The 144,179-nt window shown below is 40.5% G+C and overlaps 2 protein-coding genes across 2 annotated transcripts; one reads left to right on the forward strand and one right to left on the reverse strand.

Annotated features, from left to right (window-relative positions):
* The first annotated feature begins 15,858 nt into the window (after positions 1–15,858).
* Positions 15,859–95,054, forward strand: FBXL4 (F-box and leucine rich repeat protein 4). The gene is made up of 9 exons (XM_044245251.1): positions 15,859–15,970; positions 32,703–32,820; positions 33,466–34,049; positions 42,483–42,828; positions 50,974–51,218; positions 61,281–61,494; positions 80,353–80,424; positions 84,405–84,717; positions 94,503–95,054. Exons 3-9 carry the CDS (start codon positions 33,538–33,540, stop codon positions 94,664–94,666), a joined length of 1,866 nt encoding a protein of 621 aa, XP_044101186.1. The 5' UTR covers positions 15,859–15,970; positions 32,703–32,820; positions 33,466–33,537; the 3' UTR covers positions 94,667–95,054.
* Positions 95,055–122,099: 27,045 nt separating this feature from the next.
* POU3F2 (POU class 3 homeobox 2) lies at positions 122,100–129,116 on the reverse strand. The gene has a single exon (XM_044245265.1). It carries the CDS (start codon positions 128,897–128,899, stop codon positions 127,568–127,570), a length of 1,332 nt encoding a protein of 443 aa, XP_044101200.1. The 5' UTR covers positions 128,900–129,116; the 3' UTR covers positions 122,100–127,567.
* Between the last annotated feature and the right edge of the window lie 15,063 nt (positions 129,117–144,179).

A 144,179-nucleotide genomic window follows, 5' to 3' on the forward strand; every position in this document is an offset into this window, starting at 1 on the left:
CAAACCTTGGGATCAGAGTCCTTGCTCTCTTTTTGTGTACAAGCAATTTTCGGGTACTATAGAGTTTCTTTCTACCAAGTCTCCTATCTCTGCCCCTTCCTCTCCATTCTCCCTGTTCCTGCTATAGACTCCTAGCATCACCTACCTGGCAAGGGTCCTACAGACAGAGAAGCATCTTTTTTTTTTTTTTTTTTTTAGAGAAGCATCTCTTATCTCAGATAATTGAAACCAATAGCTTATCAGGTCTGTTTCAGCAGGGAATTATAAAAATAATGATACACATACACCTTGTGAACTTATGGTATATTCATGCATTCATTTTTTAATGTAGCCAGAGCATTTTCCTAAATTGATCCACTTTTTGGTGTTCTGCATTCTTCTTCCTTTTTTAAAAAAAATTTAAAATAGATTTTATTTATTTATGAGAGAGAGAGAGAGAGAAAGAAAGAGAGAAAGAGCAGAAGTAGGGAGACAGACAGAGGGAGAAGAAGACTCTCCACTGAGCCGGGAACCAGACACAAGGCTTGATCCAGGATCCCGGGACTATGACCTGAGCTGAAGGCAGACACTTAAATGACTGAGTTCCCCAGGAGCCCCTACATATTGTCCTTCTTCTAAAAACTATATCCACAGTGGGGCACCTGGGTGGCTCAGTGGGTTAAAGCCTCTGCCTTCGACTCGGGCCATGATTCCAGAGTTCTGGGATCAAGCCCCACATCAGGCTCTCTTCTCAGCAGGGAGCCTGCTTCCTCCTCTCTCTCTCTCTCTCTCTCTCTCTCTGCTTGCCTTTCTGCCTACTTGTGTTCTGTATCTGTCAAATAAATAAATAAAATCTTAAAAAAAACTATAATAATAATGAATAATTAATAATAGTCTTCTTAAATACTTTCTATGTAGCAGGTACTCTTTTATGCGCTTTATTAATTTTAACTCTATTAATCCTCATACAAACTATGAGGTAGGTACGATGACTAACTCTATTTTTATAGATAAGGAAATGGAGGCATGCAAAGGTTAATTAAATTACCCAAAGTCACATAGATAGCAATGGTAGAATTGGAAGTGGTTTCATTAAATTTTGCTCTATGGGTTCTTAACCACTGTGCTACACTGTGTTGTCTCCTCTGAAAGTACAAGACTCACTATAGAATCTTTCCAGATTTTCATTTTCCCCCCAGTCTTTTACCTTTGCTTTACACACCCTTAATTCTACAACAATTATTATACCTTTTTTTAGTCTTTCCCAAGGCAGGTAGTTCAGTTTTCACAGAAACATCAACTCTCTTTCATTTTCCACTTATCATTACTTTTGTCTTAAAATATTCCTTAAATTATGCAATTGCAACTAAAGCTCATAAACACATTTGGAAACAAACATTCTGACTATTGGTAAGCAAACAACTCATCTGGAAGGAGCAGGAATACAAGAGAGGGTTGGGATGTGTCTTACTGGCTCAACATCCAGGATGTCCCGCAAATCAGTCCATGGATTTTGGAGACAACATTAGAGCTGGGATGAATGCGGCATTTCTGTTAAGAAGAGGTCAGTTAAGAGAATTTCTCTTTTATTTTGGTGTGGTCCTGATGGTTTAATTTTGCTTTTGTTTGCCTTGCCAGAGGACACATATCTAGAAAAATGTTTCTATGGCTTATGTCAAATAAATTATTGCTTAAGTTTTCTTCTAGGAATTTTATGGTTTCAGGTCTCACATTTAGGTCTTTATCCATTTTGAGGTATTTTTTGCATATGGTATAAAAGAGTGGTCCAGTTTGTATATGGTGTAAGAGAGGGGTCATTCTTTCGCATGTAGCTGTCCAGTTTTTCCAAAAAAGACATATAGATGGCAGACAGACACATGACAAGTTGTTCAATATCACTCATCACCAGGAAAGTGCAAATCAAAACCACAATGAGGTATCACTTCACACCTTTCAGAATGGCTAAAATCAAAAACACAAGAAACAACATGTGTTGGTAAGGATGGGGAGAAAAAAGAACCTTTATGAACTGGTGGTGGGAAGACAAGCCCATGCAGCCTTCAGAAAATCAAAAATAGAATTACCATATGTTCCCATAATTCCATTACTGGGTATTTACTCAAAGGAAACAAAAACACAAATTTGAAAAGATATATGTACCCCTATGTTTATTGCAGCATTATTTAGCCAAGGTATGGAAGCAAACCAAGTGTCCGTCCACAGATAACTGGATAAAGAAGCTCTAGTATGTATACAAAATGGAATATTACTCAGCTACAAAAAGAATGAAATCTTCCACTTGCAACAATATGGATGGCTCTGGAGAGTATAATAAGTGAAATAAGACAGAGGAAGAAAAATACCATATGATTTCATATGTGGAATTTAAGAAATGAAACAAACGGGTAAAGAATAAAGAGATCTAAAAACAGACTCTTAAATATAGAGAACAAGCTGGTGGTTGTCAGAAGGGAGGTGGGTGGGGGGATGGGTGAAACAGATGCAGAGGGTTAAGAGTACACTTACCAGGGTGAGCACTGAGTAATGTATAGAGTTCTTGAATCACTGTATCATACACCAGAAACTATTATAACACTGTAAGTTAATTATACTTGAATTTAAAAAAAGAGAGAGAGAGAGAACTTCTGTTTTCTCTCAGTTTCTAATGTCTTGCCATCCTGCCCAGGGCTTTAAGAATGTGTCATTTTCCTAAATGATTATGTCACTCATGACGCAGCCAAAGAAACCATTTCTGTGCAGCCATTTCTCCGTGGCCACAAAACAAAGTCCCAAGTCCGGCATAAAACCTAAATTCTCAGAGTAGCATTTAAAGTTCTCAATGATTTATCCCAAGCCACCTCTTCAAATACATTTATCTTTCCCATGCTCTGAAATTATTAATCTATGTTGAGTTCGAATTGTGAAAACCCATAATAAACTTTATTAATAATTCTCCTAAGCCGAATCCAGACTTCTTGTTAATCCTCTGCCTCTCCCTTCATTTAAGAAACCACAATAGTTACAGAAGATATAGGAGAGGGCAAGAGGGGGCAACAGTATTTGTCCTATGAGCTCTCTAGGGCCCTGTGACAGGTTGTATTTTCCAAATATGGCTATGGTGGTATTTCTGGTTTGACACACTCTTCAGAACTTTGCTTTTCCTCCTCCCAAGAGGCAATGTCTCTGTTTTCTCACCTTGAATTTGGGCAGGAGCTTGACAACCCTTCCACAGGTAAAAGAGGACAGAAGTGATGCTATATGACTTGCAAAGCAAGGGCACAGAAGGGACATGTGGCCACATGTGGCTCTGTCTCTTAGGATGCTTGTCATTGAACTCTGCCACCATATTGTGATGAAGTCAAACAAGGTTTTTTTGTCGGGAGATCAGAATCAGAAGCACAATTGAAGAGGAACTCTCCAGCCAACAGCCGGTGTTAACTGCATAGTATGCAAGAGAATGAGCCCTCTGATGATCCAGGCCTCCGTCTTCAAGCCTTCCAGCTGAGGCCTGACAGTATACAGCAGAGGCAAGGCGACGTCACTATGTTGTCAAAAACCTGACCCACAGAATCTGTGAACATAATAGCTATTTTTCTTCTTGAGGTTTTAGAATAATTTGTTCTATGTCATAGTAAGTGGAATAGGCCCTTTGGGTAAATATGTAAATAAGTAGTATGTTTAGGGGTTCTTTCCCAGAATTCTGAGTTAGAAATGGTTGAAGAAACCAACCATCCATTTCAGGATTATTTGCTTGATGTCTTCCCAGACTCCCAGTCCCCTTTACCATGGGACCTCACCTGGACTATGAAGTGATTCTTGGTGCCCAGACCTGTGTCTCAGCTGACAGACTCTCAGCCAGTGGACTCTTGGGCTTTGCCGTCCATCTTGTCTGTGCACCGGGCCTGTCACATGGTTGCCAACATTGTATTATCAGATGGTTCTTTTTTCCTTTTGGGTACTCCCTAGACCCCCATAAATGTTTACAATGTTAGTTTACGCCATCCTCAGTTGTCTTTGGCAATTCAAAGCAGTGAAATTCTTGTGTATGTTTCCCTGGGAAATCACTTTCTGCTTTAGAATTTCTTCACATATCAATCTGTATTCAAAACCAATTTTTTTGGTTGAAAAAGAGGTAAGATTATCACAAAGTACTCTGGGTAGAAAAGAAGTAGGAGATACTTCGATACTCTTTGCCACTCTCTCTCATCACCAATCCCAAAACACTTCCTGCCTCCTCCCTCCACCCCCCACAAGCTTTTTTTCATGTTGTGCCTTTGCCTGGAAATCCCTCGAATTGTTATCTTTTTAGCTCAGTTAAACATGCCAACTCCTTCATGCAGCCATGCATAGTGACAATTTTGTCCAACTTTATGTTCACACAGAATTTTGTTTAAAATGCTTTTGAGCTGTCCTCTTCTGATTAAAATATTTGTATACAGGGGTTTGTACACCTACATCATGAGGTTCTTGTTAGTTTTTATTTCCTCCACACATTTAGCAAAGTGCCTTTCACCTAACAGATTCTCAATATGAAATTATTGAGTTAATTTCTACATGAAAAGGAATGGCAAAATATTAGAATAAAGCATATTATAATAGTGAAAAGCTTCAGAAACTTAAAACTGATTAGAGCCTCAACTTGAGTCTAGGGTGTGTGCATGTGTGTACATTTAGACATTATACATTATATATATAATGTAAATATATGTTATAGATATGTGCATGTGATGTACATTGGTATTTCATTTCCTTTAGCATTTCCATAAATTATTGTTGTCACAATTTGGGTTTACTTTTTTTTTTTTAAGATTTTATTTATTTATTTGACAGAGAGACAGAGAGAGAGGGGACACAAGCAGGGGGAGTGGGATAGGGAGAAGCCATCTTCCCGCTGAGCAGGGAGCCTGATGCGGCCTTGATCCCAGGAACCTGGGATCATGACCCAAGCCGAAGGTAGCCACTTAAAGACTGAGCAACCCAGGCATCCTTGGGTTTATTTATTTATTTATTTTTAAAGATTTTATTATTTGAGAGAGAGAGAGAATGAGAGAGAGAGAGAGCATGAGAAGGGGAAGGGTCAGAGGGAGAAGCAGACTCCCTGCCTAGCAGGCAGACCCATGCGGGACTCGAACCTGGGATTTCAGGATCGTGACCTGAGCCAAAGGCAGTCGCTTAACCAACTGAGCCACCCAGGCGCCCCGCCCTTGGGTTTATTTTTGTACATAAACTCAGATAAGACTCTGAGAGACTTACCTGAAAGAACTATGAGATTTTAGTGATGGCAAACTATCATATATACCTAGTATTTTATCTGTATAGTTAGTGGAAGTGTACCCTAATTATCCAGTTCTGATTAAGAATTAAACCCTACAGTGACTGATGTGAAAATCTGAACATGAGAAGTGATAGAAAATATGAGGAGAAGAAACAAGGAAGAAATTTCAGTGTTTAACATAGCTTTTACTTTAAGTTAAAAATGTGCTTGCATATTTCCATTTTAAAATATTTCCTCGATGGATTGAATAGCTTGAACTTTGGAAGTGAGATAAACTACATAAAATAATTGTTTAGATGACAAGTACCTGAATGAATTATTTCTTACTAATAATGTGATATACTTCTTCCATTCAAAGATATTAATATTAATCCTTTCATTATGCAAGACTTTTTCCAGCTACAGCATTCCATTTAACATACCCATCTATTTCCATATGAACAGGGATCTGTGCTAATTTTACACTAATTCTTAAGATGAATAATTGAGATATTGGATGCAATGCCTCAAAACTCTGAATCTTGTTTGGTGTTTGAAGTAACAAGTCCTGAGCCATGAGTTAATCAAGAAAACTATACATAGGTCTTCATTAACATACTAAGAATCAGCCTACCAATAAAGAAATCACTGAACATGCACATTTAATGGTGTAAAATTCAATCACACTTAACTTAGCCTGAAAATATCAGTATCTTAATAATTCCTTGTATTTATATAGACTAGAACCTTTCCTGTGGAGAAAGCAAAGTTCTTTTGCATATCTTCTTTGATTAACCACATTTAAGAGAAGATGCCATTATCCATACTTGACAAAATATCAAAAAGGTGAAGTAACTCAGCCAAGGTCACACTACCAGAGAGAAATCTAAATGAGCTCTAGACATCTTGGCTGCAATTAGCGCTCTCCTGAAGCTAGAAATAAACAGGGCAAAATATATTTCTATACTTGGACACCTCCAAGATATGATAAGGTCTCGGTTGGTCTCACCAACATCTGCCTCCCTCCCAGTGCTGTATGTGATGAATAAGGAAGTGGAAAAAGCACTGAAGGAGGCAACTGATAGGAGTTTTTGATTCTAGAAAAGGAATTAACTGGAAGCCAGAGATTTTTCTATGTGTGCAACTATTGTGAGCTGTGGCTTAGTCATAAACATTTCATAGCATGGTTCCAAGTTTGCTGTAACATGATCCTTCAGGCACAAAGCACCCATAGCGACACGGACTCCTTTGGAAATGGTAAAGGAAACAGCCTGCCGTGGAGATGGTTCTGGGGAGCCCCAGGTGCTGGTTAATAATGGAATGGGTAGGAGAAGAAGTCTGAAAGGGAGGCAACATTGACAGAGTTGTTTTAGGCTCTTGACATGACCCTAATTCTTCGTTGGCTCTAATTTTGAGGTTTGGTTGGTACTTGTATCTAGGTAGAGAGTGCCAGATAACAAAGAAAGAAAGATAGAAAAAGAAAAAAAAAATAGGGAAGGGAAGCATGGACTAGAAGTTAGGGTTGATACTAATTCTGGATTAGACGATAAAAGCGCATCTGCCCTCATTCCTGTGCCATGTCCTATGACACTGGAAGTGAAACCCATTTGCTATCTGGGACTAGGTTCAGATAAGGATTTTCTTTAGAAATCCTTGTAGTTATATCATTGTCTTCTCCTGCTTAAGTAAAGAGCTTTAAAAATGTATAGAACAATAAAGTTTATTTCCCACATGCTGTACTCTGTTAATTGCCTTCCCTGATGCATAGAAGTGTGGATTTTTTTCTTAAGAAATAATGGACTCTGAAAAACAATCTGAGGGGTTTGAAGTGGCGGGGGGGTGGGAGGTTGGGGTACCAGGTGGTGGGTATTATAGAGGGCACAGCTTGCATGGAGCACTGGGTGTGGTGAAAAAATAATGAATACTGTTTTTCTGAAAATAAATAAATAATAATTAAAAAAAAAAGAGATAAGGGAAGTTAAGTCCTACAAAGTCATCTCAACAGCAATAGGTAAAAGGGCAAGATGTCCTCTATTTAGATATGTCAACAACAAAGCTCACAGAGAACGTGAACTGACTGATTCAACATGTTTCCAGAAGAGGAAGGTATATTAGAGTCCTGAAGAAAACAAGGCTGAGAAAACTTTGCCCATAAATCAGCAATTACTGGTAGTTAGTCAATATCACAGGTTTGATAAAGTGCCAGAGCCCACTAATGGTATGAGAACATTAAGTCTTTGGTCACAAAGTCACAGCAAGACCTTGCTCAGATTTACTTTGGAGCTGTCTGGGCTTGGAGCTGTTGCTGTGAATAACAAATCTGATGTTTTTCTTATGCCCTCATTTCCCTGCTGCACTTGAACTGGGTGAAAACAAAGCCAGAATGGAGCGGAACACCAGCTGGAGACGTGACACCACTGGTGGAGAACTTTGACGTACAGAAAGTGAAACTGGCCAAGCTCATGCAGCGTTGGTATATGCCAGAATTTTATCCCCCAAACTATTCTAATATTGGCTGCTGGCTTTCTCAATTACCTTGCAAGATGGGTTTGCTACAGTCTCCTGAGACTTAAGAGATACCCATTTAGGCCAACACGTTGTAGATTTTTCTCTTATATCTGCCCTATCAGTAAAACAGAAAGGGAATATACATTATTTTTCCTTATTCTGAAGGAAATCTAAAGCCATCAAAAGTAGTCAACACGAATGTTCAACAAGATTCTATCCATTTACTTTATTCAAGTCACCATTGACATTGAGGTATTGCTTTGTAACATGAGTACCTGCTCACGGTAAGCCCTCACGTTGAGATACAGTACTCCGCAGGGAAATGGCCTAGAGCTTTCTACCGGAAGTGGATTGCAGGGTTCAGCAGCATCTGGATCATCTCGGAGCTTGTGATTCGTTCAGAACTCGGGCTTCACCTATAATGAGAATTACATTTTAACATGATTCCCAGAAGATTCATAGGCACATTAAAGGTTTTTTTTTATTGGATAAATTGGACATGTAACATTGTGTGAGTTTAAGGTGTTCAATGTGTTGCTTTGGCTCATTTATATATTGTAATATGATGGTCAATGTAGCAAAATTTATCCCATTATATAGTTATGGTATAACATTACTATCTATATTCATGATACTGTGCATTAGATCTCTATGGTTTCTTTACTACCTGTTACAAGTTTGTATCCTTGAACACCAGCATTTGAAACCTCCCCACTCCATTCCCTGGTAACAATATTTGATATTTTTATCCCCTACAGGTTTAACTTTTTAAGAATTCCATATATAAGTGAGATTATACAGTACTTGTCTTTCTCTGTTTGACTCATCTCACTAAGCATAATGTGCTCGAAGCCCTTTCATGTTGTCACAAATGAAAAAATATCTTCCTTTCTCATGGCTGAGAAATAGTCCATTGCACATTAAAGTTTTAGAAGTATTGGCCTATAGAACTTCTACCATTTTTACCTAAATTGTATTTGTCAGGTATTCCATATAAAAGAATGCCTGCTTGGATTCTGTCTGTAGTTGGAGGCACAGACAAAACTGGAATAGAAAAAAACACCAAGCACAATTTGTATGTGAACTCCAACTCTCAGTCTAAATGAACATCAGTTATTAGTGGAAGAATAAAATACTAATATTGCCCATAGAAATATTAAGGTGGCTCCTTCCAATTTCAACATATGACCTTCAAAGAAAGTAGATTACATAGACTCATCTGAATCTCAAACACTTGTGTTTGTTCTCTAAAGAGGTACTTCTGAGTGATTGCATTAAACTTGTTTTCCAGCTGCACTAAAGGCTATGGAAAAATATTCACTATTAGGGAAATAGGACATACAAATATGAAATTAGCTCAAGACATCTCATCCCATAAGCTAGTCCAACAATATATGAATAGCAATCTACTTAGTAAATAGTAAATAAAGTGCCCAGTTCCATAAAAGATCGATCCCAACTGACCATCGTTAAATCTTGTCTGGCCCATCTCCAAGTTGTTTGTGCTGTCTTGGCAGCCAGAGGCGTTCCCAGGGGGCAGGAGGCCAGGAGGCGGGCGGAAGGAGGAACACTGCCAGCAGGCCATCCTGGCTGCTCACCCTCCTCTCTTAGTGACTTGCTCTATGAGTCATTTGATTTGGAAGAAAAGACCCCTACTCGAAAGCAATCAAATCTCTTGCCATTAAAGGCTGAAATGATAAGCAAGGAAAAAAGTAGCTAGAGGAGAGTATATAATAGAGAGCTTTATCTTCAGTAACATTCTGAGAACGTATTGAAGAAAAGTCAATTTCTTCTCAAAATTTTGGGAACTTTCTACCAATTTATAATGTGGGGGCTGGGAGAGGCAAGTCATTAGTAAATTTATTTTCTGTTTCTTTTTTAAATGACTTTGAAATAGAGGAATTTTTCCCAGTAAGGGACTGAGGAATAGAACCAAGAAACCCCAAACAGTTGGAGTATCTCAAAAATTATATATATATATATATATATATATATATATATATTTAAGATTTATTTATTTGAGAGAGAGAGAGAGAGAGCATGAGCAGGAGTGGGGGACTGGCAGAGGGAAAGTAGACTCCCCACTGAGAAGGGAGCCCATTTAACCAACTGAGCCTCAGGTGCTCTTTAAAGAATGATATTTAAAGCTGTACTTTTTGAGAACTTTCTGCCAGATTACCTTTGCTCTTTCACATAACACCCATGGGAGATGCAGAAATGCTGGATGAAAGAAGCGCATCAGCAAAGGGTACTGGTTTGGGGATGCTTTACAATAAAGTTTCAGCAATTGTAAAGATTTCATTTTAAATTATACTTAATATATAATTCTTGAGTCATTTGTATTTTCTATATACACTTGATTACTCATATTAACTAGATGGGGAACATATTTATGGCTCAATAACAAAAATAGGATGCACTTGTTTGCATTCCAAAGGATTTGGGCTACCTGGAAAATGGTATTTTCATTCTTTGTTTTAAATACACAGACTATATTACAGTGGGGAAGGGACGTTCACTGTTGTTAAGGGCACAAATAAATGGGTGAATGATGAGTGTTTATCTGGATGACCCTGTCCCCTCAAATCTTCACAAAGGACTGAATTATATGGAACATTAATGTGGAAACTCTCAAGTATTTGTTTTACCTGTATTGACAGAAAACCTTTGCTTTTTTCCTATTGACTGCCATGTCACTCTGTGAATAGACCACAGGGTTCTATCTTACACACATACAGAAGAACTCTTTCAAAAACATCTTCACTTAAAAAAAGAAAAAGTAAGAAGAAAAGAGATTGTAGCCTCAATTGGCTTTACTTGAGGCCCTGCCCATGAGCGTCATTTTTGTGGCTGTGTTTTCCATCCTCCTAGGAGCATGGGCAGGGAGTTACTTCAGGAAGAGGTCTGTTTTGTCCTTTGTATCTAGGTGGTCTTTCTCCTACATTATTTTCAACTACCGACAATGTGTGTGTATATGTGTTTTTTTTTTTTTTTAAGATTTATCTATTTATTTATTTGAGAGAAAAAGAAAGAGGGAGAGAGAGAGAGTGAGGATAGCAAGCAGGGGGAGGGCCAGAGAGAGAGAGAGAGAGAGAGAAGCAGACTCCCCGCCAAGCAGGGCGTCCAACTCAGATCTGGATCCCAGAAGCCTTGGTTAATGACCTGAGTCAAAGATGCTTAACTGTCTGACCCACCAGGCCCCAACCACAGGCGATGTTTTATTTATTTTATTTATTTATTTTTAAAGATTTTATTTACTTATTTGACAGAGATCACAAGTAGGCAGAGAGGTAGGCAGAGAGAGAGGAGGAAGCAGGCTCCCTGATGAGCAGAGAGCCCAATGTGGGGCTCAATGTGGGGCTCAATCCCAGGACCTCAGGGTCCTGAGTGGAAAGCAGAGGCTTAACCGACTGAGCCACCCAGGTGCCCCCACAGGCAATGTTTTATTAAAGCTTAGTTATGATCCAAGCTATAAGAAAAGGAATAAGTAAATGATCCAAGCTACAGGAAGAGGAATAATACAAGACAAAACAGCACAGACATTGTGAGTTTGAAAAGTTTTTATTTTTAAATATATCTTAAAAATACTTTTAAAAGTATTTCAAGATATCCTTTCTAAGCCTGTGTACAGTCTAAAATTTTATCAGATTATTTTAAACCAAGTTGCTGATTTGTAGTTAGTATTCACTTATCAAACATAATAGAAGTTCATTGAAACTGCAAATTGGGAGACCTAATTCAAGTCCTGGTTTGCCAGCAACTTGCCCTAAGTCTTTGGAAAAATTACCCAGTCTTTCCAGGCTTTTCTCTCCTCTGGTGACAATTGAAAGGAATAGACTAGAATGAATGTGAAAGTTCTATTCTGAAATTTTGTGCTGGAAAGATTCAATTTCTTATCTTTCACATGTTTTAATAAATATTAATAATATTCATTCATTTGCATACTACTTTATAGCTCACAAAGTGCTTTCACATATATGCTCTCTTTTAAATCCCTCCAGTGCCTATGAGTTAGGCACATTTCACGGAAGGGAGAACAAGCTCAGAGAAGTTGTAACTTATCCAAGATCACAGAGTTACTTACATAGCAGAGCTGGATAGACAGGTCTTCCTACTCCCAAGTTCGATTTTTTTCTACTGTATTCAGGGTACTTCAAGGTTATGGTAATAGGACTAGCTAAGTTTCTGTTAAATCAGAAAGTAATGTGATATTTTTTTAAAAAAAGAACCCTCTGGATGTAAAGCCAGAGAACCAGGTGTCATTGAGAGTCTGACAGTATGATTTGGAGAAGTCAATCTCTCCGAGCCTTAGTTTCTCCATCAGTAATACAGGCGTTGGGATTACATGAATTTGGGGTGGACTTTTGGCTTAGAAATGTTATTTTTGTTTCATAGGGCTGTGACTGTTTCTAGGTGAATATCGTGGTAGATTAATATTAAAATAAAACGTGTTATAGACCCTAAGAGGTTCAAAAAAGTGTACCAAGAGATCACTCCTATTGGCTCTTATTCATGCTCCTCGGCCACTGGGATATTAAAAACCTTGGACTAAAATTATTTTTTAAAAAATATTTTATTTATTTATTTCACAGAGAGAGATCACAAGTAGGCAGAGAGACAGGCAGAGAGAGAGAGAGAGAAGCAGGCTCCCCGCTGATCAAAGAGCCCGATGTGGGGCTCAATCCCAGGACCCTGAGATCATGACCTGAGCCGAAGGCAGTGGCTTAATCTACTGAGCCACCCAGGCGCCCCCTTGGACTAAAATTGTTGATGGTAAGCCACTTTTCAACAAACTAGTTAACTTAAGATCTCACAATGAGGTAAATTATTTTGGCTGAGTTGTGCAGAAAAGGTACAGAGTTGCATTTTCTGAGAGATCTTGACTTGACAGAAGACTTTACTTGGGAGCCAATGATAGGAAACCTATCATGGTGAAAACATTTTTGGTCCTCTCTGCCGTGTAAAGAGCATACACTAGCTTCGCCTCCAATATAGTGTCTTATTGTCATGCATATGACTGAAAGTTTATAATTGGTACACATTTCATTTTAAGATAAAGACAAATCACTTGAAAACAGTGGAGGGTATAATGGTGAGTGTTTTAAGAGTTAGAGACAAAGAAGAGTTTTGAACCTGGTCCTTCTTTGTCCGCCTCCCCATCTGAGTAGAACATTGTAACTTTTGAAGCGAACATAGAATGGATCATAACCAGCTTGCTGAGCTGGTTCTTTATGCACAATTAAGCTTTGTTGGGACTTTCTTTATTTGTAATAGCGCTGTTACAGCGTGGGATGCTATTCAGCTCCAAACAACATTCCATTTAATAACTAGGCATTAGTTCACCCATTAAATCAGCACCATCACTAACTGATAAGTATCGCTCTTTTTCCTTGGCCCCACTTGGCTCTTCTGCTCAGTAAATGAAGCATGGCAATGCTATGACACTTGAGATGAGAAGGTTGGAGGGAGGGTAGATTGAGGAATGATGACCAAAATTCAGTCTAGTCACAGAAATGGAACTTTGCCCTAGTCTTTCCCTTTCCTTAAATATAAACTTACACACTTTCTGTGTGAACCTGGTGATTCACAGACCTGTACCCTTGGGGATAAAAATATATTATATGTTTATAAAAAATTAAAAATTAAAAAAAAACCTTACACACTTTCCAAGAAGCACTTTTAAGTATCTTTAAAAAAAAACTAAACCAAAACACTAAACAAAATAAATAATAGCACCAACTGCTATATCTCAACTATTTTATCTATTCACCAAGGAGATGAAAAGGTATGGAGGGAGGCATTCAAAAGATATACAACAAAACATATGAACAAGAATGTTCTTAACAGCATTGTCTATAATAATCAAAACAAAAAACAGCTTAGTTAGTGTCCATCAGGAGTAGAATAAATAAGTTACAGTGTATTTATACATTAGAAACTCTGGAAACTACCACTACACTCAACAGCATGAACAGCTCTCACAGACCTAATGTTGAGAGAAAGAAGCCAGACTGTAATGTATGAATCCAACTATGTAAAAGCAAGAACCACTCTGGTATTAGAAGTCAGGAAATGGTTACCTTTGGTGGGGAGTGAAAGATAGAGTTTTAAGAAAGTAAGTGTGGGGCTTCTGAGTGCTAGTAATTATCTATGTTTTGATCTAAGTGGTAAATACATGGGTGTGTTTACTTTTCATCAAACTCTACATTCATATTTTGTGTTCTTTTCTGACTATATTTATACCTTAAGAAAAAAATTATTTCAAAATTATTTATTTCAAAAATTAGAAATGAGAAAAATTTTTTTTAGTTAGCCTGGGTCTCAGTGCCCTAAAGGCATCAACTCATAAAAGCAGGCCATCATAACAGCAGGTTTTATTTACGCATTAATAAATTAATTTAGTTGTAATTCACTTTTGATTTTAGAATAGACTTGGGATTTGCAGAAAAGTCACAGTGGTGGTACAGAAGGTTCTATATACCACTCATCCATTTGCCCCTTATTTGTTAACATCATATATTGTAATAGACACCAACATTAGTATATCACTGCTAACTAAAATCCATTCCTATGTCACTAGTTTTCCCACTAACATCCACTTCACATTTGAGGATCCCATTCAAAATACCATGTTACATTTAGTGGTCCTAATACCCAAGTTCACATCAGGTCTGTGACAATTTCTCAGTTTTTCTTTATTTGTTTTGTTATATTTTTTCCATTAGCTAGACAGTTTGTTCAGGTATTTTGTAGGTTTTTCCGGGTTTTCTAATGTTGTCTCAAGGTCAGTCTGGGTTTATGGGTTTTGAGAAAGAAAATTATGAAGTGTCTTTCTCATCACACCATTATCAGGACGCATGCTACCAACTTGGTTTGTCACTGATGGTGTTAACTTTTATCTGGCCAATGTAGTGTTTACCAGGTTTCTCCACAATAAAGCTACTTTTTCCTCCCTTCCACGTTCTCTGGAAGCAACTCACTAAGGTGCCCACTCTCAAGGGAAATTGAGGATTAAGCTTCAAGTCCTTTTTAAAATGTCCAGTTTTGGAGATGCCTGGGTGGCTCAGTGGGTCAAACATCTGTCTTCCATTCGGGTCATGATCCCAGAATCCTGCGATCCAGCCCCGGATCAGGCTCCCTGCTCAGTGGAGAGCCTGCTTCTCCCTTTCCCTCTGACCCTTACCCCTCCACTTGTGCTCTCTTTCTCTCTCTCTCTCTCTCTCGGTCTCTCAAATTATTAATCTTAAAAAGAATCTTGAAAGAAAAAAAAAAAACCAACAACCAAACTGCTTTAAAATGTCCAGTTTTGCATGCAATTTATGCTGCACATTACATTCTTTTTTATAAGTATCTAGTTTTGCATACCATTTTTATTGCACATCATGTATCAGTTCAGTTCATATATATAATTTATAAATATTTTTTATTATTTTCCTCTTTAGGGGCAACTAAATAACAAGTAGTGTGTTAACGTCTCTTCATTATTCAATGTTTTTTCCATTTCATTAGCAATCTTGTAATGAGATCAGTATAATGCAAACTTTAAAAAGTTGATATTGTATCTACTGAAAATAAATAAAAGTAACTGAGTAAGGGAGACGTAAGAGCATCTGTTTCATGAGGGATCATGGTCACGGTTTCCATACGTGAGGGACATGAGTTTGCAGGACGGCTTTGTATCTGGGGCAGAAGACGTTTGCAAACTCCGTGAATTACGCCTCTAGAGCACCTAGAATTTATTTTCCACTTTTGCTCTGAGGACCTTATCACCCATAATCCCTATACATTACCTGACCCACCAACTCTGGACAGCAAAAGCCCTAGCAGGACTACGCTACAGATGGCAGGCTGGTGCGAGGAACGGATTACTCCCGCAGTGGATTTCAACCACTGCCCGCTGGGCAGTAACTGGGCAATTTGTAGGGCACGACTGGGGCTGGGAAGTCAGCAGGAAGCTCCTCCCCTTCGCCTAGGAGAGGGCGGCCCAGACGCCGCGCCAGACTCCGGCGGGAGCGGCGCTCCGCCTCCCCTCTGGCCCCGCCTCTCCTCTGGCTCGGCCCCGCCCCTCCTCGCGGTCTTTGCGTGTTCCTTCCGGGTCGCGCTGGGCCGGCCTCGCCGCAGGCGCGCCGCAGCGCGGGACTCTGGGAGCCGCCCCCGCGCTGGCGTCTCCCGGTGCCGCCTGGGTCGGTGGTGAACCCCACGGCGTGCACCTCTCCCGGACCCTGCAGGGTACGGCCCTTCCTTTACTTTTTCCTCCTGCGGGTCTCCGTCTTCCTCCTTCGGCGCTGGGGCGGGGCCGGGTCGGGGCGGAGCGCCGTGCTTGGGGGAGCCTGGGCGCGGGGCGGAGGTTCCCCACCGGTCGCCCCTCCCCCCGAAGCCCGCGCCGCGCTTTCGGAGCTTGCTGGGCACCTGCGAGCGGCTTACGTGGCTTGGGTGCTGCTTCTCTGCCCCACTCTGCACGGCGTGAAGCGTTGTCCCGGCGTCCACCCTGCCCGGCGTTGTTTACATCGCGCTGTCAGCCGGCCGTGCTGACCCCGCAGTCCCGCGTCGGCCACCTGCCCGCCTGTGTACTTGTTGCTCCTGTGCGTGTCGCCTTGGTTTCCCCTGGCATCGTTGGTGTTTAACTGACCAGGCCCATGTCTTCAGTACTGCAACAGGATACCGGCAGCAACCTTAGCCTCTGTGTTTAAGGGTGCCCTTAGAGTGTAGTGTCGATGGTGACCATCCCCTTGGCCTCCTTGTCAACATGCTTACAGTGGGAGTGGTTTTGGATTGTCTAGATGGTTCCCAAAGGTTTATTGCCACATAGCCTCGGGATGCAGTCACTCATCGAAAGATACGAATAAATAGAAAGTCAAGGTGATATAAACCCGTAGTCAGGTAGAGGCGTTGGCCTTTTGCCCTGGAGGGTTCAACACCATGTGTGGTGATCTTGTTTGTTCCAATTCGTTTGAGGACACAAGCTGCCTTTACTGCTTCCTGGTGTGCAGTCCTTGGTTTCAGGCACATTTTATCCTTAAAAAGCTCTCTTGATGCCTCTGTAGTTCTGTACTATATATTATACCTGTTGGTTAAGTAAAGGGAGGTTTTCTTAATACATCAACTATCCAACAGTTCTTTATTCGATACTCAGTTACTGGGGAAAGAGCACACTTGTCTTCCTCGCAGCAACGTGCATCACTCTGTGGTAGGCACTCTCTAACTGCTCATTGAATTGGACCCTTCTTTTCATATCTCTTTTGAGTATCAGCTTTTTAGACTGTCTCAAATTTTGGCTTTTCTGACTCCTGCAATATCCTGCACTTCTCTTCTGTTACTGACTTGAAAATCGGAGAGGTCATCTCTATGGAAAATGGTTAATTTCTTCTTTATAATGCTGTGATCGAGTAAATGCACTTGCAGAACTGTGTACATGGCATTTTAAAATATTGTTAACTACTGCCTCATCATCGTGGTTTTCCTGTGATCAACATTCTGTCTTAACTTTGTGCAGCTAACTTTGATGTCCTCTCAGACTTTTTGCCACATGAACTGTAATATATATCCACCTGTTTTCTTTTGGTGCTTTTAATGATCTTAGTCTTCATCCAAAAGTCTTTAACCTACCTCAAGTATATTTTAGTGTGAGAAATGAAGTTAGGTGCTTCCCCCCACCCCAAATTATTAGCCACTGATCCCATCATCATTTGTTGGATTCTGTTTTTCCCTACCGATAGCAATACTCTTTATCCAAGGTCCTGATTCTTGTGTATGGTAAGGACGTTTTCTGAACTGCTCGTCAGTGATCTCTGGCTTCTTGTGCTGATACCATGCTGCTTTTCTTACTCGAGCTTTATAATGTGTTGAATGTCTGTTGATTCAAACAGTGTCTGGTATGTCATAGACCACTAAACCCCACTTACTGGGGGTAAATTGATTTCCTTACCCCCTTCTATCTTTCTATTTATCTTAAAAGATTTCATTTATTTATTTATTTATTTAGAGAGAATTTGAGCAGTGGGGAGGGGCGGAGGGAGGAGGAGAGAGAAGGTTTAAGCAGACTCTGCAGTGAGCACAGAGCCGAACCTGCAGAGCAGGGCTTCTGTCCCCAAACCCTGAGATCATGACCTGCGCCAAAATCAAGAGTAGAATGCTCAACCGACTAAGCCACCCAGGTGTCCTTACCACTCGCCTCCTCCTACCCCTTTGAAGTTTCTTGTCTATTCTTGAAATTATTATTTTTTCTAGCTAACCTATTTCATGGTGCATTGATTCATTAACCATTGCTAAATAAATCCCTTCTCTTGGTACCTCAGAACCTGCCATGTAGAGTTGCTCCTCAGAGTTGTACATAGAAAAGCAGCTGTTCAAAATCTGCACACCCTTTAACTTTGGATTGTGTTATTAGTAAGTGTAGTGTGTTTTTCCTCAACTATGACTCAGGACTTTCTGTACCTTGTTTCTAAGTGCCCATAGAAGTGAAACCCAGGACAGCCCCTTGTCCATTTCTACTTTACCATTGCAACTGGATGTCTTAAATGTAATGAATTTTCAAGTGCTGCCATTATAGATGCTTAGAAACTTTATTAGATTATAAAAAAGATATGTACATTCTTCAAAAAAATTTTCAAGTAATACAGAAGTAGCTAAAGGAGAAAATGAAAGTGTTATATGCCCACCTGGTCTATAACACCATTTCCCAGGGATCATCATTAATCATTTGTTCTTCCAGACACTAAAAATACATGTGTATCAGTGTATATCAGTGTATATTTGCTTCATAAATGGCAGTGTACTATATAGAATTTTCTGTAACTTCCAGTTAGTAATAATTGATGAACATCTTTCTGTGACAGCACATGTAATATTATCTTTTGAAAGTCTTTCTGGTATTTCAGTGAGAAATAACCTAAAATTTATTTAACTGATTCCCTGTTGATATTTAAGCGGTTTCAGATTTATTTCTATTGCAGAATAGAAATTTAAGCTATTTCAAATTTATTTCTGTTACAGAATAGAAATTTATTTCTGTTATTCATTTTGTACGTGTATTTTAGCACATTTGTTTATTTCCTCGGTGTAAATGCTTAGACAAGCAATTGCTAGGTCAAAGGCTACCTACATTTTAAATTATGATAGGTTGTGCCATCTTGCTCTTGAAAAGGTATTGGAAGAGTCAATTTATACACTGTAAGAATGCTGCTGCTGCCGTATCATTGCCATGGATTGTCAAAGATCTTGAGATTTTACCCTACTAGCAAGGCAACAGTTTCATGTATACTGGCAAAAGACATGAGACTCCAGGGCCAGAGGCAAGGCACAGCAACGACAGTAGCCAGAGTATCCTCATTTTCTTGTGCTGCTTCCTTGAACCCCACTTTCTGCTGGGTGATGCGGTAAGGATGGGATGACTCAAGCACACAGTAGATTCATTACAGGACAGGAACCCTGAGTTTAGGGAACCCAAATCTTCCATAATGGGCTGCAAATATACTCACCTAAACTTTGTCCTAGGGAGAGGCATTATATTTATTATGCTGGATAATAAACAAACCTGCCCTCCCCTCCAAAGGGAAACCTCACTTTATCTACCATTGATGTTTGCTAAATATAGACCTCCTTGAAAAGATAGTCTGGAACAAAGGCTATCAGTGCCCCACTTACAAGACATGCAGAAACATGAGAGACCTGTGAAGAATTATATCGAGGTGATACAGTCATTTTTTACATTTTAGTAATTTTAAGGATGAAAAATGCTGGTTTTTTTTTTTTTTTTTACTGTTTTAGTTTTGCATCTTCTTTGTTTATTGATGGAGTTAAATATCTGTAAATTAAGGTCATTTGCATCTTTTGTAACTTCCATGTTCATCATCTACTTAGTTTTCTGCTGAAGTGTTTCTCTTTGTCTTACTGGTTTGTAATAGCTCTTTACATGTAGTGGCTACTAGTGACTTGGTACACCATTTGATAGTATATTTTTTTCTTAGTGCATTCCTTTAATGCTTTTTCTGGGAACTTTTGCTTTACAGAAATTTTTATAACACTTATGTTGTCAGTTCTATTATTCTCTGACGTTATGAATGCTAAGTTTCTACCCCAAGATTATTAAAATACTTTGTACAAATTACCCTAATTGGATATTTTGTATCATTAATTTAGATGAAGAATGGTTGCTATGATAATATTCCAAATTTATTTTTCTAAATATCTGAACATTTTTCTGAAACATTTTTTAAATTTTTAAAATAATTTTTAATTTTTTAATTAACATATAATGTATTATCAGCCCCAGGGCTACAGGTCTGTGAATTGCCAGGTTTACACACTTCACAGCACTCACCATAGCACATACCTTCCCCAGTGTCCATAACCCAACCACCCTCTTCCTAACCTCCTCCTCCCGGCAACCCTTAGTTTGTTTTGTGAGATTAAGAGTTTGTCTCCCTCCCGATCCCATCTTGTTTCATTTATTCCTTTCCTACCCCCAAGCCCCCCACATTGCCTCTCAACTTCCTCATACCAGGGAGAGCATACGATAATTGTCTTTCTCTGATTGACTCATTTCGCTCAGCGTAATAGCCTCTAGTTCCATCCACGTCATCGCAAATGGCAAGATTTCATTTCTTTTGATGGTTGCATAGTATTGCATTGTGTATATACACCATATCTTCTTAATCCATTCATCTGTGGATGGCCATCTAGGTTCTTTCCATAGTTTGGCTATTGTGGACATTGTTGCTATAAACATTCATGTGCACGTGCCCCTTTGGATCACTACATTTGTATCTTTAGGGTAAATACCTAGTAGTGCGATTGCTGGGTCGTAGGGTAGCTCTATTTTCAACTTTATGAGGAACCTCCATGCTGTTTTCCAGAGTGGTTGCACCAGCTTGCATTCCCACCAACAGTGTAGGAGGGTTCCCTTTTCTCTGCATCCTTGCTAGCATCTGTCATTTCCTGACTGGTTAATTTTAGGCATTCTGACTGGTGTGAGGTGGTATCTCTCTAAAACTTTTTTTTTTTTTTTTTTTTTTTTTGCTAAGCCATCCTTTCCCTGTTGTTTTTCCTGACACATTAATTATACTATATAACGTTTTTCCCTCAAAATTGACAAATCAGTAAGCAAAATAGATTGGTTTTCTACTGTGACTATGAATTTGGTTGAATTCATCCTGTGTGTAATTGTTTGCATTTTCATCTTACAAAATTTAAAATATCCTTTTTGCCTTGTTTAATGATTTTTTGAAAGATTGTATTTATTTATTTGACAGACAGAGATCACAAGTAGGCAGAGAGACAAGCAGAAGCAGGCCCCACACTGAGCAGAGAGCTCGATGCGGGGCTCGATCCCAGGATCCTGGGAACATGACCTGAGCCGAAGGTAGAGGCTTTAACCCACTGAGCCACCCAGGCACCCCTGTTTAATGATTTTTACCTTGGAGTCTACACTGTCTGATATTACTGTTGCCATCCCTGTCAGTTTTCTGTGTGCCAGATCCTTATTCCTTGTATGTTTAGTTTTTCCACATCATTTTGCTTTACTTGCCTCTTTTAAACATCAAACATCATATAACTGGACTTTTATTTCTCTCCCTAGTCTTCCTTCCTCCTAATATTAAAGTTCATTTATTTTCTTGCATTTTTAAACTTTTTTTAAGAAAGATCATTATAGGGGGTGCCTACGTGGCTCAGTCTGTTAAGCGGCCAACTTTTGATCTCAGGATTTCGGCTCAGGTCCTGGTCTCAGGGTCATGAGATCAAGCCTCACATTGGGCTCTGTGCCCTCCCTCTGGGGAAAAAAAAAAAAAGATAATTATAGATTCACATGCAATTATAAAAGATAATACAGAGAAGTCCTATGTATACTTCATCTAGTTACCAACTGTGGTAACATTTTGCATAACTATAGTACAGTATTATACCCAGGAAATTGACATTGGTACAATCTATAGACCTTGTCCAGATTTCATGACTTTTACATGCACTTGTGTGTGTTTGCATTTAATTCTCAGCAATTTTATGTAGATCTTGTGACTACCACCATAGTCAAAATACAGAACATTTTCATTACAAAGATCCCTTGTCCAAAGACTTTATCTTTTAATAGGAAAATTTTAAAAAAAGTAAATATTTACCTTTTTACCTTTTTTTTTCTTTCCCTTACAAGTTCAGAAATTCTAAAATCATCTGTAACTGTTCCCTTATACCTGCATTCAGTAATGTGAGGCTGTGACTCCTTGCTTTCCCTACATTCTTAGTTTTATTGATTTGATTTCTTTTTTATATTACTTGTGTTTTTGCCCTTAACCATCCTTTTCATCTTCACCAAATACTGTGTCTGTAAAGATTTAAATTTGACTTCAGGTCACTAGTTACTTGAATATTGCATCTTTCCCTTTAAAAATATTTACTTTCCTTTCTTTGGTTTTTGACTGGAATACGGTCTTGAATATTTTTTAAGAAGAGTTACAGGAAGTATGTTTGCATGTCCAGAAATATTTTTCATTGTATTGTTTATTTTTCTATGTGAATAAGAGTTTGAGTCAGTTTTTTTCTTTAGAATTCCTGAAATAGTACATTAACTTTTAGCATTTCCTTAACTTTCCTTCAGCTTCAGTCTTTCACATTGATTTTATATAGGCAGTAGGTTTCTTGCATCTGTCTCCTAAGTTACTTACACTTTTTTACATTTAAATTTTGAATTTGGCTACTGTATTTTTTATTTCAAAGACCTTAAAATTTTTTTAAATTAGTTTCTCCATGTTATGTGAATCCTATGCTCTATTAATTCACACTAAAGATAACAATTATAATTTTAAAACTATCCTCCTATTGTTCACTCACTTTTATTGGAGACCATTTGCTCTAATGGCCCAAACTGTTTCCTTATTTTTAAGATAGGCAATTCTATTTCTACATACAAATGCAGATCTGTGTTGGCTGATTTGTTCCTGGCTGGGTTTCTATGTGAAGTCATGAAGTCACTTCATGTTCTCTCCTCTAGACAGGTAGTTCCCTAAAGCCAGGTGAGTGGAAGGGCCTCTGTGACTGGGCTTTGTCCTAGACACAAAAATGGGCAGGACATGTCAACTAAGAGGTATCTTTCAGAGTGTGCTGGTCAAGAACAGACTAATAAAGTAGGGCCCCCATGATAGAAGCCAATTTGAAGATACTAAATCTTCAACTTGACTTTGTTTTGGTCCCAAGCAAAGACTGAAATCAAAAGCATACGGAACAGTTCTATCACCCAAGGAATTCCTTAGTGTGGGCTCACTTAGTCATGGAGGCAACCTATCTTTTCCTCTATCTCACCCACAATCACTGATCTGTTTGCCTTCCCTATAGTTTTGCCTTTTCTAGAATATCCTATAAATGAAGTTCTACAATATGTAGCTTTTGGTATAGCTTCTTTCACTTACGAAATCATTTTAAGGTTCATCTGTGCTATTTGCTGAATCAGTGGTTCATTCTGTTTTATTACTGAGTAATATTTCATTGTCTGGATGTATGGTTGTTTATTCTTTTACCTGTTGAAGGACATCTTTTGTGTTTCCAGATTGGAGTGATAATGAATAAATACATAAATATTTGTGTACAGGTTTTTGTTTGAAAATAGGTTTTCAGTGCTCTTGGATAAATAATGTAGGAATGGAATTGCTAAATGGTTTGGTAAGGGTATGTTGAGCTTTATAATAAACTGACAAAGTTTTCCCAAGTGACTATACCATTTTTGCATTCCCATCAGGAGTGTTTGAGGCATCCAGTTTGGTATCATCTTAAAATTTCACTAATGTGCAATTAACTGTTCCCAGGTTTAAGGTATTAAATACTATCTGTTCTAGAATTTTTGAAATTATATTTGACATTGCTCTTAAGCAAAATGTTTGCAAGGATTCACAAAAATATGCCATAAAAGGGAAAAGGTGATGAATTGGACTTAATAAAAATTGAAACGTTTTCTCTTTAAAAGATATTATCAAATAGATGAGAAACCAGGCACAGACTGGGAGAAAATATTTGCAAAATATATATCTGATAAAAAACTTATGTACAAAGAACTCTTACAACTCAATAATATGAAAACAAAAAAACCTGATTCTAAAAAATGGGCAAAATAGACATTTCACTAAAGAAGATACAAATGGCAAATAAAGATGTGAAAAAATGCTCCACATCATTACTAGTCAATTGAGAAATGCAAATTTAAAACAAGATATTTACCACCCACCTCCTGGAATGGCTGAAGACTAACAACATTGACTATTGATGAGGACGTGGAACAACTAGAAGTCTCATATATTACTGGTAGAAATGTAAAATGTTGGCAGCCATTTTAGAAACACTTTGGCACAAGAAACAACCGAAATTTTTATCAACAGGTGAATGGATATGTCCACATAATGGTTATGATTCTTCAGTAAAAAGGAACAAACTACTGATATATGTAACAGGGATAAATCTAAAGATAGGCTGTGCAGAATAACCTAGACACAAAAGAATACACACATATTATTTCACTTACATGTAACTCAAGAATAAAGGACAATCTGGTTTATAGCAATGGGAAGCAAATTATTTTTTATCTGGTACAGGAAGTGGTTTGGTGATTGGGAGGGAGCAGCAATGAACCTTTGGGGTTGATGGAAACATTCTATATTTAGATTCTGGAATTGGTTACATTGGTATATGTCTTTGGAAACTCATTATACTACACACTTAAAATGGAGTACATTTTTTTGGAATGTAAATTACACACTAAATTTAATAGTATTACACTATTTTAGTTAATTGCTCTTTTAGCACGAATGGTTAGCAGTGACATACCTATGATCTTGTAGTTGGATTTTTGTTAGGAAGTCTAAGTGTAATATATTTCTGTAAGTAAAAGCTCTTTATTTTACTGCATAAAAATGTATAGTTAGTATTTGAATAAAGTAAATTCAATATACTTTATGGTTTTAGTGACTAGAGATATTTTTTTCTCTCTTCAGTGAGTCCATTAGAATTGCCCTTAGCCAGCTATCCCTAATATTTTAGTGTTTAGTTAAATATATATTATATATCAGCCAAAGGTTTGGAGTTATTCTGAATTCACAATTCTTCCCATTCCAATGATATATTCTTACCCATCATTAACAGGGGAAGAAAAGGTGAAATACAGAGAATATAGCATGCTGGCATCTTAACCAAGTTACTTTATATATCATATGTGTGTTATTAGAAACATGTCCTTCCTGTCATTTTGTGAGATAGCACTTTCATCAGGAAGAGGGTTTTGAGGTCCATTGTATTAAATCACCAAACATCTGTCCCTATAGCTCTGTTTTTTAAAACAAAAAGAAAACATTGGCTCCTTGATTCATTTCTTTCTCTACTAAAGTATGGTCATGAAATATTTCATAAGGTGAGATATGCTTGTTAAAGTTTTGCAAAGAAAGAGGGAGAGTACTAAGCATTATCAATATCTAGGTTAAATTGAGTCTAAATCTTCTCCCTTGGGTTCTGACAAGTTTGTTCCTGGTTTGACTTCCTGGGCACTTCTTACGTGGTCCTCACCATTTGTTCATTAATTCAGACAATGTTCTGAAATGCCCACCGTTGCCATCCTTTTTGTATTTTTAAGTCCTGCTTCGATTCCTGGAAGAGAAAGAAGTACTGTTTGTCTTTCTTGGTTTTCAGGATTTTCCCTCAGCCTTTAGGTTTTTTGTTCCCAAGTGATTCTACTCCCTTCTTTTGCTCTACTTACCTGGATTTTCAAAAAACTTTTGAAGTTGGCTAGGAAGCTCTATTTTCCCTGTCCATACACTTGGCTCAGTTAAGAACTTGCATGTTTATTCTATATTGGGGCCTTGTTGAATAAAAACTGTAATCATAATAAAAATGTTTCAATTGGAGGAGAATTTACTTAGAGGAAGAGAGAGGCATGTAAGGTAGTAATATTCCATCCTCAGTAGTCCAGTAGTCTCCTTACTGACACCCGTACATTATTTTAATATAGTACATTGAAATGTAAATAATTATGGTGAAGAAAAAAGGGCTGCTTTGCTAGCACTTGGCCTTTGCTCCTCCCTAGCTCATCTAATACCAGAATAGCATCAACCTGGCTCTTTTATTATGGTGTTCCTGGACTTGTCTCTGCCCTCTTGTTCCTAGGTTATCACTTTTTCTAAGAACTTCTTTTCCACTCATAGTTTTTCCAGTTCTTCTTAATCATTCTGTGGTCTTAACGCAGATTTGGAGTGTTAAAAAAAAATTCATTGTATTTGAGAAAATAGTTTCCTTTTACCTCTCCAATCATCTCTTTCATGAATCTTTCTTTAATTTCAATCAGAGTTTCTTTGTAGCCAAGGTCAAGTCTCTTTTATGTGTTCAGGGGCTGCTTTTGTACTAACAGAGGTTACTACTTTTTTACATTCTCTTTGAACAGTAAAATTTCAATATGTATACTATTCCTTATTGGATGGCTTCAAAGAAGGTCATACATTTGATTCTTACCTATTGTGATTCGGTTTTTATTATCCATTTTCCCCCTCTTTTGCTCTGTATCAAGATACAGAACTTTTTTTGCTTCATTTTTCGGTCCTCGTGTTCTTATCGTGAAGAGTCCCTGGTTTCATTACTGTGTTTATTTTAATTCTGTCTCGCCATCTTCTCTGCCCACCTTCAAAAAGCAGAACAAATGCTTATTTCGCTTATCTTGGGACGTGCTAAGCGCGGAGTCCTGTAGTTATGAGTCAGTCACATTCTCTGAATTTGAGGAATTCACAGTGTGTTGGGGTAGAAGGAAATCTCTCACCATGTAAGAAATGGCACACAAAAATGTAAGAGCAGAGAAAAAGTGAGTGATAGACCAAGTCTGTACCTGACCTTAACGGATGAGTAAGAGGCTGCCAAGCAGGGAAGAACAGGGCATTCCAGAGCAGCCCAGCCTCAGTGGAAGACTTGGAGATGCTGAGGTGTGCAAGGTGTGCGGTTGGGGCAGGGCAGATGTTCTACAGCAAAGATGGGGAGTGTGGAAATGGAAGGGTGAGGGAGATGTGCCAAGGTAGGTGGAACATTCTTGGGTATCATTTCATCAAAAGACAGCCTTCTCTTAATGGTACTTCTATATTTGAGAATAAAGAAGGCCCAGGGAGGAGAGATTATCAGACAATTATCAGACAGGCAGAAGAATATAGAAGAGCCCGTGGTGGCCTAGAAGCATAGGGGGGCAGGCCAGGAAAGGGAATGAGTGGCAGCTGCTGCACTGAATTCAAATATAATTTCCCTCTTCTTGATTGGTATTTTCCTCCATTCACTGATGTCTGGATTTCTAGACTTGTCCAGAAGAGTCCTTTCTCAAAATAGTGTTGATCAGTTTCAGCAGGATTCAGAAATGATAACATTACTGAGTTTGGCCTTTTTATCTTGATTTCCTACCACATTATGCACTCTGCTACATTTAGGTGTGAGGCCGCTGAGCTGCCCAGACCCTAGTCTTTCCCTGTCACTTCATTGGCTTGTCTCTGTGGGCCCTTCTGCAACAGGACTGTGTGGTGACTTCAGTATCTGGCCGTGCCTTTTTGCATGTCCTTTTTTCTTTCCTTCTATCTTTTCAGTTTAAGTTGAGAATCCTCTTGGAGTTTTAAGCTTGTCTTTAGGTTCTTTCATCCCACCGTGAACCTGGCCTGGCCATGGTCCTGCTTCATGTTCATTCTGATTGCCTCCTTTTGTTTATTTTAAGAAAAGTCCTTTTCCTTCCTCCTCCTCCTTCCTCTGCTGGAGCAGGAGCAGGAGCAGGAGCAGGAGCAGGAGCTGTCGTCTCTGCACTTCCTGCCATCCTGCTTCTCTCCGCCTCATCGACTCCCCATCTCACTTCAAATCTCAGTAGAAAACATATGTTCTCCCTTGTCTATACCTCTTAATTTCTCTTTTCCACTGTTATTGCTTTCTCTGTAATTGTATTATTTAACTTTGTTAAGCATTTTATAATATGAAAGATGTAGTTGAAAATAAAGTTGTATTATAATAAAATCATGTCGTGTAAAGCAAGTTGTTTTCCCAAGGAGTATAGAAGTCTCAGGATAGAAGTTAAAATGGTTGTTGTTCTGTATTCCTTGATCGTGCTAGTATAAAAGTTCCGTGTGTTGTGGAGAATTTCTCCCCTCATAGCCATTGTTGATAAGTAATTGGATTAAATAACTAATAAAATAAGGACCACCCTATTTGTAATTGTGACTTTTGTTAAATGGAAAATAATATTTTTATATTTGTGAGAGTCTTAAAAATTAAAGTAGCATTTTGAATAAATTGGAAAAGAAATGTCTCTAAAGGTATATTTTATAATCACCCTTTTGGATCCCTTTAGTGTACCAGACTAATATTTATTTATTTGCACCAGGTGGGAAAAGTCATTTTGTCTTTGAATCCCATTCTCCTCATAAAATAGAGTTATTGTGTCTTTTGCATTTGGTTCATTGCCCATTGGGATATTCATTGGTTATCACAAATTGCCTCCATGCCTTGGCAAAAGTCCAGACAGTACATGGACAATTTGGACTTCAGCATTGGCCGTTGCTGCCCACATGAGTCCTGAGACTATGGCTCTATTACCTTTTTCAGCTTCATTTCCCAGGGAAGAGTCGAGTGAGCTATCCTTTCTTCTCCATATGTTCTTCCCCCTCAAAAACACTTTAATAGCATCATCTTAGTTGATTGGAAAGGAGCTTAGAATCAACGAAAGGGGTTAACAATGGGTTTGCACACTTTCTTTTTTATTTCTATGCCTTGTTTACATTTTCAAAAACAGGTTTTAATTTTATTACATTTTTCCGAATAGTATGGCTGGAAAAAAATATATTTGCTTTTTCAGTGTACTGTGTACTGCTTTTCCTTCTTTCAAAAACTTGTCCTTTTTAGCTTTATCTTACAAAAAATGATTATTGTTATTCATAGTTGGAAAAATAAAGCATCCATTTACATTTCTACTCTGCAGAAGTTTGATTATATAGTACATATATTTACAGTTTATAACTCACTTTTATATATGTTGCTTCAGTGTAAAATTTTACTTAACTTTAACCCAGCTTAAAGATGATATTGCTTATATGGCATTCTTGCTACTTTTGTATTATCCTGTGATCTATAATCATAAAAGCTAGCTGGGAAACAGAAAGTTTGGGGATTGGTGTGTCAAATAGAATTTGACTTTTCACAATTTGTCTCAATCTTTATGCCAAGAATGATCATGAAAGTTCACATGAATGATGATTTCTTATTTTACAGATATTTCTATAAAACAGATGTTTTATAACATTTCTACTTTCTGATAAATTCAGTTTTGTAAAGAAAGTGAAAGAAGCCTATTTGAAGCAGTTTATATAGACTGTGGAGTGAGAAGCAATGTCCAAAGATCATATAGCCAGGGGCTTCTGGGTGGCCGCAATTGGTTGAGCTTCCAGCTTTCAGTTTCCCTTCTGGTCTGTTCTGGTCATGATCTCAGGGTCCTGGGATTGAGGCTCATTTCTGGTCTGTGCTCTGCTTGGAGTTGGCTTGGGACTTTCTCCCTCTCTCTCTGCCCCAACCCCACGTGCTCCCTCCCTTTCCTCTCTGTCTCTTGCAAATAAATAAATAAATCTTAAGAAAAAGATTATATAGCCAAACTCATCTGTCCACTTGAGCAGAGAGAATTCTGTATTTTTTTTTTAAGGTTTCCAGGAATAAAACATGCAGTCTTCTAATTGTCTATTTGTTGAGTTGGATACTTATAAATTGTTCTTTATTTCCTAAATTTCATTTTTGTAGTTTATTTTATTTTTTTAAGAAAGAGAAGAAGCAAGTAAATTCTTTGAGCAATTACGCTTGTTAATATACCTGGGGGCCTATTTTGAAATAAACTATATATGGTAAAAGAGCTGTCTCATTTTAAATTTTGGCATTAAAGATTTGAGATTTGTGCAGTTGTAATTTTTTTGGTGATAGATTTATACTTGTGGTAGGTAAAATATTTGAATAAAGAAGTGATATACTAGATAATTATTTTTTCCCACATTTATAACATGACCTATACTTTAGCCCTTGGTGTTATATTTCCTGAGGTGAATCTGATTTCTTTTTCTTTTTTTTTTAAGATTTTATTTATTTATTTGACAGAGAGAAATCATGAGTAGATGGAGAGGCAGGCAGAGAGAGAGAGGGAAGCAGGCTCCCTGCCGAGCAGAGAGTCCGATGCGGGACTCGATCCCAGGACCCTGAGATCATGACCTGAGCCGAAGGCAGCGGCTTAACCCACTGAGCCACCCAGGCGCCCCGGTGAATCTGATTTCTTGATTCCTGGTACATCAGCACTAGGAATGTGCGCTGCAGAAACACCTTATTTATTTTAACACGTGTTTTGTTACTCTTCTCTAAAAAAATACCTTGTTCAGATTGTTCTGTTATTTCTTGTTCTTGGGGTATGAATTTCTCCATTTAGTGAGCCTGCCTACTGACTGTCCTTCATCATGGTTCATCTTTTCTTGGAGTCTGTAAGTTTTTACTGTGATGTATCTTTAGGAAGGGTCTAGTCTGTCCTGTGTCATGCATCCTGGAAGTATCCCTGTAAAGAGGTTTCACATCTGCCCCTAACAGTTTCTAAAGTTTTACCAGTTCAGGGCTACTTTATCTTTTCAAATTTTTTTGCTTGGGGAAGGGGTAGAGATTCTAACTCATGAATGTAGTGTGGATTTCAGTGCATGCTGTATGCATGGTATACACCTAACAGGATTCTGATTTTCCTCTGCGGACTTTTCCCCATTACCGAAATTGAGGTCATGTCTCCTTAGGCTTCCTGGCCAGTGAGTTTTCATATTTCTGCTTTTAACAGATAGGATGATCTTTCCTGTTTTTTGGCTTTATGAAGATCTTTCCACATACCTGTGGCTTGAAATAACCTCTCTGTATGGTGTTAGTCCACTTATAACCATTAAGGCTTATACCTGGTTCCAGAAGTTATAGTAGCTTCAGCTCTTGCTCTCTTTCCTCTGTTTCTTACAACTGTGGATTATCCTCACTTGTTTCAAGCTCAATTCTCTACTGTTTTACTGGTTGTATTTTGTCAAGCCTTTCACTGTGTTTGGATCTGGCTGGGATTAAGAGGCACAAGAATGCTATTATGTAATCTTAAATTATTTTAGATTTATAGTGTTTTTTGTTTGTTCATCACCTTTCTGTCAACATATCAAATATTTTGTGCCTACCATGTACTGAGTACTTTGAGAAATGAAGATCTTTGGCTAGATCCTGCCTTTAAGAAATAGTCTGATTAAAAAATGGACAGAGGGGGCACCTGGCTCAGTAGGTTAAGCCTCTGCCTTCGGCTCAGGTCATGATCTCGGGGTTCTGGGATTGAGCCCCACATCAGGCTCTCTGCTCAGCGGGGAGCCTGCTTCCTTCTCTCTCTCTGCCTGCCTCTCTGGCTGCTTGTGATCTCTCTCTGTCAAATAAATAGGTAAAATAAAATAAAAACCTTAAAAAAAGATTTAAAAAAAAAGTGGGCAGAAGGCCTGAACAGACATTTTTCTGAAGAAGACATACAGATGGCCACTAGACACATGAAAAGATGTTCAACATCACTAATCATCAGGGAAATGCAAATCAAAACCACAATGAGATATCACCCGATGCCTGTCAGAGCGGCTAAAATCAAAAAGAAAGGAAATAACAAGTGTTGGCAAGAATGTGGAGAAAAAGAAACCCTTGTGCACTGGTGGTGGGAATCTAATTGGTGCAGCCACTTTGGAAAACAGCATGGAGGTTCTTCAAAAGATTAAAAATAGAAATATAATCCAATAATTCCACCACTCGGTATTTACCCAAAGAAAACAAAAACAGTAACACAAAAGGATATGCTCCACTATGTTCTTTGCATCATTATTTACACTAGCCAGATATGGAAGCAACTTAAATGTCCATTGACAGATGGATAGAGAAGATGTAAACACACACACACACACACACACACACACACACGGGAATATTATATGGCCATAAAAAGGATTATGTTGCCATTGTGGGGAAAACATGGATGGACCTAGAGGCCATTATGTTAGTTGAAGTTAGTCAGAGAGGGGTGCTTAGGTGTCTCAGTGGGTTAAAGCCTCTATCCTTCGCTCTTGTCATGATCCCAGGGTCCTGGGATCAAGCCCTGCATCAGGCTCTCTGCTCAGCAGGGACCCTGCCTCCCTCTCTCTCTCTCTCTGCCTGCCTCTGTCTACTTGTAATCTCTGTTAAATAAATAAATAAAATCTTTTAAAAAAATTAGATAAAGACAAATACCTCATGATTTCACTTCTACATGGAATTTAAAAAACAAAACGAATAAACAAAAAGAATCAGACCTATAAATAGGTTTGAGAGAGAACACTGATAGTTGCTAGAGGAAAGGAGGGTGAGGAACAGGCAACATGGGTGAGGAGTGAGAGACACAGGCCTCTAGTTACGGAATGAATAAGTTGTGGGAATAAAAGGTACAGCACAGGGAATATAGTCAATGATATTGTAATAGCATATGGTGACAGATGGTAACTACACTTGTGGTGAGCATAGCATAACATGTAGAGATGTTAGATCACTATGTTGTACACCTGAACCTAATGTAACATTGTGTGTCAACTACACTCAGAAATGTTTTAAAAAGAAAAATAAAACAATAAGATGAAAAATATGCTTTGGTCCCCATAATATATGTCTGCCCACATACGTGGACCCATAAGCTATAGGTTTATGTTGTGTATATAGAAAGGGGTCATTATTACATTTTTATTACAGTCTGTCACAAAATTTTAAAATTATTCAGAATTGTCCACAAAATTCCAAAATATATGACCTGTTCAGTTTGAAAGTTCTGCTTAATAAGTAGCTATTTATCAATGTCCGTTATCTAAAAGATGATCTATAATCTTTTGGGGATATTTTACTTCCTAAGTTGGAAATAAAAAGATCTTCTAAAACTGTTGTCTTATAGGTAAAAGAATGTGACATTTCAACATTTGAACCTGAAATCAGCATGCAATTTTCAGGCCACATGGATGAATGCCAACTTTTGCATTTCCTGTGTGTATCCTGTGACCATTCTCTCTGGGGTGAGTGATTTCTAAGAGTATCTGGCAGCAAACCAGATGCCAGCCAGCCATGGACTGCCCTAACAAATACTGCTAAGAGTTATAAATTAAACACTGGTGATGTGTGATGTGTAAGGCAGTTAATTTAGTTGGTCTGGATTAACTGTCAGCTCCAGAAAACTGTATTCCCATAATGTGAAATCTGTACTTATCAAGTTTGGAGGTGAGTAATAATTAACAATAGGGAATCATTTGTTAAAATGTGAAATTATAAAATGCCTTCTTTTGGATTTAAAGCAGTGTTTCGGTGGCTAGCCATATATTTTAAATGATTTTCATTTTAAAAGTTCAAGGACTTTAGCGTTTTTTGAAAGATAGTTACAATTTTGTATAAAATAGAGTTTTTTGGATCATATACTTTCCATTACCTTATAATATCAGTTTTGCTTCCCGTATAGCATAAAATTATATGCATTATCAATATTTAGGTTTCTTAAAAATTCATTCAGTAAATTATATTGGAGATTTACATTTACAGTGAATTTTGGTTTTCCAGTTTCATTCTGGGAAATTACATTGAGAGAAAAGACTGATTATTATCTTATCCATGCATTTTTCTGAATATTTGAATTATTTTTACTTTACCAAGCCATCCATTTTTTTTAGAACATCTTTCAAAGAGTTCATGCGTCTTCCTGAGGACACCTGACCTTTTGAAGCCTCATAATTCACACCTAGATGTCACCAGTCTTTCCCATGTTAACAGTTTTGACTATGTTTTATTATATATGCCTTCGGCGCCGAGCCAGGACAGCTACAAGAGGAGAAATGATGAACAGCCATAGAACTATAGAATCAAACAGCCGGACTTCCCCTCTCAACGCAGAGGTGGTCCAGTATGCCAAAGAAGTAGTCGATTTCAGTTCCCATTATGGAAGTGAGAACAGTATGTCCTATACCATGTGGAATTTGGCAAGTGTACCGAATGTATTTCCAAGTTCTGGTGACTTCACTCAGACAGCTGTATTTCGAACTTATGGAACATGGTGGGATCAGTGTCCTAGTGCTTCCTTGCCATTCAAGAGGACACCGCCTAATTTTCAAAGCCAAGACTACGTGGAACTTGCTTTTGAACAACAGGTGTATCCAACAGCCGTTCATGTTCTGGAAACCTATCATCCTGGAGCCGTCATCAGAATTCTGGCTTGTTCTGCAAATCCCTATTCCCCAATTCTACCAGCTGAAGTAAGGTAAGACTCATTTTTTAATGACCAAGTTATATGGCTGAAAGGTTTTGTTTGTTTTAATAATGGAGGTCTTTTCTTACTCTTTTAGGTAATTTCAACAAATTGGATTTTCAAAATTTTCTTTAGTTTTCTGATAGGGAAAAGAAAGATCATGCATTTAAAGCTGTACTCATTCTTTATACCTTTAACACTTGACGCTGTAATATTCATAGATCATGAGATTTGTGTGTCACAAGTTATAATAAACAAAAAACGTGATTTCAGCTAATTGGGATGTGGGCCAGTCTGAGAAGTTAGTAGGAAATATGACCTGTAACATATATTCAAACAAACGTCATGTTACTGCTTTACACACAGTAACTCAAAGTAGATCTATATAGAGTGATAGTTTAGGAGGGGTACTTAGGGGATTAGTTTTAATCTTAGGGGAATGTCTTTGTAGCAAGCATATTCATTTAAAAACAAATGTTGCTTTGATTCATACATTCTTTCTAAAAGCCTATTTATTTACATCAATTTGCACAGCAATGCCCCCTCTCTCTCTTTTTGTAGTTCAGCCTCCTCTTTTTAAAAAAATATAATTCCTGATCCAGTGATATATTCACATGGTTCAGTAATTTAAAAAGCACATAATGCAGTCTTGCATGTATTCTGTTCTCCCTGTGCCTAAGGCCCAGCTGTCTTCAAAGAAACCACTTTATCCACTCATTTATTTCTTTCCAGAGTTTCCTTATGAAGATATAAGCAAATACAAATATGTTTTTGTTTTCTTTATACACAAACAGTAAGCAGACTCTTCACACCATCCTCTACCTTGTTTCACCTAATGGCATATACTGTACCTTTTCATATAAATGCGAAGAGAGGTTCCTCATTCTTTTCTGTGGTTGCAAGAAAAGCACAGTGTTGGGACGCCTGGGTGGCTCAGTTGGTTGGGCAGCTGCCTTCGGCTCAGGTCGTGATCCCAGCGTCCTGGGATCCAGTCCCACATCGGGCTCCTTGCTTGGCGGGGAGCCTGCTTCTCCCTCTGCCTCTGCCTGCCATTCTGTCTGCCTGTGCTCGCTCTCTCCCCTCTCTCTCTGATAAATAAATAAAATCTTTAAAAAAAAAAAAAAAAAAAGAAAAGCACAGTGTACATGTATCCCCACTTATTAACCAATCACCTTTTGATGGGTACTTAGTTTTTCCATACTTTTGCTCTTATGAACATTAATGCAGTGAATAACCATGTCATGAATGAGTTTCCGTATGTGCAAGTATGTCTGTGGGTTAAGATTCCAAAATAATTGCTGGGCCAGGGCGGAGGGGGGGGCGGTCTACGCATTTGCCATGTTGATATATAGTGCCAAATTTCTCTTCAAAGAAGCTCTGCTTATTTATATTCCTGCCAGTATTGTATATGCATACATGTTTTGTCCAGGCCTCACCTACAGAGTGTGTTCATAAATTTTAATATTTTTGTCATTTTGGTAGGTGAAAATGTTATCTCATGTAAACCTTAAGTTAAAATATTTATTATCTCTGAGGTTGAATATGCTTTCATGTTTAAGAGCCATTTATTTATTATCTGATCATATTATTTGCTCATTTTTCTATTACTTGTTGATACCACTGATCCTTCTATCACTGTACTAATTTGTTAAATATGTGTGTCTTCCATGTGCTAAGTGTTGATTTGTGTACTGGAGATACAGCAGTAAACAAGAACAAAATAGACAAGAAGCCCTGCCAATTTGAATTTATTCTAACCCCAGAGCAGTTTGTGGACCCCTGTTAAGTTGTCAGTCCCCAGCTGCCACTGAAGGAGGAGTGGGGACAAGGATCAGTTATACTGCTTCCTTAAAGGCCCCTCATCCCCTCAGCTCTAAGGGAACACCTCCCCAGTCTCAGGAAACAAATGCAGAGTACAGCTCAGCTCAAGCTGGAGTCTGCTGGGAAAGTCTTTATTTGTCCTTTTCAGAATGACCTTGATAATTAATCGTGAATATTATTAATGAGCCTATTTAAAAAAAAACAAAACAGAAAACCACATAATATACAGATAGGTTTTGGTTTGTTTCTGAGAAAAAAAGTACTTTGGGCAGGATCCTTTCTTATGTGAGAGTTGTTTTTATTGGATTCTGTCATTCTTTGTGTCTTTCCTACAAAGTTAAGCACTTTTTCCCCTGAAAAGCTAGGCAAATTTGGGAATGAGATCTATGAAACATGTAATATCTTTAAACCATAATGTCTGCATAATTCATTTTGAATATAAATTGTGCTCTTGGGTTCCTAGAGTTGTGGTATATGGTTGTGATTAAAGTGACAACTTTATTTACAAATGTAGCAATAATTAGAATTTGCTTATTTTATTTTTAGCTTTATTCCACAGAAAATACCATTCCTTTAAATTTTAAGAGAAAAGGAATCTAACCAATATATGTTATTGCAGGATAAAAAAGGACCTTTTAAATTTTACTGATTATGAAATCAGTAGAGGTTTCATTGTTTAAAAAAAAAACTTGTTATAAAATATCAAGAAAGAAAATACACGGAAAAAACAAAACAAAACAAAACCTACAACTCTCCCCAGATTCAGTAACTGTTAACATTTTGGTGAATTTCTTTAAACAGAAACATTGACCACTTCTCTGCCACTTCACTGCTGGGAATAAAACAAAGAACCTGACAAACGTGGCTTTTGTTGTTTGAGTGTTACAGGCCAGCCTGGAAGAAGACTGGGAACTCATAGAGATCATGTGCAGGTGGAGGGCAAACCTGGTCTGTGGGGCGCAGAGAGGTCTTCCTTAAGGAAGTGACTTAACAGAGACCCAAAAGTTGAGTGAAGCTTTAGTTTGGATAGGAAACGTGGAGAAAGAACGGCACATTGCAAAGGTGAAGTCGTGAGGTGAGGTGTTGGTGTTTAAAGAAGTGACAAGGTCTGAGTGTAGACAACAAGCTAGCAAAGGGCCACAGGCGTGGAGTGCCATTCTTTTGATCTAGACTAGTGGTTTCTAGACTTTGGAAATCACAGGGCTCTTAGATCCAGTGTCTGAGAAGCAGACCTTGAGAGGACTTTTGTTATGCGGAGGATTGCAATGGAAAGGCTCCTGGAGGAACCTCTGTGAGAATGGGGAGAGCACTGCAGGGAAGGGAAGAAGTCAGACAAGGATGCACTTTCATAAGAAGTCCCAGTCAGCCTCGAGGAAAAGTTGCTTCCATGTGCTAAGAGCCAGGCTCTTAGGTTCCTACACCGGTTTATCTTGGACTAGGGGCTAGAGAAGTGGCAAGGGGAATGGAAATCTGCCAGGCACAGGCCACCCTCTGGATGAAGAGGCTCAAGTAGTTCTCTGAAGAAGGCTGCAGGGGGAAGCCCTTAGCCGCAAAGCAAGAACGTGAGGAGGCTGGGCCCACAGAACTGCCCAGGAGGTCTGAGTGGAGTACAGGTAGGGGGCGTTGGCTCTCATAAACTAGGAAACATAATAATAGTAAACATCAGAGAACTGATATAGATTGTCAGATTATTTACTTTGCTAAATAAGTACACCTCAAAAGGCAAACCCTTGAAATACTAACGTTATTTATCATCATCATCACTTCATAAAAGAAACCTCAGTTTATACTGAGAAGTTGGCATGATCAGAATCTAAAGAGTGGTTGGCGACTTTACGTGTGTATGTGTGCGTATTTTTATATACACCAATACACTTCCTTATTTTTCACATTTATTCATGGAAATCTCCATCACACACTGTTGTTTAGGAACCCCGGGACTGTACTACCTATTATTTTAATTGAGCGCATGGTTTTATGCCTACCTTAAGAGTTAGCAAGCGAGTGTGTTGGGAGTGGCTCAGGAATTGGCATGAAATGGACTTGTAATCCCAGAACATTCAAAAATTAAAAGCAGTCTTTCCCCATTTTATCTGGTTTCCTTTTTTTTTGTTCAGTAAAGTGAAGTAGACAAGTTACAGGTAGTTCTATAAGATCTCAAAGTCTTCTGACATCTTGCCTAGCACCTGATTCAGAGAAAAGAAAATCAGTAGTATCCAATGTCCCTGTCCTGAGGGTAGGATCTTAATGGATGCTTATGTAAGGGTCAGAAGTTAGGCTAGCATGGGGTTACACATTGGAAGAAAGAGACAGGAAAAGAGGAGAAAATAAAAGGATAAATTGAGGTCATATTAAAGAAACTGATTAGAATAAAGTTATTTGGGGATAAAACTCAGTGGTATGTATTTTTCTGAGTGTTAAAAGCACTTGTTATATAATACTGAAGTTAAGAAAGCAGAAAGTGGTTGTCGTAGAGTGAATTTGCTGCCAAAGGGAGTTGCTTAGACAACAGTTTCACAAATTGGTCATAGTGTGGTCCTGACTTTGTAGGCCAAGAAGCATGATTTTGTTAAAGCAGATGCTAGTTAGTTCCAATTAGAGATGGGCTGGGAGGCAGGGAGTGAGTAGATGTATATCAGAATACTCTTCTTTTATTCTTGTTGGTGCTCCTCTTCTGTCCTTTCACTTTGAGCTGATGGAACGGAGCAGCGTTAGCAAGAGAACTTTCTTTGTGCTGGCTGCTAGATACACTTACCAACCAGGAGAAATTTTGGTTAGAAGGGAAGCTTTTTGCATCCATGTGCCAAGTTTCCAACCTAAGTATGCTGTAAAACTTGTTTCTCTGGTTTCCATTGGTGAACATCTCTCTTTCTCTATTTACCAGTTGCTTCTGGGGAGCCCTAGAGGGACGTTCTCAATGAGGGCAGCAACAAATTAACATCACGGAGGTGGAGTGGTTTGTTTGTTTCTAGGTACTGGACACATAGTAGGCATTCAGTAGTACTATCAACAGAATGGGGAAATAGGTGGGCGGATGAAGAGAATGCCCTTGGTTACCATCCCAGAATTAAGTGCTCTGAGCACAGCCAGAATGGAATTCCAAGCTGAATTTTCATATGTAATACTGTAGATTTAAATACTTACATAGGACATTGGAGTCTGTCAGATTTGTCCCATACACACACACACACACACACACACACATAGTATGTGACTACATAGTAAACAGATAAATGTATAGACTACAGAAGGCATGACTTAAAGCAGTTTGATCTCCTTAACACTGTACTGGGTCAAGAGGACTGAAAGAGTTGAGCTGTCTCACAGTAAGGAGAGTGTGTGTGTGTGTGTGTGTGTGTGTGTTCATCCACATGTGTGCACGTGTACATTTGTTTGTATTTGCTTGCTTGTTTTCGCTGACTAGATTTTAAGATTCTGGCTTCAGTTTTCCAGAATAAAGTAATATTGGCATATTATCTTATTGAATAAAATAGATACCTTTCTCTTTCTAACTTTGAAATAATATATTGTAATTCTATTAGGAAATTTTAAATAAAAATCTGCTTTAATGCAGACACCTCAGGATCAATTTGTATTGGTCTTATGGTTAATGTTAGTTTAATTCAGATGGCCACAGACCTATAAAATAATTTTTCCCTTTTTATAATTTTTGCTACTTTTTAGGTCATCAAGAAAAAGTAAAATATAAATAATTTAGATACATGAAAGTTTTTTATATTTAGACATATTTTTAAATATTTCTAAAAACTGGTGATATTAAAAAAACAAACATGATGATGTTCTTTATACTATCATATCTACAATTTAAGATATATGTGTAAGTAAATATAGAATATTCATGCTACATAGAAGAAGCAAAAATGTTACTAAAATAACATTAATACTGATATGTTTAAATATACTAGAAAGGTTAAGGAAGTCAATTTAAAGCATCATCTAACTTTGTCCATTCTGCAAGGTAGGTAGGGAGGAGTTTAGTGGTTAATACCTTATTAAAATAGAATCGTCTCTAGGCAGTGCTTTTCTTTAAGCTGTTTGTAAATTTATGTAATTTGCATTATAAAGCAGTTCAAACTATACGTGAAGAACATGTGTTAGTTGTGTGTTTATTTATTGCAAAGGACCTGGCAGAGGTGATTTCTATATCACATTTTCAGTGTTTCTGTTAAGCCTCATAAAAACTCCTCAGTGAAGCTAAATCATAATAGATGGGGTTAGACCACATGTGTTGTGACCCAGTATGGGTCATTACTTTACAGGGTCCTGCGCAGTCCTTGTTTCCCAGACAATAGCGTTCCTCTAACATCTGATGTCATTTTAGTGTGGCAACAAGTAGTAAGAGTTTACTGTTTACATATAGTAAAACCATTTGCCTCATGATTTTTGGAAATATACTGTCCCAAATTAGGAATGCATTTTCCCACCAACATGGTTTTAAATGATTAATACTTCAGTTCCTTGTATCTGTATGGCTAGCTCTATTTAACTGCATAGGTTTACATTAGAGTGTTGAAATCAGTTCTGTTGTTAGGAAACCTCAAGATTTTTGCAGTTACGCTCTAGGGGTACTTGGGTCTAGCCTGGCACTCCAGGTGGGCTTTACTGCCTTGTCAGAGGAAGAGCAAGATGTCCAGCGTGCTTTCCTTCACTCTGAACCTGCTACAACTTGCTCTACTCCTTAGAACTCTTCCCTAGTCTCCCAAGGTTGGTTAGAGAGCGACACTGATCTCTCCATTCCTACTTCCGTGTTATCTCCAGGTATAATACTCACAGGTTCTTTATGTTTGATGGGTTTTATAAAAGCAGCAGATATGAAGTGATTATAAAGGTGCTCGTAACTGCGAAAGTTCCTACTATAATGGTAGTGATGTGTTTAAATGATCCCCAAGAACTTATGCCGTGTGCTTCCAGATTGGTGCTCTGTGCCTTTCTCGCTGCCATCTTGGCCTAAAGACCATTAGGGTACCTGCATGTTGATGACTTCTGTAGTTTTGACTCACACTCTTTTGTCTATTTCAGTTTCCTAAATGCCTTGCGGTAATCAATTTTTACTTAAATCTTGATAGGTCACTTGGCCAAGGAAATGAATAGACGATATATTAAAAAGAAAGAACCTTATATGATTCATAAGTTTATGAAAACATTTTAAGTGTTATTGGTAATCAGTGAATTATAAATTATGTCTTGTGGAGATGTGGCTTACCGTGAAATTACAGATTATTTTTAAAAAATAAATAAAACTTTCAGTAGTCATTCTTTTTGAAGAGTTCATGTATTATTTGAGAGAGAGAGAGAGAGAGAATGTGTGCGTGCAGGGGGTAGGGGAGGTGTGGGGGGTAAAGAGAGAGAGAGAATCTTAAGCAGACTCCGTGCTGAGTGTGGAGACACAGGACTCAGTCTCATAAGATCATGGCCGAAGCTGAAATCAAGAGTCAGAGGTTTAACTGAGCCACCCAGGCATCCTTCAGTAGTCATTCTGAAATGCTATTGGCATAAGCTTCTTTGAAAGCAGTTTGAAGTATGTGTTGAGAGACTTAGAAATACTTAGTCTTTGACATGAAATCTGTATTTAAAAAATTCTGCTAACTAAAGTCATTAGAAATGGAAAGATGTTTATTAAAGTGTTTTTTTTGTCTGCACTTTTAAGTTTCTCTGATATATTTGGGAATAATATTAGAAATGGTTACTAATAACACATATGTGAGAATATTACATATCTAATGATGCTACATTATGGAGAATCTTTAAATAATTTTGGAAAATAGTTTTATAAGGAGACCTCTATGAAGGGATGGCATGTGAATTGGACCTTGAAGAATCAATGGGCTGATAATTGCAGGTTGGGCATTTTGTTGTGGGGAGACAACATGATCAAAGACACAATGGTGGAAATGAGTTTTTTATCCAGAAGGTAATGACTAATCTGGCTGGAACGTGGGGTTCATCTTGGAGGAGTAGGAGAAAATGTTATTTACGTGGTATGTGTTAGATACTTGCTAGATACGGAACATACACAGATGGCTGAAAGAGGAGAATAATGGGAATTCAGAGGAAAAGCATATAAAAGCAAGAATTTCGTGAAAAGTTTGACGAAACTTAATGACCAGATGAAAGAAAATTAGAGATAATGGAAGTTTTGAGTTTATATGACACCAGTAAAGAAATGAAAAAGCTGGACAAGGAGACCCTGGTGTGACAAGAAACTCAGTGTCATTTCCACAGTTGGTTTAGGACAGGGACACGTAAGAGCTTTGTTCATCCTGTGCGCCTTATTCTGACTTAGGGTTTCCTTTTTCTGTGAAACCAAATGGTGTTCCTTATGTAGTTCTAGCGATGCCAGTTTCTAACTGACCAATGTGAAATTTGCCAGAAAGAACTTTCTAGGGAATTATAAAAATAATTTAAGCAGTATAGATATTTCAAAGTATATGGCATTTAGTATATATTTTTTTATGTACTGGAAACAATACTTGTGTTTAATTCTGTTCACCTTATTTCATACCTTTGTGCATCACACGAACATATTGGAATGGGGCCATAATCTTAAGGTAACAGTAAATTTCATTCCAAAGCGTATTATAGGTAAGTTTCTTTCTTTGGCAGATGGGAGATTCTTTGGTCCGAGAAACCGACGAAGGTGAATGCTTCCCAGGCTCGCCAGTTTAAACCTTGTATCAAGCAGATAAATTTTCCCACAAACCTCATACGGCTGGAAGTAAATAGTTCTCTTCTGGATTATTACACTGAATTAGATGCTGTCGTGTTACATGGTACAAAGGACAAGCCAGTGCTTTCTCTCAAGACTTCACTTATTGACATGAATGATTTAGAAGATGATGACTATGAAGAAAAGGATGTTTGTGGAATGGATAGTCTTAACAAAAAGTTTAGTAGTACTGCCCTCGGGGAGGGGCCAAATAATGGATATTTTGATAAACTGCCTTATGAGGTAAGCCAAAGATAATTAGTAGCAGTATTGACATAACACTATAATTTTTAAATGTTTAGATATTAATGTTAATTTTACTATCAGAGAAATGCAAGTGTTGGTAAAGTGTATGTAATCTCATGTATTATATATAATTAACCTTTGAACAACATGGTTTTTAAACTGTATGGGCCCACTTATACATAGATTTTTTTTTTACAGTGTTATACTGTAAATGCATCTTCCTTAGGATTTTCTTAACATTTTCTCTTCTCTAGCTTATGTCATTGAAAGAATATAGTCATAATACATATAAATATACAAAATGTGTTACTTGACTATTTGTGTTCACTGTAAGGTTTAATTAAGTCAACAATAGGCTCTTAATAGTTGACTTTTTGGGGAGTCAGAAGTTATATATGGATTTTCAGCTGTGGGCGGGGGGGATGACAGCCTTAACTTTTGTTATTGTTCAAGGGTCAGCTATGTTTTGATTTTGAAAAAACTAGACAAAATTATGTCACGTAATCTTACCACTTCTGTCTTGCATTAGAGTGTTAGTAAGACTGTGAAAGGGATGCTTATCTACTTGATAAGCCCATAGTTCCCTCTACTAACTCTCGTTTATAATCTACTGACTAGTTACAATTTTTGGTCTAGGTAGGTGGAAGGAGCCTCTGCCGAAAGCCTTGTTTTCACTGTGTCTCTCCAGGGGCATTTATGCAGTATGTTTAGCATCCCTGGCTCCCAGGCATCAGATGCCAGAAGCGGACCACCAGGCATTTTTTGTCCCTCGCTGACAGCTGCTGTGTGTGGTTAAAAACAATATAACCAAGTCTTTTTAGGAAAAATTTATAAACACAAATTTTAGCCAATTTAGACTATCCTCTTCCAGACTGGTAGGTATTTCAGGTTTCTTTGTAATAACACAAGTAGCTTAACTTGCATGGAACAGTGAGATGGCCTCTTGAAGGCCTAAGGGTCACCACAATGCCCGTACAACATTTACAGTTAAAATGCTGCCATACATCCTGTGGAGTAGCTAAAGCTGCCACGAAAAGATGAAGTTAAGGATCCAGGGTAATTTAGTCAGTAAGCCATGCGCCAGGATCCCACCCAGGCTGTCTGGGTCAAGTCTTGTGTTACAGAAAGAAAGCCTCACAGATTGGATGAGACCCGCTGGCCCCTGGGTGAGAGGACTGAGGAAGGATGAAGGGAGAGTTGAGTTGGGGAAAGAGGAGCGTGGGATCCTGACAGGGTTGTCCCTCAGGGCTTCAGGGAGCATCTGCCCTCACAACAGTGGGAGCAGTTCATCAGGAGGAAACGAAATCACTTCTCTGATTCTTACCCACTTCCTAAAACTACAAGGTAGAGATTTAAATTCAGCAATTATGTTTTGAACAGTTTTTGAATTTTATCCAGCCTTGAGAAATGGCTGACACACAGCATTCCGATGAAAAACTGAGGGGAACTTCAGGCAGAGGGAAGAGAATGTACAGAGGTGAGAGGAAGTGAACACGTGTGGCCTGTTTGGGAACTCCCGCCTTTCAGGGTGGCTGGAAGAGGATTTGATAGCAGAGGCCGTAGAAGATGAAACTGGATGGAGGCTCAAAACTGCCTTGGTGCCTAACTCCGCAGCACACCATCCATGTAAATGTGATCAGGACATCCTAGCACTGGCGGTGCACAGTCTGCGTCGGAGAGGTCTTGCAGGTTTTACTGAGAGATTGGCGTTTTATCCCTTCAGCCTATGTTCCTCAGGGTGCTGTGTTTCTTCAGTACACAGCAAGATTAATTGGGGGAACTCCTAGATACTTGAGATTTTATATAAATAATTTTTGGTAAGAAATTAGAGGAGATGCAAGATTATATATCCATAATAGTTTCACACTCACTTTCTTGTATTCTCTTGTATTCTTTGTAATGCTTTTTTGAGAGGGAGAGAAAGGTGGGCAATAGCTAACATTCCAGGAATTACCCATAATATGCAGGCATTTTTGCACTTGTGTTGGCCCACAATTAGAATAATTGCCCAAGTTTTTGGCCTTCATGTAAATTCCGTCTTTCCTATGTGTCATGGTATAAAGAAGACCGTGAACCTTTTCTGTAGTCAGTAGGGAAACACTGAAGGTTTTATTTAATTTATTTTAAAAATGAGAATAAGAAAATGAGATTTCTGTCTTAGATTGCCCCGCTGGCAAATGAAGAGTAGACCGAGAGGAGGTCAGGGTGGGAGGCAGGGGACAGCAGTTAGGAAACTACTGCTGTCATTGAGGCAAGAAATGATGAAGCCTGGATATTGGAAGATTTGGAAAGGAGATGAATAGGAGAAATATTCCAGAGCTCGGATGGTAGAAATTGAAAGTAGTAAATGTTCATCTCTAGAGGAAGCAGAACATCAGACTTTCAGGTTTCTGCTCAAAATGACTAGTGGTGGATGGACATACCATTAATAGTAAAACAGTGGGTGAAGGTAGGAAGGGCACATTGACTTTGACCTGCCTGTGAGTCCTCAAAGCACCTCAACTGGTTGAGGACAGTAGGCAGTTAGTATTTCAGTTTGAAACGCAGGAGGAAGATCTGACTTTATATGTGAGTGAGTCTACTTGGAAGAGGTGAGGGGCACCGTGGTAGATAAAATTAACTGATGAAAGTCTTAGAGTATGAATCAAGGGCCAAGAGCAGAATTCTGGGAATACTAACATTTAGGAGTCCCATAGAGGAAGACCTATCAGAAAAGGCCCTTGAGATGAAGATGACAGTGTCTTAACACTGAAGCAATAGGAAGCGAAAGAGGCATAGAAGATATAAAAAGGACATAGCCACATTGCTGCGGAGAGCTAAATTACAAGTGCCCACAGGTTTTGGTTGCTGGGAGTTCTTTGATAATCCTGTAGGATAATCAGTGGAAGCTGATTCAGTGGAGCTGTGAACCTAAGGTGAAGAATGAGAAAACCTTGTCATACTTGATTAGGGCATGAAGGAGGGTAAGAGAAGCAGAGACAAAAACTGTTTACTTTGAGTATAAGCAGAAAAGTATTTCTGTTATTACACTCTGTTTATGATCTGTGTCATGGAGAAGACTGTCCACCAATAGGGAATACTTGGTCATCTTGCCTAACACTTCGCCCCTTTGGGTGGCACTCAAAAAAGGCATATCAGAATGAGGGAGAGTATGAATTAAAGGAATTATCTGTTCTAACATACCTTCTAAAAGGAAAAAGGACAAGTGAATGGTGGAGGAAGCAGCAGAGTAGGAAGGTATCTGTCTGTGATGCAAGTTGGGAGAGATTTCAGCATGCTTCTGCACTGAAGGAAAGGGGGCAGCAGAGATGGAAGGCTTCCAGTACAGGTCAGGGGTTTGATCAGTACCACAGAGGCATGGGGCGGAAACCAGGAGAAGGAATCTGTAGTCTGTGGACATTACGCAGCCCTGATGAAAGCCAAGCACCACGCAGAGAGAACACCAAACACTGAATAATCTGTCACGGACTAAAAAGAGAAACTTAAAAAAAAAAAAATTACCCAAATTATTTTAAGATAATCCAAATTATTTAAAGTGGAAAAAAAAACCCCATTTTTAAATATGTCAACTGACAGTGTTTCCATAGTTGAAAATAATTGTTTTATGAGTAGAGCGGGTTTTGAGGGCAAATAGACCAACTCTGGAGAGTCTCCCCACTATCACATCCTACATGCACTGTAGTATCAAATAGTACTTCATGCTAGGCTATCCCCATATAAAAACACACTGTGATAGATACCAGGTATGGAATGATTAATGGGTATTGTCGTGTAGGCCTGAAATGAGTTCTCTCTTATTTAATCAAAATCCAAAAGTGCTTTTTCACGTGGTAATGTCATGATCTCAGTGACTTTTCATTATGCTTTTTCTGTTTTGATATTTGCTTAAAATGTAATATTAAGTATCAGAGGATGTTTTCACACAAGATGCACATCTTTTAACATTGGTGTCCTTCGTTCGGAATGATGTCAGAAATTGCTGGGTGTTATTTAAATTACAAATCATTTAGAAAAAGTGAATTATTGATCCTCTGATACAGGGATATATTTAATTTTTAATGCCTTCTTGTACTAACGGCTTAAAAATGTCCTGATACAACTTTTAATATTGTAGTTAAAACAACAGATTTTTAATTCATTCTACAAATATTTAAGGTCCTACTGTTGCCAAGACCAGATGGCTTTCATAGGTTCTTTCAGACATTTAAGAAACAGATAAATACTATAGTATTTAAACTCTTCCATGGCATAAAGAAAAAGGAAATTTTTCAACATTTTTATGAAACCGGTGTAACATTGTAGCACATAAAAAGACTACAGGCCAGTTTTACTTCTGCAAACAAATACAATAAAGTAAATAGAATTATTTTAAAAGATGGTACAACAAAATCATTCAGGATGTGTTCCTGGAATTCAAGGGTGTTATGGTATTAGAGAATTGTTTTTGCTATAAGAGAATTATAATACCATAGTTCTAGGTCAAAAGGAGAAAAATCCTCTCTCATCTTTATAGATACATAAATTTAGTTGACAAATGGCAGCTGGATGGATATCCAAATTTGTTATCCATTTCTGTTAAACAATTGTATACCTTGTTAAACTTCTTATCATTGTCTATGACCAAATATTACTAACCAAAACTGACATCATATTTACTTATCAGACACTAGAAATGGGTTTTCCACTGTGGTAGCCACTAGCCACGTGTACTATTGAGCACTTGAAATATGGCTAGTCTGAACTGAGATGTGCTGAAAGTATGAAATACAGGATTGCAAATACTTCATACAAAAAAAATAAAACATTTCAATGATTTTATATTGATTACATTTGAAATGATCATTTAAAAATATTATTAAATAAACTATTAAAATTAATGTCACTGTTCTTTTGCTTTTATTTTTAACTTCATGAGGGAATAATTGAAAATACGATTGTCTATATTTAAAGTGTACAACATGATTTCACATATACATTGTAGAAGGATTACCAAGATCAAGATGGGTGACACATACATCACCTTGTATTGCTAACTTTTTTTTTCCTGTTTGTGTTGGAAATCCTTAAGATTTACTTTCAGCAACTTTCAAGTATACAATATAGTATTATTAACTTCACTCTTTGACTTTTTAAAAAATGTGTTTACTTTCAAAGTTATATATGTACCTCACATTTGTGGCTCACATTTAAATTAAAGCCAGGAATAAGACAACAGTATTACTTCCCATTATTCTAAAGCATGAACCAATGCTGGAAATATGAGAAGGAAAAGACATAATTTTTGGAATGGAGGCATCATCATCATCATCATCATGATAAAGTCATCACTTGCAGGTGATATGATTACGTACTAGAATTCTTAGGAGACTAGGCTAAAACTACTAGGAACAGTAAGTAAGTTGGCAGGTCACAAATTTAGTAGACAAAATTCAGTAGCTTTTAGGAACTCTAGGGACATGAAAGATCATTAAATGATAAATTGTACCATGCCCTTGCCTAAGAAGACACAATCAAGTAAAGGTGTCAGTTTTCCTTAATCTGTATATTCAGTAACATCCCAATTAAAATAAAGAATTTTTGTTTTTTAATTGAAAAATTTACCTGAAAAAAACCATGAAAATACTCAGAAAAATTCTGGAAAAGAAGAGTGATGGAAAGGGCACTAGTCCTCTCAGATTATAAGACATATTCTGAACCTATGGGAATGATACTTGTGGGTCAACAATGAAGAAAGAGTCTGCTTTGCAACCAGACAATCCAGGGCATCTCAGTGCATAAACTCTAAAAAAATTAGAACAAAACTCATTTGACTCAGAGGTCTATTGATGTGAGAGAAATAACGGATAAGTAAATGGAACAGAATAGACAGAAACAGACCCAACAGAAAAGAAACATTGGCAACTCCCTTGGCAAAGGGTTACATTTCTGTAGTTAAAAAAAGAAGAATAAACAAACAACAGTGCCAAACTGTTTTTGCTTTGTTTCCTTTTTTTCTGCTTTCAGAATGATGAAATTTATTGATTCCAGGGCTGTCTAGAACATAAGTGAATAAGTACTTTTTTAAAAAATTATTTATTTGAGAGAAAGAGAGCGCTTGTGAGGGGAAGGGTGGAAGGAAAGAATCCCAAGCAGACTCCTCTCTGAGCACAGACCCTGATGCGGGGTGCCATCCCACAACCCATGAGATCATGACCTAAGCCAAAACCAAGAGTGGGTCACCCAACCGACTGAGCCACCCAGGTGCCCCTGTATGGGCACTTTTTTACACAGTTCGTAGTGAATCAGTGCAAACACTCTGAAGGGCAATTTTGTGTGCTTATGTCAAAATTTAAAAGCATGAAATTCACCCTAAGGTATATTTGCAAAGTTTGCCAAGATATGCGTACATGCACATACACAACGCTACTGCAGTATTAAAATGGGAATTATGTCAGTGAGAAATTAGTTAACAGTATGCCATATCTATAGAAAGAAATAGGGTGGATTTCTATGTGCAGATAAAGAGGTATCTATAAGATACATCATTAAATGAGAAAAGCCAAGTATAGAACAATGTATATAGTATCATTCTTTCAGTGCAAATCCAAAACGGGATTTTGTGCATATTCATTGGAAGAGATCAGAAAAGCGTAAGGACTTACCAGTGGGGAGAAGGTTTGTTAGATTTGATGATAGACTTCTCATTTTCTACCTTTCTTCAGTGTTTGGGTTTTCTAATGTTTTACTCCAGTTTTCTTTTGTTCTTTGTGTAAGTATTTTAGATGTTAGAAGTTAGCATATTGTTGGGGTGTTGAGATTTAGACTAATTTTTAATTTCCTTTTAGTTCCCTTTTTAAAATATCACTAACCTTTAATATTTTTTAAAGTCCAGTTCAGTCTTAAAGAGCGAAAATACCCCAAGCCTTACTGAACACAATCTATGTACTAGTCAGCAATGCTCATATTTTATGTACCCTTTAAGCTTATTTTAAATATCACGTTATCACAGTTTTGTAATTTTTTGGCCTAAAACAGTGAAATTCTGACCTGAAATGAAATTGGGCTTACATAGTCAAATAAATTAAAGAACATCATTTAGGTTAAAGGGCATATTTGCAAAACAAAAAGTGTAGCTAGACAAATACATTGCATTAAGCAAGAAACTCAATATTCCCTCTCATCTAAAGATTTTTAGCATTTAGCAAATATTTGATCTTCTTTTTTCTTTGTTTCTTGGTCCAGAAGAGGCTATTCAGCAGTAGTTTAGAAAAATTAGTTTAGAAGCCCCAAACTGCTCACCATAAAAACAAAACAAAACAACAAATCTTGGACTAGTTCAAGGAAATTATTTTAATTAGAGATAAAAATCTTTTGGATTCCTCCTGTTTAAGACTTTTTGTATCTGTTTGCTACATCATCCCTGCCAGCAGGCCCCTGTTTTCTCTTTCCTCCGGGACTGTCTAGCAGCTCCTTGGCTGGTTTCCCATCCTGCCTCCCTGCCTCCAAGAGTAACCCCTGCAGTGTGAGCTTTCCAAACACAGATCTGACCAGGTCATTCTGCAGTGTAAATCCCTTCCAGACTCCTTATTGCTTCCCGAGTACATTCAAGCTCCTCTCTGAGGCTCTTTGTAACGCAGCCCTTAAACACTAGTCTTTCACCTAGTTTGCCTCTCACGCTTGAAAGCTGAGCCTTCCAGGTACAAGTAGCCTCTACCTTTGGGGTTAGGCCTCTATCTTCCCGAGCCGCCTCTGCTCCTGTCTTTCAAAGCCATTAAAACATGTCATTGTACTTCCCAGTTCCCACTGGACTCTGCAAAACTCCGAAAATGGCAACTCTCATCTCTCACCACGTTTGAGGTGTAGCAGATGGCTCAGGAAATGTTGAGTCTATGAAAAACTATTAGTCAACAGATTGCCAAAATAGATGTTTGTACTGTAAAAAAAAAAAAAAAAGTGGTAGACATGAGCCAAGTATACTTGAAACAATTTTGGAATGTAATCTATCTTGTCTTATGTAAGTATGGTTTCCTCTGACTTTGGGTAATGCTGTGGTGTCTCGATGTCCTAGGTGAAAATACTGTTAGGAAACACGTGATGTTGCTGTTCCTTGTTAGAGCATACGCTGTACTTCAGTGATACTGGTTTTTAATCTGTTTGATGTAGCTCATTCAGCTGATTCTGAATCATCTGTCGCTGCCAGACCTGTGTAGATTAGCCCAGACTTGCAAACTGCTGAACCAGCATTGCTGCGACCCTCTTCAGTACACCCACCTCAACCTGCAGCCGTACTGGGCAAAGCTCAATGACAGCTCGCTGGAATTTCTGCAACCTCGCTGCACCCTCGTCCAGTGGCTTAATTTATCCTGGACTGGCAACAGGGGCTTCATCTCTGTGGCGGGATTTAGCAGGTTAGTGCCAAGCCGTGCTGCGCTCATTCTACCACTAAGCAGTACTTAACAATGGGGTCGTTTCCGTAAGAAAAGTTTGAAAGTATCTACCATATCCTTTACAGAAATAAGAAAGAACTCCGTCTTGTGTATCATCACGTTCGGCATGCTTCTACTTACCAAAGCAAGTGAATTTCACCATCCTCTTCAGCTAAACTTCACAATACTACGAAGGGAAACGCTGCCCTTTACCTCCTATTTTGTAAATCCCAAGTAACTTTCAGCAGAGCTCCTTTTTTTCTTTCTCATATTTTCAGCGCCGATGATTAACACATTTTAAAAAACTATTTCCAAATCAAAATCCACCTCTCTAATGTGATTTGTCAGAAATGGAAAACAATTTATTATAGAACATTTTTAATTAAATCTTAATTACATGTGCAATGCATCACCCAAATTTAGAAGCTCATTTAAACTAATTATGTTGAAAATGCAATTGCATGCTAAGTAGGCGGCCACACTTGCAGACCTGCCCAGGTGTTTCTGCTCCTTTCTATTTAAGCATTTCGTTTTCTTACTATTAAATGTCACCTGTTAAACATTTGAAAGCTTGCACAAGTGCATATTCATTTAGTAATGCCATATTAATTCTGCCTATGATACAAACAGGTGTTTTTCTCTTAACCTTGATGAGGTTATTCTCATTGTACATTATAGTATAATCCCATCATTTCATTAAGTTAAATAATGGAGGAGTTGAAACTTTGGGGAAATTACCTGTTATTTTTGATTAATGAATAATCTATCCTGTTTTTAGAAGTTAAAAATAAACAACAGCTCTCCCTTCACACAATCTCAGTGGATACGTTCTTGAACAGTGGTTTATGAATTAGAAATTTGTATATTGAGCCTTGTTTTCCCTTGACTAGACTATAAAAATAAAGATGCAGTTCCAGAAATAAATATTTGATGCTATAAGATTCGGATGAAATAATAATGTTTGGGGTAGTAACCGTGTGTTCAAAGTGCTAATATTGATAGTTTATGCAACAAAGTAAAAAATAAACACAAGCAGTAATGGCTTATAGCACATGTTGAAACCCTGGATGCCCTGAGTTACTTTCTTTCCCACCAAAAATAGAGCCAGGGAAGGGAGTTCTTAGATAAAACATTATGGTATTGTGGGTCAGAGAGTATAAATATTTTTTTTATAACATGCTATGTATACAAAATGTTTTCTATTATGTAAATTTGCTTAGGAGATATCTACGGTAAAAAAATAGACATTTCTTTTTTAGCAGAATGATTTTGGTGAATTTTTATAGAATCCACATTTTAAAAATTGCTGGACATTTGACAGCTATCCAGTGAAACACAGCTGTATCCTTTTTTAAAAAATTTTTTTATTTCTTTTCAGCCTAACAGTATTCATTGTTTTTGTACCACACCCAGTGCTCCATGCACTCCGTGCCCTCTCTAATACCCACCACCTGGTTCCCCCAACCTCCCACCCCCTGCCCCTTCAAAACCCTCAGATTGTTTTACAGAGTCCATAGTCTCTCAGGGTTCACCTCCCCTTCCAATTTTCCTCAACTCCCTTCTCCTCTCCATCTCCCCTTGTCCTCCATGCTATTTGTTATGCTCCACAAATAAGTGAAACCGTATGATAGTTGACGCTCTCTGCTTGACTTATTTCACTCAGCACAATCTCCTCCAGTCCTGTCCATGTTGCTACAAAAGGGGTATTCATCTTTTCTGATGGAGGCATAATACTCCGTAGTGTATATGGACCACATTTTCCTTATCCATTTGTCCGTTGAAGGGCATCTTGGCTCTTTCCACAGTTTGGCAACCGCGGCCATTGCTGCTATAAACATTGGGGTACAGAAGGCCCTTCTTTTCACTACATCTGTATCTTTGGGGTAAATACCCAGTAGTGTAATTGCAGGGTCATAGGGAAGCTCTATTTTTAATTTCTTAAGGAATCTCCACACTGTTCTCCAAAGTGGCTGCACCAACTTGCATTCCCACCAACAATGTAAGAGGGTTCCCCTTTGTCCACACCCTCTCCAACACATGTTGTTTCCTGTCTTGCTAATTTTGGCCATTCTAACTGGTGTAAGGTGATATCTCAATGTGGTTTTAATTTGAATCTCCCTGATGGCTAGTGATGATGAGCATTTTCTCATGTGTGTGATAGCCATTTGTATGTCTTCATTGGAGGAGTGTCTGTTCATATCTTCTGCCCATTTTTTTTATATGATTGTCTGTTTTGTGTGTGTTGAGTTTGAGGAGTTCTTTATAGATCCTGGATATCAACCTTTTGTCTGTACTGTCATTTGCAAATACTTCTCCCGTTCTGTGGGTTGCCTCTTTAAGAAAAGAGAGAAGAACCACATGGTCCTCTCAATTGATGCAGAAAAAGCATTTGACAAAATCCAGCATCCGTTCCTGATTAAAACGCTTCGAAGTGTAAAGATAGAGGGAACATTCCTGAACTTCATAAAATCTATCTATGAAAGACCCACAGCAAATATCATCCTCAGTGGGTAAAAGCTTGCAACCTTCCCGTTGAGATCAGGAACATGACAAGGATGCCCACTCTCACCACTCTTGTTCAACATAGTATTAGAAGTCCTAACAACAGCAGTCAGAGACAACAAAGAGAAATAAAAGGTATCAAAATTGGCAATGAAGAAGTCAAACTCTCTCTCTTCACAGATGACATGGTTCTATGAAAAACCCAAAAGACTCCACCCCCAAACTACTAGAACTCATATAGCAATTGAGTAATGTGGCAAGATACAAAGTCAATGTACAGAAATCAGTGGCTTTCTTATACACTAACAATGAAAATGCAGAAAGGGAAATTAGAGAATCGATTCCATTTACTATAGCACCAAGAACCATAAGATACCTGGGAATAAACTTAACCAAAGAGGTAAAGGATCTGTACTTGAGGAACTACAGAACACTCATGAAAGAAATTGAAGACACAAAAAGATGTAAGACCATTCCATGCTCTTGGATCAGAAGAAGAAACATTGCTAAAATGTCTATACTGCCTAGAGCAATCTATACTTTTAATGCCATTCCGATCAAAATTCCACTGGTATTTTTCAAAGAGCTGGAGCAAATAATCCTAAAGTTTGTATGGAATCAGAAGAGACCCTGAATTGCTAAGGAAATGTTGAAAAACAAAGATAAAACTGGGGGCATCACGTTACCTGATTTCAAGCTTTACTACAAAGCTGTGATCACCAAGACAGCATGGTACTGGCATAAAAACACACACACAGACCAGTGGAACAGAGTAGAGAGCCAGATATGGACCCTCAACTCTATGGTCAAATAATCTTCGACAAAGCAGGAAAAAATATACGTTGGAAAAAGACAGTCTCTTCAATAAATGGTCCTGGGAAAATTGGACAACTATATGTAGAAGAATGAAACTCACCATTCTCTTACACCATCTGCAAAGATAAGCTCAAAATGTATAAAAGACCTCAACGTGAGATAGGAATCCATCAGAATCCTAGAGGAGAACATAGGCAATAACCTCTTTGATATCAGCCATAGCAACTTCTTTCAAGATATGTCTCCAGGGACGCCTGGGTGGCTCAGTTGGTTAAGCAGCTGCCTTCGGCTCAGGTCATGATCCCAGCGTCCTGGGATCGAGTCCCATGTCGGGCTCCTTGCTCCGCAGGGGGCCTGCTTCTCCCTCTGACTCTGCCTTCAACTCTGTCTACCTGTGCTCGCTCTCTCTCTGATAAATAAATAAATAAATAAAAACCTTTAAAAAAAAAAAAGATATGTCTCCAAAAGCAAAGGAAACAAAAGCAAAAATGAACTTTTGGGACTTCATCAAGATCAAAAGCTTCTGCACAGCAAAGGAAACAGTCAACAAAGCTGAATCCTTTTTACTTGCCCTTGCTCCCCTCCCCACCCCACACTTCATTTAGAAAGTTTTCCTTCCTGCTAATGGGACCAAGGAAGACTGAAGCTAACCATGACCGTGGGTGTTCAGAGCATACACCGTGGCTCAAAATCAAGACCGACTGACTCATAGATGACTGACTGGTGTCACAGCATTATTTTACCTTATAAGGACCTTTCAGCTATTTTAGTTCCTCTCAGAGCTCTTGCTTCAACGTTTCCCACTACTAGAAATTTATTATTTATTTTCACCCTTCGTGTGTAAGAAATTATAGTAAGTGTTGACTGTGTAAAGAGATGTTTAGCATAGTTCCTACGTCAGTGTATAGGAAAGATAAGGTTATAAACATGTAAACATCCTTCCTATATTTTTATTAATGAAATAACAAGATGATAACTAATGAGTGCAGACTTTTTTTTTAAGAGTTTTATCTATTTGAGAGAGAGATAGTGAGAGAGAGTGCTAGAGCACAGAGGGAGAGTGAGAAGGAGAAGCAGACTCCCTGCTTAGCGGAGGCGCCCACATGGCACTTGTCCCAGAGTCCTGGGTCCCTGAGATTGTGAACTGAGCTGAAGGCAGATGCTCAACTGACTGAGCCACCCAGGTGCCCCCATGAGTGTAGACTTTAAAGAAAGCATTGGTAGTGAACAGCTGAAGTCCAGCTTCTTTGGCAAAACATTGCATATGACCATGATATCATGAGTAAAATGGAACAGTAATATTATATCACTGTTTAAAACTCCCTTTGTTTTGCTCATTCTGGTGCATGAGCAGAGGCATAAGTTGTGAGAAGAAAGTTAGTAATGCTACTTTTTAAATTTTAGACTCAAAAGTGGATAAAGATCTTCTTTTGCAAGATTAAAACTCCAGTCTACTTTCTCACCAGCAATTTCCTCTCCCATTTTCAATTCAGCCATGTTAGTTGCTATGGGGCTGTTTGAATAATCACAAAGGTGCGTACATAAATTTAAGTTTTCCATATTTTATGCTAATATTTTAGCCAGTAAAACTATAAATCTTGATAGCATTCCTTTAAGCATAGTCCTTGTTCCCATTAAGAAAATAAAAAGTTTAAATACCAGGAAGAGAGAATTCTTTTTATGGGTGGGAGATATTGGAGTTTTGCCTACTGATTGCTGTTGGACCCCTTGACTTGACTTGCGAATTGATAGTCATGCCGGCTTGTAGGCAGCATTCCCTGAATAAACAATAAATATTCATGGCTTGATTATTAATGAGTAATCTCTGAATAAGTATGGTCTGTTTATGCTCATTACTGTGAAGAAGACTTATTTATAATACTTGGAAGAAAAAAAGTACATTTTGAAACTAGAGCCCAGTGATGATGAGCTGCTTTTGAGCAAGTGTTTGGGAAAAGTTTGATACAGTTTATTTTTGTTGTGGCAAAATCTTTCCTCACAAGTTGGAACTGTTATAAGTGCATTTCAAAGAACTTTTTAGGAATTTATATTATTCAGAATAGTAGGAAAATAGGTCGAATTGGAATAACAAGAACCTAAAAGTTTTAATCAGTTATTAAAATCCTATTTTATCTCCAGATTTGTGATTTGCAACTTCAAGTACTGCTCATGCATATCATTACTCATTAGAATCACATCTTTTATAATTCCGTTTTTATTTTATAATACAGTTCCCTAAAGTCTCCAATATTTCTTTGCCCCCCTGCCTGTTTGTGCTTTGAGGCTTAATCATATCACTCTGATGCTCAAAAAGCCTTTGGTTTATTTTTCCACTACTATTTTTTTTTTTGGATAGTTGCCCAAATTAATCACCTTGATCTCCACCTCAGTTATGTAGAGGTTTTTATCCCTGACTCCTCTAATTGTTAAGAGGAAATCCAAGAAAATATTCTTGGTGCTTTTTTATATTCAAGGCTTTATTGGGTGTTTTGACACAGAGCTACAATTTTATGGGATAAAGGGCTTATTACTTATTCTTTTCTTTAGCTGCCTACCTATGCTTTATATAGTTGTCTCTTTTAGAATGTTAATTCCCAGAGATTTGAGGCAGCTTTAAGACTTTCTTTCCTCTGCTCACAAGTTTTGTTTTTAATGGCTTTATTTTGGATCAGATGTATTAAATAATGTTCCAAATTATAAGGGATTAAAGAGTTATCTTAAATATGCTATTTTATAAAACTCAGAGTCAGCTAATAAAATGTACCGCTGGAAATCAGAAGCCATAGATATTTGTGTCTAATTCTCCCCTTACCTTTTCCCCCCCCTTACCTTTATACATCAGGCAAGTTGTGAGGACTGGTGCCTTTTATTTTTATGAGTAAGCTCAGATTAAATCATTTATTCATATGATTTTATTATTTGAGGGTGCAAGTTACCACATAGTAAATTACTTCTTACATGCCTATATTACTGTGGACAATTTAATTCACCACATAAGGATAAGCCATTTCTTCTTTCCCCATAGCAAGAGACCTAGTTTAGGTCTTCTCATGATACCCTCAGTATCAGGAAATACTTTATGAGAATTCATATCATGGAATGAAGAAACTATAGAAAATAAAGAAGCTGTAGTTCTCCTTTAAGGTGACCAGTATCACAATTGAGACGAATAAATAGATGACCAAGACAAAAACATGAATGTAATTATGCAGTAACATAAAACTTACATGAGGGGCATTAAGGAAAGAAACAAGAGTTGTGTTTGGCTAATTAATTGAGTCTGCTGCTACTTCTGCCTTCTTGAACCGCAGAGATCATGAAGAAGTAGGTGTGTAGATTCTGTAAATTTAGGAAGACACAGAATGGTAATAATATTAACTAAATCTGCTCTGAGTAAAAATATGCAATATAGAAAAAGAGAGGGAAAGTCAGAAAGGTAGTATAGGCATGATCATTATCTTTATTGTGCTTTCGAATTCTGTCATTCATTAAATCATTTTGGGAAGTTTTCTAGTCTATTAACAGTTGGCACTCTGCTGATTGGCTTGACATCACTATAAATTCTTCAGAGAAGTTCAGTAATGAGGGTAAGAGGAAAAGAAATGTCAAAGTGTTGCAAGTCCAGAATGAGAAAAAATTATAGAATGAAGTACTTAGCCAAAAAAATGAATACCTTCAAGAGATAAGATGCCTAAAGATTTTAAGAGTTAATATGCTTATTTAGCTTTTGTAATTTGCCAATACTTGGAGAATTATCAAAGTCTGAAACCCTACATCCATTTCTAGGTTGCTTGCTTACAAAAATATGAAGAATTACCTATAACTACTATTTATACTCAAAGTTAGGTAAAATTATTAATTTCATTGTATTTCTTGGGAATAGTTTCACCCTAGTAAGGGAAAAATACCTAAGTTGTAGAACTTAGTGTGTTCTGGAGTAAGAGGAAACTTAAATTCTTCAAGTGAATTTTCATAATTGGAAGATACATTTAGTAAACTCTTATCAAATGTTTTTTCCGTGCCTGACATTGTGCTAAGTATTGGGTACACCAGAAATCTCTTTCGGTTGCCAAGGGATTTGAGGCAGTTTATAAAACTCAATATAAACAAATTAGTAAGGAAGGAAATTGTAGGTAAGAGAGAAAAAAAATGTAGTGCTTTAGGAATAAAAAAACCTGAGTTCAGTTCCATGTAGAGAAGGTGTGTACCTTGACCACCTTTGACCTAGATCCCGAATCTGAATATTGAGCACCACATTCAGTGCTACCATCTGGATCTAGTGCGTAGTCTTCTCTTTCCTGATTATTTTAGTAGTGTCCTGACTGTCCCCCTGTTTTTACTCCTCTTCCCTCTCTGTCTGTTCTCTACACAGAAACCAGAGTGATCCTGCTAAAACACAAGGAGGTTGTGTCACTTTTCTGCTCAAAACCCTCTGATGACAGAATTCCATCTCTCTCAAAGCCAACATGTTTATGGGACATGTACTATATGAGCTGCCTCTTATGTCTCTCTGACCTGCTCCTCTCCTCCCCCTCACTTTGTACCTCCTGCCCTCCCGCATTAGTCTCTTTACAGTTTCTCACTCCAACTGGTATCCTGCCACAGAACCATTGTGCTTGCCTTTCCCTCAGCCTGGAATGTTCTTTCCCAGATACCTGCTTTCTTACCTCCTTACTTCCTTTGGGTCTTGACTCATCCTCTCAGAGAGGAGTCTCTGACTACCCTGTCTACCCTTGATACTTCCCATTGCCCTTCCCTGCTTTTACTTCCTTCTCAACACTTCTCACTTTCTTTTTTTCTTTTTTTCTTTTTTTTAAGATTTTATTTATTTATTTGACAGACAGAGATAACAAGTAGGCAGAGAGGCAGGCAGAGAGAGAGGGGAGGAAGCAGGTTTCCCGCTGAGCAGAGAGCCCGATGCGGGGCTCGATCCCAGGACTCTGGGATCATGACCTGAGCTGAAGGCAGAGGCTTTAACCCACTGAGCCACCCAGGCACCCCCACTTCTCACTTTCTAATACACTATTTGTTTTACTCATTTACTTGTTTATAGCCTGCCTCACCTACCAAAATATAGGTAAGCTCCATGAGAGCAGGGACTTTGTTTTATCCACTGCTAACTCCCCAGAACCTATGGTAATGCCTGAATCATAATAGGAGCTCAATAAATATTCCTTGAATGAATAAGTGAATGTACTTGATGCAAAGCACAGTTTAGCTAATTCAGTTTAGCAAAGGTAACAGTAGTGAGACAGGTTGGAAGAAATCCGGGAGAGGGAGTAGCTTGAGGAGTGTCAGGGAATTTTAAGGAAGGGGTGGGCAGTTGTGTGAAATGCCACAATAAGTCAAGTAATTCAAGCACTGAAAAGAAAGGGCATTGAATTTGGCATTTAAAAGGAAAGGGCAAATTTAGGGAAAGCAAAACACATATTGCAGTGGATTAAGAATAAATAGGTGTTCAGGTATAAATAAGATATGTGGGCAATAGTTATTTTCAACATTTAAAATAAATTTGTAACAGTTGAATTTTTGTTGTTTGAATGTGAGTTGGCCAAGATTCAACTTTTATTTTAATGTTTGTGGGGTGCTTTGACCTTTACCAGCTGCTTTCACATATTGTTTGATGTTCAAAACCAGGAGGCAGTGTGGTGAGTGCTATTATGTAATTCTAGTCTGCCTTTTACAGCTGAGAAAGTACTGAGACTTGGGTAAATGCCTTTTCCAAGGTCACATGCCAGGAAGTGGAACAGGGCTAAAAATTAATCTTTTGACTCAGAAGTCCAGTGTTAACTTCTTTTATTTTCATAAAGGATTGATTTAGTTAATTTTACTTTATATGTGTATTTGGAAGCTAATTAATCCATTCAGGAAAAAGATGTGGCATAAATAAAGTAAGAGTTTGTTACTAATGTGGCACTGTGACAGGCAAGAAAATGTCAAGAGACCTGGACAGGGTCCACTTCAGGGTCAATTTGCTTAGTTGATAAAGTTTCATGGATTCAAATATTCCTAGACTCAGATTTACTTTTATATTATTTTCAGATGACGATTATGGGCAGGACTGTCCCCCTCATCTGTAATGCAACTACAATAAATATTGTTACTACCACTCTGATAATAGAGTTTTATGTCTACCATGTTGAATTATTTCTGTGTATTTTATGTGAAGCTGCAATTGAATATCTTGTAATAATTTCAGCATCATTCTAGTAAATAGTAATAGTTTTAAGGAACATTACAATAGGACAGTTAAACCAGTTCAGACATTTCCTTAGTTGAGAGGAGGCTAGTCTGATTTATTTTAAGGTCATTTAATTAAAGCTTTCACCCTGTGTGCCACATTCAAAATAAATTATCCTGGACTGTATGGATATTTGGGGGAACTGTCTTCTAAGTGTTTTGTTATGTTTTCGTTTTTTGGTTCTATCAACTCGGAAGTGAATTTTAGATAGGATAAATACATTCTCTGCTTTCTTAATTTTTCACTTAGCGCTAGCTGACTTTTTATAAGATATGAATACATCTTATCATATCAGATTGATTTTAGCCTAATCATGCCTATTTTGGTAAGTAGTAAATGAGAACTTAAGGGAAACAAGTTTTACATTTTCCCTAATAGAAATCCATTCTTCTGAAGGTGTCTAATAACAGTTGAAGTAATTCCAATGTACTTCGCAAAAGTATCTTTTCATTTTACAAAATTCACACAGAACATTGTTTTTACAGGTTTCTGAAGGTTTGTGGATCTGAATTAGTGCGCCTTGAATTATCGTGCAGCCACTTTCTTAATGAAACTTGCTTGGAGATTATTTCTGAGATGTGTCCAAATTTACAGGACTTAAACCTCTCCTCTTGTGATAAACTACCACCTCAAGCTTTCAACCACATTGCCAAATTATGTGGTCTTAGGCGTCTTGTTCTCTATAGAACAAAAGTAGAGGTAAGAATAATCATCATTTACATCTTTGCTTGTGTGATAGCCAACTGAATATTTAGTTGCCTGTAATTGCCCATGATAATACGCTTTCTGATTTTTAAATAGATTGTGATGCCACCTGGCTGTATTAAAATTAATAGAGCTGGTTCAATCATTTCAAAATTATTTAGTCTATTGTATTGTTTGTATAGTTATGGAAAATGTTCTTCTCTGTGTTCTTAAAGTTGTTGTAATACTGTTCATGTTTGCAGGTAGAGAAGTAAACAGTGGGCTGAGGTGAGCTGAAATGCTGGCAGGGAATTAATTAGAGAAGGAGGTAGAGTGACAGTGTGCAGGTGGGGGAGGAAGCAAAGTGGAATTTATCCAGGGCTAGACTTGGGAGTTAAAATTCTCAATACCATGGGGCCCCTGGGTGGCTCAGTCAGTTAAGCATCCGCCTTAGGCTCAGTTCATGATCCCAGGGTCCTGAAAGTGAGCCCTGAGTCAGGCTCCCTGCTCAGCAGGGAGTTTGCTTCTCCCTCTGCCTGCTGTTGCGCACCGTCTCTCTCCCTCCTGCCCCTCTCAAATAAATAAATAAAGCTTAAAAAAATTTTTTTCTATACCATAGTTTAGAAGATACCAAAGTGGAATCTTGTCATTTATATTGACCTACTTGCTTTTTTCACATAGCATCTCTAGGATTTCTTTCCAGATCACAACCTATAGCATCTGATTCTTTTCATTAACTTTGTGGTATAGGCTATAGTATAATCCATTCAACCATTCCCCAAGTGATCAACTTTCAGGTTTTTCCAGTTGTTTTCCTTTTAAAAATTACCTAGCAATAACATTCTTTTGTGCAGAGTTTTGCATCTACATGCTATTACTGCTGTAGGACAGAATCCTGTGAATGGCATTGTTGGATCTAAGAGGATGCGCCTGAGCTCCTGCAGTAAACACCCGCTTATTGTCATACTCTCCTTTCCTCTACTCCAGTCATGGTAACCTTCTTTCTATAACTTGAACATTCTGATCTGGTCCCAGTTCTGGCTCTTGCTTTTCTGCTTGTCTAGAATGTTCTTCCAGTTTATTACGTGGCTGCCCTTTTCTTAGCTCAGTATTCAAGTTTTTCTTTTCTTTTTTTTTTTCAAAGATCACTTTTTAGAAATAGATTAAAAAAAAAAAAAAGTAGCCCCCCATCCCTGCTTCTGGTTTGTTTTTTCATATCATCCAGTTTTATTTCCTTCTTATCATCTGTATCACTCTGAAGTGATTTTATTTGTTTTCTTGCTAATATCTTTCTCCTTACCCTGGGATATAAATGTCATGAAGGTAGGAGCCTTGTACATCTTTTTCATTGCCATATTACCAACGTCTAGAATGGTACTTGGTAAGATAGTCATTTGATAAATATTTATTAAATGAATGACTAAGATAACCAAATTATTTTTCCAAGATGGTATACCAGATGCTTTCCTGCTGTAGTGAACCCTTGCATGTCTTGAAGGTCACCTTAAATACCAAGGTATTCAACCTCTGGTATTTCAGTTTTCTTTTCTCTAATATAGAAAGAATAAAAATACATATTTCAGGATAATTGTAAGAATTAAGTTACATGTAAACTACAGGTTACATGTAAAGTGCCTAGAGGGCACCTAGAACATAATAAACTCTCAATAAATAAATATTAGTCCAAATAATATCATAATGGCAGTTTTGTAGTATATTGTACTCTATGGTAGGGATAATCTCATCGTTATACTTTTTAAACATTTTTGTTAATCCTTATATATTCTTCTTCTAGTTGTATCTTTCAGCAAGGATTTTATTAGAAATACATTCATTTTATTTCATTTTGCTCTTTAATAAGGCTTCCTATCGTTCATGTAGGCCTTATTTTACATCCAAGAGCGTGTTACGCATTGCGTCACCCCTTCTTTCTTCCATGCATGTACCTTTCCTGTCCTGCACTCAGTGGTGGTGTTGGTGGATGAAGAGCGAACAGGGAATGAGAAGACACGATTTAGGGGCCTGGCTTCTCTCTAAGCCTTCCACATAATCGTTGATCATTGGTAATACATTCAGATGTTATAAACTGTTTTGAAAAAAAAAGGGAATAGCAATTAATCTTAAATGCCTCTCTTTGCTCAAAGGAAGTATGTAGAAGAAAAAAGATACAAATTTGAACTTCTTGGAAGAGGTTTTTTGGTGTTTTTATTTTAAGAAGGAATACTAATTATCCAGTGCCACTTTTACCCATTTTTCTGAATTCTACAAAGTTCTAAAAGAAGCAAAAATGAGTATTATAAGATGTTGAGTCTATTATAGCATTTAACTTCAGAGACATTAGATCTGTGATTTAGTAGAGTTACACTTTACGTGCCTATATATAATTTACAATAATAAACATAACACATCTGTGCCATTTTATATGACTTAAGTCTGTGTGCATAGTGAACAAAGCTTCAGGCGATATCGGAGACCTGGATTTTAGTCCCAAAGTTTGGGAAAGTTTCCTGAATATATTCTGTTTGCTGTCCTATACATTTTGCATATAATTTAATTTCTTTACACTAGTCCAAATGAAGGTCCCAAAAGATTAGTAACTTTCCTAGTGGCACAGGGCAGTAAGTTAGAGTCAGGCTTTGAATCCAGCTTTGGTGGTCTTAGTATTATTGTTAAAATTGTAAGATATATCAAAGCATAGAATGGTGGTTATTCTAATATCTTTACTGTCTCTTTTTAAACCAGAGGTTTTTCCTTACTACCTATTCCTTTTCTAGTTTGCAACAGGTAAAAAAGTATAACATTGTAACTAATACACACAACATCACAATCCAGTGTAAAATATAACTACTAAGGTACATTCTATAAATATTTTCTTTTTTTTAATATATATTTTTTTAAGATTTTGTTTATTTATTTGACAGACAGAGATCACAAGTAGGCAGAGAGGCAGGCAGAGAGAGAAGGGGAAGCAGGCTCCTGCTGAGCAGAGAGCCTGACGTGGGGCTCGATGTGGGGCTTGATCCCAGGACCTTGGGATCATGACCTGAGCTGAAGGCAGAGGCTTTAACCCACTGAGCCACCCAGGTGCCTGGTATAAATATTTTCTAGTTGAAACTACTACAGGGAAGTGGAATGTTTGTCTTTTATTTTTATTATGAACAAACTTACTTTGAAGTCTTAGTTCTACATTTATAAAAAAGTTATTCAACTTATGTATACTCAAATTACATTTAAGTAATAGTTTGTGGAATCAATATGTAATAAATTGCTTTAAGCAAATAGTTTATGTGGGCCGATTCTCAATATTATACCATAGCGGAGAGTAGCATTGGGACAGATAGTCCCACGAATAATATTGGCATGTAAAATGATGTGTTGCTGATGTCTAGTATGTTCTTAAGTGGTTAGGCATAGCCAGGTGTGTTGCAAGTCTGATTACTCAGTAAGAGTGAGAACCGAGGAGAATGACAGCATAATAGGGTGAGAATTGCCTTTTATGCTGGTAGGAAGATCCTGGCTTGCTGACAGGGCCCCTTCCTGAGCCAGTGGTGAAACAGGCAGTGAGCACAGGGCTGTGGGCTTCTCTCCCGGGCAGATCTTACCATCAAGACTGCTGCATTGACCACCGAGCCTCATGCATAACCTTGTCAGGAGCCAGGGCTGTATCCTGGTGTATATCTTGTACGCTTGATTGCTGCTTTGGTCGTACACTAAAATGGGAGTGACCTTAAATAAGATCTAGCTGTCATTGTCACCAATTTTTTTTTTTTAAGATCTTATTTATTTATTTGACAGAGAGAGACACAGTGAGAGAGGGAACACAAGCAGGGGGCGTGGGAGAGGGAGAAGCAAGTCTCCTCCGAGCAGGGAGCCGGATGCGGGGCTCCATCCCAGGAATCATGATCCCTGGAATCATGAAGCCGAAGGCAGACGCTTAATGACTGAGCCACCCAGGCGCCCCCATTGTCACCAGTTTTTGAGCCCAGCTTTTTATTTGGCCTAGTTCATTTAAAATGTCAAACCTGTAAAAAGAAAACACAGAGTAAAATGGTTTCCAGGCATTAAGGGTGGGGAAGGATAAGATGGATGGTGTTTAAGGATACAAACATATAATGTGAATCAATAAGCTAAAGAAATCTAATGCCCAGTATAATGAATATAGACAATAATAATATACTGTAATGATATAATACAAATACTGATTGCTTCAATTATAATCATATTACAATATATAAAGGTATTAAAGTAACACACTGTACATCTTAAATTTACAGAATGCAACACATCAAATTAAAAAAAAAAACGATTTTTCTGCCCAGCTCCACTGTTTTAGCTAATTAACTGTAGCTGGTACCCCACAGTGAGAGAAAGCAGCAGTAGGAACTTGTTGTGACTAGCTGTGATTAAAAATTTTACCTGGTAGTAGGGCTCAGGTCTCTGACTCACACACTATTTGGTCATTTGCAAGCTGGGAAGATATTTGTTATTTAGTCTGTATCCGGGCCCTAAGTCCTATAACTCAGTCCTTATCGTCGTTTTTCTACTTAAAAGATTTAGGTGCTTGGGTAAGTCACTTGTACTAAGCTAAACGTTTGTCTGTTAAAAAAAAAAATCAAGCTTACCCTATCACATAGGCTATTGAAAGACCAAATAAGGTTATATGTTTAAAACAACCATACACTGTATAAATTAGATGAGCCTAAGTAAATGTGAAAATGATAGCGTAGATTTACTCAGCATGATCCCGCACAAATATTTCCACCTCCGTGAAGTATTCTTACAGATCTTCCTAAATGAGAGAGTATCTTTCCCATCATGTGCTAAGGGAGATTTAGGCTGAATTATCTCTTTCAACCTTTTGATCTATTTCTGGTGAAAGAAATGTTCATTCCTAACTTGCAGACTCTGTAATTGGAAGGACCATGTTTGACTATATTCTTCTTCATTACTGGTACATAAAACAGTGTCTGGTATTCACTATCATGAATATATGTAGTAGGTATTCAGTAAACTTGTGTTGAATGATTGAGTAATAGCTAGCTCATCAATTCATTTTTTTCATTATTAGATAAGCACATGTATTAAGCAGATGGATGGTTAGATCTGAACTTGAAAAATTTGTAAGAAAATATTTGAACTGTATTTGTTCAGAATTCTTAGCCCTAAAAGATAGTGAAATATAGTTCAAATTTGTTCATTTATTTCAAGAGATCTTTTTCATTTTTTAGATGTTTAGGTTTGAGATGAAAAATTGTTTCATCAGAGAAGTAACAAATGTCTTCTTGTAACTCAACCCCCCCAAAAAAAATCACTAAATAAGCTATTTTCAGAGTTAGTGGTACATAGTTGTTGAATTTCAGTGGATGCAGAGCAGTAAACATATGCCTGTAAAGAACAAGATAGTATTGCGATAGAGACAGAGTGGACTGGTGTTCAGTAAGCCCAAATGCATACTAAGAGTGTCACGGCTTGTGTTTAGTCATGTTGGGCGATCTTTTTTAGAAGAAATGACCCTTGAGCCAAGACTTCGGCCTTGTTTACTATATGATCCCAGAGTAACAAGTGAAATGGATTGGTAAATAGGGTAACTTTTTTTAAATGAATTTAGTGGGTCTCTTAGGCTGTACAGACAACATTTTTTAGGCAAAGATGGGAACTTAGAGCAGACAGGAAAGAAACTTGAACTTAGGATCTTCTACCATTCATGATGAAGAAGTCATTATAATAGAGTTGGATATATATTGATAGGAAGGACTTTGTTTCAGTCCCGTTGGTGCTTTTCTTCTCTGTTCACAAGATTCTTATAATGTATGATAAACATTGACTACAAGCACTTCTTCTGCCATACATGATGATGTATTTTCATGAGAGGAGGGCTGTAAAAATTTAACTCATTAAATAGACTTTTAAATAATTAAAAGAAAACCTTTTATTTCGAAATGATTTTAGACTTGAAGAAAAGTGACATAAAAAATAGATTCCCCTACCATATGCATAACTTTGTTTTTTCCTGAACCATTTGGGAATAAGTGGAAGGTACAGTTCTTTGCTTCTAAAGGGGCGTATATCTGCAACCTGTTCTTTATACTTTTGTTAGGAGCTAAATTGTGTCTTCTCCAAATTCATGTGTTGAACTTCTATCCCCAGTAGCTCATAATGTGACTGCATTGGAGAAAGGGTCTTTCAAGAGGTAATTAAAGTTAAATGAGGTCATCAGGGTGGGCCCCAATCCAATATGCCTCGTGCCGAGGAGATTAGGACACAGACACACACAGACAGAAGAGCATGTGAAGATGGGAAGAATATGGCCAGTTTTAAGCCAAGAAGAGAGGCTTTAGAAGAAACTAACCCTGCCACCACTTTGATTTCAGACTTCTAGCCTCCAGAATTGTGCAAAAACAAATTTCTGTTGTTTAAGCCACCTCTCTATGGTTCTATGTTAGAGCAGCCCTAATGGACTAATACAGCTTGTAGAGGATGGCAGAACAATAACTTTTTAACACATTGCATAAAAAGTGTCTTTAAGAGCAGTCCTGTGCATTTCCTAAAATAATCTGGGTTAGCGTTAGAACTTTGAGTCTGTTTACCTTTTCTTTGTTTGTTTAAAAAAATATATCTATATCTATATAGATATAGATAAAATCTGGAATGGGTGTGAGATGGGGCATGATAGTAGCTCAGTAAGAATGTCATTCTGTTGCTTAGCAGCAGACAAGAAAACCAAGTGTGTTTTTTAAAAGTTGGAGTTATAAATGGAACACCTGCATCCAGTTTTGATTGCCTCACTTCAAGAATGATAGAGCATAAATTGAAAGAATCTGAAGAAGTGAAAAAACTGATTATAGGTATTGTGGGGGACTAGTATATGACAGTAATCCGCAAGTATGGTTTGGCAGCTGTTTACTTGGCCTACCAGGGCAGAGCCGACAGTTTCAAGGACCCCGCTGCCTTCATCTTCATCAACTAGAAGACAACAAAAGTAGTCGATCTTTACTTCTGTTGGATATCAGCACTCTCCTCATATTTTCTTTCTTCTGTACCAGTTTATTTGGCAAAGAGGAGATAGAGAAGTAAAAATGTGTACCACCCTGTGCTTCAGCTGTCCCAGAAAAGATACATAAACTGTCTTTTGAAAACAGTCTGATTTGATTTAATGCCATAAATTTGCTTTCTGACACAGAGATAATGATGGTCTCCTTACTCCATTCTTATTTGACTTAAAGAACACATTATTTTATGCTAGTAAGTAGAAGCCAGGATGGCCTTTCCTTTAATGGAGTCAGTGCAGCTAGCAGACTCAAACGAAAGGGATGGCCACTCACTTAACAGAGCTGGTGTCGATAACTGAGACCAAGAGGAGAAACTGATTTTGGAAAAACCTATGTTGGTCACCTACATTGACTGATGCAGGCAGTCATTGGCTAACTGCCACTTAAATGCAGTCCACTTCAGACAGATTAATTTGGCTAGGTAACATACACAACGAAAGCATATTAGTAATTACTTTGTTCTGAAACACAATTTTTTTTCAAGGCTTTATTTATTTGATAGAGTGAGAGCAAGAGAGAGAATATGAATGGGAGCAAGGGGCAGAGGAAGAGGGACAAGCAGAGTCCCTGCTGAGCAGGGAGCCTGACGCAGGTCTCAATCCCAGAACCCCAAGATCACCACCCAAGCCAAAGGCAGATGCTTAACCACTGGAGCCACCCAGGTGCCCCCGTTCTTAAACAGAATTAAGAGTTAAGAATTTTAATAACTTTTATTATATTTAACTAGCTATCATATACTAGAAGTCAGCAACTTTTAAAGTCTTCACTCTATGTCTCCAGGCAAGAATGTATCTGTACTTTTTTTTATCTTGACAAAATTACTAAAGTTCCAGTGGGAATATGAGGCCTTTGGTGGGGTTGAGTGTCTGTGGCTGTGGTTCGTTGAGGGCCAGGTGTTCATTTAGGGCCAAGAAGCCCTGTGAAGTGCAGTGAGGTGGCATGTGGGGGCAGTGTCATCTCTTGGGGATCAGACTCATTATTATCCACCGGGAAGTCAGGTGTGAGAAGTCTACCTGGCAAGGGCATCATTCATTAGAGACAGCTGATGAGCTGATTAGCACATTCTCTCGCTGCTGGCATATCACAGGGGAAACCAAACTATAGTTATCAGACTTCTCTGGTGAGTTTAGAATGAGTTATGCGACTGGGAGCTATGCGACTTAAATGATTCAAGGCATTAGCAGAGAACAGGTGGACACTTTCATCTGAACAGGAAAGAGAACAGATTAAGTCTTTGGACTAGTGCGCTCTCTTTAAATGAACAGTGTCAACCAACATAGGCCTCAGGCTCCTCTTACGTGCTTCTTTACCGTCCAGCCCTTACCCCTCTGATTGAAACATTCTCTTTTTATGTAGTCAGTAAGGTTACTATCAAGTCCAGCTGGTGTGGAAACTGCTGTGAATTTGTGACTGCAGATCTCTGCCATCATCCATGATGGGTTGATATGGAAATTGGTCAGTTTAGTCTGTGAGCAAAACTGTATTCAACTGTATGATTATGGAAGAGATCCACTGCAGTGGTGAAAATAGCTTCTGAATGAGGCTGGGCCAACGTGTGTGATTTAGTTTACGATTTTGTTCTATCACACACTTGGACTTTGGGAATTTAACAAATTATTGGAACCATATTCTTTTTTTTTTTTTTTACATTTTATTTTTATTTTTATTTTTATTTTCCACATAACAGTATTCCTTGTTTTTGCACCACACCCAGTGCTCCATGCAATCTGTGCCCTCTCTAATACCCACCACCTGGTTCCCCCCACCTCCCACCCCTCCCACCCCTTCAAAACCCTCAGATTGTTTTTCAGAGTCCATAGTCTCTAATGGTTCACCTCCCCTTCCAATTTCCCTCAACTCCCTTCTCCTCTCCATCTCCCCAAGTCCTCCATGCTTGGAAACATATTCTTATATTCAGTTGTGATTAGGTATCATTATATAACCTATACCATATTGTATATTTAGACTGTATAAAAGATAACAATTTGTAGTAGATGATTCATAGCAAAGCTCTGTAAAGTAATTGAATTTAAATATTCTAGAATGATGATTATTTCTACATATAGATAGTTGCGGGTACTTTAAACAGGTCCAAAGTACTCTTTTTAAAAAGATTTTATGTATTTATTTGTCAGAGAGAGAGCACAAGCAGGCTGAGCAGCAGGTAGAGGGAGAAGCAGACTCCTTACTGAACAAGGAGCCTGATGTGGGACTCGATCCCAGAACCCTATGATCATGACCCGAGCTGAAGGCAGATGCTCAACAGACTGAGCCACTAAGGTGTTCCACAAAATACCTCTTTTATTCTATATTCCCCTTCCTCAAATTTATTGAGATTGGAACACTGGTGCAAAAAAAAAAAATTAAAATTAGAGAAAGATTCATACATATACGTGTATTTTCTTTTTTTTAAGTAATCTCAATGCTCAATATGGTGCTCGAACTCATTACCTAGAGATCAAGAGTCACATGCTCTACCAACTAAACTAGCCACGGGCTCCCATACCTATAGGTGTATTTTAAAATTCTGCTGATTGATTGCGTTCTTTGGATTTCTTTGGTGGTATTTTTATGCTAATTTATGAATTTTCACATATTGAATATACTTTTATAAAATCCCATCTCTTTAGTAGTAGATATTGTTCTAATGTGCTTGAAATATAATGATCAGGAAAGTATATTTGTTTGTGATCAGGTGATGTCACTAGTCTATATTTTAGCTAATATAAGTCTGTAATATATAAACTTACAGTGTTCCTTTAGAATGTTTTCTAGGAATCATTTTTTAGAGTGGAGAATACTGATTTGGAATCCTACCTTCCTATGTTAAGAATGTTATATTTAAGGGTTGCATTCTTTATTAAAGATAAGTAACAGTTAATTTTAACTGAGCAACAAAGGTCATAAACTAGTTATAACAACTATAAAACTGTATTAATATAAAATGTGAACACAATACTGCACACATTGATTAAACAATGTCTCACTGTATTATAAAATGTACATGGTATGCATAAATATAATTCTATTAAGCCATAAATCTGGACTGTCTAAAACTTATATGTGAGTATAATAAACATCAGTTATCATCTTATTAAGTATTTTTGCTTAGCAGTTTAGAAGTCTGGAGGATGGACAGTTATGTAGTTTATGGGTAGTATTTCTTAAAAAAAAGAATGAATGAAAATTTAAATTCCTTCTTTTATCTCAATAAATTTCTGTGTAACAAGGAGAAGCATTAATAATTCTCTGTAACATATAGTTATCCATTGGATTTTGAAGCTTTTAAACAGGGTTAATAGGTAGATTTTAAGTGGAAAGCAAAAGGATTCTTTCTTTAGGAGCATATATTGTACTACCAGATACCAGCATTCACCTAGGGGATGTTTTGATAATTCTGTCGGATAAATTAACATGGATCCAGTCACTCCTTAGTGAATTCCTTTCCATGGTGATTTAAATAAGGTTGGGCCTTTGTTTAAAAATTACAGACTCAATTGAAAATGAATCTGCTGTCCTGCATTATTAAAGCTGATAACTGTTTAAATTGTATTTTAATTTTATAGTGCTACTCTGGTGCTTCTGTTGAATTTTATAGAACTAACCAGCAGAGTTTGTGGACTTGGGGACCTGATACCTTTAGAGATTCATACAATTTTTCACTTTTTATTTCTGAATTCCTTTTTCATAGCACATTTGATAATGTAGGTATAGTCCATCCATTTGTGTATTCTAGATGTGTAGAAGTGCCGCAAGTACTCACTATGGTAGAATTGTTAACTCTTAAGTGGCCGTGGGCAAGCTTTTTTCATGAAGGCCCAGACAGTAAATACATTAAACGTATTTAGGCTGTATGATCTCTGTCACAACTACTCAGCCCTGCTGTTATAGTGTAAAAACAGCCATAGACAATACATAGAGGATTGGGTGTGCCTTTGTTCCAATAAAACTTTATTTACAGAAGCAGGCAGTAGGCTGGATTTGGCCTGTGGGCAATAGTTTATGAACTCCTCCTCTGAATCAATCAATCTGTGATTCCCCCAAATCAGGCCCTTCTATATCTAGAAACAAAGAGTTCATTTCTCTTTAGTTTTCCCTCTTTGCTTCAGCATCAGTAGCACTTCTTTAATTCTGAATACCAGCAGCATAGAGAAAGAATATCCTAAAGATATTCTAGGAGGAAATTGAGTAATTAGAGAGATCGCAAACTATCGTTGTCTTCTCCGAACCTGGGTACTCCCACAGTCTCTGGCTTCTCATGAGCTCTGCTGGAGAAAGTCATGAAACTATAAAATTGTCCCTGTCTGCCTCAGTGCTGCCTGTCAGCCCATTTGTTTATCTGTTTGACTCCTGGTTGCATTCCTCACAGCATCTCTCCCAGGGTCATCCTTGTTTCCCGGGGCCATCGCCTCCATCCCCTTGTACGGCGGTCTCAGCATTTCATCTCCCATCTCTTATTTAATAAAGTTGGGTGGTATCATTCAGCATAAATCTCTTTTATTCTGTGTTCCTTCTTTAAGCGGGGAATGAAAATAAGGGTTCTCTTTACTATTAAATGAATTTTTAATTCCTAATTTAATGCACAGACTGTATAAGTTATTGTAAAATCTGTGCATGAATAAGTATGGTGCGCCATGAATTCCACTTCTGTGGCTTGAGATTCCTCCAGAATGCGTTGCCATTACAGAAAATGTTTTCTAGGTATATAATTATGAGAATTTTAATTCAAAAGTGTGTTGTCTATGCCTAAAAGTTATAATCTTTAAGCTGGACAGTAAGCAATAGATACGGCTCATCTGAGGAGCAGCCCAGACAGGTTAATATGGTATTCCTGGCCATAAATGTTTTCCTTACTCTTAATTTTAATTAGAAACACTGATTTACAGGAATTATTCTCCAACTTTATGAAGAGAATCATATTATCCCAACATGGGCATAGTCAGGGCTAGGTGACTGGGTCAGATGGCTGTCCAAGCCATCCCAGGGATTAGATGGAAATCTTAGAGAAAGGAGGGATTTAGGCCTGGGCACGTGCACCAAAAAGAATCTAGTGACCTGGGATCTGCTGGACCTCGTGGTCAGAACTGAGCCAAGCCTCTCCTGGTTCTGCAGTCACCGCAGGACTGCTGCAGAGCAGGTCCACTGTCCTTTCAGTAGAAGTGGTGGTTCTGGATGGGGGCAATCTACAAGACCATTAGCCATGAGGTCAGGGAATGGGAGTTCAAAGAAGTAAATGAAAGCATCTTTTTTTAAAAAAGATTTTATTTATTTATTTGACAGAGACTACAAGTAGGCAGAGAGGCAGGCAAAGAAAGAGGGGGAAGTAGGCTCCCTGCCGAGCACAGAGCCCGGTGTGGGGCTTGATCCCAGGACCCTGAGATCATGACCTGAGCTGAAGGCAGAGGATTAACCCACTGAGCCACCTAGGCGCCCTCTGAAAGATCTTTTAAAATGGAATAAGAAATTATGGAACACAAACTGAAACAGCAAGACCAAGCAGTTGTAGAAAGGAGCTAGTTAGAAATCTAGGAAATAAATGATAGTTATTGTAATAAAAATTGATTAAATTCTACATTGGACACAAAGATAGAATTGCTAAATTAGAAGAGGTTTTTAGGACTGCACTTAAACTTGTTAAAGCTTTGAATGAATGTCAGGCATCACTGCATGTAGCTTGTATGTATAAAATACACACACACACACACACACACACACACACACACACCCCTCAGTTAATCCTCATAATAATCCTATTTATTAACTTAATATATATTGTGTCTACCGTAAATGCCAGCCACTGTATTATTTATTTGTTACTGCACACAGATTACCACCACACTGAGTGGCTAAAAATAGCTGACACTCAAGATGTCACACAGCTTCTGTAGATCGGGAATCTGGGAGCTGTTCGGCCAGAAAGTTTTGGGCCAGGGTCTCTAAGAAGGCTGCAGTCATCTCAGAGCTTGACTGCAGCTAGAGGTCCAGCTTCCAGACTTACACACACGGCTGTCAGCAGACTTCCTTGTTAGTTGTTGGCCAGAGGCCTCTGTGGCGCTCTACGTGGGCTTCTCCGTAGGCTTTCCAAGTGTCCTTTTGACATGGCAGCTGGCTTTTCCCGAGTGAGCAGCAGGGGAAGGCAGAACCAAGAGGAGCCATAGCCCTTTTATAACTGTATTAGAGTTCTCCAAAGAAACAGAGATAAGAGGGTGTGTGTGTAGCTTTATTCTGAGGAACTGGAGACTGGCAAGTCAGAAGGCCCACAGGGTGAGTGAGCAAACTGGAGATGCAGGAGAGCCAGTGGTGTAGTTTAGTCCAAGTCCAATAGCCTGAAAACCAGGAGAGCCAATTTTCTCGGTCTGAAGGTTGGCACACTTGAGACCCAGGAAGAGTTGATGTTTCAGTGTCGATCTTAAGTCAGGAATAAGCTGATGCTCCAGTCGAAGGCCATCAGGCAGGAAGAATTCTCTTAACGTGGAGGACAGGAGGACAGCCAGCCTTTTGTTCTGTCTACTGATTTGAATGTTAATCTCATCCCAAACCATCCTCTCAGAAACACCCAGAATAATGTTTGACTGAATACCTGGGTACCCTGTGGCCCTGTCAAGTTGACGTGTTAAGTTAACCATCACAGTAACCTAACATACCATCACTCCTGCTATGTTCTTTTTGTTGGAAGTAAGTCACTAAGCCCAGCACCCTCTTAGAGGAGAAGAACTAAGCTCCATTTCTGGAAGGAAGAAGTATGGAATAGTTTGTGGACATATTTTTTAAACCACTCTAGGCACTGGGCTTGGGAGATTCCAGTGTTCATTAGTAGGAGTTCCAGAAGGAAAAAAAGAAGAAACAAATGATAGAGAAGCAATATGTGAAGAGAAAGTTATTAAGAATCTTCATCTTCCATAATGAAAGATACAAATCTTTGAATCAGATGTTCACTCAGGAAACCAAAACAGAATAAGTGAAAATAAATCTTTAGATACATTGTGATGAAATTGCAAAATATGAGATAAAGGTCTAAGAGCTACTAGAAAAAGGTCTTACTACCTGCAGAGGAAGGGAATTAGAGTGACAGTAAACTTACCAAAATAATAGAGGCTAATAGGTATGGAGTAACCCTTTCAAAGTGATGAAAGAAGGTAGCTGTCATCCTAAAATTTTTTGCCTGGCTAAATTTTCATTCAAGATTGAGAGAAAATGTAAATACTAAATAAGGACAGGTGCCTGGGTGGCTCAGTGGGTTAAGCCGCTGCCTTCGGCTCAGGTCATGATCTCAGGGTCCTGGGATCAAGTCCCACATCGGGCTCTGTGCTCAGCAGGGAGTCTGCTTCCCTTCCTCTCTCTCTGCCTGCCTCTCTGCCTACTTGTGCTCTCTGTCTGTCAAATAAATAAATAAAATCTTTAAAAAAAAAAAAGACTAAATAAGGTATTTAACTTTCTCTGACTCACATTTCTTATCTGTTAATAAATGGGACTAGGAGCACCTGGGTGGTTCAGTACATTAACATCTGACTTTGGCTCAGGTCAAGATCACAGGGAATTGGCTCACTGCTCAGTGGGGAGTCTGCTTGTACCTCTTCCTCTGCCCCTCCCCCTGCCCCACTCATGTTCTCTCTCTTTCTCTCAAATAAATAAAATCTTTATACATAAGTAAATAAATGGGAATAATATTACCTACCTTATAGGTTATTATCTGCTGTGTTTACTATCAGTAAATCCCAAGTGTCTATACAGTGCGTAACACAGAGTAGACATTGAATAAATGTTTATTAAGTGAGTAAATGAGTGTATGGGGATGTTGTGAGGACTGATATATATAATTTTCAGCAGTACCTGACGTGTTAATAATTACTCTATAAATGTGTGTTGTTGTTAAGATTCTACCAAAGATTTTTCTTAAAAAACTATTAAGAATATTCTTCAACAAGAAGAAAAGTTCAGTGAGAAGTCATCAGATATAATCAACAGTTATGACACAGAAATTGATAAACTGCCAATAAGTTGAATACAGTTGACACTTGAAGAACTTGGGTCGACTTGTGAGCAGATATTTTTTAATAAATATAGTTCTATTTGTTTTTCAATAAATACAGTACTCTATTTTTCAGTAAATATAGTACTGTACATGCATTTTCTCTTCCTTGTGATTTTCTTAATAACGTTTTCCTATGTCTAGCTTGCTTTATTATAAAAATACAGTATATAGTACAGCATATAAAATGTGTGTTTAACTGACTATGTTTTTGGTACAGCTTCCAGTTAACTGTAGGCTAGTAGTAGTTAAGACTTGAGGAGTCAAAAAATATACTTAAGAATTTTTGACTGTGCAGAAGTCAGCACCCCTAATGCTGATATTCTTCAAGGATCATCTATAATGACCATTGGGGAAGAAAAAAAGAAAAACTGATCTTTCTGTAGTACTTTTAAAAAGGTAAACTAAAATCTTTAAGGTGATTCAGAAATTCATAGGAGAGAGCAAAGGACTGGGAACAGTTTAGAGTTTTGAAAAATGAGGAAAAGGTGTTTGCCTTACCACCTTTATAGACTTATTACAAAGTATAATAATTAAGACTAAAGTGTTAGTGCAGGGAGAGGCAAATAGAAAAGAGGAACAAAATGATCCAGAAATTGACTCATACATATACAGAAACTTGAAATATAACAGAAGACACCACAAATAGGTAAATAAGATAGAATCTTCAGTAAGTTGAACCAGGAAAAGTGGTTATTCTTAAGGAAAAAAATGAAGTTTTATATCCTGCCATATATAAAAATCCATTACAGTTTGGTTAAAAACCTAAGTGTAAAGAAAAACTTCAATGCCGTTATTTAAAAAAAAGAATATTCTTCCTTGGATAAAGAGGGACTCTTAACTGACTGAGCCACCCAGGTGCCCCTCAAAGAGGGACTTTTTAGAAAAGAGAACAAAATACAAACATAAAGGAGAAAGATTAATGTGACTCTATTAAAATTTAAAATTTCATGTCTCATAGGCACCCAGGTGGCTCAGTTGGCTCAGGTCATGATCCTTGGGTCCTGGTATTGAGTCCCACGTCAGGCTCCCCCTGCTCAGTGGGGAGTCTGCTTCTCCTTCTTCTTCCCTGCTTGTGCTCTCTCTCTCTCTGTCAAATAAATAAAGTCTTAAAAAAAAAAAGTTCATGTCTCAGAAGCTTCTATAAACAAAGCAGAAGACAAGTCTCATATTTAGAGAAGATATTTGTAATGGATATAGCTAATGGATATAGCTAACAAAGATTGGTATCCAGCATAGAAAAAAATTCTTACAAGTCAAGAAGGAAGAAATAACCTAATGGAAAAAATCAGCAAAGGATATGATTAAGCAATTTATGGGTCAGGAAATATGAGTGGCCCATTAACATGGGAAAAGATCTTCAACCTCACTAGTAATCATACGAATGCATATTATGCCATTCCATGCTCATCAGATAGCGGACGTTAAAAAGGATGAAAAGACTGTGTTGGCAAAGATGTGGGAACCCAGTACTCTTATTGCTGATGGTAGCATTAATTGATGCAGGTACTTGGGAAGACTATTTGGCAAAATCTAATATAGTCAAAGCTTACAAAAAATCTAGAAATTCTTCCTCTGGTATGTGCTCTAGAGAAAAACTCCTCTAGAAAATGTACAAGGAAGCATGTATAAGAATGGTTATTTTAACATTCTTCATTATGCTAAAACTTACAAACTAAATATTCATTAAATGAGAGTATATGTTGTAATTATATTTACATAACGAAATAGGATACAGCAGTTAAAAAGTCAGTGAACTAAAGCTGTATCAACATGAACAAATTACTCACAAGCACTTTTGAGGAAAATGCAAAAGTATATGCATATTTATATAACATCCTTTATATGAAAACCATGTAAACAATATTCTGTTTATGAATCCATAATGTATAATATCATAATTTTTAAGCATGTTTTTAAGCACCAAGTCATGGTGAAGTAGTGAATGGTTGGAGGGATTCACAAATACAGAAGAGTAAGCAAAGAAAACAAAATGTTAAGATTTGGTAAATCTGAGTTGCAGCTACATGGGTATTCATTATCTTGGATTCTGTACTTGTCTGTATACCTGATATTTACCATTGTAATAGTTTAAAACAAATTACCAGCAAATTCCTTGAACAAAGTGAGTGTATTTTTTTTTTTAATGATTCCTAATCCGTGAAAATATGTGGATTTCTCTCTAAAAATTCTCGATTATGTTCTCGTGGGAAAATCTTTCAAACAACCTTATCATAAGGATCTGGTATTTTTTTTTTTTTGAAGATGTTATTTATTTTTTTGACAGAGACAGTGAGAGAGGGAATACAAGCAGAGGGAGTGGGAGAGGGAGAAGCAGGCTTCCCCATGAGCAGAGAGCCTGATGTGGGGCTCCATCCTAGGACCCTGGGATCATGACCTGAGCCAAAGGCAGATGCTTAACGACTAAACCACGTAGGTGCCCCAGGATCTGGTATTTTAACAAAACAAACCTAATGACATTTTCCCATCTATTAGTAAGTTAAAATAGCTAAGTACTATAAAGAATCTGAAAATTAACTAATCTTCATAGAGCTCTTCTAATGCCAACCTTCTGAAAGCTACATGGGATTGTCTTACAAGTGGTCTTGAAACTTAAACATGAAATCATAAAATCAATATAAACATTTTTTTTTTTGCTTAAAGAAATGCCTGACAATGACACAGTTAGTCTTAAGTCTAGTTTTGTTCTGGGCCTGTTATTTTATTTTTGCCTTATCTAAGTTTATTTTATCTGAAATAGTTATTATTTTCTCAATGAGAATCTTATCTGGGTTTGAATTCGTGTTTTGTATTGCCATTGACACATTCTTTATCCTTTCCCTGACTGACACTTTTCTGAACAATTGTCATTTAACTAGATAGGATTGAGTTAAAATGTATGGAAAGAAATTTTTGCCACATAAGTTTGAGTAGGTTTTTTTCCCCCTTAATTTATGGAATTAAAAAAAAAAAAACCTAGATTTCCAGTGAAATTTGAATGCTTTGCATTATTTGTTTCTTTAATGCTTCATGGCAGGCATTTCATCAAAGAGAGTGAGGACTAGAGAGATCTTAGGTCCCATGCTTGTGTAGCAGTCCGGCATGCCTTTGGGTTTCTTTAGTGGTGAGACCGTTTTCATTGCACCGAATAAATGGGCGTAAATGGCAGGAACATGACTAGAAAGTGCACATTATATATGTTCCAGTCAGCTTGTTGCTAGTGACAGGTGCTCGATGGTTGTTGGTATCGTTGTCAGCAGAGAGAATCCTTTGACATTAAAGTCACTGGCTCGATCCTGATTTGGGGTGACTCTATTGGCAGCTCCATCAGGCGGCCGCTGATCAGTGAATGTCAGAGCTGCCGCCATTCTTGAGAGTGTCACCAGCCCTCTCTGGGTTTTGGCTTTTATTTCCCCCCCCTTTTTTTTAAAATTTTTTTGAGGGAGGGGCTGTTTACCTTGTCTTATTGTTCAGTCTTAACCAGACTTTCCAATTGCTTACCTTTGGGAAATGGGCCGAGAGGTCACAGGGAATATAGGTATCAGTAGGACATGCAAAACCATATATGAAATGGGGACTCACATGGAAACTGGTAATGATTACCTTGATTTCAAGCCAATCAATGGTGGGAGCGCCTGGGGACTCATTAAATGGTATTTGTGGTGTCTGTAACCTGGGCTGTGAGCTCTATTTCAAGAAAAGCAGTGACAGCCTCTAATGTCTAATTGACCTCTTCTCTTTGTTTCACTTTCTCTCACTTTCCATATTTGCCGCCAATGCGGTCCCCGATGGCAGCAAACAGCGCTGCTCAGCATTTTGAACTTCTGTTCAGAGCTTCAGCACCTGAGCTTGGGCAGCTGTATAATGGTGAGTATTTGAAAATTCTTTCTCCTCCCTCGCTTGTTCTCTCTCTTCCCATGGGCTAATGGCATCCTGACCCGCCCACTCCACACACACCTGCAGCTTTTCAGATTTACGGTGAACTACGGTGTCCCCCGCTTTCAAACATTTTTCTTAAATTGGAGAGTATGTCTTCAAAACATTGACACTATTTATCTATGAGAGCAAGGGAAGAAGTGTGCATGGTTGAAAAGAGTTTGGTTCTGCCTCAAGCCAGATGTTATTTCAGAGAAGCTATTTACCTCTCTGGATCTCTTTACAAAATAAGAGATCAATCATACCCAATGCCAGTAGTGCAGTAAGTTTCTCACAAAGCTAATTTTAGTTTTTAAGTTCTGAAATTATTTCCTGGAAATGCTAATGATTTAGGTAGGGGTTTGTTTTGTTTTGTTTGTTTGTTTTGGCTGTTGTTTTTGGTGTGTGTTTGTTTTATTGTCCTTATTGGTTAAGAGAAAAAAGATGGGCACCCTATGTTAGAACTCAGATCCTTTTGAAATGTTACGGGTCCATTAAATCCAAAAGCATAAGGACTATTAGACTAGACAGTCTTTAAAGTCCTTCCAGATTTAAAATTATGATTTTATGTGCCACTGAAAGATTTCATGGAATGAGTTACATTTTTTCCATCTGAGTAATGTGGCTTATGAATACTACTGAGACTCAAAGGACAGTAGTGTTTGTGTTTGTGTGCACACTCAGAGCAAGTGCATCTCCCAAGACAACTGACTGCGGAGCAGTCCATCCCTCTTTACTTTCATATGTCCCCCTTGCAAAACAGATTCAGTAGATTCCAAACCATTCCAGTTTTGTGTCCACTTACTAGGAAGACTTGAGTTATTAGCAGGATGGTTATAAGATCAGAGAAGTTCTCCTGGGGTCCTAGGCTTGGATTCAATCTGAAAGAAATCCCATGTGAATACCTTTTAGAGCTCAATGATGGCTTCAGAGCTGCCTCAAGATTTGGCAGTATAAGTTAGAGCGGCCTGTTATGGCCACTTGTCTATGTCCATATCCCCATGTGAGAGCCATCCTGGTGGTTAGGCCTGATTAAACCCCACGTATGGGCTCTGACTGACCCCGGTCTCTGGAAACAATCTTGGGAGCCCACTAACACAGTATTAGGCTTTCCTTACTTTTGATCAAGTATTTACCTTAGTAAACCATTTCATGGGCTTCTCTTGAGTCCCTATGAAGACACTTCTAGATAGGCCCAATGACAAGTGATGGCTCTGTCTGTGACAGCAGACCAGCCACTTACTGCCACTTGGCTCTGTGCTTGTGGCTAGCCTGTCATCTTTAGACTGGTAGGTGCCCTGTTTAATCTTGGCTAGAGGTACTTTTCTCTGCCTGTTACTTACCTCCCCTTAAACTGGAGCAACGTCCTCTAGAAAAGCAGGCCTCTGACCACACACACGTTAGATTAGGAATTATATACGTTTGTTGGTAGAATGAGGTGTGTTTTAAGTCCGCATTTGCAAGTTGACCCAGGGAATATTAGTCCTGAAAGATACTCAGTTAAGGAATTGGGGGACAGTGTATTGGGGAAGAGTGACATAGAGATTCCTGGCCAAAATTAGGAAGTGATGCTACTCTCTCTTCCTCCTGGAACTTTCAGTGGTATGTCCTGCAACAAAGAAAGTGTGTGCCTTTCCATAAGCCTGTGTTTTCCAACTTTACTGGACCACCGAACCCAGTTCCATATTACTTCTACTAATATGTGATATACTGTAGAAAATGCTCCTTAAAGCATGACTTTTCTTAGGCATTATGATCAATGGGCTATTTATATTCAAATTTTTAAAAAGATTTATTAATTTGAGAGAGAGAGAGCATGAGCAAGGCTGGGAAAAGCAGAAGGAGAGTGAGAAACAACTTTAGCAGACCCCGTGCTCAGTGTGGAGTCCAGCATGGGGCTCAGTCCCACGACCCTGAGATGAAACCAAGAGTCGGATGCTTAACCGACTATGCCACCCAGGCACCCCAGTAGGCTATTTTTAAATTAAAGTATGTAGTTATCAGTAAAATATGGTTGCTGTTGATATTTGTATTCTGGGAAATTAAGTTTTAAGGACTTGACATTGAAGTTCAGAAATACTACTAATACTGCTGATCCCGTTACTGATGTGGCTGAAACATTCGCACCTGTCATAGAAATACTGTTCGCGCTTCACAGCAGGTCCAGGGGTCACCAGAACAGTAACACGGACAGATCTTTGTTGACACTTTAATACCATGTTTATTTCCGTTTCTTTCTGTCAGTTGACCAGAGGACAAGATGACCGATTTTAGTTTTGACCATCAAAATAGTAACAATCAGAATCATGGGTTTTGGAAAGTTTTAAAGTTACTACTTTGTAAAGAAGTTAATTGACTGCACTAATTTTCGAAGCTACAGGTTTGTATAGTTCGGGTGCACTTACTTAAGTAGTTATATTGCCCCCCGCCCAAGTCTGTTTCTCATGGTCTCCTGCATGATTCTCCCACACACAGTTCCGAAGACCAGAACCTTCAAAATCATCATGACTACACCTAAGCCATCAGGCCTTAGTTCAGACTCAAAACATATCCCCAGATCTGTCCATTTCTCCAGTTCCACTGCTGTAAGCTTAATCCAGGCCTTTGTCTCTACACGCTCATGCAACTGGGCTTCCTCTGAACTCTTCTTACCCACCATAGACCATCCTCCAGACAGAAACCAGAAGAATTTTTCTTTTAATGTAGATCATATTTGTTTCAAACCCTCCATTGATTCCTTGGCTTAATGGCCTGGCTCCTGCATAGCTCTCGCCTTCGCGGTCTCTCTCCTTATTCCCCTTGGGTCTAGTCACTCCCCTTGGGCCACACCCAGTCCTATATCTGTTCCTTGAATGCACTGGGTTCATTCCTGGAAATCCCAGCAGTCACCATTCCCTCCCTCCCTCCCTCACTACCTTCTTCCCTCCTTCCACCACACCTTACACCGAGCACCTGACAGACTGATCACCTATTTTATTATTTTCACACCACTCTTCACTCTCTGAATTTATTTTGCTCATTTGTCTGTACAGTCTTTTCCCAAAAATGTGAACAAAGTCTTTGTATTCCAGTTCCCTGTTGTTCCTAGCCTCAGTGATGCTGGCACATGGTAGTCGAAAAAAGGAATAAACAAATGAACAAAAGGAAATAATAATTGGAAGTGGTAGCTCTTTTGTTTCCTTTTGAATTCTGGTGATCATTTTGGTACCTGATTCTAAAACAAATGGAAGTCTTAAAAGAAACCTGTTGAAACAAACGTTACTAAGGTGTCTGAAGCCCATGAACTGAAATGTTTAATCCTCGTCTGGTCGGGGAGTAGCCTGTGATCAGGAAGTAAACTAATGGACACCTGCGGTAAGTGACACTAGCATATGATGGTCTCAGTTATTTTTGTGCTGTAAATCCAGTCCCCAAATACCTCATTTGACTCCACGCCAGTATCATTATTAGTACTCTCAGCAGATTCACATACTATTTCAGAGCCTGGCGAAGTGCACAGCTTTGTCAGGGCGATCTTCTCTACCCACCAAAGCTGATGAATTATGTATAAAAGAGAAGAAACTAGGCCCCGTCGATGAGAAGCGGCAGCGAGGTCAGAAAGGAAGGCATTCAGAACAACACAAAATCCTCACATTCTTTATGAGGGTTTCATACTGCTTTGGGATTTCATTCATGAAGTCCCCTGTCTGGAGTCCTGTTAAATGGATTTTTAAGTAGGTGATGGTTCTTGCTGTTTCATGAGACAGTGGCTGATCCATGAGACGAGTGGGTAGATCGGTATTATCAAGAACGTGGGTCTGTTTACATGGAAGCAGACAATAGGAGATGATTAATACTGTTTTAACTTAAATAAAAAGAGTGTTTTAACTCGCTCTACACAGTTTGTATTTCTGAGCACAGCATGTCAGAGACTGGAATGATTTGCTTTCCAGATTGAAGACTATGACGTGATAGCCAGCATGATCGGAGCCAAGTGTAAAAAACTCCGAACCCTGGACCTGTGGAGATGCAAGAACATCACCGAGAATGGGATCGCGGAGCTGGCGTCCGGCTGCCCGCTTCTGGAGGAGCTCGACCTGGGCTGGTGCCCCACGCTGCAGAGCAGCACCGGGTGCTTCGCCAGACTGGCGCGCCAGCTCCCCAACTTGCAAAAACTCTTCCTCACCGCTAACAGGTCTGTGTGCGACACAGACATCGAAGAGCTGGCGTGTAATTGTAGCAGACTACGGCAACTGGACATATTAGGTAAGGGTGCGTAGAGAGATTTGTTTTAAAGCCTTGACATGACTTGTTGCAAGGAAAGAAAAAAACAAAAAACACTTCTTGGATACAGTAAAATGTTGTCCTGATAAGGCTGCTTGGTTCGAGGAGGTGCAAGAAAGGCTAATTGATACCGAGAATAATGGGTAAAAGAGTGAGGAAAATAACGGAATTTTGTAGTTGAATCTAGCAGAAAGCTCTTATAAACAAACACTAATTCTTGGTCTAGTAAGAAGAGTGAAAATTTATATGAGCTATGTTCTCCATTTTTATTAAAGACAGAGAAGACATTAATCCATTTTTATAATGAATTATACACACACACACACACACACACACACACACCCCTTCTTGATGATAAACTCGTTATTAAGGAATATTGCCAAATCTTCATTCCTGATCATTCTAGATTTTAGGAATAGTTCTGCCCCAGTGAAGATCTACTGAAAAACCCTTCCCAGTTCTGGGATTCCTTGTGTCCTTATTGCAGTCCGTCAGCGGGAGCCCTGTGAGGTGTTGCTGGCAACAGCAGAGTTACAATTGCCCCTACAGTTGGTGCTCTGGGACTCTTAGAGCGCTCGTACTGTGTTCTCTAGTAATCTCTGAGTATTACTAGGTTAGCCATGAAGTGCTAATCATATCCTTTTCCGTTTATTAAACATTCAGCAACAGGAAAACCTGAACATTTTCAGCTTCTGAGTTTGGTTTCTTTGAAAACTCACAGTCCAGGTTGCATGTTACTTATTCAAGCTACTTTTAGACAGAAATTCTTGCCTAAAAATTTAGGAAGAAATTCTTGCCTATTGCATGTACATTTGGGGCTAGCTACTTCCTCTATGTTGTATTTCTTTATTCTTCCTAGCTCAGGGAATCGGTTATCATTGTTTTTTATAGAAGGGGGACTGGAGCCCAGCAATTAGTATATGGCAGAACAGTGGTTCAAATGCCAAGTTTTGGGCCCCAGCATAGTGAGCACTTTTTTTCCATCCCACCACACCTGCCCTTCTTGCGTCTATCTTTTCCTTCCTACCTACGTTCCACCTTGAATTAGTCTAGACCTTTTGTAAGAGAAGTATTTGGGGAAGTTCAAGAACATGAGAGAGAATGAGGAGCAGTGGCCAGGGCCGTTAAAATTGGATTGCTAATCACATTAGGCCTTGCTTCAGAGGATTGGTGGCATTGTTGGTTAATACCGGTCTTTCAACCCTCCCCCTCAAAACCTCATACAGTAGAGATGAAAAGTAGCCAGCGTCTGAAAGAGATGCTACAGAACCATAAAGATAGTCGGTAACACTGATCTAAAACAAAAGCACAGCTGTGGTGAACAATGGGGTAGGTGGTCCAGTGGCCTAACTTTGGCCAACAAATGGATGAATTACTTGACAGAGACATAGAAGAAAAATAGGTAAGAAGTATAATGGCTTCTTTTTGAAAACATTTGTAACTTTCCTAAATGTAAGAGCAAGGAAGTATAGAAGGTTCCAGTCCAAGATGGCAACATAGGAAGACCCTGAACTTACCTCCATGGAACACACCCATTTATACCTATTTATAGAACAGTTCATCCTGCAGAAGAGCTGAAGGCTGACTGAACATCTTCTGCAAGGCGGGAGATAGAACAGCAACAATAATTGAAACACAGTAACGGAAGGAACCCCGCCCCCCCCAGCCCTGACAATGCCAACAGCAGTGGCGGGGGAGAGTACTGAGGGATGGGGACCAGATCTCTCTGTCCTTGGGCAGAGAAAGAAAGCCTCAGTATAGAAGAGCAACCAGCATACAAAAGAGACAACACTGGGAACCCTGCCAAACTGCACTGGCGCTGGGGGCTTACTCTCTGGGTAGGAGAGACTGGAGAACAACACGGTTTATGTTCCCACCCCACCCCCAGAAAAAGCCTAGACCCCAGCAGGATCTGGAAACCACAGTTCCCAGTCATCACGGTGAAGCTGCGACCTCAGTGAGACCAGGGTCCACAAGTCCCCTTTGGGGACAGTGGCACTAGGGCATAGAAAATAAGCTGTGGGATTTTTTTGTGTGTGTCTTGTTTCTGTTTTTGTTTTCATTTTTATCTTTCTTGCTTTTCTCACTTTTTCTTTTCTTCTTCGTCTTCTATTATTATTATTATTATTATTTTCTTTCCCCAGAAAGCCATGATGTGAAAGAACAGCTAGTATATAAACTAGAAGCTAGAAGCCCACCAAACAGTGGGAGGAGCTGCTAGGATGCTCCCAGAGTGGGCGGGGCTGATGGACGTGGTCTGCACTCTCCCTCCACCTTGAAGGCACAGACCATTGCACAGTCTGGGCACCCTAACGAGCCTGGTGCTTCAGTGATCCCTGGGCCCTTAGCCCACACCAGCCCCAGCTGTCCCACCAAGGCAGTCACAAAGTGGTGCACACCAGGACACACCTGTTGGTTCTCACTACAGCCCCAGCCTTCACACCAAGGTGACACAGGTGCAAAACACCCCAAAACACTCTAGGCCCACACTGCTTTGGCTTCAGATGACTTGCTAGGACACCCCCCAGTGCAGAGTGCTTCAGACCATCTTGGCTGACGTCTGCTTCAGATCCAAACAGTCTGCCAGGGTGCCTCCTGTGTGGAGCGACCCCAGGTACCCTAGGCCCATGCCTGCATTGATTTCAGCCCAGGGACCTCTGGATGGAGCCCCCCCAGAACACTGCCACCCTTGCCAGTGTCAGCTCCAGCGACCCAGCCAGGGCACCTGCTCCATGGAACACCACGGGACAACCCAACTTGCACCCAGTTCAGTTTCAGCCATCCTGCCAGGGCACGTTTTTTGTGAAGAGCCCAGGGACCACATTTTAGCTTTAGTTGACCTGCCAAGATGCCCCCTGTGTGGGATGCCACGGAACCTCCCAGCCTGTTCTCCATGTCAACTACAGCCGCCATTCAGGGCACCCTCTGTGGGGAGAATCCAGGAACACTCATCCATTTCTGCTTCAGCTGTCCTTCCAAGATGCCTTCTGTGTGTGCAGCCCCGTATCTCCCTGGCTTGCACCCACGTTGGTTTCAGCTATCCTGCTAGGGTACCTTCTGTGTAGTGAGCTCAGGGACCTCCTGGCCTGCAACTGCATCAGTTCCAGCCACTCAGCCAGGGCACCCCCTACACAGAGCACACTGGGACACCCTGGCTTGCACCCGTTTCAGCTTGAGCTGTCCTGCTAGGGTGCCCTCAGCACATAGAACCCTGGGGCACCCTGGCCTGCATCCACTTCAGTTTTAGCTATCCTGACAGGGCACTCACTATGTAGAAAGTACCAGGACCCCCACTCCCTCCAGCCCATACCAGCCATAGCTCCAGCCAACCAGCAAAAATCATCAAGCATACATTCTATATAGGGAATGACCAACACAAGCCCATTCCTTCAAATTTAGGAGAAGCAGCTATTCAGTCTAATCCATAGAAACAAACACAGAAAGTCAAGCAAAATGGGGAGACAGAGACATATGCTCCAAAGAAAGAATAAGGAAAACAAAACAAAACAAAACAAAACAAGACTCAGAAAAAGAATTAAACGAAACAGGAGTAAATAATATGCCTGAAAAAGAATGTAAAGTAATGATCATAAAGATAACCAGGCTGGAAAGAAGAGTGGAAGAACCCAGTGAGACCATCAATAAAGAGATACAGAATATAAAAAAGAACAGTCAGGTTTGAAGACTACAATCACTGAAGTAAAAAACATACTAGAGGGAATCAACAGATTAGCAGACGCAGAAGAATTTATCAGAGATCTGGAAGACAGGTTAATGGAAAGCACCCAAAATGCACATTGAAAAGAGGAAATAATTTTTTTAAATGGGGATAGATTAAGTGATCTCCTGGACAACATCAAGCACACAAACATTTGCTGTATAGGGGTCCCAGAAGAGAGAAGAAGGGGTAAGAAAAAAAACTTACCTGAAGAAATAATAGCTGAAAATTTCCAAAGCCTAGGGAAGGAAGTAGACATCCACATCAAAGAACATTCTAAATGAGATGAACCCAAGGAGGTCCACATTACAACACATAATAATTAAAATGTCAAAGGTTAACAATAAAGAGATAATCTTAAAAGCAAAAGAAAGACAAAAAGTTGCCTACAAGGGAAAACCTATGAGACTATGAGCTGATTACTCAGCAGAAACTTCGCAGGCCAGAAGAGATTGGCATGATACCTTCAAAGTGCTGCAAGGAAAACACCTATAATCAAAAATACGCTACTCAGAAAGGCTGTCATTCAGATTTAAGGGAGAGAGAGAGTTTCCCAGACAAAAAGTAAAGGAGTTTATCAACACTAAACCAGACTTACAAGAAATGTTAAAGGGACTTATTTAGGGGCAAAGAAATGGCCATAATTAGAGATTAGAAACAAAAAATAAAGGAGTTTATCAACACTAAACCAGACTTACAAGAAATGTTAAAGGGACTTATTTAGGGGCAAAGAAATGGCCATAATTAGAGATTAGAAAATTATGAATAAAAAGATATAAGGTAGCACAACATATTCATAAAACATGAAGAGGGGAAAAAAGGGTACTTTTTTCTTTTTCTGTTTTGTTCTTAGAATGTGTTTGAACTTAAAGATCATGAAATTAATATAGATTGCTATACACTTAGGATGGTATTTATGAACTTCATGGTAACCACAAACCCAAACCTATAATAGATATACATAAAGAGAGAAAACAAACAAACAAAAAATGTAACACTATAGAAATGCATCAATCATAAGGAAAGAGAGCAAAAGAAGAAAGGAATAGAGGAGAACTACAAAAGCAACCAGAAAACAGATAATAAAATGGCAACAAGTACATGCCTATCAATAATTACTTTAAATGTAATTGGCCAAAATGCTCCAATCAAAAGACATGGGGTGGCAGAATGGATTTGAAAACAAACAAACAAACAAAAAACCCTCCTCATCCTTATCCTAACTACAAGAGATGGGTCAGCGAACAAGCCTCAATAAATGTGAGAAGATTAAAGTCATAACATGCATGTTTTCCATCTTTTCCAATCACAACAGTATGAAACTAGAAATAAATCACAAGAAAGAAAACTTAGAAGTAAGTCACAAGAAAAAAAAACTAAAAAAGATGTAAACACCTGAAGACTAAACAGCATGATACTAAACAACCAATGAATGGGTCAATGAAGCAATCAAAGAAATTTTTTTAAAAATGGAGAAAAATGAAAACAAAAACCTATGGTCCAAAATCTTTGGGACATAGCAAAAGCAGTTCAAAGGGAAATTATAGTGATACAGGCCTACCTCAAGAAACAAATCTCAAATAATATGACCTTACACCTAAAGGAACTAGAAAAAAAAGAACAAACAAAATCCAAGGTTAATAGAAGGATCAGAGCAGAAATAAGTGATATAGAGACAAAAAAAAATGTTTAGAAAAAATCAATGAAACCAAGAGCTGATTCCTTGAAAAGATAAATCAATGAACCCATAGCCAGACTCACCAAAAATAAAAGAGAAAGAACTCAAAATCAGAAATAAGAGCGGAGAAGTAATAACTGACACACCAGAAATACAAATAGAATACTGGGAAAACTTATATGGCCAACAAACTGGACATCCTAGAAAAAATGGCTAAAAAATCATCTGATTATTTCAATAGATGCAGAAAAAGCATTTGATAAAATTCAACATCTGTCCATGATAAGAACTCAACAAAGTGGAATAAACTTCAACATAATAATAATAATAATAAAGTGGGAAACATACCTCAATGTAATAATGGCCCACTTTATATACCCTACACAAAAATAAACCCAAATGGATGACAGAGCTAAATGTGAAACCTGAAATCACAAAATTCCTAGAAGAAACCAGAGGCAGTAATTTCTCTAACATCAGCTGTAGCAAGATTTTTCTCGATATGTCTCCTAAGGCAAGTGAAACAAGGGAAACAAAAACAAAAATAAACTGTTGGAACTACATCAAAGTAAAAAGCTTTTGCACAGCAAAATAAACCAAAGGAACCTACTGAATGAGAGAAGTTATTTGCAAATGATTTATCCTATAAGGAGTTACTATCTAAAATACATAAAGAACTTCACAATGTCAAAGAAGCAATACAATTAAAAAATAGGTAGAGGACCTGAATTGACATTTTTCCAAAGAAGACATGCAGATAGCAAATAGACATATGAAAGGTATTCAACAATGCTAATCATCAGGGAAATGTACATCAAAACCACAATGGGATACCACCTTACACTTACTAGGATGGCTAAAATAAAAAATACAATAAATAAATGCTAGTGAGGATGTGGAGATAAAGGAACCCTCATGCACTGTTGGTGGGAATGTAAATGGGTACAACCACTGTGGAAAACAGTATGGAAGTGCCTCAAAAAATTACAAATAAAATTACTGTATGTTCCAGCAATTCCACTACTTAGTGTTTACTCAAAACAAAACCACAGATTCAAGACGATATATGCACCCCCATATTTATGTAGCATTATGTATTGTAGCCAAGATATGGAAGCAACCTAAGTGTCTATAAATAAAAAATGGATGAACCAAATGTGGTATGGAGATAAACCACGGAATATTACACAGCCATGAAAAGGATGCAGTTGTGCTATTTATGAAACATGGAGGGTATTATGCTAAGTGACATGTCACACTGAGAAAGATAAGTAACATTATTTCACTCATAAGTGGAATCTTAAAACAACAGCAGGAAATGAATAAACAAACAAAAAGCTGAATCAGACCTATAGAGAACAGACTGATGGTTGTCAGAGGAAAGGGTGGTGGAGGGATGGGCAAAATGGGTGAAGAGATACAGGCTTCCAGTTAAGGAGTAAGTGAGTCAAGGGACTAAAAGGCACAGCATAGGGAATATAGTCGATGATATTAATAGCATTTTATGGTGATAAATGGTATCTACACCTGTGGTGAACATAACATAATGTATAAACTTGTTGAATCACTAGCTGGTACACTTGGAGTTAATGTAACATTGTAGGTCAACTGTACTCAGAAAAGAGTATCATTATCAGGCCAAAACAAATTATAGCTGAAAGAGGGCCATACATGTAAATGTATTTGAACATCTTATTTCAAATATGAAGGACACAGTAAAAATATCGATAATAATAGTTAATAATTATGTTAACAACAATGCACTGTGTGGTTTATACTGTTGTGAATATATATTAACTGATTTAACCCTCATAACAACTGTATGAGGTATTTTATAGCCACAGAAGTGGAAACAGGTTGAAATAAGTTCTGTGATTTGCCCAGGATCTCATGGCTAGTAAGGACATAAGAATCGGAATCAAAGTTTATGCTCCTAAACCACTATGCTGTATTTTCATTTTTATTGTTTTATGGTTTCCTTTTATCCTTAAGTGTTTGAATCCACTAAAAAAAAAAAATCACAAAAACAAAACAAAACAAAAAACCAGCTTCTTAGTTAAACCCCAAGCTGATAGTGATTATGTCATTTTGTAACTGGCACATATGAACGTTAAGTGGCATACCTTTTTCATACCGAAAATGCTTACTGATCAGTACAAAGCTGATTAAGATACAGTTCCTACCTTCAGAGACTTTATAACCTGACCAAAAAGTAAAATAATATATAAATAACTTAAATGCATGCCCGAAACAAGGCCATTTGGGGGTTCAAAGAAAGGAGAGTACATATAATTAGAAAAATAAGAAAAAGTTTAATTAAAAAGGTTAATAGGTATTTGAAAGGTATCCTTGAAAAGTGAATAGGAAATGGGGGGGAGCATTTTAAGCAGATTGAATAGTATGAAACAAAAGCATTGGAGTTAAAAATACAGAGTATCTTCAGAGAATAGTCAAATCTAATTTGACTTAGAACGTTAGTATAATGGAGGCTTTTACGGAGAGTTTTGAACACCAGGATGAGGAATCTGCAAAGAATTAAACAAGGAAGAGCTATTATCAGGTTTTAATTCAGGGCATGAGTGATATATTTAGAGCTTTTGGGGGATATTAATCTAGAAACAAGTGGTAGGTGAATTAGAGAGGGAGGAGATCAGAATCAGGGAGATTAGCTGCGGTAATCCATCTAATAAGGGTCTAAACTGGGGTGATGGTATTGGGAAATTAAACACCAGCCTTCATTCTCTCATTTATTATACACTTATTGAGCATATACCGTGTCAGGCACTGTTGCCAACACTGGAGATGGGTCAGCGAACAAGAGAGATGCGGCCCCAGCCCTGAAGGAGCGAGCTGAAACATAGCTGTGTCGTAAGTGGATAAGGAAAGAAAAGTGCACAGCGTCCATGGCACAAGACAGGACACCCTAGCCTACATCAATTTTCAGTCTCCCGACTGCCTTCCCTGACATTCTCTTATTAGGCTTTTTGGGTCTTCTGATTTATCAGGAGACTCAGATTCTAATGACCAAATAGAACATGGGTGGGTGAAAAACACCATGTAGCCGGGGGTCTCAGCTGAGGTTCTCTGAGCTTGTGCAACAGAAACGGCTCAAGGTAACATACATGTAAGGGAAAGGAAATGATTATGAAGATAGAGACGTCTCTCTGCCATCCCTAGGTAGGAGCTAGCTGTGGTCAAACCTTGGGAAAGACTGGAAAACCACCAAAAGGCAAGAAAGCTGTTTTTTTCCTTTTTCTTTCTTTTCCTGTCCTTTATGCCCAGGCACTGGCCCCCTCCCTGCTCTGCCCCTGTACACTCACAGACCCTTTTGTGTCTGCTTCTCCCTTTGGCTTTGCCTTGTTCTTTCCTTGTCACGCTGGCCATCTCTATCTTGGTACACATGGCTAAATATAACAGCCCCAACCAGTTTTTCTTGTCTTCAATTGGAGAGATCTATGGACGCGGAAGGCTTTACTGAATTCCCATTCTGAATTCCCAGGAGAATCCGGGGGCCAGCCACAGTCAAGAGAGCTGTATAGTTACCACTTCTAGAGCCCATGGCAGGGAGGGAGTCAAAGGATTTCTTAAAGGGAAAAAGGCATAGATTAACTATGTGATAGGATTGTGATTTTTTTTTTTCTCCCTAGAAAATCTGTAGTTAAAGCAAGGTGGTGGTTTTGTTTTTTTATAACAGATATCCTAAAGCCTAATGGTATTTGGTATTTACTGAGTATCTGCTAGGTAGCAGGTGTTTTCATAATGTATGTAATTGAGCTGCTCTCCGTACGTCCCATAGTGTCTTCACATTTAGCATGGGCTACACGGTACCCAGCATCCATCATCTGACTTCTGGTAATGCCATTTTATACCCACCGCTTACTGTCAAACTTACCAGATTGTATTGTAGTTACTTGCTTTCAGCTTTGGTAAGTGAGTTCCTTATGGCAGACACGTGTCTTACTTATCTGTGCATCGCCAGTGCCTGACACAGAAATTCCTGCAAGGGTGCTTGCTCGGTAACCACACTGCGTGGACTGTGAGGGAAAATCACTGTAAGCTTGGCCGTCTGATCTGGCCCGCAGGTTGAGGGAAAGTTGGGTGACAGAAAGAGAAAGGTCTGGAGGGGTAGGAGGTAGAAAGGAAGATAACTGAGTAGAGTATTGACAAAATTCAGATCCTAGATGCCAAGTGGGCTAGGAGAATTCAGTTCCTGTTTTTCTTTTACAGGTTTATTGAAGCGTGTCTTTTGTTTAAAGAAATGCTGTTCATTTTTAAAAGGCAATTCAAGTGCATTGTAAACAATAGTAAAGGGGCTCTTTATCACGACACTATCTAAATATGATATATTGGTGTTTTATTTTGTCTTAACAGGAACAAGAATGGTAAGTCCAGCATCCTTAAGAAAACTTCTGGAATCTTGTAAAGATCTTTCCTTGCTTGATGTGTCCTTCTGTTCACAGATTGATAATAGAGCTGTGCTGGAACTCAACGTGAGCTTTCCAAAAGTGTTCATAAAAAAGAGCTTTACACAGTGACTTAATATGTGTTCTATAATAAAATCAATGTGCTTTTGTAGGGTTTTATTTTACGGTTGGTTCTGTTTAGCTTATATAATGGTGGGAATGTCTTAATGTTCCATTAAGGCATTTGTAGATTTTGAAGAAAAATATGAAATTGTCCATTAAATCACGTAAAAATGTAAATGAATGTTTTCATAAAATATTGCAAGCACTTTTGTTGAAGAGTATGTGAGTGGCTCACATTATTTTTATCTTACGTTAATCAGTAATATTATTCTTTATTCAGTAATTACATGTGTAATAAAAGAGTAATATGGAAACCTTTTAACTGATTTTTAAAGGAATGTGTTGAGCCAGAAAGTATCATGATATTTAAAAATAAAATTAATTTTTCATACCTCCATGTAAGGATGTCTTATTAATAAGCCTTATGACCTGACCAGTGTTTTGTTTAGGTATATACAGAATTTCCAGAATTAGTTGGGGAAAGGTGATACATTAACTCTTTGACTTGAAAATTTTAGTTTTTCCATTTTCCTTCTGACATATATACCTATTTTACTAGGTAAAATGTGACACATCTTAGCAGATTCTACTTTTTATACTGGGTCATACCAGTATAAAAATATGAGCATAATCAAGAACAGAGGTAAACTACTAAAGAAAACAGAGGTAAACTACTAAAGAAAAAACTTTGTAGTTGTTAAGCAGATGCCTTAAAAATTTGCCAGGGGGAAAGGTTTAAGACTTCTGAAATATATATGTGGATTTCGTTTTATATATATATTTATATACACATTTCATTTATATATAATATATATAGACTGCTATATATGTTTTATATATAAAAATAAATATTATATATATATTTTTTCCACCCCCGTGGCCTAGCACCTTAAAAAATTAGGAATCTGTTACAGTGGAGGAAAAACAAACAACATTGTTTTGTTAAATAGTGAATTGATTTAGTTCTGCGGCTAAAAAAGTAAACAGAAAATGTTCTGTGGTGTGAAAAGACGAGGTTTTTTTCTGTTTGTTTGTTTTTTCTTTTTATTCATTTATTTTTATTTATTTGACAGACAGAGATCACAGGTAGGCAGAGAGGCAGGCAGAGAGAGAGAGAGAAAGGGAAGCAGGCTCCCTGCTGAACAGAGAGCCCGATGCGTGGCTCCATCCCAGGACTTTGGGATCATGACCTGAGCCGAAGGCAGAGGCTTTAACCCACTGAGCCACCCAGGCGCCCCGACAAGGCTGTTTTAACTAGCAAGCTAAGTATATGGTGTAACAATATTTATTTTCCCATATAGAGCAAAATTTATTTTCCCACATAGAGTTAAATTCCAACTTCTGCACATCCTAGAGTAATCCTGTAGAGCTGTACTGCCCAATAGGACAGCAGCCACTAGCCATGTGTAGCTATATTATTTAATTGTAGTTAACTGAAATTAATTAAAAATTCCATACTTCAGGGGCACCTGGGTAGCTCAGTCATTAAGCATCTGCCTTCAGCTCAGGTCATGATCCCAGGGTCCTGGGATTGAGCCCCACATCGGCTCCCTGCTCATTGGGAAGCCTGCTTCTCCCTCTCCCACTCCCCCTGCTTATATTCCCTCTCTTGTTGTCTCTCTCTCTCTCTCTCTCTCTCCCTCTCTGTCAAATAAGTAAAATCTTAAAAAAAAAAAAAAAAATTCCATAGCTCGTTGCGTTAGCCACATCTCCAGTGTTCAGTAGTCACCTGGGCTATCATATTGGACAGCATTATTCTAGAATTTCTTGTAGTCATTTAAGAAAAAGCACATTCAGCTAAAAATTAAGCATGATTAGTATATGTCACTAGGCAATTTTTGAGGGTATTCTCAACAATATAGACATGAAAGCATTGCCCCCCCAAAGTAGTTAAGCGAGTGAATTTATACATATGACAAATATTAGGCATTCAATAAATATTTGTTGAATGAATAAGAATGTATTATTGAGTTAGACCATATAATATGTCAAACTTTAAACATGTAAAGGTTATAAATTAGTACTAGTACTAGTACTGTGCTTATGCTTTCATAGAATATAAAGAAGGTAATATTGTGACTTTTGAAATATTAAAATAGTAATAGAGTGTCCTCCATGTAAGAAACTTCTGCATGAAGGTTGCTGTCATGGCTATGACCCATCCTATCTTCTATTTCATGGCGGAAGCAAGAGGTGTTGGGACAGGTCTGGGGGTTGACCTACATTGTTACCTTCATGCACTTGGATTTTCTTTTCACTCACAAATGTATGTAAACATTTTAAGTGTTTTATCCAGTGGAACTTTTAGGAGGATGAGACTTATAAATTGACTACCAACTGGGTGAAGTCGTACTTTTATCTTAAATTAGCAACTGGCATGAAGTTAGTGCTTACTTTGTGCCAGACACACTCTGTATGCTCTGAATTTCCTAAGTCACTGCATTTTCAAGGCAATGCTGTAAGATAGATACCATTACTTATTCCCACTTACGGTTGAGGAAACTGAGGCAAAGAAAGATGGAAGAACTTACGCATGTCTACATCGTTGTTAGTGGCAGAGCCGTAATATGTGCCTGGGACATCTGGATTTAGGGTCAGTGATTTCAACCCGTGTTTTACGTGTCCAGAGTGGCTTCTGACTCTAGAGCACTGGTCAACACACATTTTCTGTAACAGACTATGAGGCAAAATTAAGATTATTGTATAGGTATTATATGGTGATAGAAAAAAAAATTCCACAAAATTTTGATTGACAGAATTCAAAACATAGTAATCGAGAACAATTTTTGTGATACGGTTTTCTACCAAGAAGAACGAAATACTCTTGAGGAGGATAATATTTCACTTAGTTGGGATTCAAAGTTATTACTTCCTGTCCTCAAAATTGATTGTAAGTATTCATCTGTTAATGTTGATCTCTAGTATGATTTTACATATTTTGTCTTGGAAAATATCTTTTCATACAGATAAGTATTGCCAAGTACATATGTTAATCCATGAGAATATTTTCACTGAGCATATTTATCGCTTGGAAGGCACTGATAGAATTCTATTAGATTCTTTCTTCTTTTGGTATTTTCCTTTTAGCATGCTATTACCTTGCAGATTAATCACTTCCAGTTGAAGGTTGGGTGGAGCTCCGCAACTGCACATTTGAATAGATTTGAAAAATGTAAATTTCCTTTACATTTGCATCAGGGTCCAAAAAAACCACTGCTGGACCTATGGTTAAAGCTCAGAAAATGCATGCTGCAGATTGGCGTGAGAATGGAGATGCAGCTTCTTGTCTTACCTTCTGATAGCACAGGAAATATATAAAGCTGCTCGATGTTACTTTGTGATTCAAATTACATTAGTTGTCACCAAAATTACTTTAGTATGTGTTTCGCATATGAGCAATGTTCTGCCGGTTCTGTTTCCTGAGCTTCTGATTCAGTAGAATGCACATTTTAATGAGCAGTCAGTTGACCCTGCTGGTCTGAGGGCCACCCTTTGAAAAGCACTACTCCAGAATACTCTTTGAGTCTGGAGAAACCTTTTCCGGAATTCCACATTCAGTGGGAATAACTGTTTCCAATGTTTTGCAGTATTTCAGTTCTGGGTCAAAATTCATTACAAAACAGGATCAAGTCTGCAACAAAGGCTATATTCCAAAGCCAATCTGTGTTCTCTAATGGTGATTGAAGGTACTTCAGGTCCAGAAAAATTGCAATAACTGTTCTGAACTCAAAAACTCACGATAAAACTACCACTGTTAAGCCGACAGGCTGCAGTGTGGTAGGACAGATCGGGACACTAAGCTTCTATAGCCGACAGACGGTAGCTGAGGCTGGTTCCGTGGCCTTCACTGCCGAGGGCAGGGTCATTAGCACAAGGTCAGGTCACATGTATTCCACAAATAGCTGCCGTAAATAATACAGTAAATAACCATTGTTATTTGTATGAGTTTTCAACACTTTGCATGTTCACAAGTTTTATAAGTTTGACCGACTCAGCCTGTTTCTTGCTCCCCACATATTTTGACCATCAAATGTGACACATCTTAGCAGATTCTACTTCAGGTTGCCCTGAAGTCCTTTTTCTTAACTTCTGAGAAAATACTCTTGTCTGTAGTTTCTTTCCTGTAGTTGCTCCACACAGATTATTTGTAGAAACTCACTCTCCAGTCACTTCAGCCTTAGCACTGACGTAGCCAATAAACAACAAGCACGAGGCGGTAACAGTAACATCTGTTGACTCAGCAAGAGCCAGGGAAAACGACTCAGAATCATGTGCTTTGTTTTTTTATTGACTGTTGATGTTACTCCCAATGTTCTCAATTCTTCGAGCCACTGTTCTTGCCAAAAGCCTAATTAAATAATCGAAGCAAGTTTACTTTGGACACTTTTCTGTAGCTGATGAATCAAAAAACAATTTAATTAACTCACCATTGGTAAAAGGCTTTCCTTGCGGGGCTAATGAATGAACCACTCGGATACTTACCTTGGCTGCAGCTTTATTTTCATTTTTCTTTTATTTTTAGAAAGACATTCTGTAATGAGTAATGAGATTACTTGTTTCAAATTTCCTCATTTTTCTGGCCACTGTGATGAGTACTTTATCTGATAATTCCATTGTATGTATAGTGTTCTTCCAGAACCATGTCATTGCTCAGTAAACACAATGCTTTGCCACCTACTGTGGTAACAGAATTATCCATACTGCACTGTGCCTTAAACACAGGAAACTCGGAGTCCACATTTTTTTTTTCTTTTTCTTTTTGTTCTGGCATTATGGGTGTCCACTGGTAATAAGACATGGTGGTGTGGCAGTATATGTGGCATTCAGAATGTGGAGAGTTAATGACTAGATCCTTGACATTTGTACTGTATAAGCTGAGAGATCCGCGGGTCTTTGCCTGAGCCACTCGCCCCTTTCAAGGGGGTGCAGAAGCAACCATAGACAGCATATAAATGAATGTGGCTGCATTCCAGTAAAACTCTATTTGCTTATGGACACTGGAAGTTTAATTTCATGTAATTTTCATGTGTGAAAAATACTCTTCTTCCTTTGATTTATTTTATTCTTATTTATTTTTTTACCATTAAAAAATGTTAAAGCCATTTTCAATTGACTGTCTGAATTTGGCTGGTGGACCAAATCTTTGACCTTTATTCTTGGATATTCCCAAATCATTACTAAGCTCAGGTGTGCCCATTCCTAATTTTATACACCACTCTCAAATCTGTTCTCAGCTTTTATCTTTCTCACTTTACCATTTTAAAGGCCGAATACTATTCCATATTATATGTGTGTGTTATGTATGTTGATATAAGTCATATATAAATCATGTTATATATATATATATCTATATACACATACACACAAGCGTACAAACACACGTCCAACATAATCTTTATCCATTTGTCTGTTGACATTTAGGTTGTTTCCATACCTTGGCTATTGTGCATAATATGTAAATGATTGTGGGAGTGCAGATATCTCTTTGAGATCTTGATTTCATTTTCTTGGGATATATACCAAGAAGTGGGATTGCTGAATCGTATGGTAGTTCTATTTTTAATGTTTTTAGAAACCTCCATACTGTTTTTCATAATGGCTGTACCAATTTACATTCCCACCAGCAGTGTATAAGGGTTCTCTTAACAAGACAAAATATGTAGACTTATCTATTAAAATTTGAAGCCAACTGACCCATCGTTATTAATATTGTCAACTGACTTAAGTTTTTTAATATTTATTAGCATTTGGGTAAGATAAATTATCTTCCCAGTGGCTGGTAGTAGATTAAAATACTTTCCTAACTCTATGAACATAAGTAGAAAACCTCTTAATTTAAATTTCTCTGAAGTAAGACCCAAAAAACACACAAAATGCAGAAAAACATTTAGATAACATTCCTCCTTTCTTGTGGGGTGATTAATTTGGAGCCAATATGTAAAGAAGAGAAAGTGATTTTTTTTTTAAAGAAGTGTTTTTATTTTTGGTGTTTCCCAGGAATTAACTAAAGATTGGAAACTCATATTTATAAGTTTAGTAATACTAACAAAGAGATATAAAACCAAATAAAAATTTCATTTGTTTACCCTGTATATTAATAATGAGTGTTTGACTTTTCATGTTTTACTTTACGGTATTAAAGGACACCTATTTCTGACTAGTAATTTTCATTTTCAAAGCCATTTATCACACATTTTTCAGTGTTATATCTAGTTTCCTCCTCTCAGCACATTTAATACTAAATTAATATTTCAGAAGAACTTTTCTTTTCAGCCATTCTGAAAATTTTGTCAGTGACCCTTAACAGAATGTTAGCTATTGCTAAAGAACTATTCTAGCAACTGTGATATGATCCTTCCAGCCTAGTTCTCTAGCAGTACATTAATGTCAATAAGCAAATGAGATGATGATTGACAGCAATAGCTACAAGTCAAAAGGGAAAAGATAATTTACTTTAATCAGCGGTCATGATTTATTATATATATATTATAAATGTGAATAGAGGCCAAGATTTTTCCTTTGGCACAGCAGAAAGTGTATTTAAGATTTTTGCCTATAAGTCTGAATTTTGGGCTTAAAGTTTTGTACATAGGAATGCTATTAATGGTTTATTACATTTTGAAGGGAAAAGGTAATTACATTGAAATTGACATTTTCAAAGGAAGGAAGATTTTTATCAGTGTATTTGGTGAAGTAAATTGGTGCAGTGTTAGGTATAAAATTTTTAAGGAAAAACTTAAAAGCAAAGCAGTCATATGATCAGATAAATTGAGTAGATTACACCAAAGATAAAACAGCTCTTTCTGTTACAAATGTTACAAATGAGAATCTGTACAGACAACTAACTGAGATGTTTTAAATTTTATTTGTATAAAAATGCTGTTCAATGTCTAATGATTTTTATTGTTTGTATTATTCTGTACTTCCGAATAATAAGATAAGCTTGAGTATCTCATTAGCTCACTTTCAAAACTGATCATTTCAGGACACTGCTGAATATAATGGAAGGTTTGGGTAAATAGGTTTGTGTCACAGCTTCTATGAAATTAGACGAGGATAAGCCTGGTAGATGAACCATCATCTATGTGCTAAACACTCACAATCCATCCTCATGTTATGAAATGACATCAGCTCATTTTAAACTCTTAAATTACACGAGTCTGCAGTTAACCTGCAGACTGCGTTCACGCTGTTATTTACTTCTCTCTCCTTTCTCAGTAATTCCCCCAAATAAGATTTACTTACTTAAAGTTTGTTTGGTTTGTTACTTAAACCAGAGTTTGACAGTGTTTTTCTGCTGTTACCTATAAGGTATCATGTACTGTGGCATTTGGTTTTTGTAGAAGCCAATCCCTTCATTACTAATTAGTTCCCAGGTTCTACAGATCTTGTGGCACCGAACTATTTCTGGTGAGCTAGAATGGAAAGAATAACACAAGATGAGACAGTCATCCATCCACTTAGTCGACCATATATATGGACCACAAATAAATGTAGAGATCTCTGTACTAGTCACATGTTAGTGTGGGGGGAATTTTCCAGAATGCATATAAATAATCACAGAGCAATTTTCAGAAGAGGTTATGTGCCAAGAAAAAAAATCTATGGTGAAATAAACATGGGATACCATGAAGTCCACACAGCTAGGCAGATTTCTTTACTGCCGAACTTCAGAACCTTTTATATCTAATGGATGCTGTGAAGGTGAGATGAGGTAAGGTTTATGCTGTTTCCCAATTTTCTGTGGAATATTCGTCAACATTTCTTGGAAACTATAGTTTCTTAGGGCACTGTTTAGAAAGTGCTACTAAGCAGTATTATATGATGTCTTATAAAAAGTCTTTACCACAGGGGCACTGGGTTAAGAACCGCACCCTTGATTTCAGCTCAGGTCACGATCTCATGGTTGTGGGATTGAGCCCAGCATGAGGCTCCTTGCTCAGCAGGGAGTCTGCTTGAGATTCTCTCTCCCTCTGCCTCTCCCCCCACTTGCATGCTTTCTCTCTCAAAATAAATAAAATCTTTTTTAAAAAATTCACTACAGTAGCTTTTAATATACTTCCTCAAGATCATGCATTATAATTTATTTCTAATAAAAGTATTTTAAATGTATTATTTAAGAGAAAGATTAGGAAGTTGACTAACCAGTTTGGTGATGTGATTTAAAAAAATATTTCTGAGCACGATTACTTTTTATTTTGGCCCAAAATTTCTAAGTCAATTTTTCTTCCTATATTAGATTTTTAGAAATGTGTTTACTTCTGGCATCTTAAAATTTTGTGAATATAAATGATATAGTCTAGTCAGTGGGAATGGCTAAAGGAACTGCTGTACCATCTGAGGAATTTTATTATTTGTGTGTAGGATTTCACTGTTATGCTGCTTTATTTAACATTTATATGTCGTGCTAGTCAGGAAGCTATTCTACTCATCAACTGTATAGTAATAGAAAAAGAAATTTTAGATTAACTTCCGATCAGTGACTATTTAAAAATGTTGAATATGTAGTATGTTTCAGTAACAACAGTTCAGAACTAGCACCTGTTTAGCTAGTCTGTGAATGAAAGAAGTAGGTAATTTATTACAAGACCATTTCTTCCCAGAGAAGATACTTTTATGTGAACCGTATTGTATGTGTAGTATATATAAAGTATATACTATATATAAAAACATACTTATAGGGACATAGTATACATGTATACACACACATATGTATGTATAGTGTAGTTTTATATGTACACACACACATATAGGGGCATCTGGGTGCTCAGTCCGTTAAGTGACTGCCTTCAGCTCAAGTCATGATCCAGGAGTCCTGGGATGGAGTCTCATGTCGGGCTCCCTGCTCAGCGGGGAGTCTGCTTCTCCCTCTGCCTCTGCCCCTTGCCCCTGCTCGTGCTCTCCCTCTCTCTCTCACTCTGTATCTTAAATAAATAAAAATTTAAAAAAACATATATACATTTCAGTCTCTTAAGTAAATATGTGTTTAATTAATTTTGTCAATTTCTTTTTTGGTGGGAAGTTCTGTTTCTGCAGTGTTTTCTATAGGACATTTGTAAACTGCTGCTAAGATTACAACCACAAAAGCTCAAGAATTATTAATACCAACACAGACTCTGGCACACCACTGTTCTTATTTGAGATGTTTTTGCTGACAGATACCCCAAATGGAGAATTGATAGTGTTAAAGCCCTGTTTCCTTCGCTTAAGAATCCTAAAAATAATTCCACCCAGTAAAACCTAAAATAAATATTCATAAGTCCTTATAATCAGAAATATTCGTAAAATTGAAAGATCTGAAAAATGTTTCTAGCATATGTTTCCTTAGCATCTGTCAGCAGTGTGTCTGACCATGTGTAGCTACATAGAAAAGAGAAAAAATATTAGACTACTCAACAACAGTTCTGCTTCCAACTTTCAAAATACCTTCTGATCCCCCATCTATAGACATTCCAAAGTCCATGACCAAAGTCAGGATCTCATGTCCTACTCTCAGTTCATCACCTTGTCAATGGCCTGGAGTCTGAGCAGAAGGGCATTCCAGGAGCATCAGTAGGACGGATTCCTCAGCACCCACAGTCCTAAACCTCCGTAATCAGCTGCTGGCTTCAGTTTTAACTCGGTAGCCATAAATCCTCCCTCAGAAATCAATCTAGGCCATCTATTTTTTTGATGTTCTGAACATTGAAACACCAAATGTTAAAGAAGGTGACTTTTGAAAACTTTTGACCAAGGTTTAACCCCCAACTCTCTGGGGAGGGAGGGAACCCTGACTTGTAGGGCTTTCCAATTTTTGTCATGGAAATACTCCCAGTGTGACTGATTTCAGGCTTTCAGTGTGAAGTCACTCAATGCTGGGTTGGGATGAAATGCACACACTGTTCTTTTGAGTTCATGTGAACCGCCCCAGCTCACCGCTGCCAGACGGAGAAGAGGCATCAGAAGCTGTCGCTAGTTTTCCCTCAGAGGTTGCATTATCCGTGGCCAAGTGATCCTTCAAAAACAAGGACATTCTTCCTTGCCACTGACTACATTGTAAGAATAAAATTAAAACAAACTTTCCAAAACTGTTATCGAATTGTCACTAGTAGGAGAATTAAGAATACTAAGAAGAAAAACTTTGCAAAAACTTACAAGGAGAAGCAAATTATTTTTGCTGATGTAAATCTGACATCAGTCATGTAAATTGATAGAGCATTGTGGGTTTGGGGGATTATAATTTAAAAAAGAAATTCCCCCATATTTCCATGGACTTTGAAAATGATATCCCCAGATAAATTGTGACATTTCCTTTCTGCATGTCGGTGCAATTTTACATTATGAAATTGTCATGGAGATTCATTACACCTATTTTCCAAACACAAATGACCATAACTCAAATACGTACCTATCATATACTGAACTCTAAACTGCATAAAAACATTCTATCACTAATGTATATGTAGGCACATTGACAAGCTATGTACACATTTTTTTCACCAAGATTCTTGGAACCTCAGAATTTTTACTTTTGATATCTTTCTGCCTCAGGAACTGGGTTTTTGGTCCAGATTTGGAGGCACTTATGTATTATTAGCCTTTATCAGTCTATGGTGAATGCAGCACGTTAGCTACTGTGGGTTGGTCACCATAGCTGTCCTCCACGATGTGGTTCAGGTGCAGGTGGGCTCCATCCAGGACCCAGGCTGATAGAAGACCCTAACTGGGATCTGCCCTTCTAGTCAAAGGACATTGATGGAAGAGAACTGGCAGCAACGGGAAATGCCTCTCATAGTGTCCAAATGGATACAATTTTTATTATAGTTTAACTCGTTGTTTTCCCTAGAATTATGGCAGGACAATGGAATCTTCATTTTCTTTTTTTCATATCCCACCCTATTAACGAAGGGATTGGAGGTAAAGTAAGAGAGTACAGTTCTCCTTGTTTTTCCTTTTAATATTCAAACTGATATTCTTCCATTACTCTGAGATTTGCTGGTTTAAACATGATCGTATGTAAGAATCATCTGGGAGCTTGTTTAAAATGTAAATTTCCGGTCCCCAAACCCCTGGAGATTCCAAGCCTAGACAGAACCCAGAAAACTACATTTCTAACAAACACTCCAGGTGTCCAAACTGGTCTAAGCAGTACAGGTTCTATAAATTATATTGATAATAACAATAATAATAACCCTATATAGTGAGATACCATATACTATAATGTAAAATTAGTTAATACCATTCTTCCCAATTAAACATTCCTCATTTGGTGGTTGTATTTCATCTTCGTGAATTTAACTTAAAAAAAAAAAAACCCATATTTAGGTATGTGCCATGGCGAGCACTGTGAGTTGTGTAGGACTGATGAATCACAGACCTGTACCCCTGAAACAAATAATACATTATATGTTAATAAAAAAACATATTTAGTATATTGGACTTCTGTAAGTGATAGAATTATGTTCATATGTAAATCTTAGAAATGTGGAAACAAAGTATCTTACTATTCGTTTGAAGTGAATGTGCTTTGATTGTATTTGATTCTCCAAATCCGCAGGATAGATCCACCCCAGACTGAAATAGTACAAAATTACAACTACTGCTAGATGGTGACATCCAATGTCCCTGCTTCTCCTCTTGCTTCCTCACAATCTAATCTCCACACCTACAAACTGCTTTTAAAACATACTCCCATAATGTCCTTCTCTCTGCTTAAAACCCTCCATCATAAAAACCAAAACTCTTATGCTCTAGGCTCTTCTCTCCCAAACTGCCGCCCTCGCCGCCGCACCTGCTCCTTGCTGCAGTGCTCTTCCGCGAGGGTCTTCTCCGCTCCAGACCTTGCCCTCCGCGGGGCTCCGCTCCAATACTGCCTTATGGACAATCTGATGAAGTAGCATATTCTCTCCCACCCATCAGTCCCTCGCCTTTGCACCCTACATTCTTGTCGAGGGCACTTACTTCCGACTATTTGACATACTATATGTTGATCTGTATCCACCCCTCTATAATTTTTATCTCAATAAGAACAAGGGCTTTGTTCTGTTCACTGCTCTGTCTCCTGGGAAGGAGACTAACACCTGGCACAGAGTAGGGGCTCAGTAAATATTGCTTGAACAAATTTTGGAGATTATACACCGCGTGGCCTGTCGCCAGGCTAAGGCAAGACTATTAACATCCAAGTTTTATAACATAGGCAATGTTGTTAAAGGCAGTTTTATTTTCTCTTAATTTCCCATCTATTTTGAAAGTCACTTCAATTTATTACTTTTAGATTTACCATCCCTTTTGCAAAGTCTCTTCTTTCCATCTTTTCCTAGTCTATTTTCTAATTATGTGTGATACTTTATTTTGAATTATGGCAATTTAAAGATGATATTTCATTTCAACAAGTTTTAATTACTTAATGGAAATAGGAAACTCCAACTATGAATTCAATGCTGGTGAAAGGCACCAGATTTACACCCCCATAAAACTGAGCACTTATCTTCACGTGATACATATATGGGATAGGTATATGAATGTGGAATGGCGTTCACACTTCCTTGGAAAACTCGAAATCTTCCTGATTAAAAGACAAACTAAAGAAATAATTTATTTCTCAGCATCCTCTGATACATGCCCTCTGAAACCAACATATTTATCGGTAGAGGTTTTTAATGCCATAAAAATTTGCCTGACTGGGGCACCCAGCTGGCTCAGTCCATTGAGTGTGTGACTCTTGATTGCAGGGCTGTCAGTTTCAGCCCCACCTTGGGCATAGAGCTTATTTAAAAAAAAAAAAAAAAAAAAAAAAGGAAAAAGAAAAAAAAAAAAAGGCCTGACAGGAATAGAACTGATATTGAGACAATAGGTCTAAAGCACTTTGAAAACTGAAGAAAATAATAGCTTTGCAACGTTTACAACATTTTTAGTAAAAGGAGATTAGACTGGGGCACGTGGGTAGCTCAGTTCATTAGGCATCCAACTTGATTTCAGGTCAGGTCATGAATTTAGGATCATGAGATCCAGCCCTGCATCAGGCTCCACGCTCAGTGTGGAGTCTGCCTGAGAGATTCTCTCTTCCTCTCTCTCCCTTTTTGCCCCTCCCCCCACTTGTGTGTGTGTGTGCTCGCTATCTCTCAAGTAAATATAATCTTTTAAAAAAAGATAAGATTAGACCACATTTAAACTGTCCACTTAGTTGGACATTTACCCGTCCTGGCCTACATTTCCCTAATTGTTATTTGCTGCCTGGTCTGGTGCCTGAAAATTACCGTATGTGCCAGAACACCGTCAGGAATGAAGGTTTGGGTCACCCCACGAACTGAAAAACCAAGACCGGCAGAAGTGCTTACTAAAGGCAAAGGGAATACCAATGGGGAGGGGAGGGAGGTAGTCATGAATACCAGCTATGACCACGTGACCAGTTACAGAAGTAAAGACTGTAATTGCCATGAATACTTTATTTACTTCTTTATATATTTTTTTTCATTTATTTCATTATGAATATGTTTGTGTACATATTTACATGGCAAAATAACTTTCAGTCTCTCTCTCATTTCCTTATTATGTAATATAAGATGAATTGACTTTAGATCATAGTATTTAAGTATTATTAATTTTACAACATAGTATTTACATTACAGGATATCAAGAAAAGTAAACATCATTTCAGGACTGTGTGTTTTCTGGGGAAAATGTTACAGGTTGTATACAGGTTGTATACAGGATAATTGTATCATGTTAGGTGGAATTGTGACCGTATTTTTTTTTTTTGAAGGTTAAGTATAGTTGCAAAACGTGTATGGATGCCAAGTTTATAAGGAGTACACATGTGATGGTTAATTTTATGTGCCAATTTGGCACCACCAGGTGTCCAGATATTTGATCAAACATTTGGGATGTATTCTTAGTGTTTGGATGAGATTAACACTTAAATTAGTAGACAATAAAGTAAAGCAAAAGGCCCTCGGTAATTAAGTAGGCCTTATCTAATCAGTTGAAGGGGTGAATAGAACAAAAAGCTTGGCCTTCCTCAAGCAAGAGAGAATTTCTCCAACATGCTGCCTTTGCCTTTGGGCTTTCTCTGCAACATTAGCTTTTCCTGGTTCTACAGCAAACCAGTCTTTGGACTCAAATTAGAGCACTGGTTCTCTTGGGTCTCTACTCTGTCAGCATTCCCTAAGATTTTGGATTTGCCAACCTCAATAATCCCATGAGCCAATTCCTTTTACTATTGTATAAATATCTATACGTATATACATATCCCATTGGCTCCATTTCTCTGGAAATACACTTCCTGACAAGGCCAAAAAAGCTTGTGACCTACAAATTATATACAAGAAAATAAAGACAGTCTATTAATTGTATTCAAAACATTGCCTATGTACTAATGACCATGTCATATGATCATTTAAAGCTACCAGCAGTTTGCAATATATAGATACTTTATAGGAGAGATCTAGCCACTCACTGAGGTTTAAATGTATAGGCTTTCTATCACCATGTACTTGCTTATCTTACAAATACCTATTTTTAAATAAGCGTCATTTTGGTGGGACTTTTACTTTTCTATGAACTTGAATATTTAGGGTACTTTATCCTTGCAGACTTTTTTTTTTTTTTTTGTAAATTCTGTGAGTTAACATGCTAGTGTTACTGCACAATGAAATCTATTTTCAACTTTATGTATTACCAATAATGGTAACTTAATTTTTTTATAAAATAATAGAATATGTTTTTGTCATATACAGTCCTACCTAATATCTGTAGACTGTATACAAACTAAGAAGACAAATAAAAATCAGATTTAAATATGTTGACTACTATCTTGTTTAAATCAATTACATATGATGTTGAATCACAGAAAAAAGTAAACAATTATGTAATATATTTTCTGAATCATTTCAGAAGCTTCTGTGAGATACCAAGGATTTGTAGAACAGTTCACAAAACAACATACAAGAAATTAGAGTATAGCATTAGTAGGCTTCCTGCAAGGAAAAAAAAAGAGCAATTTTTGAAGTTCCTTCAAGGACAAAAGATAATGGATGTTTTTATAGTTTGCATCTGGACTAACTCTATTAGCATCATTAGTGGTAATGTATTCCAGAAGCCATTTAATGTAATTATGCAGATAATATTTTTTCGTTAAGAATGTTGTGGAATTTCAAATAAGTACATTTTTTAGATGAAATCTTTTAATCTTCTAAGAGTTGTTTCCTAGAAAAATCTATTACCTCTACAGTAAGAAATAGGGAAACTGTAGGTTAAGAGACTAATAACGTTCACTTTTGTAACTCACTTACATGATGATATAACCATTTTTTAAAGTTGCTACGTCAAGCTAGAAAAGAAAGAGTTCTGCAAGTGCCCTTACTTTTAAGTCTTAGCCTAGACAAGTTTAAAATACATTAAAGTACATTGATTATAGTAGACACTTTATTTTTCTTCATTCCTATTTTTCCTGTTCACGCTACATTTTAACCTTTCTTGTACCATCATCCTGACTTTCTTTGGGAAAATACCTCTCAGACTAGGGGCATGTGGTTTAGACGGAGCTGATTCCTTAGTTTTAGAAGCTGGCATGTGAACTCAGGACCAACCAATCAGAGCACGGCAGCTCTTTCCACACGCACGCGCACATGCAGGTGGCCAGGGGCACGCAGCACACACTGTTTAAAAAGAATGTGCAATAAGACTAATTCTGGACCTCAAGTGGAACTCTTCATGATAAGGCTCATTGTAGGACAGAATACAAGCCTAACTTTGATCATCTAGCCAGCAGGCTTGGTCACCAGAATGAGTTCACCTGCCAGGAGATCATGCGAGCCCGACTCTGTTCCACTGGTGCCATTTGTCCTTCTGTGTCCAGTCATTTCAGAAGTTTTACGCTGTATGATCTAATACATTTCTTGTTTTGTTTTTGTCTTGTTTTATTGTATGGGTTTTTTTTTGGGGGGGTGAGGTTAAGCCCGCTTTATTTAGTTTCAATGACTTGTAAATGGAAGAGTTCTAATAGTCAAATACTAGTATTCTGAAAAAAATATTCTTATAAGTGACTACTCCTCCCACCCATTTCCTATAAAGAGCAAGTTTCCTTTGCCTTTTCCAGTTGTTCCCTCTGTCAAGTATCAGCCCACTTCTTTGGCCACATAACATCTCCTCATCTTCTTAAACTCTGCTAAATTGTTTTCTTATATTACTCTTCTTAGCTTCGAATTCTCCTCCAGCTAAGAATTCTGTGTCAGCTTACACATAAAATTCATATGCTTCTGCTGTCCTGGAAATTGGTACAGATTTGTGTGCTCAGATTATAAACTCCTTGTGGCAATTATAAATATTACTAAAACTACCAGAGGAGTTCAGGGCTCCCCACACACTTAGCCACGAGTGCAGTGCCATTTGGACTGGTCATTTGAAAAATTTCATCTAGTGTACAGCCTCTTTTGCTCACAATTGACACACCTCAGATGACTGTGGGTTGGGCAGGAACGGGACCCTAAGAATGTTTAGATATTTAGTTTCACTAAGATGAAGAGCTGGTGAGACCTTCTTTTGTGAGTTGTTTTTTTTTTTTTTTAATGACTTCCCCTTATAGCACACGTCCATTCCCATATTACTCTTTCCCTCAGTTAGTTATGGCTACACTGTAGTTCCCTCAAAATGTATGGCTTGAAGCAATATGATTTATTCTTTTTTTTTTTTAAGATTTTATTTGACAGACAGAGATCACAAGCAGGCAGAGGCAGGCAGAGAATGAGGAAGAAGCAGGCCCCCCGCTGGGCAGAGAGCCCGATGCGGGGCTCGATCCCAGGACCCTGGGACCACGACCCCAGCAGAAGGCAAAGGTTTTAACCACTGAGCCACGCAGGCGCCCCATGATTTATTATTTCTCACGGCTCTGGACTGTTCGGCCAATCCTTCTGCTTTTGCCTGTCGTCACCCGTGGCTGCATTCAGCTCGCTGATTGGCTGGGCTTGGGTTCCGCCAGGTTGTTGGCTGAGTGACTTTATCCTTCCTCCCCCCTCAGGGGTTTCAGGAGTTCAAAAATAGAAGTGACATGGACTCTTGAATCTTAGTTTTGCAAGCCATGTAGAGTTGTTTGCATGGGTGTTTTCTTAATCAAAGCCAGGGCCGGGACCAAGGACTGGAGGTCGGGGTCTGACACCACCATGCAGGAGAGCATGGCAGAAACCTCACTCCAGCAAAGTGTGCGGCATGGGGGCTATCGCTGGAAACAACCTGTCATTTTTATTCATAGCTGGAGAAAGAAACTACCTTTTCATATCCCAATTCTCTCGATACTTGTAAGTAGAATCCTTCTTGAACCATTTAATACTTATAAAAGTACTCAAAGTGAACAAATAATGCTTCCGTTGGGAAATAAATATTTCTGAGGTGGCAAGTATTGAGACATACGGGTATTTATAAGTACACACATATGGTAGTATTGGGCTTTTATACACAATGAAGCTGATAATTTAAAATATATGGGTTTTGCTTATTGAAAAAGGCAAAAGGTGAATATTGCAATTACTATCCATTCTGCCTTTTACAATGTCCCAGCATAACTGGTTTAGAATAGCCATACAGGCCTTTGAACCAATTGCATTATATAAGTCTGAAAAGGATGGCAGTGTATCCAAAGATGCCTGCCTTTTGCATTTGAGATCTTTAACATTTTTTCTACAAAGTGTGGTTTATTCAAAAGTTTCAAATCATTTTTTTTAAAGATTTTATTTATTTGACAGGCAGAGATCACAAGTAGGCAGAGAGGCAGGCAGAGAGGGAGAGGGGGAAGCAGTCTCCCCACTGAGCAGGGGGCCCGATGCGGAGCTCAATTCCAGGACCCTGGGATCATGACCTGAGCCGAAGGTAGAGCCTTAACCTACTGAGCCACCCAGGCGCCCCAGTTTCAAATCATTTATATAAAATTTTAAAACATGAAGAACTCTTAAGAATAAAAACATCTGCTGGTGCACCTGGCTGTCTCCATTGGTGGAGCACGTGACTCTGATCTTGGGGTCGTGAGTTTGAGCCCCATGTTGGGTTAGAGATTACTTAAAAATAAAATATTTTTAAAAAGAATTAAAAATATGTGTAAGAATACAAAGAAATGAATAGGTGGAAAACACTAAATTCAGGATAGTAGTTACCTCTGTTGGAGAAGAGAGAAGTCCACCAGGGAGCCAAAACTGAGGGGCAAAGAACATACCGGCAATGTTCAATTTCTCAAAGAGTGTGGTAGGTACGCAGGTATTCATGATCTAGTTTTCTAGATCATTCTATTTGAGAAGACTGCAAAATTATGAAGAGAAGTCTATACTTTATCATTTGATTAAGGTGCCATTCAAATCAATGCTACCTGAAACCGTTTCAGAAATAATTGTTTAACTGGTTTCTAAAACATTGCTTTACTACGCAGATAACCCTAATGACTCAGCCCCCATGCTGTACTATTTTAAAGTAGCTCTTTCTCTTCTTTCCAAATGAGCTGTGCTGATGACAGACAGAGAGAAGAGGCAGGCCACATGGGAAGCTCCTTCACTGGACACACACATCTTCTACCTCAGACTCAGGCGTCTCACCCGTCCACTGGGATGCCCCTGAGAGGTTTTTACAGGATGCATTTTGTAAAATGTTTCAGAGGATGGTGTGGGCTGGGAGTAGAATGTTTACATCTGAAGAAGTGCTTGGGAAAGGACTGTAGAAACTTTAACGTCCTTAACAAATTAGGATTAAATCGTATTCTCACAACGAGGGCAGAAAATAGCTTCTCATTTTTTCCCCCAGGATCCCCCAGATATTCATTTCTAAGAAACACTTTCAGGTGAAAAGTTCTTTTCTGAAAAATGGAGCTTCCAAGGAAAAAAATCAAGGACATCTGGTGAGCTTGACGTACATGGGAAGTGGGAAATAAAAGCAATGTAGATTGACTATCTGTGGTATACGAAAGAGGAAGAGAAATTATATGAAGTCAGTTCATGCTCTGTCTTTGAAAACAGGCACTCTCTGTGACTTTACACCACATTCTAGAGAATACTGGCAGACCCACGTTCCACTGACCTCTATTCAAATTGCTTTCCTTTCTTCCTAACTCATAATCATCCAGTATACCATTCCTGGTTGTTGTTTTTTTTTTAAGGCTAGGAAATGTTGAAGAGGGGGGTTGCACACTTTTACTGGGAAGTAGTATTAAATGTAAGTAAATATATTATCCCCAAATCTAACCTCTTATTGTTTTCAACACTTGACCTGTTACATAAGGAACATTTCATGTATATCTAAATTTCCTCAAAACAGACTTCTTCTTTAACTCCCCTAGAAGCAAGGTAAGATTTGGATGAAAATATGTGATAGAAAATACATGAAGAAAAAAGGAAGCCACAAGGCTTTTGCAGGCCTTCTTTTGGGAACTTACAAGAACCTGGCTATGGTCTGTCTATAAAAGTTTCTCTATATGGTCGGCATCTTCTGTGTACGAAAAATTTGTGACCTCTGATAACATGTTCATTTTCTCTCCCTTCCAACTCTTTCCAGCTCAGTTACATTACAGAGACGTCATTTAGAAAAGGGCCTGGCATCTGATAGGTGCTTAATTTTTATTAAATTTGAATTTTATTGAAATTAAATTGATTTAACCAGCTTAGCCTTAGAGGTAAGTTCAACAAATAGATAAGTGTTGCTGAAAAGCCTGCTACCCTGATGACTCTGTGATACTGTGTGTGCACGTGTGAATGAGAAAGACCAGTGAAACTAGTACATCGCCAACTGAACACAATTTCTTTGTTCCTGTCTCTCCCTCCTTGTCCATCTGATTCCCCAAGAATGTAATCATGGTCTGGCAATTTTTTTTCTCTCTCCTCTTAGTGCCTACAGCCACATCAGCACCATCGTCTGCCTTCTTTCTCAGCCTTCCCTGGTAACTTTGAATCAGGTGTCTCCCCGCAGCCCCCTCACCAACCTCTCTGTTTTTATCCTCTCCAATCTATCTGATGCACCGCGCCAACCCTCTTCCTTTCTGAAGCATTATTTTCATCAGATCACTCCTCTACAATGGCTCTTAATTGCCTTTTGAATCTAATTAAAACTTCTTCAAGATCCTCTACCAATTAACTCTGTACGCAGGCTCCTTTAGCAGCGTCTCATGGCAGCGCCGGCTCCTGTTCTCAGGCCCAGCGGACCAAACCTGCTCACCCTCTGCCTTTTCCTGCTTCCCTGGTCTCGCCCAGTGCCAGCTGCCTCCTACCTAGAGTGCCCACTCGACTTCCTTCTTGTTTCTGCCAAAGCTCTCTCTCTCTCAAAACAGAAAAAAGAAAAATTGCTAAATTACCTTTCCCTTCCAACTTTGATTATTCTAACGAAGAATCGTAATGGATTGAACACGGGTCTATCCTGTTGGAAATGCGTGTGTTTTCATGTACCTGCATTATCAACGCCTTGTTGCAGGGAGCGGTGCCCACACATCTTGGCTCAGGGACTCCACGCATTTGGAAGAAGTCCTGCTGTTCTCGGGCTAGTGGTTTGGCTTCTCCCACAACTACGTGAAGGTGCACCTAGTGTTCAGTCTTTGGCTCAGGCCGGATAGGCACGATCCGGAAAGTCTTGGTGCCACCTCACTTTCCTTCTTCGCTGGCAAAGCCCTCTGCCCTCCCCGGCCTTGGGCAGCCTGGGCCGCCTCTCTCCCCCCACCCCCAGGAGCCAGACAGGGGAAGCCTCTGGGGCCTCCAGGCCTTCAGAAGGTAACCATCGAGGCGAGACCCCGTGGAGCACTGCTGGGACCACAGGGCGGAGGATCGGAGGGCGCAGGTCATTTCTCGGTCGGGTCGGGCCACCTCGTCATCAGCGCGAGGTGTCTTTGCCGGGTCCGGGGGGGGGGGTGTCCCGATGGTGGGGCCCCGCGGGCCGGCGACCGCCTCCTGCTTCCCCACACCTCCTGGGAGACAAAGTGTAAAATTGGTCCTGGCACGCGTCCTCTGGCCCGCGTTGTCAACAAGAGGAAGAAGGGGGCAGCTCAGAAGCGGCCCGGGGCGAAACCCTTGCTCCGCCGGTACTTCGGGAGCCCAGAGCGCGCCCGCGCCTTCGGCCGCCTGCGCGGGGACCTGTGCGCACACTTGGCCTTGACTGCCCTCCAAACCTCCCTCACCTCCAGAACACCCGACCCGAGGCTTCTGGCGCTGGCGGGGAAACGCCCAGAACCTCTCCCTCTACCCTAGCGGGCTGGGCGCCCCAAGAGGGCCTCCTCCGGATGCAGGCAAAGGGAGGGACTGGCCGGGGCCACTCCTCCTACGCCCAAGTGACAGAGGGACGCCCCCCAACCCCCGACACCCTGGCTGGCGGCGGAAGAACTTAAGGGTGGTGAAGGACGCTTGGAGTGGGCAAGGGTCCTCTGAGTGGCGAAGGGTACCCCAGAGTGCAGGACAGGCTTCCGCCACAGCGCCCCTCCGGGGAACTCCCAGGTGTCGCAGAGAGCCTGTTGGGTCCAAACTGTCTTTATTTTCCAAGTTCAGTGACTGGATGTGGCGCGCGACCACTGGAGCTCTCCACAGGTGGGGCCCCGTATCGACTGGAAAGAACCTGCTGGCGGCTGGTGCTATAGTTGCTGTTGCTGCTTTATGTATATATGTGACTTTATGTATATATATGACCCCAGTATTCTCTTCTTGACTAATGCAGGGTGCTGTGAATGACACCCGACAAGGACGCTATAAATGCCAAGAGGTTGTAAGATGTTAAAATAAAACAAAAGCAAAAACAAGAACAAAAAACCAAGAAACAAAAAATGGGGAGGAGGAGTGATTTCCTGGAGTCCTGGATTGGTCCTGGAATTGCAGCGGAGCTGTAAGTGCTGGGATTACTCTTGTGGGGCGCTGAAGGCCTAATGATGGTTTTAGCCACAAGCCAAAGCCTGAACATCCTAATACAACAACAACAACAACAACAATCCACTGCCATGGTAGCCTGAGTTAAAACTAATCGGAATCACTGGTCCTTTCCTAGATAATACAATTCAGATGGCGATCCCTGCATTTTTTCTTTCTCCACACTGATAGTCAAAAGGCTGCATCATTACTTTTAAGTTGAAAACATCTTTTGCTGGACAGTCAGAGCAGAGGCCTCCAGGGGAGTTGGTGACAACAGAACTTCACATTGGTTTTGCACTTTATAGGCTTTCAGGTACATTATTTCATTTGAGCCTTACTTAAATCCTGTTGGAAAGAAAGAAGTGGCGTTATCCACATCCTGCAAAAGAGAACAACTGAGATTTGGGCTTGTCGACTGACTTCTCGGTGGCGCAGAGCGGGTACAGGAGCGCAGGCCCATTTCCATGAGCCTGCTCCATGAGCACTGCTGCAAGCTGTCTTGGGTCCTTGTTCTCTTCTCCCTTTTTATCTACGATACTTGGGATAAAAGCAGAGGGAGAAATCACCGTTCCCGGTGAGAATGGCTTATAGTGTGGGAGAAGGACTAATTCACTGGGCTCTGAAGGAAATAAAATTCAGCTCCATATGCTGAATTGATGCTTTTGGTAGGTATTTATTTGGGGAGGGGGCGGTGTCCCTATTCTGCAAAGCTTTTCCATGGATAGGTCTCTGTTCAAGCAACAGCTAAAAACTCACTTTTTGAAACCTAAGACTGAACAAACCTACTGTACAGGAAGAAATCACAGGTGTAACCTGGGCTGAATTAAAACAGCATTTACTGAGCACACTTTCCCCTAAGTATCTTATTCATTATTTATTAACCATTGCTTCTAACCTGGTATTCTGGTCTTGATGCCCCTAAAGGACCAGGGCTTCTCTGGGAGACTGAAAAGACCTGCCAAAGTCCAAACACGTAGGGACCCGAAGGATGGGGAATAATTCTTTCTTCTTACCTTTTTGGGGGGAACCTTTCTGTTATAAAATGTATGATCTTTCCAGATGAAGCATTTCAAATCCCCACTCGGGAATTACCTAGAACCGGATGTTTAGAAACCTCTGTATGAGTCATATGTATAAAGTCACCTTCAAGAGTATTTGGCTGGGAGTTGAGGGAAGGAATGTAGAGTGAGGAGGGAGAGGAAGAGGAGGGGGAAGGCAATTGGATCCAAACAAAACATTGGAACGGATCAGGAGGCTGTAAAATCGCGAGTAATTCCGAAACGACGCCACTGTGGGGCGCCAAAGTTCTACTCGGCTAAGGCCTGCGGCCGTGGTGCGAGGTGCGAGGACAGGAGTCCTGGAGAACAGATGCACTGGGGGAAGAAAAGAGGGAGGAAGGAGGGAAGGGAATGGAAAGGAGGGGTGGGAATGGGGTGTCCTTTATTCTCGAGTTAAACTCGCCGGGGAGACTTTATTACATAACGAGTCTGTGCGTGGTGGAAGAAGACTTTGTTGGAAGGAAAGAAGGCGGGTGTGAATGGGGGGAGAGCACTAAGAAGACAACCTCAGGCCACTGAGCTGACCGATGCGGAACGCAGACGCTCCTCTTCGCTACAGACATTCCTGGGCTTCTTCCCAAACTGGGGCCACGACCTCTTTTAAAGGGGCGTGTGAGGAGGGAGACAGATGAGGAGTGGATCTGCTCCCCACAAACACACCCGCTACCCCCCGCCCAACTTCCTCGCCCCCCACCCCGATTTGGGGGGCTGCGGCCACGGAGACCCGGGCGCTCTCTCCTCCAGGGCGCTGCGGGGTTGCCCAACTCCGCCTGCAGCCCCCGAGGACTCCTCCGCCGGGATAAAGGGCGGCCTCCCTCCGCCTGCGAGCGTCCTGAATGCTCAGCCGTCAGCTGCCGGGAGGCGCTGATTTCATTCCCGCGCGGCTCTCGCGGCGGGCGGCGAGGGGCGGAGGGCGGGCGCTGGCGGGGCGGGGTGGGGGCGGGGGGCGGGAGGCAGCGGCCGAGACTCGGGGAGGCTGAACCGCCGAGCCCCGCCTGGGTTTATTACATCCCAGCCACTGGCAAAGGTTAGGAACGCGCATTTAGAGACGGGATAATCCGAGTTTAAATATTAACAGTAAAAGCAGAACCGGTGGAATATTTACCCAGAAACTGAGCAGATCTCCTTTTGCCAAGGGAGAGGAGCGCGGAGGAGGCCCGGCTCCCAGGCCTGCGGCTCTGGAGCGGCGCTTCCTCGCGGGGTCCCCGGGCCGGCCAAGACCCACCTCGGAAGCTTCCTCAGATTGTGGTTAAGGGGGAGGGCCGCGGACCCCCTCGTTTTGCCAAGTCGATCCGAGTCTGCGGAACTAGGTCCAAATCTTCTGCTTTGTCATATTCTCCTTTTTAAGGGTCTCCCCGACCAACACAAAAGGTGGAGGAAAGTACGTTGGATCAATAGCAAAGATTGTTATTTAGATAACGAATTAATCTCCCTGTTGTAATACTTTTATAGTGAACTTTGCACCCCGTCCATAAGAAAAAGGAATTTAAAGGAAAAAAAGTCTCAAACAGGATTAAGGTTTTAATTACAATTCCCTATCGAAATAGTATGTTTGATGAGCTGATCTTATCAATTAATAGTAACATTAAAGCTCAAGAAACAGATTCACGGAATATATGCTTAAGGGCGTCTTTTAAAAGTAATCGCACCCAGGGAACTAGCGGGGCAGCAGGCCAGCGATGCGGCGTCGAAGCCGGTTTCGGATTCGCGTCTGCTTGGACTCGGCCAGTGCGGGGCGCGCATCTGGGGCTCAGGCTGGGGCGGGGGCGGCGGGCCTGGGAGACGCGGCCGCGCGGGGTGGGAGGGAAATAATAAATAACGAACGCCTCCTCCAAGCTGAGGCCCACATCAAAGTTGGGGCCCCGCAAGGACCGTGCAGTTCACTGCGTTTGGGTCACCGTTATATTCCAGGGGCAAATAAAGTAATTTGAACATGCACCAACAGTTTTCCATAAAATACGAGTTAAAAGAAGTAATAGAACTAATCACTGTCTCCTCAAATCAAGTAGAAAACATTTCAATGCACTAATTAGAGTAATTAGAATAATAAGCCTCTGCCTATATGTGGTAAGACAATGTGTACAAACAACTTTATTTAATGTATACTGGTAATCAGCGATGCGTGCCTGCTTGAATGCTTAGCGCAATAAAACTACCCTCCGTCCGCCCAAACAATCAAATACAAATTAGTTTAATGATTGTGCCTGCTGAATGTCTTAGAAATCCACAGGCAGAGGCGAGTAAATAGAAGCATCCTTGTTTGCGTGCGTCCCCGCCCGGGCTGGCCGCGGGGCCCGGTGAGTGGCCGCGGGCTGGCGCGGCGGGAGCGAGCAGGAGGCCCCGCGCGCCCGGCACAGGCCGGGCCGGGCGCCAACACCGACCTGCGCCCCGCCAGAGCCCCTGCTTCCGTCCCTGGCGGCCCTCCCAGCCCTCCTCAGACAGCTGCCCGCCCCCGTGCCCCCGCCGCGCCCCCAGTCCCCAAGAGCCCCCGTTCCCCGCAGGCCTCACCTCCTCCAAAGGCAAAAGGCCGTGTTAGAACTACTAGCGCCCGACTACAAGGGTTTTTAAGAATTGAGTGATTTCTTCCCACTAGACGACTCCTCTTGGGCACCTCGGAGGGCTAAACCGAGGTGGGGGGCGTCCGCCCTTGCTGGGAAAACCCAGACTGCAGAGCAGAGCCCCAGGCCTGCGGTCCTGGGGCGCGGCCCCTCCCCGCTCGCTTGATGGGGAGGCTGGGGTGCCCAGAGGAGCTCCCTGGTTCCCTTCGCTGGGGACCTGCTGTTTCTCCAGTGTAGATAAAAGGGCGACTTTAGGCTCGGCAGGGAGCGGGCGGTTTCCGAGGGTTTTAGAGGTTCGCTTTCTTCCACGCTTCCCCACTCGGTGGGCAGGTTCTTCTCCGCTGGAGGCCGGGAGCTGAGGTCTGGAGCAGCCAGAAGTTTCATGGGTGTGGGCTGAAGGGAACGTGCTTCAGAACTTCACTTGCCAGCTCTCTCCCGGCTCCCTTGCTCCACTCCATGCTCCCCTTCCAGTCGCCCCCCCCCAAGCAAACAAATAAACCAGCAGAGCCCAAATTACTCTACTTCCCCTCTCCTCCCCAGTTGTCCCTCCTCTGCCCCCTTCTCTCCGGGCATCTCCTCCCACGACTGCCTCTTTCGTGCAGGAAGCAATGTCCTGGGCCCAACTTGGCAGAGTCACTCGGAAAAGCCGCGCAGGCAGAAAGCTCGGAGAGTCACTCGCCCCTGGACCCTCGTCGCTCCGTCATTCCTACGCCCCAGCGCATCTCTGCCCCGGCCGCACGCGCCCCCAGAGAGGCCCCGCCAACTCGCTGCGACTGTAACCAACTTTCCCAGGGGCGGCAGCTGTCCCCAAGGCTTCTGCCCTTCTCCCCCTGGCCACCACCTCTATCCTCAGCCTCGGGTGGGCGAGACCACCAATCGTTGACTGCCCCCCCCCGGGTGTCCCTGGAGAGTGAGAGTGTTGGAGTAGCCCGCGACGTCGGGGCGGGCAACCCTCCCCCTAAAGATTCGGACATCGGAGCCGCTGGAGCCGCAGGGTCCCCGGGTTCCTGGCAGACACTGTGGGGCTCTTCTGTGTCCCGCAGCGAGGGCCGGGGCTGGAGATGGGACAGTCGGGCCCCTCGCGCCCCTCTCCTCCCTCCGCCGGCAAGCTGGGGGGTGTGGGCCTTCCTTTCAGCGGCCGGGCCTTCCCCCAGGTGGGGGTTCCCGGCCGGGCTGGGGACGCCTCCTCTGCGTTCGAGCACCGAGCTGCAGCCGGCCCGGCAGCACCCTCGCCAGCCTCGGCCAGGCGCTGTAACAACTTTGAAGGAATATTTTGTTAAGGGAGCAAACAAACAAAAAGTTATTAATGTCAAATCACTGTCTCCAGAATCGTGTGCTGTGGAACGTCAAAATTCTTCTGCCGGAATGAGATTTCTGAACAGAAAGAGGGAAAGAACGCCCCACCCTTTCCACGAGGACTTGCTTGAACCTAAAAGCCCAGTGATTTACAACGGCTAATTTGTGTTACAAACCCCGCAAGAAACTTTTTCTTTCTTTCCACTCTCCTGCCAAACTCTGGCCATATTTTTGTTGTGTGTGGGCTCCCCCCACCTCCCGCCTTTAAACAACAAACCCAGAGGAAACACTGGTGGGAGGAAAAATAGATGCCCCATATCAAAAAGGATGCAGATTCAAATGTACTCCACAGCGAGATTTCCTATTGCCGTCGTTCTGCACACCGAGAGTTAATCGTATACAATTTATAACAATCAAAATCCCCTCCATATTGCTCAGATGGGGTCCTAGTGCTCCCCTGTCTTTCTAAAATCAGTGACAAGTGAGTCTTTGTGGGGCATTTATTTCCTTCTTTTTTTCTAGATGACAGCTCCCCATTCTGAGAGCAGAGAGCCCTTTGCCGCCAGCTTCAGCGCACTCCAGAGCCCAGGCTCTCCACGTACAAATCGCATATGGAAGTTTTTGCCCCCCCTCCCCCCAAATCCCAGACAAAGAGCTATAAAAACTCAGAAAGACGTGAAAGGAATAAACTTTAAGATATAGATGCACTTTTACTGGTGTATTAAATAACATTTCAGACATTTTTTTTAAAGAAATACATCTTCATGTTATCAACAACCAGAATTCTAACAATAAGAGGCCAGGGTTGTTTTGATGGGATATGATATTGTTTGTAAAACCTCTAACAGCTAAACCAAGCAGAGTTGTTATTAAGGTAAAGGGAAAGTACTACGTGGTAAAGTTAATTAACTTTTTTTTTCCTTAAAAAATAAAGGAGGAAATAAATTTCCTAGCTTCCCACAAAACACAAGAACGATGTGAAAATATTCTGCTTGTTTATCTCCATAACCAAGTGAAGCCTTTAGGAAAACTAAAAGCCATTTTCTGGCACTTCTGTACCCACCTCTAGATAAGGAAGCATTGAAATAACTCTGGCCCAAGTTCTACCAAGGTAGGCAAGTTTACTCCTTGATTTTCTAGTTAAGTGGCAAGCCCCTGCCACTTTTGCATTATTTCCTGTACTGAATCAAGTGCTGAGAATAGACACCAGGAGCCCTGGTTCTCTCCTACCACCATCTGCCCCCCTGTTAAGAGATTATGCGTCACTGAAACAAGTAAACTTTCTTGAATACAGATAATGTTGGTATAAAATTTAGCTGAACATCCCATTTAGTCCTATTGTCAAGATTCATTGCTCGTACCTCCAGATGCATTTTTCATTTTAAATAGACACTGTCCCTTTTGCCTCACTGAAATCTACAAGCAGACCCAAAGAAACACTTTTACCTTTGACCCTCCCTTCACCATCCGTCTTTCTTTTTCGGTTAAAAGCTCCATTCTTTATCTCATTCTTTAACTTGTCTAGGAATTCAATAGAATCTAGAACACAGTTCTATAAACTGATTGAAAAATCAACAAAGACAAATCACAGAAGCCAGTGACAAAACGATAATTTCTCTCACCCAGCAACCCAAGCACTACCCAAGCTGCTTCCACAGTAAGGCAAAGTGAAAGGCAAAAGAAGGCAGCATAGAGATATACAGGTACCAAAGCCCTCACATGCTAGTTTCCCCCATTGTTGCTGTTGCATCTCTTTATTAGTTGCTCTTGGAGAAATAAGAAAATAAGAGAGATGAGTGCCTCTACTAAAGCCATTTCATCAGAAAACCTTGCCAACCAGTGTGTGGCTTCCACTGGTAGGAGCAGGACGGGAAGAAGGGTTCCTTTGTGGCTGCCATCTCTAATACACAGGAGGTAACTTCATGGGAACCGAGAATGTCTACAAGTGCCAAGCATAATATTATTTGTGGCCATTCCCTCTATCTGACCTTCATGTAACTCTCCCACATGATCATCTCTCCCCCATCTTATACCATAAATTTTAAAAAGTGACATATTTGGAGCTCTTGCAGGAAGACCGCATTCTGCACTATTGTCTTTGGGGGAAAGAAAGCGTTTGTCATTGTGGCTGGCCAACATCTTAGGGATGACTGCCCCACAAATATCTCCCAGTGGCAGTGATGGAGTTTTACACTCTAGCATGTAAGACATTCCCCAAACCGGCATGAAACTGCCTGAGTAGCTTTAGAATCTGAACGGCAAGCATGGGTCAAAACCATGGCGTGTCCATTTAACATGTGATGGTTTCTAGTCAGTAGCCCCTGTGGCTAAGAACAAAAACCGCCTTCTCAAGGTCCACTAAAATGCCCTGCAGAGGGCAGATGCTGCTTGTTTTCTGCCTACAATGGAGGAGGATATTGACCCAGAACTCAAATCTATACCCAGCTTAAACATTTTACCCATCAGCATGTCTGCGGTCACAAAACACTTCTTCTTTCTGTCACATCTCGTTCAGACTATTGATAAGATCATTTGGCTGAATCTGTTTGGGACCTGTGTAATATTGACTAGGAGTTAGAAAAGATGATCAGATGTAATAAGCCCAGAAACTGCCTTTCAAAATGGACATTTATACTTAAACCAGTGTTCCAAGGAGGACTTTAAATACATCAGCAAACTTGTAAAGTAACCAAACACTGCTTGGATGTTGCACTAACCCTAAACTGATTTTGGTAAGTATAATGTTCTCTCCAAGAATATCTGAAACAATCTGTGATTAGCATCACAGCCTTGAATGTCTTCCATACATTCTTTCTCCCCCTTTTTTTTCTCACCCTGTTTTAGAGCCCATTTGCTTGCCTGAAGAGAAACAGACACTACTGTATAAACCATTGCAAAACCTATTTTTCCCTCAAAATCTAACAGAAGTAATACATGGGATCTACCAATAACCACTTGGTAAACACACATCTTGCATACTGTCAGAGATACTCTTTGTTGAAAGATACTTGTTATTTATTAAAAAGAATAATACCTTTAACTAAGCTTTGCATTTTTAGATACCAAATAACGTGAGGACATGTGCATAAAGATTAAAGTCCACCTAGTTCCACTGATGCTCTCAAAAAAAAAAAAAGCACAGTCAGTTAAGGTAAAGGTGACCTGGAAAGAAGATGTAGGGATATCTGCATTTATTTAAAAGGGATAAACATCTCTTTGTCGGACCATGAAATGGCAAACAAATGGAAGCTCAAACCCAATGACCATTTCAATTTAATGCTATAGGTGTAGTGACTGAAAGGTCTGGGACTGATAGTTTTTTGCAATGAAAAGTGAAAAAGAATCAGAATAGTAGTCTCTCTTAAAAAAAAAAAAAGCTCTGAAAGTTATAAACATGAAACCTGGCAGTATACGCATAAAATTTATTCCAAAACTTTATGAAGTATAAAGGAAGGGAAGTATTTTACACACAACTCAACTCAGTCAGTATAAGGTCTAGGGTTTTCTCCCCACTTAAAACTTGGCACTATCTTTAAAAATAAAATAAAGATATTTCAATAATTAGAACAAACTATGAAGGTATTGTGCATTTCTGTTTTATGTAGATAATAAAATATTACTTTAACATAAATATATAAGGATCTCTGCGTTTTTATTTTCCCCACAAGCACAACCAAATGTACCAAAACAAAGTATTCTTAAAGAGACTGAACAAAAAAAAAATTACATCCCATATAGATTTTGCTCATCTACTCATTTAAAGCTACAGAAAAACAGTTTCCAGAACCTTTTTGCTTTGAAAGAAATAAATATACATTGAGGCAGGCCACTTAAAAATGATATGAAAATATTTCCCTGGGTAGCATTAAAAAAAAGAAAAATAGACAAAGAAACATTTAAACTATTTCTGCATTTCAAAAGACAGATATTAAACATATATACATAGTGGTAAGGTTCAGTAGTAACTTTCATCTTAGTAAACCTATGAGAGTCAGAGGAGCTATGGACAGTTCCCCTGAACTCCAGCATCTGACCTTACTCACTTGGTAATAAGAATCTGAAAATTCATTTCCTCCCTTTACCATTGGCTATTTGCCCCGCTCTGGATTGCTTCACTAAAGGCCAGTCCCCACACCTCAGGAACAAGCAGCGTGATGCACCCCGAAGCAGCAACTCCGTGCCCATCTCCTTGTGACATTCGTTGGGGGAAATGAAATACAGGCAAATAAATATGCCCATTATAAGTCATCATTTATCTTGCAAAAACATTGAAAATGAAACAATCACAGGTGTTTGAAAAGACAATATAAAGCATATTTCCTAAAACCTTAACTACTGAGTGCAGTGCTAATCTTGATGCTGAACCATAATTTTATGGTACTGAGAATTTATTTTTTAAAATAAAAATTTGCCTAATACTTAACCAGAAAAAAAGCCCCAGACTTTTAAGATTAATAAAAAGTGTTTTCCCTTTGAGCGCCCTTTTGTGCTGATTATTTTTAAATATTTTAACTGATCACAGTTTAATGGTATTTATTTTCAATACAGTTAGAAGTTTTTTCACCTACACTTCCCAGTAGAGTCTTTTGTTATGGGAGTTAACCATTTTCCATCAAGGTAAGGTAAAAAATAAACCGCACTTAAAACTATTAACAAAGGGAGAAAAGGAAGGATAGAAAATAGCATTTTTTTCCAGTTCATTTGGCTTCCTTAGTGAAAGAGGGGGGAAAAGCTGTCCAGGTCAAACTGGTATTTTCTGTAATAAATTATGAGAAGAGGGTGTGGGACCTTAAATGTGATTTGATAAACAAATGAGCTAGTGAAGACAAAACCAGTCTAGAGTGGAGATATTCTCTTATTCATGTGGGTATTTGTGTGGTAAGAAACAGTCTATGCATACACCATTAAGATCCCAGATTATTTTCTTTATGCTAAAAAAAAAAAAGCTATTAGAGGAACAAAGTTTAACTGCTGCTGTCAGCACAAATAATTCCTCATAATTAAGTTATTAAAACCGAAGGCAGAGAACTATACAGGGGTTTCTGAAGATATATATTTCCCTAGTTCTCTTCAAAGTGCCACTTTCTGTTGGACAACTCTGGAAATATATTTAACCTTCACACTTCCTCTGAGCTCTTTCACAATGGGCCCGCCTGATAAAATGAAGCAATCAGTCACTCACTATCGATTTTTCTTTTTCTCCCCTCCACAACCTCCCCCAGAAACACTGCCTGAAAATGAAGTTTACTTTGTGGCTCGTAACAAAAACCAATGCTTGACTCATTTTTTGTATTCCAAACCGGATTCTTGCCTTGGATAAAGTGGGTAGACCATGCACGTTTCCTGAAAGCAGAGAATGATTTATTTTGTATGAAGCCAATCATTTTTGCTTTGGTAAAAGAATCAAATAGATGGTACACCAATGTTGGGGTCAGGTGGGCGGGGGGCGAAGGTAACCAAAGTTCACAAACAGTGAGAAGAACAAGGGGCAACGCAAGAGCGTTGCAAATGGAGAGTAGCCAAGAGCTGGCTTCAACTCTCTCTGCTGAATAAAACAAAACAAAACCAAACCAAACCCGGCAATTTCAAAATTGAAAAGAAAGATATGTTCATGAATTTGTTCATGTAAACTTCAATTTTCCTGCAGTGCAAATTTATGTGGTTAAATTCTGACTATATCAAAGAACATGTGTATTTTCCCCTCTTTCCTGATGAGGATCCACATTGAATCAACACAGCAGCATGTGCCAACTCTGAGCATCAGGAAGCTGTTTGTGTTTATCACGGTTTGGTGGATTTTTTTTTTCTTTTTGGTAATTTATTTAGTTTTGCCAGGTATTTAACTCAGTGCTTGCCATCTCTTTCTCTCTCTCTCTCTCTCTCTCTATTACACACTCTCTCCTCACTCTCTCTATGAGACACTCCACTCCATTGCCTGGGTACTAGCATGTAAAGGTCAAAACACATCATTACACCTGCTACCGTATAAAGGATAGTCCAGTGCCTTAGTTGCTTTCCTTATTATTACTTTTTTCTTTTTAAGGGACGGGGAAATAATAATTAAAATAAAAAGAACAATCAGAAGTTAGAGAGGGAACAAGGGGGCCGGGAAAGGGCCGTGGACCGTAGGGGAGGGGGAGCCCCGTGCTCTGCCCCTCCCCCCGCTCGAGTTCACTGGACGGGCGTCTGCACCCCGTGGTGTGGTGGCGTGTCCCTACTCCCCCCGTACACATCCTCGGCGCCCGGCAGAGTCCCTCCGGGAGGGGTCATCCTTTTCTCTTTCTGTCTCCTGTTACAAAACCAAACTCTCACCACCTCCTTCTCCAGCTGTAAGCTGTCCGCGAGGGAGGTGATCTCCTGGGCCGAGGGCTTGGGGCATTTGAGGAAATGGCTCTCCAGAGCCCCCTTGACGCTCACCTCGATGGAGGTCCGCTTTTTCCTCTTGCGCCCCTGCGCTGCGATCTTGTCTATGCTCGTGGGGCTGCCCGAGGACGAGTCCGCCTCCTCCAACCACTTGTTCAACAAAGGCTTCAGCTTGCACATGTTCTTGAAGCTCAGCTGCAGGGCCTCAAACCTGCAGATGGTGGTCTGCGAGAACACGTTGCCGTACAGGGTGCCCAGCGCCAGCCCCACGTCCGCTTGGGTAAATCCCAGTTTGATCCGGCGCTGCTTGAACTGCTTGGCGAACTGCTCCAGGTCATCCGAGGTCGGCGTGTCCTCGTCCGAGTGCGGGTCGTGGTGCGCGCCGGGGTGGCCCGGCGGGCCCTGCGGGGGTGGCGGCGGCGGCGGCTGCTGGTGCGGGTGCGTGTGCGGGTGAGGGTGGTGGTCGGCGTGGTGCGGCTCGTCGTGCGCGTCCCGCAGGCCGTGGTGGTGCAGCCCCGCCGGCTGTCCGCCGGCGCCCAGCATGCCGTTCACCGTGAAGCTGGGCTGCGAGTAGAGCAAGCCGCCGTTGGACGCTCCCATGGAGGGCGGGAGGTGCGCTGCAGCCGCGGCGCTCCGCCATGCCCCGGGCCCCGGGTGGTGGTTGGCGGCGTGGTGCACCAGATGCGGCGGCCGCTGCTGCTGCTGCTGCTGTTGTTGCTGCTGCTGCTGCTGTTGCTGCTGCTGTTGCTGCTGCTGGTGCTGCTGCTGCAAGGCGCCTGGCCCGTGCAGCTCGTCGCCGCGGCCGCCCTGCTGTACCACCACCGAAGGCTTGATGTCCGGCTGGCCCAGGGGGCTGGTGGACCACGGGGAGCCGTCGCCGCCGCCCCCGCCGCCGCCCCCGCCCCCGCCGCCGCCGCCACCGCCCCCGCCGCCGCCGCCGTGGGACAGCGCGGTGATCCACTGGTGAGCGTGGCTGAGCGGGTGCCCGTTGCTCTGCAGCGCGCCGTAGTCGCCCTGCACCAGGCTCTGAGCCTCGCGGTAGCCCCCCGCGCCCTGCTGCATGCCGCCCGGCGGCTCGGCGTGCACGATGGAGGCGCTGGAGGTGAGCAGGCTGTAGTGGTTAGACGCTGCGGTCGCCATGACTCTCGGAGCCGGACTGAGCGCTCCGGTTAAAGGAGCCGCGCATTTGACAGTTACTTTTTCGCCTCGGGCTCCTCTGCTCGCTCGCTCTCTTTCTCTCTCTCCTCTTTCTCCCCCAGCGGGCAGCTCCGACGCCCGCTCCGACGCCTTCTGTTGCTGCTCCTGCTATTACTGCTGCTGCCGCCGCCGCCTCCCGCCCGCCCTCGCTCTCTTTCTCCTCCTCTCCCTCCTTCTTGCTCTCGCTCACTCTCTGACTAGCTCCGCGCTCCCCCCTCTCCCTGCTCTCTCCAGCTCTCTCCCGCTCTCTTGGCAGCGCCAGCTCGCAGCGGCACGCGCCTGGGCCCCGCCCCCTCCGCCCCCTCCCATTGGCTCCGCGCCCTTTGATTTACGTGGATACCGCTAGCAACCTCCCAGGCCGGCGCCACTGATTGGCGTAGAGGTGCCCCCTCCTCCTCCCTCCCGCCCCCGGGCGCCGAGTCCTCTCAGCCCTCCTCCAGTCCCCCCTCTCCACCCAATTCAGATTCTCTTAGTTCTCACCACCCTAGCTCCCCAACCCCGGGGCTCCTCCGCCCCTCTTGGATGGGCCCCGCCCCCCATCTGTCTCCCTAGCAGACAAGCTGGGAGCGGGGTGGGGGGGGGTTTGGGGTGGCGGCGGGGGTGCTGGCCTCGCGGGGGTGCTGGTGGTGGGGCGGCCTCAGCCCTCTTTCGACCACAGCCACTTGGAAGACTCGGATATGTGGGGGGGAGGTGGCGGGGGTGTGTGTGGGTCTACCTTCTCTTCCTATTAGGGCTGGGGTGGGGGGTGAAGGAGAGAGAAAAAGAAAGGCAGAGTCTCAGGGAGCCAGGGGTAGTCCCATTTTTATTCACCTTGGGACACACACACACACACACACACACACACACACCAGTGTTTCTTAAACCTAGAGCCAGAAGCCAGACTTGTCCCCCTGTTGAAGTCTCCTTCCCCCCCGCCCCCATGGTTAAATTTTCAGTGTCCATGTGCTCCAAGACTTGCGGACACTTTTGCCCCCAGTAAAGGTCCTCTTCTTTCCCGTCCAACCCGCCGCTAGCGCAGGCTATCTTCCCTTTAGGTTCCAGGCCCAGTTGTCTCCCAGCCCCTGAGCGGGGACCCCTTGAGAGGCTGGCTCAGCCTACGCTCGTCCGCTAGTGAGAACTCCTGTAAAGGCGCGGAACTGCTCGCTCTGACAGCGCAGCGGCCTGGACTGAAAACAAAACAAAACTCAGAAAGTCTCCGTCAGTTTCACACACTGGGGCGCGCACACAGTTTTTGGTTTAGTAAACCAGGAGCCAGGAAGGGCGGACCTTTGCCTGGTGCAAGGCTGCGGGAGTGCAGGCTAAAGGTGCTCCGTCTCCGGGTGCGGTGGCGGCACCGAGGGCCGCTCCGGGAAGCCGAGATCTGGGGCTCCGTACGCGCTTCCCAGAGCGGCTGGCGTTTTTCGATGCAACTTTTCCGTTAGCTGCTTCGAAAGGGTGGAACGGTGTGTGAAGGAAAATGGGCTGATGCTAGGGGAATCTTCCTAATTAGTAACTTCTACGGGCGCCAGCGGGTGGGGCTGGTCTAACTAAGCTCTCAGGCGCTCGCTAGCGAAGAAGCTCCGGGCTTAGCCTTCAGCCTTGAACTCCAGAACAAGACTGTGGGACCGTACGCTGGCTGCGCCGCTCTACCCAGCGCGAGCGCGTCGCGCGGTCCGTTCCCCAGCCGCCCGGAGCAGGTGCCTGCCGCGGATTTAGGAGCCTGCGAGCGGGGTAGGAGACACTCAGGCACGAACCCAGGCTGGCGCAGTGGGACCACCACGAAGGGCCAAGTGAAGGGCGCGGATGCTGCGAAGAGAATCAAAAGTTGCTGCTGGGAAGAGGAAAAAAAAAAAGACCCCAGGGAAAGTGAACCGTGTCCCCATCTCTCACCCTTCGCCCTGCGCGTTGCAGCGCTGGCGCTGCCGGTGGTCTTGTGTTCGTGAAGGAAGCCAAAACAACGCTCAAGGGGAGCACTTTGGGGCCTCCGAGCATCTTAATCTAGACAGCAAAGTGGAGCGGGCCAGAGAATTCATCACGACTAACGAGGAACGAGCTCTTCGGGGAGTGGCTGAGCTGTTTATAAATCACCACGTTGAGCACCCGCCCGGGCAAGGCGCTTTGGCTGAGGATTTCCACGTGCCCTGTGTTTATGAGAGTGTGTGTGTGTGTGTGTGGGAGAGAGAGAAATGGTTAGGGGAGGGGCGATCCCACAGGCCGCCAACCGGACGGACCTGCATCCCCCCACGCGCGCACCCGCGCGGCGAGGCGAGGACACACACCGAGTGGCGCTTGGTTCCAGCGCAAGCGCGGAGCCACTCAGGCCGCGCGCCTGGGGGCTGCTAGGAATCCCATAACTTTGCCCGGCTAGGAAAAAAAGGAAAAGTCCTAGCCTCAGAGCGCGCAGACTCGGCGGCTGGCGCCTGAGGCTCCTATACTGGGAGCGGAGGGGCTGGGCGGCGGGCAGGACCGCCTCCTCGCGACGGCAGCCCGGAGTTCCCCGCGCGGGGCGTGCGGCTCTCCTGGGGCTTTGGGAGCGCTTGGGCAGCGTGCCAGTCGCGTCGGGTCCAGTCCTGCCTCTCCCCTCTGCCCCACCCCACCCCACCCCCGCCTCTCTGCTCGGAAAACTCAGAGATCCTCAGTTGGAAGAATCCAGCGGCCGCCGGGAAGGGCAGTGTCAGGATACTCAGCATCTCACCTCCCCCTCTTCCCCCAACCAGGGCAGGTGTCTGCTTTTTTCTGGATTTGATTTCACATTTCTCAAGGGACAAGGCCCTTTGCAGCCCTTGGGGTGATACAGTCAGGGAAGAAAAAGGTTTCCAGACGCATCTCTGAGAGAACCGAGGCGGCTGGGCTCCGAGTCAGTTTACAAGTATCCCCACCGTCCTCTTCTGCTCACTCCCCACAACCCATGGCCAAGGGCGCTGGGTCGTGGGGGGGAGCAGGGGTGCGGGCAAGGATATGCTGCACGTGTGCATCAAAACTTCCTGTCTGCAACGGGACTTCACTGGCGATTTCCACTCTGAGATCCATACTGTGTTGAGGTTCCGGGTCTCTACTCCACCCCACCCGCCCCCACCTCATTTCGCTGGCAGGCGTTGGCTCCGAAACGTTCCCAACAGGGTAACCCGGGTAGTTGTATGGGATTAATACACCCAGTAAATCCCCGGGAGTACACAAAGCAGTACCCAACCCCCGGGCCTCAGCCTCTGCACCCCACCCCCAACCTCGGAGCCCGGCCAATCGCCGGGCGGGCAGGGCTGGGCGCGCACTAGGGCTCTGTGTACCACCTCCCCCCGCGCTTCCCCCGCCTCCCAGCTTGTCGCGGGAGGCCCGGGTGGCGCGAACGACGGGTCCGGGGTAGCCTCAGCTTCCTGTCTGCCTCCCGGCGCGACTCCTCCCTGGGGCTCTGGGAACCCAGACTGTCGGGGGTTTTAGCTCCAGATGGGGGCTTCTCCGTCTTTCCTTTCCCCCTCCCACCGTCGCGGGCTCCTTTCTTTGCTGCTGACCCTGCCAGGGCAGAGTCTGCAGGTCTGCCTGCCTTTCTCCAACCCGCATAAAAAGCACGTTGAAGGTGTCTCGGGGAGACACCTCCAGGTTTTGATTCAGCTCATTCCCTTTCACTGTTCAAAGCAGCTGTTCAAATACAGAGGCTGCTTACGTTGACGTGGAGAGGATTTCAAACAACCCTAAAATGCTTTGAACTGACAAGGTGTCTTGATATCTCCCTCACTCCGGTACAGCTCCCTGAGATCACTCTCTAGGACAATGGCTGAGCAGGCAGTTCATGGGGGCCTCGCAGCCTGCGGGCGGCTGCAGGGTCCCCGGAGCCCTTTCCGCGAGAACAGGCTTGAGGCACCCTAAGAAGAGATGCTAGGAACGGTGCTAGCCGGTGCCCTTCCCCTAGGTCCCAGGAAGGGCTGTGCTCCTTCGGAGTCCTGACCTGGACTGGTTTGTAGAAGTGGTGCGGACTGTCCCGGTGCCCTGCATACAGAGGAAACAGCTCAAGGTATCCGAATAAACCAAGGAGACCCCTATTTTATTTCCACACTGTCACACTCCTTTAAAGAGTGATCTGGGCCTAGCACCTTAACCCATGGCCCCCAAAGTCTTCACTCGAATAACAGTAATGGTATCAATCCATGCACTCTAACATGAACGTAATTTATTAACTCATTCATCTACTAAACACACCCACACTATATGTTAAATATCATTTATTTATTTCTGTGTACCAGGACTTGGCAAAAAACCCACCATAATCATTCCCATACATTGTGCCAAAAGGAACAGTTATTAAAATACAGATGAGACAGTATTCATTTGATAGATTTTAATGTAGTTCTTATTTATGTATTCCCATGATAATAGAAATCAGGAAACAAAGGGAAATTTCTTAGGAAGTGGCAACTGGCTTAAATTTGGGTAAAACTACTGGTGTTTCCTTTGTAGTGTATCCACCTTGGAGGAAGATTGTTTTAATCCCTTCTTTTCCCACTCCTCCTGCTTCCCCCTCCTTCTCTACCTCTCTCCCTCCCCCCACCTCCTCCCCAACCCCACCCACAGTCATTCATTTCTGCCCTTTCTACTCTCCCGCTAGCCCCAGATTAGGTTTTATTTGGTGGATAGCTCCCCTGCATTTGAATGGAACTTCTTTGCTAAGGGCCTACAGAATGTCAAAACTGAGGCTCCTACTTTAGAACTGCAGCTCTAAACAGCCAGTTCTTGCAAAGAGCCAGCTGGCTGCTTTAATGAAAACCTCCTGAAAGCTTCAAGAACTGCAGGCTTGAAGATGCATTTACAAGGAGCCTGGAAAATGCATTTTCAAGGTGTCAATTCCTATGAGAAACACAAACATTGAACTTCTTAAAAAAAAACAGAAATTAATATCTTTAATTGTGTAGCATCACATTGTCTCCTCAAATTAAAAAATCTCATGCAGAATTACATAAATTACTGTCTATCCGTGTATTTTGTATCTATCTCTATATCATAAATGTGGATCTATCTCTATGTCATAAATGGTCCCGAAGAAGGAAAAGTTTTCTGAAAGTTGAAACTTCCATTCTTCCTTTGCTTGGCAAATCTGTTTGTCCACGCCTCACATATAGATGATTCTATTTTATCTTCTATACTGTGCAAACCAGTGAGATGTAACATTCTAAGTTCAGTATTTGAAATGAAATTATTTGAATTCATGGATATTAATCTCTTCCCCCCTTTACTTCCAGTTCTGAATCTTGTCATTAAAAATGATCCCCCCCTTTGTAGTCCACAAGTGAATATTTTATAGACAGGCACGGTTTGAAGACTTTTGAAACCACATCACCCAGGCAGTCTGGCTGTTTCAGGGATTACTTTGAGTAATTTATCAAAGGAAGCCTGCTAAATTTTGAGTGGTGAATATAAGGCCTTACAGGGGAGAAAGCATAAAGGACACATTCTATCAGTGTGCAAGGTAAATTCTATTTGGAGTTAATACAGCTTGTTTATATTGAAATATCAGGAACAGAACAGAAGGTAATTGGTGGTTCCTAGTTCCCGTCCAGGAATTTTGTTTTTAAAGGGCTAATGACTTCCTAGCAATAGAGCCCGAGGGTGCCCACCTCCACCTCCCCACACCCCTGCCTTAAAGCAGGTGGGTAGCTCCTACCAGAAGGAATGACAATCTTTGATAAATTAAAGGGATTTCAACACAAACCTCCTTAACTCTAAAGCATTTGAAAATGAAGCTCTTGCCGCAGTCAGTTCCCTTTCTTATGCTCTGGAGTAATTTGAGAAGCGGAAGGCGAGGGGCGAGAGCACCCGCACACACCTGCGGAGCGGCGCAGGGGAAAGGCGTCCTCAGCTATTTCACTGGTGCGGCGTCCTACGGCCAGGGGTGGGTTTTGATCGCTGGGCGAAACAAGGCGACTGTTAGGTTGATCTTGGGCTTCGGTTTTTTGTTTCTGGCTGCCCAGATCAGGAATGCAAATCCCTTCTAAAGTGTATGAATGCACTTGACAATTGTGTTGTTAGTGTCCGGGGGATCTCATCTAGCAGGGGAGGGGTAATGCATCCGAGCGAAGTTTTTCTTAAGGGCAGTTAACCACAGCGGTAGTAGCTGTGGGCCAGGACTTTCTCCTCGGTTTCTGAGTTTTAGATCTGTCATTCTAGGCACCTCTGGACTTAACAAAGTTAGGGATGACTACTTTTTTTTTTTTTTTTAAGGCAGATATATATCCAGAATGTGGGTCCTGGTGATGTAAAGGGTGGCATCGTCCGGAAGACGGCGTAGAAAGAGGAAGCTTTAGGCAGGATGGATCAATGAGAACGGCTCGCTCCTCTTGTCTTTCCTTCGAGTTTTCGATGGTAATCTAGGGCAGCCGGGTCCCAACATTAAATGCAAAAGAGGAACACAGGACACGGCCCAGTCACAGGCCTGATCATATTAACGCCCTAGGTCAGAGGGAGAGAATAATGAATAGGCACGGAGCTCAGTTCGTGGAGGGGAACCTAATTAACCTTGGGAGAGTGAAAGAAAAGTCAGAGATCATGCCTGGGATCGTGGTTTAGGATGCTTATATTTACGTGAATGCGAGTGCGTGCGGGTGGGTGGGGGAGGCAGGGAGTAGTCCGCTTTGCGCATTATACTAATAATTTTTTAATCCTGGGGGGGCGGGAGGCAACTGGAGTTTGTGCTCCTTAGGACCATCCAACCACTCACAATCCTGCGGAGAACTCGGCGGTGGGAGCTCCCGAGTTCTGCCAGGAAGTTCTGTGTCTCTGCCTCCTCCTGGAGGGGGTGGGGGGTGGGAGATCAGCCCTAGTAAGGGAGAAGGGGCTGCGGCGTCCCCGTGCCCTGGCCTGACCTCGAGAAGGACTGCTAGGGAACTGAGCGGGATGGGGGTGGGGGCGTTCCCTGCCTCTGAGCCACTGAGCTCCTAGGCAGGTCCTGGCTGCGATCCGGTGGAGGAAGACGAGGGCGAGAAGCGGGAGGCCGGGCCATTGTCCAGGGAGGGCGCATTTTTGTCCGGATGCTGCTGGTTGCTATAGCGAGGAGGGAAATCCAAACAGAAGGGCTCAGTTCGCCTTCTGCGGGCCTGGGAGCAGTGTTCTCTCTTCTCAGCCAAAATAAAAGTGCCGCCCGGGGCCTGGCACCCCTTCCCGGGAGAGCTGACCGCAGGCTCGAGGAGAGGGCCCGAAGGATCCGGGGACCGAGCCTGGGGAGGGGGTATCCAGCCCCGCAGGGAACGGCCAAGCAGGTTACTGTTGGAGCGGGCGGAATGCACTAGCCACAACTCTCTCTCCCTTTCTCTTTCTGCCCCCCTCCCCCCACTCGCTCGCACCCGAGGTGACGTCTTTTATTTAGGAAAAAACCTCACAACCTCAAACTCCTGTGACTTTCCAGTGGGTGAAACCCCCCTCTTCGCCGGGGCTGATGGCCACGTTTGGGCGCTGGGAGCGCCGTCGGAGGAGAGCGACCTGCGCGCTGCACTACGCTGTACCGGGAAGGGGCGACAATACCAGCAGCAGAGAGACCTGTTTGTTAGAAGTTTAAAAATCACTCAAAGGGAAATTTCACTAGAGAGGCGTGGGGGAGTGTATGAGAAAATTTTCACATTTAAAAAAGACTTTTATTTTGCAGTAGTGTGTGGGTTTTTTTTTTTTTAATGTCTTGCTATTCAACTTTGAAAACTGTGTTGAGAAAAGTTTACAATAAAAGGCTCTTTACGGCTTATAGTTTCTCCCCAACAGTACAGCTCAGAATAGCTACGGGAAGGTATTTAGTTAATGGTGAGATGGTATCCTTAGGAAATTTTGAGTTGGTATATTTAAAATGGAGGATATGAATATACTCTAGGTCAGGTAAAAAGTTAGACTTTTGTGGGAACAAATTGTCTACACCAGAAGAACACAGGATAGTAGGGACTTTAAAAAATTAATTCTCTTACTCTCCTGTGGCTTTTAAATTCTGTCTCTCTTCTTCTTCCCTCCTCTCTCTTTTTTTAAAATTTATTTTTCTGTCTCTCTTCTCTCTGTTTGTCTGTCTCTTGCCTAGAAGCTGCCTGAAAAACTAGAGAGAAAACTTATTTGACCAGAGGAAGCCATTTGAAAGGCATAGTCAAGAGTTTTTTTCCTCCCTCCTCCATTTAAAATATATCCTTTCCTTTCCAGTGACAAGTCCCTTAAAAAAATAATAAGTTCACACAACTTTGTAAGAAGTTCCTTAATTCATAATAACATTCACATTTTAAAAAATGCTTGAAAGAAATCATGTTAATGAAGAGAACATTTGCAGTAATTTGGTGATAATTATCAGAATCGCCACATATTCGCAGAGGCTTGAACAATACGTGTTCAGAGAAAAGCAAAACACATTATTTTAATAGTCTGATATGCAAACTATGGACCGTTCAATTATGAGGCTTAATAATGCATACATGATGTGATCTTGTTATTGGGATGGGAAGGTCTGCGGTGAGTCACTCCTAAGACCAAGTGTGCTTTCACATCCAGTAAAATCCATTGCCATGGATCAGGGGCCTCTGCCAAACTGCATTTAAGAGAATAAAAATTAATGACTGAGAATTTGAGCGTTAAATTAACATTAATTATATGACCTGCATGCTGGAAAGATTAAATTTCTTACGCCCTAATTAGATAACGTCTCCTCATATATCAAACAATTTCCATTTTCATTTCCAGGTGTCTGGAAAACAGGGCAAGGTAGGGAGAGGCAATAGTTGAGGATTTTCCTTCTCTGAGGTCAGAGTTGGGGGTGTCCAGCCACCATCTCCACTGCTCTCCTTTTCTTTTCCCCTTGACTTTGCCATGAAAAGCCCTCTGGCTGGAGGTCATATCACAGAGAAGTAAGCTCATTCTCCACTGCCAGTGGTAGCTGGAGAGCAGGGGGCTTGGTGGGCGGTCCCCAAAGAGACCCGGAGCATTCAAGGGACCACTTGCAGCTGTCTCAAAGAAGCCTGGGCCACCAGTCAGTCTCGGGCCAGGGAAACTAGGTGGTAAGTTCCGTGGCAAGGATGCAGAGGAAAGGAGAATTCCGTCAAAATGTACCCCCGACCCTTTTGGAGCAGAAATATCTGAGCTAGAAGTGCAAGGATGCAAGTTATCCTCAATGTTGTGTTTGGAGGGGAAAAAAAAGAAAGAAAGAAAGAAAAACGTTTTCTTAAGTGGGGAACAACCAAAGGCCAAGACAACCATACCCCTTTCCTGAAGAGGTCCATAAGAGGTTTGTCTGCCATCTCCCAGCAGTGCCCTGATATTTTGAAATCTCACCATGCCAGCCACAGGCACCCATGACAGGGAGGCTAGCATGGCCTGTCTGACCGTGACTGGGGCCAACCCAGGGCTGGACCAGCCCCCAGGTGAAGAGTGAGTCAGGTGTGTGGGTGGGTGTGTCTCCAGTACTTGAAAACCTGTTACCAATGAAGCGGGGGGGGGGGGGGGGGGGCGGAGGGGGCAGGGAAATGTCAGGATTAGGATAAGTAGTACCCCCCCCGCCCCCCACAGATGGTCTGTGATGACACATCCCTTCCCTCCATTCCAAAATGCAAGTCAGGGGTCCCAGGACTCCAAAGAAAGCTGTCATGTACATTTGGTTTGGAAACAATGCACAAAGGCTTAAATTCCTGGGATCAGAATTCGGAGTTTCCTCTTGGATATTTCATGTGGCCCCAGACCTCTCACGTTTCCCCCTCCCCCTTCCTCCTCGCCTCCTCATCCCCAGGGACAGTAAAGACTGCCGGGACCTTTCGGACAGCTGCCCCGAGCACCGGGCCGGACAAGCCGAGCAAGATTAAAACCTCAAGGCTGCGGATTCTAAGTCACTCAGAATAGAGTTTTCACGTGTCAGTGTTTCCATTCAGCCACTTTCAGGCTTCTGGGGAAAAGGGCAGGCGTGCGTGAGCGCGAGTCTACGCGGTCGTAAATAGTGTGTTACGTGCCAGGGGAAGGGGGCTGTTAGGAAAGTCAGCAGATGCGGGAGGGAGGGGGGCTCGGCCTGCGGGTTCCCCTTCCCGCCGAGCCGTCGGGCCGCGGAGGGACGGTCGCCGCGGTAGGGGCTGCGCAGAGAGGGGCCCGTCCCGCCGGCCCCCGCAGGGCAGAGGCTCCCGGAGGCCCCAGGAGGGGCGGCTCTCTCCCGCGCTCTTGCCGCTCCGGGCCCTCCGGCCGCCCGCCCCACGGCGCCCCTGCGCGCTCTGCCCACCGCACGCTCACCCTTGGCAGTTACCTAGCGCTCTCTGAGTCGCCAGGGAAAGCCCAGCTCAGGGGTGGAATGGACCTGAAAGTTAGCCCACCCGTTGTCTGGGGCTCGACCTTGCCTGCCTCAGATCCGCGCCCAACCTGGGGCCCCGGGATTGCGGGGCTCCGAGGCGGGGCTGGGCTCCGAGGCCGGGTGGCGCGCCTGCACCGGGTCCGGTGAGGGCTGGGGGCCTCGGGAAAGTCTGGCGGCGTTTCGAACCCGGCGTGCGTGCTCCCCTGCTCCCCGCCCACCTGCTGCTCACCGGGTGTGGGGGGGGGGCGGGGGGTTGGAAGGGAGGGCGTAAGGATCCGGGGTAAAGTGGGTGAGGTGAAAGTGAAAACGGATAAAAGATGGTCCTTCCCGCCTTCCCGAAAATACAGAAATTTCTCTTTTGGCAGAGAAACGTCTCTCCTGGCAGGTCTACAGAATTAGAACGTCGCAGCTGTTGTGGCAAGAACTTCGCAGCCCCGCTACTTGGGCAGGGAGAAGCCTCTGTTCCGCTCACCACAGCTCCCTCTTCCCCTCTCCGCAGCGCTTTCGGTTTGAAACGTGTTTCTCCTTGACACAAACCACCCCCCACCCCAGCGTGCTTTTGCTCGAAATGGTTACTCCTTTTAGAAATTGGAAAATCAATACTAGTTTAGCTTCTTCCGCGAGATGATGCACTGTCTAACCTTACAGGGAGGGAAAGAGCCGAAGGCACAGCTCCAGCCTCTGGAGAATTTTACATAGAAATTTACAATGAAGGATGCTCCTGAGCGCCGCCGAAATAGACTTTGGTTAGTAGCATTACTATAAGCCCAAGACACACCTCTTAGGTACGTATTCACAATATTTGGTCCTGGTTGAGGTTTGGTAGAATGATGGATCAGGAGCTCGAACTGTGGGTGTTTATTCTTCCTGTTTTCTTAAACCACTTCTTGGATGGTTTCCTGTTAGTTTTCAGATGTCATTTGCAGCACAGACAGATTTCATATGCCTAGTGCAGATTGTCTTCAAAGTTCTAGTTTAAAGAGCATTATGTAAGCCTCTCTCTATTTACATAAGAGCTTTAACTCAAACCTCTCAGAAAACCATTTATTACCAACAGAAACCCATCCAGGGGAGAGGCATAACCGACCTGTATCTTTCTGACACTCTCAAGAACAGCAGTAGTTCATTCATTTTGAAAAAAGAGAAAAGGAGATGTAGCAAAGGATTGGAGTATTTTGCATTTTTATTCAGCTTGGTTTTATATCATTTAAGCATTATTCTTAAGCTGCAGGCAGTGCCAGTATTTATAGGATGCACTTTTTCTCTATCCGGTCATTATTTAGGTGAGAGAGTTGGCCCTGTGCCCCTCAAGGGCAAACCTAAATGTGAGAACAGAGATCTTTTGGTTAGTAGAATCAATTAAGTATAAATTTTACTGAATTCTAAACTGAAAGGTTCGTAAATACATAATCACTGTAAGCAAAGGTCAAGTAATAATACAATAAGCAGGATAAAAGGTTTTATTTCTTTTTTTACTCTCTGTACTTTCATCATATTCCCTTTCCCATAGATAACCACTGCTAGTGTTCCTTTCTCCCTTTCTTTCTCCCTTCCCTCCCTCTGTCCTTTTTATCGCTTTCCATCTACTCACTAAACTTTGGAACAAGTTCTTATAGTTATACATTGTTACAATTACTTTTAGGAAGATGGAGCCTGGTGAGATAGGAAATTGAGTAACAAGGAGTTAAAAGTTGGAACACTATAGGAAAAGACAAGATCCTGTCCCAAATCACATGGGATGTTAGCTTTGGGTACTGCTCTATCTGTTACTGCATTAGCTGGGGGGAAAAAAAAAGCCATTTAGATACTGGCACCTGCATGTCTATAGAAAAGATCAACAGGAGTCCTAGGGGCATCTTTGCTTAACTATTAGAAGCTGGAAATACTTTAGGAGAGTTCTTAGAGTCTGAGGTTCTTCATGGTGGCCATCTTTTATTTAAGCAATCTCTTTCCCTGTAGACGCAGGACAGAGGCTGTTCTATTACCATGTCTCAAATATGGAATTTACCCCACTAGGTAACTTGTCCTGTTAGGGCATCTTCTCAGATGTTAAGTGCTCTTATGAGTAGTTTTACCAAGGGGATTTGTGAATCAGGCAAGTTGTGTCTCAAGTGTTTTCTATTACCTGCCACCCTTCTCCTCACTCTTTGCTATCACTCTGGCCACACAGTTCCAAGTCTGCCCTTTGTGATATTTTAACCCATTTAGACTCTTCTCTCTGAGACTCCTCCCTATTACCTTCCTGTCATCATTAACCTGATAAGGCAATCAATGTTAAGGTGTTAAAAGCTGATAAATGCTAAGAGACATTTACTTTTTCCAGAGCAGTTGGGGGTCCATGTCACAGGCCCACAACAATGAATCTCAGTAGTGGAACTGAAATTTAAGAGTGTGGTTGGCAGATGGGGAAGATATTTTAGGCAAGAGGCATTCACAGCATTCCTAAAATAAAGCCACATGGCCATGAGTCATGTTCTTTGTCCTCTTTAAAGACCTGCTCTACCTCAGTGATGTACCAGATATGAAATTTTTACTGGAAGAACAGTGCCCTAGTAACTGAGCAGTGTTGGAAACATTTTAATGGGATTGATGTTATATTGAAGAATTTACTTCCAGTAACAGATTCCATGGAACACACACCACTGGCTGGGGAGAATGACCCATGATTGGCCAATAGAATTATTTGTCCCTATAATGATTGGTTCAGGAAGTGCACATGACCTGAGCAGACCAATCAGAGCCGATGAGTATTTGGACTCATAATTTTGGCCAGAAGGATGAGAAAGGAGGAAAAAAAAATAAAGCTCAGATACTGTATATGTGAAGATAAAAAGTTTTATCTTCTAGGAGCTTTGATGTGCTGAGAATAAGCTAGATAGAAACCAATACAGAGAAAAGTAACCTAACATGATATAATTGAGCCCCTGGATTCATCTGTGTCTAAGTTTTTTCTTTTCTTACTTAAGTCAAGAAATCAGCGTCCCCCACCCCCCATCCCTGAAGTTAGAGTTTTTATCACTTGAAGTTTAAACAGCATTGACTCATGATTCTCATGCTCTCAAGGACAGAAGGTTGAGTAAATCATACATCTCAGTGCCTGGCACATTATGATTATCAATTAAAGCAAAACCCTTTTCACAGCTATCTCCTGTCCTCCCTTCTTCCCTCCCTTCCTTCTTTCCTTCATTCTCCTTATACCTATACCTCACTCTGGTTTCTATCTGTCATAAATAGCCATTCTTGGGGCGCCTGGGTGGCTCAGTGGATTGGGCCGCTGCCTTCGGCTCGGGTCGCGGTCTCAGTGTCCTGGGATCGAGCCCCGCATCAGGCTCTCTGCTCAGCGGGGAGCCTGCTTCCCCCTCTGTCTCTGCCTGCCTCTCTGCCTACTTGTGATCTCTCTCTCTCTCTGTCAAATAAAATAGATAAAATCTTTAAAAAAAAAATAGCCATTCTTTTTTTTTTTTTTTAAGATTTTATTTATTTATTTATTTAAGAGAGAGATAGCAAGAGACAGAGCATGAGCAGGGAAGAGAGGGAGAAGAGAAGGAGAGGGAGAAGCAGGCTCCTCGCTGAGTAGGGAGTTCAACATGGGGCTCCATCCCAGGAACCAAAGGCAGACGCTTAACTGACTGAACCACCCAGATGCCCCAGTAAGCCACCATTCTAATAAGTTGTATGTATTCTTGAAAACACATATTGTTTTTCTGAAGGACTTTTTTTTTTTTTTTTTTAAGATTTTATGTATTTATCTGACAGAGAGAAATCACAAGTAGATGGAGAGGCAGGCAGAGAGAGAGAGGGAAGCAGGCTCCCTGCTGAGCAGAGAGCCTGATGCGGGACTTGATCCCAGGACCCTGAGATCATGACCTGAGCCGAAGGCAGCGGCTTAACCCACTGAGCCACCCAGGCGCCCGGACTTATTTTTAATTCATGTAAATGACACTGTGTTGAATGTCTTTTTCTGTTTCTTGCTTTTTCACTCAGTACTGTGTATTTAATATCTTTTTGTGTTGTTTATGTTTACATCTAATTTGTTTTTTGTTTTTTTTTTTGGTGCTTCCAACTGCTACATAGTTCTCTTTTACGTGTGTATTAGTCAAGCTCCAGTAGGCAAAAAACCACACTAGGTATCAAAATAGAGATTTAAATTTTTTTTTAATTAACATATAATGTATTATTTGATTCAGGTACAATTCTATGATTCATCAGTCTTACACAATTCATAGCACTCATCATAGCACATACCTTCCCCAATGTCCACCACACAGCCATCGTATCCCTCCCACCCCCCTCCATCCCAGCAGCCCTCAGTTTGTTTCCTGAGATTAAGAGTCTCTTATGCTTTGTCTCTCTCTCTGGTTTCATCTTGATATTTTCCTCCCTTTCCCTATGAGCCTTTATCTTGTTTCTCCAATTCCTCGTATCAGTGAGATCATATGATAATTGCCTATCTCTGATTGACTTATTTTGCTTTGCATAATACCCACTACCATCCATGTCATTGCAAATGGCAAGATTTTGGTTTTTTGATGCCTGCATAGTATTCCATTGTGTATATATATACACCGTATCTTCTTTATCCATTCATCTGTTGATGGACAGCTGGGCTCTTTTTATAGTTTGTCTACTGAGGACACTGCTGCTATAAACATTGGGGTGCATGTGCCCCTTCAGATCACTGCATCTGTATCTTTGGGATAAATACCCAGTAGTTCAATTGCTGGTTGTAGGGCAGCTCTATTTTCAACTTTTTGAGGAACCCCCATACTATTTTCCAGAGTGGCTGCACCAGCTTGCATTCCCACCAACAGTGTAGGAGGGTTCCCCTTTCTCTGCATCCTTGCCAACACCTGTCGTTTCCTGACTTGTTAATTTTAGCCATTCTGACTGGGTTGAGTCAATACAGAATTTAATTGTAAGGAGTTGATTACATAGATGTTGGAGAGCTGAAAATGCAAAAAAGTAAAGACTAAT

This window comes from Neovison vison, chromosome 1 (genome assembly GCF_020171115.1).
Source record: "Neovison vison isolate M4711 chromosome 1, ASM_NN_V1, whole genome shotgun sequence".
NCBI lineage: Eukaryota > Metazoa > Chordata > Mammalia > Carnivora > Mustelidae > Neogale > Neogale vison.

What these genes read in the sequence shown, in the direction of transcription:
- FBXL4 (XM_044245251.1), top strand. Translation starts at nt 33,538, where the DNA reads ATGTCACCAGTCTTTCCCATGTTAACAGTTTTGACTATGTTTTATTAT. An exon ending in ATTCTACCAGCTGAAGTAAG is followed by an intron (nt 34,050 to 42,482) that starts GTAAGACTCATT and finishes TTTCTTTGGCAG; the next exon opens with ATGGGAGATTCTTTGGTCCG. An exon ending in TCTATAGAACAAAAGTAGAG is followed by an intron (nt 61,495 to 80,352) that starts GTAAGAATAATC and finishes CCCCGATGGCAG; the next exon opens with CAAACAGCGCTGCTCAGCAT.
- POU3F2 (XM_044245265.1), bottom strand. Translation starts at nt 128,899, where the DNA reads ATGGCGACCGCAGCGTCTAACCACTACAGCCTGCTCACCTCCAGCGCC.